The sequence below is a fragment of the Schistocerca americana genome, chromosome 2, assembly GCF_021461395.2.
Source record: "Schistocerca americana isolate TAMUIC-IGC-003095 chromosome 2, iqSchAmer2.1, whole genome shotgun sequence".
Taxonomy (NCBI): domain Eukaryota; kingdom Metazoa; phylum Arthropoda; class Insecta; order Orthoptera; family Acrididae; genus Schistocerca; species Schistocerca americana.
In genome coordinates, this window is record NC_060120.1 from 303,349,693 (window position 1) to 303,493,871 (window position 144,179).

General features: G+C 41.3%; 1 protein-coding gene across 1 annotated transcript; it reads left to right on the forward strand.

The window, feature by feature from the left end:
• Nucleotides 1-2,734: 2,734 nt before the first annotated feature.
• Nucleotides 2,735-118,805, forward strand: LOC124596552 (protein archease-like). Its single transcript, XM_047135736.1, has 4 exons — nucleotides 2,735-2,858; nucleotides 13,852-13,876; nucleotides 90,419-90,623; nucleotides 118,414-118,805. The coding sequence occupies exons 1-4, from the start codon at nucleotides 2,807-2,809 to the stop codon at nucleotides 118,591-118,593; spliced, it is 462 nt and encodes a 153-aa protein (XP_046991692.1). The 5' UTR covers nucleotides 2,735-2,806; the 3' UTR covers nucleotides 118,594-118,805.
• Nucleotides 118,806-144,179: the final 25,374 nt, after the last annotated feature.

Sequence of the window (144,179 nt, forward strand, 5' to 3'; positions counted from 1 at the left end):
GATATGTATGTTGGTTTACATTTAGAAGAATCACAGTTAACATCTTCTCCCTAATGTGCACATAAACCAAGTTGTTTAATGTCTTTGAAAGAAAGGCAGACAGACTGGTTAATCTCATATCATTGGCCTTGGTATTATCAGTTCTTCATGGCTTCCGAATGAAAGCAACCCTCTCTGTCCTCCAAGCATTGGGAGTGATTGCTGCTGCTGGTCTGACTCTACACAATCTACAAAGGAATCGAATTACATCCTCTCCTGGTGTTGTAGCACAGCTGGAAAGATACTTTCTGGGCCTGGTGACTGAGCAATTGAAATATCCTCACTACCCACTGGATTTTTTTAAAATCAGCACTATCTCTGGCAGATTCCCTGTTTTCCATTTGATTACCTGTAAACTGGTGTCTTCATTGACTCACTCCTGACCTGCGTTCTCTGTCAGCTTGCATTGAGGGAAGTGATGCTTGAGGAGCACATCCAGCATCTCATTCACTGTCCTTGTATACTCACCATCCTTCATCCATGAAGTACCTCTTGGATTAGTTGGTATTCTAGTGAGGATTTTATGAAGTCTAGTGTAAGTAGCTGTACCTTTCACATTTCCTCACAGAATACCCTCGAGAAAGATAACTTTGCTTGCTTAATCACAAGTTTGTATTTGAAAAGGGTGTCTCGATATTTTCACCATTGTTCTTTTTTTTTTTTTTTTTTTTTTTTTGCAAGGCTGAACAGTTTTCTTACCTGCTTCCTGCACTCTTCCAGATTGTTGTTCCACCAAGGACATTCCTGTTTGTGCACTTCTTGGTGATAGGACAGTCTTCTAAATGTGGGGTCGTAATGGCTGACTTCACTGCTTTGCCATCCCCCCCAGAATCTACTGGATTCCTTATCGAAGTTCTGACTCTAGGTAAGATTGAGTTTATGTCTTTCCTATAGGAATCCCAGTCTGTTTTCTCAGGGTTCCTATAGGTTATGGTCTACTTAACACCATTTTCAACCTCAAACTTAGAATATATGTTGTCACATAAGGGTTGCTCCTTCACCATACTGTGATCTGTTTACATAGTATTTTAATGAGGGTCAAGAGTAGTTTAAAACCTCTAAAGTCACAAATAAATTTCAGTTTCACCATAGTATTTACTCTCAGTGACTGAAGCAAGAAATTGTTATCATTGCAACGGGATAAAAAATATTGTAGGTGATGGCGGACGAAGCAATATTGTGTAAGTCGGGTTTCCAAAACCTGAATTTCTTACACATGCATCAGTCCACTGCTACACTTAAATGAAGATTAGTGTTACCACTCGCCAAACTTGTAAATGTTACTCACGTGTCTTTTGGGGTGATGACAAGTGAAATTATTTGTATGGGAATTGAGCAGATCTTAGCTTAAGTGCCTATAGTGGCGTTGACGAAGATAAAACGTACCCACAAATACTGGATATGGAAATCAGCATCTCATAAAAATCGTTTGGGATCTTCCAATACACTAGGGAGGGAGTTATCTCCCAAGGACTATGTTTCAATCAGAAGTCATTTTCAAATGAGTAAAATCAATTTTGAAATCTTTTTGAACCATATTTGTGGAACTGTACGACGAAATATCTGGCAACTGGAGTCCCTGCAATAGAAGTATTGCATTCCAAACAGCAGTATTTCTAAATTTTTATGTTATTAACAATACACTGAAGAATCATCGGAAAGTGAGGTTTTTGTCTCCACAGTTCAGCTTTGTTTTTGTTTATAGAGTTAGGCAAGGTTATGACAGATCCTAAGTGCTGTAATTATATGTTTGTTTTACTGGTACAGTAGTTAATTTTGTAACCAAAATTTGTGCTACTGTGCAGAACACTCATTACTCAAACATAACTCCAATTCGTACATTGTTATATTTAGGTAGGATCATAATGAAGGTCAAGATTAGTTTTAAATCTCTATAGCCATGAATAAGTTTCCATTACACTGTGTTATTTACACTCAATAACTAAAGCAAAAATTTATGATCATTATTTAAAAAAAACGCATTTACATTACTGGCTGTTCTGCAGTAATACGAACCTCAGCAAGTTCGCTCTTTCAGGTACAATACTTTTTATCAATTTCATCGCTTCAAACCATGGCATGTTACTTTATGACAGATTAGTAATAATAAGAAGTTGCTGAATATTAGAATGATATTTATATCACAGCACTGATGAACATTTTGCTACTTGAGAAAAGATTAATTTACATAGTTGTAGACTAAGCAGGTTATTTTGGCATGACGCTAGCTTTTACGTGCATAAACAAACGATTCTAGACCTGTGCTGTCGAACGAATCTGAGCAGAATGACAGCTGACCCATCCAGTAGTCGCTGCCGAAGCTCGTGGGCGATGCTGGGAGTAGCGCCATTATGCAAGAAAGTAGAGCACTTTTTAACTTACGTGTGAGTTGGCATGACTGTGTGCAAATTGAGTTTCTCCACATATACGTTGACTTACAGTACCTATCCAAAAGGAGGTGGAGGTATGCACTTTTAAGGAATTCATGCCGGTGGAAACCTGGCTTAAGAAAGTTAAAGCACCTTTCAGCTTTCGTAACGTGCACATGACAGTGTGCAAGCAGGCTGCTTCCACATGTTGCTCGTCTTACCCAACAGGTTGTGAAGTTAACGTGCGTGCAAGTAATACATGCCTATGGAAGCTAAGCTTTTCTATAAGAATGTGATTAGTATCTTTGCGTTGATAAAGTTAAATGTATCTATTATCTGTGTATTTTGAAGTGTCGCTGTCAATGTTGCATGGTTATATGTAACACAATACAAAGGCCATGGAGGAATTTACAGAGGAGGATTTAAAGCTGCCGCCTGTGAAATATGAATGTGAGTGAAGACCATTGTGTCCGAAAATGATCAGTCGTCAGTGGCTGGTGTGTAACAGCATTTCTATTTATACTGACAATGCAGGTGCAGTCTGGATTTGGCTGCATGTTAGTGTTTCAGTTTTGAAGTGTTACTAATAGGAGGTAAATATAAACATGTTATGACATGTTTTGCGCTGGGAAGAGAGTCACGCACAAGCATCTTTATCATACATCACAGATGTATTTGTATGTCGTCTGTGATGGCAGCCCTTGAAAATCGCCGTAGAGGCATGCCTTGATAGAAGAGGCACTTGCCTTCAGAATACGTGCCGTGTTGCGTGAGTACCAGATTGTTGTATTTGTATTGCAATTACTTATTTTATGTAATAAATTGCAGCCAAATATCCATATACAGTTACTTTGCTTAACATTTTACATTTACATTTTTACATATTCATATATCGATTTCGCTCTTTCACTGCACAGTTCTATGTGATATCGTTCACAGGCTTCGTTACACAGTTAACATACACATGTTGTGGTTGGGTTGTGATAAGTTTTGTTTTTGCAGATTAGATGATGAAAGCCGTGATTAGAAAGTGTAGTTTCGACATGTCGCTGTTCGAACTTTGGTGCTGTCCATGAGCGGTTCGTCATTGCTTCGGTGCCATATTTTTTCTCGTTTGCCCTCCTTGATATTCAGTTGCTTTCTGGAAGCCCTGGTGTGTGGCATAATATATCGAAGTATGATGTCTTCAATTAGGAACGTCTCACTCGGTAGCAGGTACACTAGTCTAGGTTTTGTTGTCTATGAGAGACCTAGTGCTCTTTTTAGATAAGTCGATTTTACCTTTTCTAGTGTTTCTAGATTTTTTTTCTGTCAGGTGGTCCCACATAACCTCCATCTCATAGGCCAGGATTGGCAAGATTTTTGTGTTGAATAATTTCATGGCTGTTTCTAGACTGAGTAGGCGGATGTTTTTGATGTCCTGTATTGCTATTATTGCTTGGGCTGCACGTTCTGTTGTATGTTTTGTGAAGCATTTGGCTGTTGGTTGCAATGTCACTCCTAGTTATTTAAAGTCTGATGAGATTTTTATTTTTTGTCCTCTGATGCTGATTTCCGCCTTCTTGGGTGTTTTGCCTCCTTTTTTGAAAATTACCATTTCTGTCTTTGTTATGTTTATCTGTAGTTTGTGTTCCCTGCACCATTTGTCTATTTTTTTCAATGATTCTCTGCAGCTTCTGTATATCTGTTGAACTTACGGCTATGTCGTCAGCGTATGCATACGCATGTACATATACATCGTCTTCACTTTCTCCAATTCGGAGTACTTCTTCAGTGGCAAGAATGTATAGCAAAGGGCTCATTGGGTCACCCTGTAAGACTCTGTTCGATTGCAGAACGGGGTTCGAAAAAGAGAGTTTGTCTGATATTGTGATTAAGTTGTATTCGAGGATTGACTTGATTATTCTTGCCCATACACTATCTTCTCCCATTGTGTTTTCCAGTTTTCGGTTATGAGATCTCTTTCCAGTAGGTCTAAGGCTTTGGTAAAGTCTATGAACAATGTGTAGAACATTTGTTTCTTTTGTAGCGCTTCGTCGATGTTGTTTAGAAGAAGCCTGACTGCCGTAAGTGTTGATCTTCCAGATCTGAAACCCATTTGTCGTTCTGGGAGATGACTGTCCGCAGAGGCTTGGATTTTTTGTGTAATTATCTTTGAAAACCTCTTGAATTGAGTTTTTTCTAGGGCTATGCCTCTGTACTTCTTTGGGTCCATTGGGTCTCCTCTACCTTTGTAGAGAACTTTTATTGTCGAGTGTCTCCGTTGTGTCGGAATTCTTCCAAGTTCCAGGCATTTGTTAAATAGTTTGGTCCACATGTGTTGGAGAGCCTCTTTTGCATCTTTTATATGTTCATTATGGGTCGACAGAAGCGTCCGATCCCACGCGTCGGCTTTGACCCGTGACGTAAGGGTGTTGTCGTGTGTAACGTCATGACGGCGCGGAGTTTGGTTTGAGTGTGGCTGTCTCCAGTTCTGTTATATCTTATTTTATTTACTTTTCTGATCTGTTCGTTCTATCTCGTGAGATTTTTTTTTAAAATTTAAAAACACTTATTACTTATTTTAATTATCTGTTTCCTCGAATTTCTGTTTTAGTTTATTATATTTATCTTTCTGATCTGTTCGTTCTATCCCGTGAGATTTTTTTTTAAAAAGACAAACACTAATCAGCTACTGAAGCATCTTTATCTTCTATGGGTTGCAGGGGTTACGACCCTGGGGAGGTGGGTGGGTATTCATGCATGGCTGTCTTCACTTACACGTTGTAGCTACGCAAGGCGTCTAAATTTGTTTATATTTATTTTGCCCCCCCACCCAAAACACCCCATTTCCCGCACTTGTCCCGTTAGTGTCATTAGGCTTCTTGTGGAAAGTGTGTGTGTTTGTTTTTGTTTCCGCCATATTTGTGACGTCATGGGTCAAAGCAGACGGGTGGGATCGGACGCTTCCGTATTTCCGTTCATTATATATATTTTTGGGTCCTGTTCCTTTCTTGTTCTTCAGTGCTTTTATTACTTCTTTCACATCTTCTTCATTTAGAGGTTCCCATATATTGTCTTTTTCTTTAGTTTGATGTTGTTTCTCTTTCTTTGGGGATGTTTTGATTCCTCGTTTGTTCGGTATCTTACTGAAGTGGTCTTCCCATTCCTTCATGTCTATATTTGGTGTATGAGCCATTTTTCTTGGACTTGCTGCTATGTATGGGTCTTTCTCTGCTTCATCCACTTCTCTTTTTGCCTCTCTTTCTATGTATTCTTTTTTCTTCTCTTCTATTAGTTTTTTGTAGATTCTCCTCTCTTCTGCGTACAGTTTGTATGTTTCCTTGTCGTGCTGGTTTCTTAATCTGTGGAGCGTTCCTAGAACAGTGTTCCTTTTGCTGTAGCATTCAGCATCAAACCATCTTTTTGCTGTCCTTGTTTTTGGGTTTGTTTGTATCACTGAATTTTTTAGGAGGTCTTCTATTTGGTCTGTTGCTTTTTCAAGGTCTCCTTCCTCTATTACAGTTTCTATATGTGTTAATTGTTCTTGCTGGTTTGTTAATTTTTCTATATCAATTTTTCTTTGTGTGATTTGGTGGGTCTTTCTTGCTGGTGGTAACGTGATGATATTTATTTTTATCTTCATTGGAATATGCTTTCGTATAGGAGTAATGGAGTCATGCCATTTGGTTGAATACTTCCTTCTATTTCTCCTCTTGTTAATACGATATCAATGGTGCTTTTCCCATTGTGGCATATGTATGTAAGTATCTGTCTATCGTTAAGTAGGGTGAAACCATCTTCTTCTAGGGTTTCAATGACTAGTTTTGTTTTATAGTTTTCTGAGTCTATTCTGCAGTTGAGATCGCCTGCAATAATGGTGGGTTTGCTGTCGCAATGTTTGGTGAGCGTGACTATTTCGTCAATTATTTATACAGCATTTGTGTGCAGTTTAAAATAGGCTGCAGTTATATTTATGTTTGCTGCTTCTACTAGCATACTATTTTCTTGTTTTATGATTTTTTTGGTGTTGGTCATCCAGGGTTTCAGTAGGTTAGATATTCCTCCCATGGGTTGTCCTCTTTCTCCCTTCTTTGCCATTAGGTGATGATTGTAGAAATCTGTATGTTGCCAGCTGTCTATCAGGAAGGTTTCTGTTAGAATTGCCAGATCTGAGTTTTGCAGAATGTCTGTTGGTGTTAGATTAAGAGCACTTTTTACTCCCTCTGTATTCCACAAGACTGCTTTTATTTCTTGCTCTTCTGGTTTTCTTCTTAGTTTAGTTGAGCTCTGCTCCCTCTTACATTGATCGTCTTGGGAAACGAAATCGACGTAATTTTATGTTTTCTGGCCAGAATTCTGGTTCTTGTGTGATTTGTAGCTTTTCAAACGGAATGCCTACTTTGAAAGCTTTTTTGTCGCCCAATGTGCGCAGTTCTTCACATTCTAGTCGTCCCATTTTATTCTTATTACTTATTTTATGTATCTTCATTATCCCCATATTATATGTACATATGATTCATACTGTGTACGTAGTTTGTCAAAAGAAATATTTTCATTCATGAAATACCCCCCCCCCCCCCCCCCCCCCCCCCCCCAAATGAACCATGGACCTTGCCGTTGGTGGGAAGGCTGTAGGTGCAACCACAATGGAGGGGTATCTGTTGAGAGGCCAGACAAACATGTGGTTCCTGAAGAGGGGCAGCAGCCTTTTCAGTAGACAGTCTGGATGGTTGACTGATGTGGCCTTGTAACACTAACCAAAACAGCCTTGCTGTGCTGGTACTGCAAACGGCTGAAAGCAAGGGGAAACTACAAGCCATAATTTTTCCCGGGGGCATGCAGCTTCACTGTATGGTTAAATGATAATGGCGTCCTCTTGGGTAAAATATTCCGGAGGTCAAATAGTCCCCCATTCGGATCTCCAGGCGGGGACTACGCAGGAGGACATTGTTATCAGGAGAAAGAAAAGTGGCATTCTACGGATCGGAGTGTGGAATGTCAGATCCCTTAATCGGGCAGGTAGGTTAGAAAATTTAAAAAGGGAAATGGATGATTATATGATAGCGGAACAAACACTGGTAGCAGTTACTTCTGTAAAATATCTGGGAGTAAGCGTGTGGAACGATTTGAAGTGGAATGATCATATAAAATTAATTGTTGGTAAGGCGGGTACCAGGTTGAGATTCATTGGGAGAGTCCTTAGAAAATGTAGTCCATCAACAAAGGAGGTGGCTTACAAAACACTCGTTCCACCTATACTTGAGTATTGCTCATCAGTGTGGGATCCGTACCAGATCGGGTTGACGGAGGAGATAGAGAAGATCCAAAGAAGAGCGGCGCGTTTCGTCATCTACATCTACATTGATACTCCGCAAGCCACCCAACGGTGTGTGGCGGAGGGCACTTTACGTGCCACTGTCATTACCTCCCTTTCCTGTTCCAGTCGCGTATGGTTCGCGGGTAGAACAACTGTCTGAAAGCCTCCATGCGCGCTCTAATCTCTCTAATTTTACATTCGTGATCTCCTCGGGAAGTATAAGTAGGGGGAAGCAATATATTCGATACCTCATCCAGAAACGCACCCTCTCGAAACCTGGCGAGCAAGCTACACCGCGATGCAGAGCGCCTCTCTTGCAGAGTCTGCCACTTGAGTTTATTAAACATCTCCGTAACGCTATCACGGTTACCAAATAACCCAGTGACGAAACGCGCCGCTCTTCTTTGGATCTTCTCTATCTCCTCCGTCAACCCGACCTGGTACGGATCCCACACTGATGAGCAATACTCAAGTATAGGTCGAACGAGTGTTTTGTAAGCCACCTCCTTTGTTGATGGACTACATTTTCTAAGCACTCTCCCAATGAATCTCAACCTGGTACCCGCCTTACCAACAATTAGTTTTATATGATCATTCCACTTCAAATCGTTCCGTACGCATACTCCCAGATATTTTACAGAAGTAAGAAGGGATCGGTTGGTGGGGCATGTTCTGAGCCATCAAGTGATCACCAATTGAGTATTGGAGGGCAGCATGGAGGGTAAAAATTGTAGAGGGAGACCAAGAGAGGAATACTTTAAACAGATTCAGAAGGCTGTAGTTTGCAGTAGGTACTGGGAGATGAAGAACCTTGCACAGGATAGAGTAGTATGGAGAGCTGCATCAAACCAGCCTCTGGACTGAAGACTACAACAACAACAACAATGAAATAACTTCGTGTACACAATCTGACCATAACCTACAGTAATCTTTTAACGTTATGACATGATTACAGAATCGGAGTAGCTTGAAGAGTTATAGCTATTACTGTGCGTAGGTCTTTACCACATCAGATGCATTTTGAAAAGAATATAACTTCATCCATTCACCATAAATCATTTTGTACCAGAGGAAGATTGGTGATTGTCGTTAACAAGTTTCGCAAGAGAGGAAATTTCCCATGCTCTTCTGAGCTGGATGATGCAAGTTACACCTGCAGAGATTCTACCCTATATGAGTGAGCTTGCTGTATGCTCTATGGCCAACCTTTCACCTTGTTTCCATTCAACTAATACAGCTAAGAAAGCCAACTTCGATTCTTTGCCATCTCTACAGCAAATCTTATGTGTAGGTGTAACGTTAATGTGGTCAATGAACTGCTGCAGCACACTATTGTCCTGCAGCCAAGTTAAAATGCATGTTCTTCATGATTGAAGATTCCTGGTAAATGGAGTGGAGCTGTGTTGAAATCCTCCATGAAAGAATTAGCAGCTGGTGACAACAGGAAAGATATTGGTGTTCTGTCAGTTATGAAATGATTGGCCAGTAAATCTTTCTTCTACTGGTTCTTTGATAAATAGGAAGGAAATCGTGAAGCTGACTCTGGCTTCACCCAGGCTGTTCTTAGCTGCTTTTAGGTTCTTGAAACATTTTAGAATTCTTGGCATTTTCACAGTGGCAAATTGTAAGTGTCAATAATTGACTTACGTGCAAGGTTGGTGGATGCATACTGACCTATATGTTTTTTGCAATGCTACAGTGAGAAAGTTAAATCTGGTCTTGAATGGGCGCCACATCAGCCCTGGCTTCCAGCCCCCAAGAAAAATTAAATGGAAATGTTGTAACCTGTAAAAGATCTCTGCCTGAGGGTCCTAGTGATTTCGCACATTGCAGCAGTTATGTTAAGCAGCTTATGTGGAGTATTGCTGAGCTGAAAAAGCATGTCAGAAACTGGAAAAAGTGTTAACACATTGGAGTTTTATAGTCATTGTTTTAAACTGCTGAGAATCTGTTTGAAATTAGATTGTGGGGAAACTGTAACAGAGACACAGGTCATACACTCAGCAGTTCACAGTAGCAGGTGTTTGTCAAAGGAAACTCACAGATGAACGATCCTGATCCTGAAGTTTACTGTCTGTTTTGAATGGCACTACAAGTCACACTAAGCAGCAAGTGCAAATGTAATCTGTGTGCACTGGGGGGGTTTGCATTTTGTGTGATGTCTTGACATTATAAGCCAAACAATATGGTGTGTTCCTTGAGCATAAAAGTGGAAGCCTTACTAGTGTTCAAAATGTCAGATATTGCCTTGGAGGTAGCTGAAGGTGGACGATATGGACTGTCGTCAAGAGCTTGCTATTTTATCTAAGGGCTCTGTCACAAGAGACTTCATAAATATCTCTACATCATATTCTTTAAGTAAAACAATGTGGGGTGGTACTTGTCTCAAGGCAAATATCTTCAGTGTCATTTCTGATACTTTATGACCTAATTATTCAAATTGTGTGTTTGTTGCAGTTTGTCACTTTTGCGTATCTGTGGCAGTATCTGGAAAACATGCCACAATAGTTTCCTAGAAGCCTTGGGAACTGAAGTTGTGCCCTCACTGCGAACGATTCATGTTGAACACCCGAGTGTCGAGGTGCAGAGTCTGCACGTTGACAAGAGAATGTGGTATAACATTATTAATAGTCATGCTTTTAATTGTGGAAGAAGGTAGGTGGATCAATGATTTTTAATTAAATTGTGGGACAAGATAAGTGGATCAATGTTTAATAAATATATCAAATATGTTACTCTATTTTTAATAAACATTGATCCACCTACCTTCCCTGTAATTTAACTAAAATCATTGATCCTTTTACTCAGTGTGCCTTGACAGTTTGGCATTCAGTATGTATCACCCGCAGTGAGGGTGCTACTTTGATACACAAGGCGTCTTGGAAATTACCCATGACACAATGAGTGTGGATGATTGGGGCATGTGCCAACATAAAATTCCTCTGATCAAGAATGAATATTTTTGGCAAAACTGTTAGGGCTCAAAGGTAATTGTACCAAATGCCTCTTAGAGATTCTAATACTTTGTACACAAGATGAATTTAGGAAGTATGATGCTGGAAAACCTTAAAATGATGTACATACCAACAAAATGTCTGTTGTATGTGGTATGCAATTTTCATAGCAACAGCTGAACTGTTATCAATTTTGACAATTCCCAGTGATATTTTGGACAGGAGAGGCATGGCAAAGTTGTTATACATTGTTTTGAATGACTTGTAGGAACGATAGACCTGCTGATTGTATACCATATTCCATTTCAAAGGTTGTGAAGTTTTCCTCACTTCCTCTGGTTTTAAACTGATTTCTGTAGTAAGTTTTTAAATTTGTTCGTAGTGATTTTTTTGAAAAAATGTATGTCACTCAAAAGTGCTCTTTATAGTCATGTTCTTCTGTACTAAAAACTGTAGCAGTAGTAGTAGGTGTACTTTATGGCACATTTCCACTTCTGTAAATATTCAGATAGCAAAGTGAAACAAAGAGAACAGGAAATAACAAGACGTAGTGAGATGTAAGTGTAACTTCACACATGTACATACTGTTGGTGGGTATATAAGTGAATGGGTTGCAATTCACTCTCCCAAGTAGAATGACCACTGGAGTATGTTTAGTGTTGTTCATATTTACATATTTAGTGGTGTTACCCGGCCTGTTAGGGTATATAAGGAGCATGAACAGCTTCACTTGTTGATTGATCAATGTGAAGGACATGGAGATGCTGCGTACTCGTGTGAGACCATGTTATCAGCACCTGGCAGTTTGAAAGGGGTCTCACTGTGGGTCTCCATTTTGCTGGCTGGTTGACTCGTGCGATATCGAGACTTTTGGAAGCATTCTGGTGTGACATTGGCCTGGTGTTGGACTGCGTGGGAACCTGAGGGCAGACATACTCATCAAGGTTCTGGTTAACCATGTCTGACTACCACAAGGGGGGATCATAGTATTGTGCACCAAGTGCCTTGTAACCCCTTCACATCTGCACTTACCATCTGAAACAAGTAATGAATTCTTTGCAACATTCTGTCATCCCACTCCATTAGTCAAAAACTAGCAGCAGCCAAAGTAGAGAATTACTGTCCCATGTGTAGGCTGCTATAAACACCACAGCACAAACAGCTGCGTTTTGTATGGTGCCATGACATGGAAGTGTGGTTTGATGAATGATATCATGTTGCGTTCAGTGATAAATTGTGGTTCTACACTATCACGGATGACCATAGTCAGTGACTATGGCAGTGACCTGGGGAGAGGCATAGCAGTGTTACGCCTGGTGTCATGGTATAGGGAGCCATCAGGTGTGATTTCTGGTCATGGATGGTAGTGGTTGAGGGATCTCTCGTGATAAATAACGATACATCATGGACATCCTGCATCTTCATGTCACTTGTTGTACAACAATATTGTGGGCCATTTTTCAACAGCACAGTGGTACAGTGATCTTCCACAAATGAGAGCGTGTCTATGAAATGAAATGTTTGCGTGGTGTTGAGGTATTCGCATGACTGGTGTGATCTCTGAAAGAATTACGGGTGGGACTAGATTGGATGTCAACTCAGTCCCAATGCCAGTATCTAGGATATCGAGGCCCAGTTACAACATTTAAAGGAGAGGATACAACAGGTTTCCCAGCCAAATCAGTTCATGCATACAGGTTGGAGGGACTACCAAATCATTGATAAGTGGGTCATACCTCTTCCGGATGCTTGACTTATTTTGTCAAGCAGTCTGTATTCACTGAGATGACAAAAATCAAGGCTTAATGATACGCACATATGCAGATAACAATAGTATCCCATACACAAGGTATAAAAAGAGCAGTGCATTGGTGGAGCTATCATTTGCACACAGGTGATTTATGTGACATGATTATGGACACACAGCAAGAATTAAGTCTTTGAACATGGAATGGTAATTGGTGCTAGACTCGCAGGACATTCCATTTTGGAAATATTAGGGAATTCAGTATTATGACCAAATTTCAAGCATTATCTCGTACCATAGACAACACAGTGGCAGACAGCCTCCATTTAACAATAGAGAGCAGCGGCATTTGCGTAGAGTTGTCCATGCTAACAGACAAGCAACACTGCATGAAATAGCTGCGGGAATCAATGTACAATGAATGTAACCATTAGGTCAGTGTGGCAAAATTGAGCATTAATGGTCTTTGGCAGCAGGCGACTGATGTGAGTGCTTTTGCAAACAGCATGATATCATATGCAGTGCCTCTTGTGGTCTCATGACTGTATCGGTTGGACACTAGATGACAAGGAAACCATGACCTGGTCACACGAGTCCCAATTTCAGTTGGTAGGAGCTAATGGTAGGGTCAGTGTATGACACAGACCCCATGAAGCCATAGACCCAAGTTGTCAACAAGGCATTGTGCATGCTTGTGGTGGCTTCTTAATCATGTGAGTTGTGGTTCACATGGTATGGACCAGATCCTCTGCTCCCACTGAACTGATCATTGACTGGAAATGGTTATGTTTGGTGATTGGGGACCATTTGTAGCCATTTACGTACTTCCTGTTGCTGAACAACAGTGGAATTTTTCTGGATGCCAATGCGTCATGTCACTGGGCCTCAGTTGTTCGCTATGGGTTTGAAGGACATTCTGGACAATTGAAGCAAAAGATTTGGCCACCCAGATCACTCAACGTGAATCCCATTGAACATTTATGGGATATAATCGAGAGGTCAGTTCATACAAAAAAATCTTGTGCCTGCAACACTTTTGCAAGTGTGGACAGCCACAGAGGCTCATGGGGTTTCCAATGACTTGTTGAGTCCATGCTACATTGGGTAGTAGCACTAAATCGGCCAAAAGGAAGTCCAAGCAATATTGGGAGGTATCCCATGATTTTTGTCACTTCAGTTTATGTGCCACCACACAGCACCTTGTGAGTGGTTCAAGACTTTAGTATTTTGCCTGCAATGTTAGCAACTCCATTGAAGTTTTCATTTTGAAGATAAAGAATTTATTTTCTTCTATTCACTGACTAAAACTGGTTGTTTGTTGTGCTGCTCTTTGCATATGCTGGAGTCCTGTTTTTACCAATATTTTTTATCCACCTGCTGGTAGATTTTTCAGGCATCTTGTTTTTTGATGCAGCACAAATAATATTTTTCTTTTTTTTTCAGATTTGGATCACACTGCAGATGTACAGTAAGTACATATTAATTATATGTAAAGTAATTCCATAAGCATGTAGCTAAAGTATAAGTTCCTCTGAAATGCTGAGTCATGGAATGCACCACATTAGGGAATGTCATGTGTTCTATTTGGAAAGGAAAAAAGAAAAAGAATCCTAGATAATGGACCAAAGATGTCATAAGCCCATTATTTTAAAAATGGCATAAACATTAATCAACAACATTGGAAGTATACTCTTCCTATCATAGACTGGAAATAATGGAGTTGTAGAATAAAGACCAGAAGATCTTGTGCAACTACGGTTTGAAGATATGTAATATAACTACGCAACATACGTGGCTGCAACACGATTGGTATTCACAGTAAACGTGAGATTCCAGTGCGATGGCTGTAATGACAGAAGCTGTATGGCAGCATCTGTGCACCTATCCAGTGACATTCCATTACTGTAACTGAATGCAAGCCCTTCCAGTGGCATGTCTGTAGTCACGCGACACCAGACAACAAAATGGCCACTTTGGTCACATGCAGCTTTAGTGTCATTCGACAGGCAATGGATACTGCTGTGTGGCTTGTCACTACAGCTATTGGATTGTAATTGCACCTTAAAGTTGATTGTCAAGATTGCTAGGAGGCTGGCCGGCCAGAGTGGTCGTGCGGTTCTAGGCACTACAGCCTGGAACCACGAGACCGCTGTGGTCGCAGGTTCGAATCCTGCCTCGGGCATGGATGTGTGTGATGTCCTTAGGTTTGTTAGGTTCAAGTAGTTCTGAGTTCTAGGGGACTGATGTCCTCAGAAATTGAATCCCATAGTGCTCAGAGCCATTTGAACCATTTTGATAGGAGGGTGGAATGAATTTTTCCTGCACAATATTTAAAATGTTGATAAACATACAAACATAATTGAAAGCGGAAATGCATTATATATTTTAACATCGAAAATACACCCCTACATGGTGGGTGAGAGAATCCTTGCCAGTGACTCCTGGGTAGCAAGAAAGGAACACAGTGAGAAGGGCAGCTGAGAAAGTGGTAGCAGGGGAGAAGATGAAATGGATGGAGGAGTGGACAAAAATGATGATGAGGGCAGTGAGGGTAGTAGGAAGGCTTGGTTAACAGTAAGAAGAGGTGCATGATGGAAAATGTCAGGATGATCACTAAAGAAGGAAAGTAAGTTAAGGTATTAGCTAAAAGTTCAAAGTCAGTATTATGTACTCACATTGTCTCTATACACACTCCTATCATTTTAATATTATTTGTCATATTGAAATTATTATTTGTAAGGTAACTGTAATGTAAAAAAAGTACTGTGTGTCAAGCATGGTCTGATGTAAGAGAGATCAGATCAGATTAAATAACTGAAATAAAAGCCAATGGAAATATGAAAGTGGACATGAGCAACCTGGGGATGTAAATCAACAGATATCAAAATGAGCCTAACATGGATAGAAGTAGAGGAGCTATAAAGTGTGTGAAAGCACGGTAGGCAGCTGGACTCAATAAAATACATGTGCAAATAGTGAGAGCAGCTGGCATTGTTGGATTGCAGTAGTTTTGTGAGGTCATGAGAACAGTACGGAAGGCAGTAACTGAAGAAAGAAAAAAAAAAGGAATCAAAGGTATTTGAGAAGATCTTGGAAAAAAGCATGTGGTAGGTAGTAGACTAACAGAGGAACATTTTGGATTTACACCAGGAAGGTTGACAGTGGATCTGAGTTTTAGTGTAAGCCAGCTACAAGAGACTATGGATGTGGTAAGTGTGGAAGAAAGCAGGCTCTTGGAAACCCATAAGAAAAAGGTGATTGGAAGGCTGATTATGATGAGAATAAAGGAAACATTTCAGAGAGGTGTGTGTTACTTAAAAATCTTAACTATAATCTACCCATAGGACCCTCTAACAAAACAAAGTGTGCTCAATAATTGGAAGAAGCACAGGTCGTAGCTGTCTACAAGGAGGCTAGCAGAAGTGATCCACAAAACTTCTGTCCAGTATACTTGACATCTATTTGTTGTAGAATCTTAGAACATATTCTGAACTCAAACATAGTAAGGTACTTCGAACAGAATGACATGCTCTATGCCAACTAGCATGAATTCGGAAAAATATTGATCATGTGAAACCCAACTGTTTTCTGACGTGACATGGATCAAGCGAGTCAGGTACATTTCTGACTTACAAAAAGCGATTGACAGTACCACACCTACACTTAAAGTGTGGTTGTATGGGGTTAAGTGAAATTTGTCACTGGATTGAAGACTTTTATGGTAGGGAAGACGGAGCATGTTATGTTGGATGGAGAGTGGTTGACAGAGGTAGAAGTAACCACGAATGTGCGCCAAGGAGGTGTGTTGAAATCCTTTCTGTTCATGTTATACACTGAAGTGCCAAAGAAACTGGTACAGGCATGGATATTCAAATACAGAGATATGTAAACAGACAGAATGCGATGCTGCTGTCAGCAGTATCTATGTTAGACAACAAGTGTCTGCTGCAGTTGTTAGATCGGTTACTGCTGCTGCAATGCCAGGTTATCAAGATTTAAGTTAGCTTGAGTGTTGGGACAGAGCATCTCTGAGGTAGTGATGAAGTGGGGATTTTCCAGTACGACCATTTCACGAGTATACGAATAGCAAGAATCTGGTAAAACATCAAATCTCAGACATCAATGCAGCCAGAAAAAGATCCTACAGGAACAGGACCAACGACGACTGAAGAGAATCATTCAGTGTGACAGAAGTGCAGCCCTTCCACATATTATTGCAGCTTTCAGTGCTGGACCGTCAACAAGTGTCAGTGTGCGAACCATTCAACGAAACATCATTGATATGGGCTTTCGGAGATGAAGGCCCACTCGTGTACCCTTGATGACTGCATGACAAAAGCCTTACACCTTGCCTGGGCCCAGCAACACCGACATTGCACTGTTGACGACTGGAAACGTGTTGCCTGGTCGGATAAGTCTCTTTTTCAAATTGTATTGAGTGGATGGAAGTGTATGGGTATGGAGACAACCTCATGAATCCATGGAACCTGCATGTCAGCAGGGGTCTGTTCAAGCTGGTAAAGGCTCTGTAATGGTGTGGGGTGTGTGCAGTTGGAGTGATATGGGACCCCTGATAAGTCCAGATACAACTTTGACACATGGCACATTGGACTTGGGCAATTCCAGCAGGAGAAAGCAACACTCCACATGTCCATTGTGCATTCTGGTGGACGTAGGCAATTCTGGCAGGAGAAAGCAGCACCCCACATGTCCAGAATTGCTACAGAATGGCCCCAGGAACACTCTTCTAAGTTTAAACACTTCCACTGGCCACCAAACTCCCAGGCATGAACATTATTAAGCATATCAGGATACCTTGCAACATGCTGTTCAGAAGAGATCTCCACCCTGTCATGCTCTTATGGATTAGTGGACAGCCCTACAGAATTCATGGTGACAGTTCCCTTCAGCACTAATTCAGACATTGAGTCAATGCCACATCGTGTTGCAGCACTTCTGCATACTTGGGGGGCCCTACACGATATTAGGCAAGTGTACCAGTTTCTTTGGCCCTTCAGTGTGTATTAATGACATTGCAGTCACTATTGATAGTGACTACAATTTGTTTAGGTGGTGCAGTTATATGTGAAGTACTGGCTGAAAAAAAATCTGCACAAGTATTCTGTTGGAGTTGAAAATTTTTAAGTGGTGTAAAGATTGGCAAATTGCTTTAAATGTTCAAAGAAATGAAGTTATGCAACTCACAAAATGAAAGGACATATCGTATGACTAAAAGACCAATGAGTCACAGGTGGAAATGGTCATTTCGTACAAATACCTGAGTGTAACTATTTGTGGGATATGAAATGGAACACTCACATAGGCTCAGTCATATGTAAAGCAAGTGGTAAGAGTCCAGTTTATTAGTAGAATAATAGGGCAGTGCTATCAATTTATATAGAAGGTTGCATAAAAATCACTCGAGCGGCCCATCCTAGAATATTGTTAGTGTGTGCAGGATCCATACCAAATACGACTAACAGGGGACATTGGAAATATACAGAGAAAGGCAACACGCATGGTCACAGGTTGTTTGACCTGTGAGTGTGTGTCACAAAGATGCTGAAGAAATTGAACTGGCAGACTGTTGAAGAGAGATGCAGACTGTCCCAAGAAAACTACTTACGAAGTTACAAGAACAGTCTTTAAATAGTAGTTGTAGGAATATAGTAACAACCCCTACATATTGCACTTGTCGGGATTTTGAGGACAAGATCAGATTAATCACACTGCACAGAGAGGCACTTGAGCAATCATTATTCCTGTGGATTTGAAAGAAGCCCTAATAACTGGTATAATGGGAAGTACCATGTGCAATTGAGTTCAGTGATTCACAGAATAGGGACATAGGTAGAGTAGTAACTTTCACTGTTTATTTCTTGAGAGACTGAAAACTACTCTTGACCTGAAATAAAATCTCATTCACACAACAGCATTCTTATTGGCACAGCTACAATTCGTTCTGCACAATGGTACAAAGTTTGGAGATGATAATGACGTATAGGAATAGTTATGTATACAAAATCGGTGACCCCTCACACTAAGAATAAAAACAAAACTGTTCTTAATTTCAGATATAACTTCAGAGTAATGCAAATAGCAGCCAGAAGTTCACAAAAACACTAAGAAAATGTGCTGTTAGGAGTGCAGCAAGTCCATGCAAATGTTATATCAAGCATATTACACTCAAATTACACATGCATTGGCAACATGGTTCATGAAGAAAAGGCAGGTGAGCAAGATTCAGGGTCACTGCAAGATAAAAGTTCAAAGAAACATGCTAGGAATAACAAAAATGGATATAGTAAGGAATGAGATGGTAAGAGAAATAGTGAATGAGATGCCATTGCAGGAGACCATAGAAAAGACAAGATGGTATGAATGTGTTAAAAGAATGGGAATTATTAGGGTATCAAGACAGGCTCATGAAATAACAGGACGCAGGAGACCTAGAGAAAGACAGGCAGGGGATTATGTAAGTCTGCAGTCTTTCATATTGGTTGTTATTGATAATAAAAACTTCTGAGTCAATAGAACAAGTCATATCCCACTTCAGACTTCTTCACAGCATGATAGTTAAACCCCTTTGCTGGGATCTTCTTCATGATTCCACCAGTGTCCCTCTACGATTGAACACTATTGAAAGACAGTGTTGCATTAACTTATAAAAGACTACTTTCCCGGGCTTTTTGAGAGAGGTGGTGGTGTTGGGTTAACATATTCCGGTTACTATTGGTGGACAGCCATTTATTGGGTAAATACTGAAAGCATATACTGACTTGTGGTATCCAAAATATTTTTTATTGTGCCACTGTGGTTGTTTCCTGGTAACAGTTTGTTTCTTGCTTGTTGTGACTTGATATTAACTTACTTGATAGCGGGTAGGCACAAAGAAGCCTGTAGCTGTCATCCGTGTTGAAACTGTACTCATTCATCATTAGTATTACTGCTTAATGGACTTTTATTCTATAAACATTAGTTCCTCTGGCAACAATGGTATGTTTTTAAAAATCCATAACCTGGTTATATTCTTCTTGTGCTCCATTTCTGCTGATTTTAGCTTTTGTCTAAAACATGAATGGACTTTGTGTTCTTTAATGTGTCCTTCCAGATCTACAGAAGACCTGACAATACTCTAGGGCACAGTATTTGCAGGAAACCTACTTACATACAGGTATTTAGATACCCCTTTGCATCACCAGCACCTAGTCCAGAAGTAAGCTGCTCTGAGCACTTGGTTTTTTGCAAGCATACCACATTAGTGACAGTAGGCAGTTGTGATCAAAGCTAAATTTTCTTAGAGAAGCATTAATGGCCAATTGCTATGATCTTTCCATAAATAGGGTCTTCAGATTACAACAACAACAACAACAACAACAACAACAACAACCTGCTGCACGTTCTGTAAGGTTACTGTTTGTGTCTAGAGTAACTGACAGCATAGGCAGATCCATACGGAAGAATGGTTGGAAGACTATGTTCTTCAGTCTACACTAGATGAGACTGTTATCTTGTGTCGACTGAAGAACATAGTCTTTCAACCATTCTTCCGAATACATCTGCCTATGCTGTCAGCATAGGCCTAGCCTACAGCAGATGTGCTTCATAGTCTCTACTCTTTGGGGTTATATGAAGTTATATGAAATGGTGTAAAGGTGTCATTGTTGTCTGGTGAACTCATACCAGTTCCCATTTCTCCAGTATTTTCTTGTAGTTCAGGTGTGGTGACGCTTTAGACAGCTTAGGAAACCAACCCTGGTTTGAAACATGCGGCCAGACACAGCCATGGCCTTCACCCTCTGTCTGCATTGAGGGTAGAGGGCATGGCTGGGTCTGGCACAGTTTGCACCTCTTGATATTTCCCATTTTCCAGTTTTTACATTCCTGCTCAAAATATAAAACAGGAGCTGAAGTAGTTGTGTGCCAGGGAGTACGATCCTCTGATACGGTGCACCAGTTACTCATGTCAGTGACTGCTCCTTCAGTTCTTATTGAACTGATCCTTCCAGCCCTTTAGATGAGTACCATGAGACCTTCTACTTGTGGTCGCTTCACTATAAAAAATTTGATGAGAAGGTATGCTATTCCTCATCTGACTAATCACATTGGCTTCTATACTGTAAATCTTTGCTTTCTCCAGAACAGTTGCGTGATATGAAATCATCCCATGTATCTCAGCTTCTGTTGGTTGAAGTGTTGTTTCTTAACATCACGGCGATGTAGCATTCAGGTTTCACAATGGTAGAGCAGGGTAAGGACAAAAAGTGCTTGATACACCGTTAATTTGGTGCATAGTATCATACACCATTCATTTTGTGCATAATATCGGAACTTTATTAAGGAACACCCTAATGTGTGAGACATCTAAAAGTAACATGAGCAGTACATTTTCTGTTCTCTGCATCCATTTCCAACAAGAAATTAGTTGGTAATCTAGTTACTAGATAAGGAAAGTGATCTATTTGTTCCAAAATGTGCTGCAAATACAGATACTGAAATCCAGAAAGGCTAGAGGTATAGAAATCCAGAAAGGCAGTTCCATTAGCAAGTACCTTCTTTTTTGAGGTTTTGATGATTAGGTGAAAACATTCATATTTGTGTGGCAAGAATATAGCACTGAAACCGGGACAGTAAAAGAATACATTGAAGAGCACAAACACCATACACATTGTAAAACAAAAAGGTAAAATTGGGAATTGCGGAACACCAAGGAGAATGTAACCAGGTTATTGACTTTTAAGAACAAGCACGTGCTTGCCAGAGGACATACTATTTGTAAAAGGAAAGTGAGTGAAGCAGTCAAAATAACAAATAACAAGTACAATTTCAATAGAGATGATGACTGCAGGCTTCAATCTTTGTGGTTACCATCTATCATAGAAGTAAACGCGGAGCTACAGTAACTGAGGAACATACGGAGACCAGGAAACAAGCAAGGCTGCACAACAATAACAATGTTTTGGGTTTCTCCTTCCCCTCCCCTTCTTCCCCATCAGTATCTGCTTTCAGTATGTATGTAATGGATGACATTTCATCAATAGCAGCCAGAAGACGTTTACTCGATAACTACACTTTGTAACTGAGCTGACATGCCTCTAACAGCTGCACCTCTGTTGCTGGGTGAAAAGTAATTGGTGAAAGTAGGCTATTTCAAATGATGATGCTCACACCAGGTTTACAGTTCAAAGCACTTTGATATTAAATAACCTCCTGTTTATGACCAGATTGAGACTCATTCACTGTAATTTAAGCACAGATAAAGGATAAGTCACATACTGCACTTGATTGATGTCCTATAATGATGATTTTTAGATGGCAGTAATTTAACATTGAAATGACAGAAAAGTTTTTGTGTGGAAAGTAAATCATTAACACATTCTCTAATTACTCCTTCAAGTATAACAGTCATATCAACACGAAAATCAGTGAACACAGTAAATAGCATTTAGAAATAACACAGTTCATGATCCAAAACTATCAGCAAAGTTAGCATTATTGAAGATTAACACAGTTCATGAAACTAATATTCCATAGCCAATCATTGTCAAACAGTCACTGTACAAACTCTTGGACATGGAATTTAGATAAAACCTGGCACATTCTTATGACTTGTGATTTGTGCTAACTCTTCTGTGTACATTGCGCAATAATTTTTGAGCACAGAACTTGCTCACATCATACCCTTCCAGAGACTGACGCAAATGGCTCCCAGCAGCCTTCCTTTTATAAGATGACATTGATTAAAAGTATATTTCTCTATTGCTTGCTGGAATTTTACAAGTTACAATTATACGTATGATTCTGAACAAATGAATGGTAAAGAGAGATTCTTCTAAATGTGAACTTTTAGGTACAACAATAATTGATTTTGTACTATGCTGTCTAGTTTGCCAAAATATAGGATTCTACTTCAGTAACAATGTTTTAGATAAAAATTCTATTTACTCTAAAACTAAAGGACTGCAAAAGTTGATAACATGTTTGCAGCATCATCTGTCTAGATACTTCAGTTATTTGTGTTTGCTTTTGAACTACTACTTCTGAAAGTTAGCAGTAGATATATGTTTACATAAGAACAGTGGTAATGAAGTTTTATAATACTGATATTTGTAATTAGCACAGTTTCTAGGTAAACTAATCACACCAATGGCCTATAATTAACCAAATGAATGTGATGGATAATAGTAAAGTTGGCTTAGCCCTGAGTTAATAATAAAGATTTTGGGTACCGTACAAATCATAAAAATAACACTATTAGAGATATTTGCAAAAAATAAAATAAATATAGTTTTGGGGGAAGAAAAATGTAGCATGGAAAGAATCCACCTGCTTTGTTATGCCTGTGAAACAGCACAGGTTTTTATAAGTGGATGTGAAACTCTTTCATCAGTATTCAGCCATCCAGGGACAGCAGGGGACTCCTGAAGAAGTCATAGCAGAGGGGTTGAACAGTCAAGCATTGAAACTTGAAGAGGAATAGGACATGGCCTGATGGCTCCGGTGATTTTATCATCAGAGACACATTGATTATTGGGCTGAAAGATTTTGTGAAGAAAAGAGGGCGAGACTGTGACAGGGTGTAGAGGGAAGCATGGTGAGATGACAGGAAAAGTTGGTGAGGTTTACATTCCGAACAGACCCAACCATGAGCTGAAAACTGTAAATGATTGTCAAGACACTGTTTAAGTTATAGCAAAGAAGGTGAAGTAGTTAAAAGCATTGGTTTGAATTCAGACCACTACCTATCACTAAGTTCAAGGTTAGATAAGTGTTTATAAATAAGAACTAATATCACCCAAAAAAGCTGGCCATATAGAAGTTTGTCTGGAGGAAATGATTTCAGTAAGCTTTTGGGAAAAAAACTACCTAAGTGTGGGGAACAACTTCAAATAGACAACATTCAGACTGCAGAAGAAACTATTCATTTTAAAAAGAAAATGGAAACATGGTCAGTGGAATGATAAGTGTTAAGAGTTAATTTTAAAGAGACAATGAGCTCAGAATCTGTGGAACACAAATAAAAATAAGAACAGGGAAAATTTTATAGAAACTGGGAAATTTGCCTAAAAAGGTCTCAAAAAGATCAGAGTACACCATATAAAAGATAAACTGTCAATTGAACCAGATTTTAAGCAGAACAACTCGAGGGACATTTATTTATAAAATATTAAAAATAGATTAAAGAAGTCCACACACAAAGCTTACAGTTTATAGATCCAAAAACACACAAGACTGCATATAACAAATATTTGGAACTGAAGAATGTTTGTGGATCACTTCAAAGAACTACACAACTATGATCCACCAAAAGAAGAATTTAATTTCTGTAACATAATCAAAATATGATCAGACCAAAGCCACCATCAATAAAGGAATTAGAGAAATTATGAAAAAACTTTAAAAACAGCATCAAGACTAAACATTATACTCGGAGGTGACAAGTCATGGGCTCATTCCTTGTAAACACAGCCCCCACCCTTATGGAGCCACCACCAGCTTTCACACTGCCTTGTTGACAACGTGGGTCTATGACTTCATGGGGTCTGTGCCACACACTAAACCTACCATCGGTTGTTACCAACTGAAATCTGGACTTGGGTGACTGGGCCATGGTTTTCCAATTGTCTAGGGTCAACCGATGTGGTCACTAGCCCATGAGAGCCGCTGCAGGCGGTGTTGTGGTGTAAGCAAAGGCACTCGCATCAGCCGTCTGCTTCCACAGCCCATTAATGCCACATTTTGCAGCACTGCCCTATCGGATATGTTCATTGTACATTGATTTCTGAAATGGAGGTCGTCGGATACTGTGTAGTCCATGGTGAGAGGTTATGCCTGAAATTTGGTATTCTGAGGACACTCTTGACATTGTGGACTTTAAAATATTGAAGTCCGTAATGATTTCCAAAATGGAACATCCCATGTGTCTAGTACCAACCACCATTCTGTATTCAGTCTCTTAATTCCCTTTGTGCTCCCATAATCACACCAGAAACCTTTTCACATGAATCACTCAAGTACAAATGGCAGCTCTGCCAATGCACTGCCCTTTTATACCTTGTGTACATGATACTACCACCACTTGTATTTGTGTGTTTCACTGTCCTAAGACTTTTGTCACCTCAGTGACATCTTAGCTCCAACAGAAACTTGGACAACAAATAGCTTACCATCAGAATGAACATTGACACTAATACATCCACAACATAAAAAAGGAAGAAGGCAGATCCTGACCATTATGATGTAAAAGATGTTCTCCATTGCACGTTTGAAGAGTGCTGAAGGAATACTCAACCCGAAACTAAGAGAATATTGAGCAGGATTTAGGAAGGTAAGGTTTTGTCCAGAGCAGATACTAAATCTAAAGAATATTATAGAAATTGAGGAGGTGAAGACAGTGAAATAAGTGATAACTATTGTTGATTTTAAAAAGATATGTGACTCAGTTGATAGAAATGCATTAATCATCATCATAAAGAAATTTGGACATGATAATCAGAGATCTTCAAAAACTTTTAAAAGTTGAAGGAGGAGTTCTAAGGAAACTATGGGAACCGAAAAGTAATAGTAATGCTGAATACAAATTAGGACCAGAGAGCTCTATTTGATAGTGGAAAAGCTGACATATGAGGAAAGGAAGACTATAGTTTTAGGAGCACAAACATTGAATGGAAAGCAAAAGATTGGCAAAGGATATGTCAACTTATTGAATAGCTGCAAAAACTACATAGCTTACTGATATTAACAAAGTTACGGAAAACACGAATTAGAATGGTCATAGTTGATAACAGGATACTTTTTAGAGAAGCAACACAAAAGGCAAGATTTCAGGAAAGAAAAAAAATAAGGAAGTGGACCCAGGAAGAAAAGGAACAACAGTCGTGAAGGATTAAGTAAGTCTGGGAGCAGTGAAAATTAAACACAAAGAAGCGAAACCAAAGTTGAATTTTTGTGCCCTCCAAAACGGTTAGTCGATTAACATAGTAACTAAATAAATAAATAAGTGAAGTAAGTTAAGGGATATTCAGAAAGTGCGTAACAAGGGAGTGTTCTGTTGCCACTTTTCATCCCTTCAAAGAATGAAGTTATGAAAGCAAAGAAATAAATAGTAGAGCACAATTGTGAGTCCAGTTTTATCACCTAATGAGGAAGTTATTGAAAATGAAAGTGCACTTATATGCAGTCAATTTACAGCGTTCTTTGTTGGGTTGTACGACTGCATTTTAAGTGTAAAATTTACTTTCGGTGTAGTTTCCTTTATATCGGGCCACTTTGCCAACTTTCTTTTCCAGTGACTGAATTCCACACCTGAAATGCAGAGTCTGATCATCAGCAAGCTACCCATCTGTGGTTACCATAACATCATCTTTAGACTCCAAACATTTTTGCAGCCACAGATTTCTTAATACATGGTTAACAAAGTGAGACAATTACATGTTTAGAGACAGCTTACATAGGGATAACCAATGGGACATTGAACTTGGACTACCTTTGTACACTGTTGTCATATCCTCTGGTGCACAAGGTGCTAGTTAAGTCAGTTGCTCATAAGTCAGAAGCAGCATGTGCCCAGCTGATGGATGCTGTCATCAGCACCTGACCAGTGTTGTTGCAGTGGTTGATCTCAGAGGTTGTGGTTGCCGAGATTGTTCCCCCACACATCTGCTGCTCTGCATAGCAGCAGTCAAACATCTCAACATAGGACAAGCTGTGGTGTGCCAGGTTACACTGTGGATTCTAAAACTGGAGAGATAACACAGAACCAGGCAGTTGAGAGTTTGCTACCCTTTCAGTAGTGGAAGAGAGGGTGATCATCTCCAGGCTGAAGCTACAGCCCAGCAGGAGGCCTGCTGGATGAAAGGCACTGAATTCACCACATTGGCCTTGGCACAAATTGCAGTGCTGCAGCTAGCAGCACTGAAGTCCCCATGGTGGAACTTGCAGTTCCATATAAATTTGTATTTGTTACACACGTAGGCAGCGTGCCGTCACAGGTTCCCCCTTGTAACTGGATGTCTGCTGAATGAATTCATCTGTGAATCAGGGGCTGATTTGGGACCATTGGCTGTTGATGACTTAATTTGTTGTGCTCTTCTTGTTTTCCAGAGCTGTAACACTGTCCAACTTCACCCTTAAGAAGTGCTAGCTAACTTATTTCCCTTTGTCAGATTCCAGAGTGAGCCTTGTAGCAGTGTAAGTCAGTCTTACTTCTTAGTGCAGGGTAACCACAATGATGGCAACTCTCTCCCAGTGACATGTTTTTCCATTGATGCCAGATGGTGCAGTGCCCCATAGTAGGGTGTTTCTCAGCACTCTTACCAGGCTTCTTGTGTTATCAGGAGAAGCATATTTTACCCAGCACAGCGTTTGAAGTGTAGCGACTGAAGCTCACAGTGAAAGCCCCATATAAGATAATGAGATTAAGATCCTGCAAAGCAAATCCAAAACTGCAGTCTGGCAGAGAACTGATCAGCTGTTGCTGCCACAGCCATGTTTCACATTTTGGTAAAGGGGAACAATCACCCCCTTCCATGCTCAACTGTCAGTGATTTTATTATAGTATTAGAAAGTTACTGTTTTACTATTTGAGAGGAATACGGTGAGAAGACTTACCTCTTGCTGTCCAAACACCACTTGCTGTAACCTTTGAGGCAGATTTTCACGCAGGACTATCTTCAGCCAACTGCTTTGACAATAGTTAAATTTCAAGCATGTTGTAGTGGACCGAGGCCTCATTAATAGTAACAAACCTGCACATAAAATCACTTTGATTCTTTCTAAGTTTCTATAACTTGGCCATTAGTGCTCGTTCTTTCCGCGCGCTATACGAGATTGGAATAATAGAGAATTGTGAAGGTGGTTCGATAAACCCTCTGCCAGGCACTTAAATGTGACTTGCAGAGTAGCCATGTAGTTGTAGACTGTTAACATTTATAAATGCAGTCCAGAGACCACTGCTAGTAACTATTCTATATTAGCCTGCTTAAACTATTTTATTTATGCAATGTGTTTGTTGCTTTGGAATGCCTTCTGTACACTTTGGCTTTGTTTTGCTGTTTCTAGACAAAAGTTTGCAGGATGTATACGACCCGGGACAACCAGGAGATCCGGGAAAAACCCGAAAATTTTTTCATCCGGGGGAAAACTGGGAAAACCCAGGAATATTTTAGAATTCTGGGGAATTTTTCATTGTTTTAGTTTTCAATTAAATTTTTGTATCTTTGAATAATAAGAACCGATAGTGTAACAAAGGATATTGCTTTATTTCTCTACTGCAGAATAATACTGTAGCAATAAAACATGAACGAGAGAAAAGAAAATGAAAATAAGGCTTAGGTTGCAAAGGAAATGCGCCCTGTACATCATCAAAACACAGTGCTCATACAAGCATCTGCCAACAGCAAAATGTGTCAAAGGCGTTAGGAAGACTGTGCAGTGCCTTATGAAAACAAATTGCCTCCAATGAGCGTGACGTCGCAACTGCTTACATTAGATTCGTTTGAGGAATTGCGCAGTAGAGTACCTTCTCCTGCTTCTGGCTGCAGAATGGGACAGTTAACTGTATAAGCAATAGCAGCAAGCAGCCAGATGCTACCCGGAAACATTTTGCTCACGCGCATAAGCTGGAAGATTAACGCAGGCCCAGATCTAGGGGACGGGTGGCAAACCGGGATATCTGCCCCGGGTGGTAATTCCGTGGGGGAGGGGGGGGGGGGGGGGGGGAGGGGGCAGATTAATCAGATTCATATTCTCGACGAAAAAGACTGTTTCCCAAAGCGCCTAGCATCCAGCGCACGTTGGTCTATCGATTGCTCATATGATTTTGAAACGGATCCCTGCAGGATTTTGAACATTTTTGAACAAATTCAAAGTTGATTTCTGAATGAATCATAAGTTGATTTTTGAATGCGTGCATAGTATATGGGATGTCTCTGCCAGGGGAATACCCGTCGCATCTGAATAAAGCCGAACTGGTGAATGCCAACCGCTGTTTATATGGTTGACTGGGAATGCGAATGATCCACGTTGTTAGGGTTACTAGCTAAATCCACAGGTTGAGACTACCAGAGTGGAAATAAACGAGTTGCAGGAATAAGAGGTAAGAAAGATTAGATATTATCTTCTCGGTGTATCCAAGAAAATGAAATTTTGACAGAAAAGTTTTAACCAGACCTTTACACTAGTAAGGGCCAGTTGTACAGTCCCCAGCTAGCAGCCGCTATTACACATTCAAATTTCTTTGTCCAATATCTTTGTCAAAGATATTTGATAGTGTAATAGGGACTTTGTCAAATGACGTCCAATATTTGATCAAAGAAATCGCTTGTCTTCTGTTCACTACAATGTGACGTGTTACCACATGGAGCGCTAGCATCGCTGCAGCGTTCTGTCGTCTGTAGTGTTTTTATAACCAGTACCGGTAAATACAATTGGTGTGTGCCGACAACTACAAAATTAATAGAGATGTCTGAAGCTGATGAGGCACTTTACAACGTGAGGCACCCTGAATACAAAAATAGATTAAGAAGATTGGAGACCTGACCTGACCTTACCTAACATAACATAACCCTCTCTTGTAGCAAGGAATCTGAGTGTTACAGTGAGCCTGTCTTCTGAAGACGTAGCAGTTCTTAAGTGAATATTGTGCTTTGTGATATGAGGATACACTTCACTGAGCACATACAGAGATGTATGCTCATCCATTCTTAAGTAATTGATGTACGACTTGACGTCTTCCACTGTAAGCTCACGTAACAAGTTTTGTTGAATGCTTTTATCGTGTCGTCGTAAAACCCATGGCTTCACCCAGATTAGATTAGTTTTTCGTTCCATAGATCCGTGCTGAGGAGATCCTCGTGGATGTGGAACATGTCGATTTTTTTTAAGCTGAAATAACAATACTAATAGTATGAATAAATACAGTACATCATTTGTTTCTATTAAAAATTTCGCCAATGAAGTAGGAGTTGGCCACTAGTAAGTCTTTCAGGCTCCTTTTAAACCGATCATTATTTCTAACTAAATTTTTTATGTTTGCTGGTAAATTATTTAAGATGAGTGTTCCTGAGTAGTGGACCCCTTTTTGAACTAAAGTAAGTGCTTTTAAATCCTTGTGCAGATCCTTTTTGTTCCTGGTATTGTATATATGAACTGAGTTGTTTGCTGGAAAAAGAGATATATTATTTAGGACAAATTTCATTAAGGAGTAAATATATTGAGAGGCAGTAGTTAGTATACCGTTCTTTGAAGAGATTTCTGCAGGACGTCCATGAATTTACTCCACAAATAATACGTATTACATGCTTTTGGACTCTGGAAACTTTTGTTTGACTTAAAGACTTACCCCAAAATATTATCCCATATGACATTATGGAATGAAAGTAGGCAAAGTATGCAAGCTTTTTCATTTTATGTTGCCTATGTCTGCTAACACTCGAATTGCAAATACAGATTTGTTAAGGCGTTTCTGCAGTTCTGTGGTGTGCTCCTCCCAACTGAATTCATTATCAAGTTGTAATCCCAGGAAATAAAGACTGTCAACCTCGTATGTATGGTTACTTTTTTCCCCCCACTTCTTTTCCGCATGTGCACACAATGCAATTGCGGTACGTGCAACTGCTGCGGTTAATAAGAAGTTGTTGTCAGCCATCTTGAACTTTGACGAAAAATTTGATGACAGTGTAATACCCCTTCTAGCGCTACGTCAAAGATCTTTGTCAAATATATTTGACGGAATATTTGATCACATCTTTGATCAAATCTTTGACAAAGAAATTTGATAGTGTAATACCGGCCTAAAGTTGTATTCTGGGAGTACGCGGAAAACGTTGTGTACAAACATGTAATAACGCCTAACCGGAGAACCAACGTGGGATAACTAAGCCGGGTTATTGTGGCAGGGTTAGTGAAGTTAACCGGAGAATAAGTTTTGACACTGGCAGGAATAGTTAAAGAATTAGTGATGACAAGGTTGTTTTGTTTGTTAGGATGAGGAAGGAGAAGAAACGGTGACATCACACAAATTATCGAAAAATATGACGATTGGAAATTTATATAAAAATTTCGTACTACTACTTTTCGATCTAATGCTTGAGAAGCTGGATTGTGTGAATGAAATGTGAAACTATTTCCTAACATAAAAATATTTGCCTCATAGGCATTTGATATCGGTACTTCGTGAATTATATTTTGTGGTGTTATAAAAATGCCAAAACAGTCTTGTCTATTTGGCGTGTATTACAATTGCTGCCATATGAGGCAGGCCTATTTCGTTTTATGTAGCAGACAGTAACAAATACACTTAATCAGATGGAGAAACCACACCAGTCTTGGTTACTACTTGTATTAACAGCTTTTACAGTGTTAGACAACGACATTTCGTTTTTTCAAGTAGTAAAATGTTTGACGAACTTTGATGAGGTAATAGATTCTTTACCAGAAAGGAAAGCACGCCATGTAAAGCTGTAGCAAGAGCAGAAAAAAAAGCTAGGTCTTAAGGTTTGTAGAAATGTGTACTCTCTTGCTTGTCTCTTGTTTTTACTGGTTTTATGTATCCTATATTTAATTTTATGTCACAAAACAGTAAGTTATTAGCTAACAAGCAATGAAAAGTGCAAATTTTCTGAAGAGTTATTGTTCTTCCGGTTACAAATAATCCCATCCAATATTAATTGCGAGTTTTTTTTTGAAGAGGGGCAGGATGTCAAACCAGCCGACTGGGAGCAGGAGAGGCACCACAGGACATTTTAATTTCCACTGTCTAGAATATTGTTTGATGGCATCCATTACAAAAATTATGTTTGAATTCCATAGAGCGAAATACAGTGACATGTGATAGAAAAATGCTGTGTGAAGAGACGTGGCACTGCACTTTGGCACACATACGACCAAATAAAATGTCTCCCATTTCCTCGAACATGTATGTTTCGTGTATCAGATTCTTCAGAAAGATGGGTACTACAGAATGAACATATTTTTTGTAAAGTCGATTTCTTTAAATTAATGGCGCCCTAACTCAAACGCTCAAGTGGGAAGGGAAAAGGGGGGGGGGGGGTCGCCACTATCTTGTATTGCCCCTGTTCGGAAATATTGTCGGTTCGGAAATGTCGTCGATCCCGGCTGATGCACAGAGCATACTGAGTTGTAGTGGGGAGGTGGGTAGTCTCCATGTGACCCGTGTTTACGTTTAGTGATTTTGCTGTTTCCTCTTTGTCTATTGCTGTCATGTCAAATGAAAACAAAACGGATTTCTGTGACTGGGAGCTATCAAGTGAATTAAAATATATTCACATAATTACGGATGGCTAAAATATGTTATTAGTTTGACTATTTTGTTTCCACCTTCTTGACAGTCAAGCATTAATGGCCTTGCAGAACAATGAAGTTATTGTTGTCGATTTGCTAAAGAAATTTGGCTTTTATTAATCTTTTCCGCTGAGGCACTCAATTCATTTGAAACGAAGTGTGTAATTCCACATTATTGGCTAGTTTTAACTATTCGCTGAATGTCAAGTGCACGTTTTCATGTTTAGCACGTTTGGCATTATGCCATAACAAAGAACCAAACATGAGATAGTACAGTACTGGTACTCCAAGATTATTTACATCTGAATCAGGACATGTGAATGTGCACTTTAAGCCGAATTATGCATTTTAGTATGGTCAAAATATCCACGGGTGTACTGCCGGTCTACAGTGTCCAACGGGCACAATATTTGGGCGATCATACACGTCGCCATCATCAGGTGAACTGACGGACTGAGCTCCTTCTGCTGTCCGCGCCACGGTCGCGCGGTGGAACAGATTGCGACGGCGTCTGAGATGACGGTGTGATGGCTCTGTCCGCCGTGGTCGTCACAACTATACGTTTGACAGAGCCATCACACCGACGCCATCTCAGACGCCGTCGCAATCTGTTCCACCGCGCGACCGTGGCGCGGGGCGCAGACGGCGGAAAGATCGCGCCGCGGGCGGGAGGATATTTAAATCGGCCGCCACCGCGACCGAACCTAGTTCCTTCTGAGCAGCCATAGCGTACGGATCTCCGTGCCGTCACGTTCACGGGAGCTCAGTCCGTCAGTTCACCTGATGATGCCGACATGTTGTTGTTGTGGTCTTCAGTCCTGAGACTGGTTTGATGCTGCCCTCCATGCTACTCTATCCTGTGCAAGCTTCTTCATCTCCCAGTACCTAATGCAACCTACATCCTTCTGAGTCTGCTTAGTGTATTCGTCTCTTGGTCTCCCTCTTCGATTTTTACCCTCCACGCTGCCCTCCAATACTAAATTGGTGATCCCTTGATGCCTCAGAACATGTCCTACCAACCGATTCCTTCTTCTAGTCAAGTTGTGCCACAAACTTCTCTCCTCCCCAATCCTATTAAACACTTCATTAGTTATGTGATCTACCCATCTAATCTTCAGCATTATTCTGTAACACCACATTTCGAAAGCTTCTATTCTCTTCTTGTCCAAAATATTTATCGTCCATGTTTCACTTCCATACATGGCTACACTCCATACAAATACTTTCAGAAACAACTTCCTGACACTTAAATCTATACTCGATGTTAACAAATTTCTCTTCTTCAGAAACGCTTTCCTTGCCATTGCCAGTCTACATTTTATATCCTCTCTACTTCGACCATCAATCAGTTATTTTGCTCCCCAAATAGCAAAACTCCTTTACTACTTTAAGCATCTCATTTCCTAATCTAATACCCTCAGCATCTTCCGACTTAATTAGACTACATTCCATTATCCTCATTTTGCTTTTGTTGATGTTCATCTTATATCTTCCTTTCAAGATGCTATCCATTCCATTCAACTGCTCTTCCAGGCGAAATGTATGATCGCCGAAATATTGTGCCCAGTGGACACTGTAGACCGGCAGTTTACCCGTGAATATTTTGACTATCAAATACCCCGGGAGAAACTCAAAAATCACATTTTAGTATGGTTCACGAAATTCTGATGCTCTTGGAGTATTCTCTAATGTCTTATTTCTTTTATGACATAATGTAAGTTCTTTTAATGTCTTACACATAGGAACTTTCGGGCTTCCTGCGGTGACGCCTGATATCATGCGCTCTCTATCATTCGATTTCACAAAAACTATTTGGCCCAAAATTTTGATTTTCACACCTCTTCTTGACTGATGCCTTCCCCCCATAAATGGTATAATTTTGTTTCGATGTCCAACACAGTTATTATGTAGCATTAAATGTAGTAAACCATTGCACGAAATTTTGAAGAGTTTGCAGAGGTAAAAGTCCATATCGTATACTTTCCGTATGGTCGATTTTAGTTGCCACAATGTTGAGAATGAAATGTGGACAAGATACCTAAATTTCATATAATTGTTGTTTTGACAAAAAATTTAGAACACAAAAAGTCGTCACTGGAAACATCTTAAATGAAAACACTTATTCCCAACCGGAACAAAGTGTGTGGATGATGTGACTTAGCAAACGAAAGCGTTGGTATGTTGATAGACACACAAATAAAACCACATACACACACAAAATTCAGGCTTTCGCAACCCACGGTTGCTTCATCAGGAAAGAGGGAAGGAGAGTGAAAGATGAAAGGATGTGGGTTTTAAGGGAGAGAGTAAGGAGTCATTCCAATCCCGGGAGCGGAAAGATTTACCTTAGACAGGTATACACTGGCGCGCGCGCGCACACACACACACACACACACACACACACACACACACACACACACACACAAGCAGACATTTGTAAAGGCAAAGAGTTTGGGCAGAGATATCAGTCTGGGGATGGGGATGTCAGTCTATACCAACGCTTTCGTTTGGTAAGTAACATCATCTTTGTATCACTTTTAACAGTCCTTTTCACAGAACACACTGCAACTGTGTCAACTGGCAAATTCGTCACAAAAACACAGAACTCACTGGATGGTCTTAGGTTTCTTAGAAGCCTCTTCAGTAAAGAATTTAGCACTGAACACCCACGTCAAAGAAACTGACAAGAAACTATAGCAGTGTAAGAAATAACTGCAACAAAGAAAGAGACTAGAAATAACTGCAACAAAGACAATATAAATAAACACTGTAACAACGAAATTAGTAAGAAATAACTTTAATAAGACATACATTACCCTTGAAAGTTGAAAAAGAATGATTTTTTAAAAATAAAAACTGTCCAGCTTAAAAGTGGAAGCTCTCCTTTACAAGAATATAGTACTATATGTTATTAATCAACAGAAAAGAAATGTAACTTTTCTGTATTGGCATTTTTGAAGAAAAATATTTTTCTGTCAATTATTAAAAAATTCAAAAGGTGACAGCAAAAGAACTTTGATAGATATGTCCAAATGGAGGATACCATTGTAATCATAAAGCAATTATCTTTCAAATAAAAGAATTCTTAACAAAACATCTAGAACTGATGGAGATACAGCATTTTTTAAAAAAAAAATCTGAAATTTGCATCTTCAAAATGGTGTTTGCAGTGTCGTCTTTGGAGGCCTGTATCTCGGGGCAGGAATTTTTTTGGGGAAAACAAATAAGTTTTTCTTGCTTACTCCTGAATTTTTACATATGCTAAATTCAATAACATCAGAGTCTATGGAGGTAACCTCCCTGCCTGAAGTTATACGGATTATGCGTTACAGTAGTGTCATATATGCTTGAGATCACACAAGTATGAGGGTGATGTAGAGTAGTTTGAAATATAGAAGTAAAAACTTAAACAGTGAAGATTGCTAATTATAATTTTATGATGAGACAATGGACACTCAAGGTAAGAAGTATCAGCAATGTAGGAAAAGAGCGATTTTGCGCACACGCACATGATTACCGACTCCAGCAGTTTGGGCCTGAGCTGCCGGGGTTTGTGGTCATGTGTGCGTGGGGTTGGTTTGCTTGCGTGTATGAATGGTGTGTGTTTCTCTTTTGCTGGTGAAGGCTGTGGCCGAAAGCATTGTGTGTCTTTTAATTGTGCCTGTCTGCGACTTAACATGTTTTCTTTATTGTAAGTAGCAGTCTGCTTTTCCTACATTGTTTGTTTATGATGAGTTTCGGCAAATACAAACTGCCATTTTGGGATTTGTAGAGCATATGACTTAAATACAAGCATAATGATGTCAGATTTTCAGTTGTCTTCATTGTAAGTGAAAATGAGCTTGTGCAGTTGGTGCAACATGAATCAAATTTTACATAAATCTTGTGTTATTGACGTGCTGGGGTATTACTTCCTTCATGTTCCTGGAATGACTTATTACAACTTGATATTATATATTACACATACGATGTAGATTTATTGATGTGTATTTGAATAAGGTACGCTGTTTACAGGATGTCCCAGAAATGTTGCGACAAACTCCTAGGGGAGGTGGGGCATATCATAAGGATTGAGAATTGCATAGCAGTCCATGGCTGCAAATGTTGTCACATGGTGCTCGATGGTGCTGTACATGAAAGTATTGGAGGGGAATGTGAAGATTTCCTTATTCGAATGCTAGCCAGCGTATGAGGAGCCTGGAATGGTATACGAATGGTGAGCTTGCAGGCATGACTTAACGTATGGAATAGCTGATTGCAATGGACAAGCCACTGCCTGCATTTATCAAGAATACTTCCCATACAGATGTCAACCACGTAAGTTTGTTTGCACATCTGTATCTTGCTCTGTGCGAGTACAGGTCATTAAGTGGAAGGGCCAGTCAGGGCAGGCCACTGTCAGCACATTCGGTTGTTAGGGAAGAAAGTGAGCTGGATGCCGTAGAGACCAATCAGAGCACCAGCATATGTGTCATTGTCTCGAAATTAAGAATGTCTCATAGCAGTGTCCAGCATATTTTGAACAGAGTCCTTTTATCTCCAAAGGATGCAGTTACTGCACCCTGATAACCATCCCACACATCTGCGTTTTTTACAGTTGGTTTCTGCTACAAAACCGGCAGAGATGTGCATTTCTCACCTTATGTGTTGTTCATTGATGAGGCCCCATTCACTAGTAATGTTGTATTCAGTCACCACAATGAGCATTTGTTAGCACCAGAAAATCCTCGATATGTGGCACCTCATGGCACAACATGACTGCTTAGTTGGACCATACCTTTTACAATTCCGCTTGACCGCTGCAAATTACCAGACGTTTCAGGTTCTTCCCAGTGTGCTTGAAGATGTTCTAGCAAATGTGAGCCGTAGCATGTGGTTCCAGCATGATGGGGTGGCTGCTCATTTTGGACTGAATGTTCGTAGACATTTGAACAAGTCATCCCGCATCAGTGGGTTGGGCATGGTTGACTGATTCCTGGCCCCCATGCTCAAAGGATTTTTCGAGCCTTGAATTTCTCTCTGTAGGGAGCCATGAAATCTCTCATGTATCATGATCCTGTGAAATGGATCTTCTTGCTAGAAATGTCTGTGCAGCTGCTACACGCAAAGAAACTTCTAGTGTGTTTGAGTGCGTCAAGATGTGCTTGGTGTCTGATGTTGCAAACTTTGAGCCTCTGTTGTACCGTTAGATTTGTATTCACATTGTACACCATGTGTACTCATTTCATCCAATCTCCCCTGCGGGTCCGGGGATTAGAATAGGCCCGAGGTATTCCTGCCTGTCGTAAGAGGCGACTAAAAGGAGTCCCACCCCCTCAAGGGGGTCGTTAGTGCCTGCGTCCGGAGACGGACGGTTCCACGACCTCTATTTGCGGTCATTTTGCTTTTTCCCTTCTCGTTTCTTCCTTCCTTTGGTTGGTTCCTTTCTTTGCCCTTTTCCACCTCACTGTCTTCCTTACTGTTTCCTTGTCTTCTTCTCCTTGCCTTCACATTGCCTTCTTCTCCTTGCCTTCTCATTACCTTCTTCTCCTTGCTTTCTCATTACCTTCTTCTCCTTGCCTTCTCATTACCTTCTTCTCCTTGCCTTCTCATTACCTTCTTCTCCTTGCCTTCTCATTACCTTCTTCTCCTTGCCTTCTCATTACCTTCTTCTCCTTGCCTTCTCTGGTCTCCGCCTCGGCGTTTGAGACAGTCTGTCCTCTCTCTCCTTTTCTTCCTTCCTCCCTGTGCGTGCCTGAAGGCCGACCCACGCGTTCGCACGCGTAGCCGGTGACGGGGTAACGCGTAATTCCCCGCCCTGGGTAGACATGTAAGGCACGCGCGTACCCCCTGGTAAAGGCCAGGCCCGGGGAGGGGTGATTGCCTGAGCTGATACCTTCTGACCATGCCGATTGGTCCCTCCGTCTGGTTCTCGGGAGGTGTGACCTGAGGTGTAAACATTCACCTAAGGCGGGAGTGCCCTCTGAGAGGGTCCCCACAAGGAAGGAGCGCGCCATCGGAGACGCTGGCAATCATGGGGGATTCCTCCGCAATGGATTTCACTCCATCTGTCTCGACTTCTGCCCAAAAACGGAAACGTGACCAGCCATCAGTGACAAAAGTACTACCGCCTGCCCCACAGTTCCTCGTCGCTTCTCGATCTGAGGACGGAAAGGATTTTTCCTCTGTCAACCCTTTCGTTATCCAGAAGGGTGTAGATGCCATAGCCGGATCTGTCAAATCTTGTACCAGGTTGCGTAACGGTACCTTATTACTAGAAACTGAGAGGGCCTTTCAGGCACAAAAACTGCTTCGGGCCACACTCCTGTACACGTTCCCTGTGCGGGTGGAGGCTCACCGAACTTTGAATTCGTCTCGTGGTGTGGTCTATACTAGCTCCCTCGACGGACTGACTGACGAGGAGATTCAATCTTTCCTCGCTGAGCAGGGCGTGACGGCTGTCCATAGGGTCATGAAAAAGGTCAACAATGACCTTGTACCGACCCGGACACTTTTCTTGACCTTCGATAGTGTTAAGCTGCCATCGCGCATCAAGGCGGGCTATGAGGTTATTTCTGTTCGCCCCTATGTCCCAACACCTACGCGCTGTTACCAGTGTCAGCATTTCAATCACACTCGACAGTCTTGTTCCAATGCGGCTAAATGTGTCACTTGCGGCAGGGATGCCCATGAGGGTGACTGTCCACCTCCGTCTCCTCGTTGTGTGAACTGCCAGGGTGACCATGCCGCATCCTCCCGCGACTGTCCTGTCTATAAGGAAGAACGCTGTATCCAAGAAATTCGGGTCAAAGAGAAAGTGTCCACCGCGGCTGCTCGCAAGCTATTTGCTAGTAGGAAGCCCACGCTGCTCCCAGCGGGGAAATACAGTACTGTCCTCGCCTCTCCTCGGACTACCAGGGAGGTGGCAACCCAGACATGCGATCTGACCTTCAGCACCACGGTCGTCCGTTCGGCCAGTGCTAAGATCGCTCGGTCGACGTCTCCTCTTCCTCCCGTCACCCCTCAGACACAAGCACCTTCATCAGCTTCTGCCAAGACGAAGACCCAGAAGTCAGATGCACGGGCCTTTAAGAAGGAACCGTCCCGTGCAGACTTCCTACGTACCTCGACCTCCCAGCCTTCGACCGGTACTTCCACCAAACGTACTTCCAAGAAGGCTCCTAGGAAGCACAGTTCTCCTTCTCCGCCACGGCGCATTTCTTCTCCTGCGCCACCCAGCGGTTGCCGCCCCAGGCCGTCATCCGTTTCGCCTGGCCGCACCGCTGGTAGCCGAACATCTGGCCGTTCACCGGCGGAGGAAGCTCCCCCTCCCGGCCATCTTCCCAAGATGGCCGATGAACCTATAGACCCAATGGACGAAGACTGTCCGCCTACTGATAGCGGCGGCAGTGCTCGCTCGAAGCCAGGCCCTCCGCGGCCTTCGAGGTGACCCCTTCTTTTATCTTCCTTTTCTTACGATGGCACTTATTCACTGGAATATTTGCAGCATTCGCTCCAATCGAGAGGACTTGAAGTTGCTGCTCCGCTTGCACCGTCCGCTCGTCGTAGTCCTCCAGGAAACGAAGCTACGCCCATGCGATCAAATTGCCTTGGCACACTACACCTCTGTGCGTTTTGACCTACCCCCTGTGGTAGGTATCCCGGCTCATGGAGGGGTTATGTTGCTGGTCCGGGATGATATTTACTATGATCCCATCACGTTGCACACCGACCTGCAGGCAGTTGCCATCCGCATTACTCTCCCCACTTTTACATTTTCCATTTGTACCGTTTACACTCCATCGTCATCTGCCGTTACCAGGGCAGACATGATGCAACTTATTTCTCAGCTACCTGCACCATTTTTGTTAACTGGAGACTTCAATGCCCACCATCCCCTTTGGGGCTCTCCAGCATCCTGCCCGAGGGGCTCCCTGTTAGCAGACCTTTTCAACCAGCTCAACCTTGTCTGCCTCAATACTGGCGCCCCTACTTTTCTTTCGGACACATCTCACACCTATTCCCATTTAGACCTCTCTATATGTACTCCCCAACTTGCACGCCGGTTTGAGTGGTATGCACTTTCTGATACATATTCGAGCGACCACTTCCCGTGTGTTATCCATCTCCTGCAGCATACCCCCTCTCCATGCTCCTCTAGTTGGACCATCTCCAAGGCAGACTGGGGGCTCTTCTCTTCCAGGGCGACCTTTCAGGATCAAACCTTCACCAGCTGCGATCGTCAGGTCGCACACCTCACGGAAGTCATTCTCGCTGCTGCTGAATATTCCATCCCTCACCCTACTTCTTCTCCACGTCGCGTACCGGTCCCCTGGTGGACTGCAGCATGTAGAGACGCTTTACGTGCTCGTCGACGTGCTTTACGCACCTTTAAACGCCACCCCACAGTGGCGAATTGTATCAATTATAAACGATTACGTGCTCAGTGTCGTCGTATTATTAAAGAAAGCAAGAAAGCCAGCTGGGCTGCTTTCACAAGCACCTTCAACAGTTTCACTCCTCCTTCTGTTGTCTGGGGTGGCCTGCGCCGGCTATCTGGCACTAAGGTCCACTCACCAGTTTCTGGCTTGACGGTCGCGAATGACGTCCTTGTGGCCCCTGAGGATGTCTCCAATGCCTTCGGCCGCTTTTTCGCCGAGGTTTCGAGCTCCGCTCATTACCTCCCTGCCTTCCTCCCCCGCAAACAGGCAGAGGAGGCTAGGCCACCTAACTTCCGCTCCTCGAATCGTGAAAGTTATAATGCCCCATTCACCATGCGGGAACTCGAAAACGCACTTGGCCGATCACGGTCCTCCGCTCCAGGGCCTGATTCTATTCATATTCAGATGCTGAAGAACCTTACTCCTGCGGGTAAAGGTTTTCTTCTTCGTACTTACAATCGCATCTGGATTGAGGGACATGTTCCCGCATGCTGGCGCGAGTCTATTGTTGTCCCGATTCCTAAGCCGGGGAAGGACAAGCACTTGCCTTCTAGTTATCGACCCATCTCGCTTACCAGCTGTGTCTGTAAAGTGATGGAGCGAATGGTTAACTCTCGATTGGTTTGGGTGCTCGAGTCTCGACGCCTACTTACCAATGTACAATTTGGATTTCGTAGGCGCCGCTCTGCTGTTGACCATCTGGTTACCTTGTCGACCTTCATTATGAATAACTTCTTGCGGAAGCGCCCGACCGCGGCTGTGTTCTTTGATTTGGAGAAGGCTTACGACACCTGTTGGAGGACGGGCATTCTCCGCACCATGCATACATGGGGCCTTCGCGGTCGCCTCCCTCTTTTTATTCGTTCTTTTTTAATGGATCGACGGTTCAGGGTACGTGTGGGTTCTGTCCTGTCAGACACCTTTCGCCAGGAGAATGGGGTGCCACAGGGCTCAGTTTTGAGCGTCGCTCTCTTCGCCATCGCGATCAATCCAATAATGGATTGCCTCCCAGCTGATGTATCAGGCTCCCTCTTCGTGGACGATTTTACCATCTATTGCAGCGCGCAGTGTACACGTGTCCTGGAGCGCTGTCTTCAGCGTTCTCTTGACCGTCTTTACTCCTGGAGTGTCGCCAATGGCTTCCATTTTTCTGCTGAGAAGACGGTCTGTATTAACTTCTGGCGCTACAAAGAGTTTCTCCCACCGTCCTTACGACTCGGTCCCGTTGCTCTCCCAATCGTGGAGACAACAAAATTTTTAGGTCTTACATTTGACAGGAAACTTAGCTGGTCTCCACATGTGTCATATTTGGCTGCCCGTTGTACCCGTTCTTTAAATGTCCTCCGTGTTCTCAGTGGTGTGTCGTGGGGAGCAGATCGAACCGTCCTGCTTCGTCTATATCGGTCGATCGTCCGCTCCAAGCTGGATTATGGGAGCTTCGTATACTCCTCTGCACGGCCATCCATCTTACGCCGCCTCAACTCCATACAACATCGGGGTTTACGACTTGCGATTGGAGCGTTTTATACTAGTCCCGTAGAGAGTCTTCATGCTGACGCTGGCGAATTGCCACTCACCTACCGGCGCGATATACTGCTTTATCGGTATGCCTGTCGGCTACTGTCAATGCCCGACCACCCGTCTTATCGCTCCTTTTTTGACGACTCTCTCGACCGTCAATACGGGTTGTATGTCTCTGCCCTGCTACCCCCTGGAGTTCGCTTTCGTCGCCTCCTTCAACACCTTAATTTTTCACTCCCTGCAACCTTTCGAGTGGGCGAGAGCCACACGCCACCTTGGCTCCAGGCTCAGGTCCGCGTTCACCTTGACCTCAGCTCGCTCCCGAAAGAGGTTACCCCCAGTTCAGTCTACCACTCCCGTTTTGTTGAACTTCGTTCACAGTTCATCAATATGACCTTCATTTATACAGATGGCTCAAAGACCAATGACGGGGTCGGGTGTTCCTTTATTGTCGGGGCACAAAGTTTCAAATACCGGCTCCATAGCCATTGTTTGGTCTTCACAGCTGAGCTCTTTGCCCTCTACCAGGCTGTTCTTTACATCTGCCGCCACCGACATTCTGCTTATGTCATCTGCTCAGATTCCCTGAGCGCCATCCAGAGCCTCAGTGATCCGTATCCGGTTCACCCTTTCGTGCACCGGATCCAACGCTCTCTTCAGCAACTGGTGGACGTCGGTTCTCCGGTTAGCTTTATGTGGGTCCCTGGCCATGTCGGTATCCCTGGGAACGAAGCTACAGATGCCGCGGCCAAGGCTGCGGTCCTCCAACCTCGGACAGCTTCTTGTTGTGTCCCTTCCTCAGACTGTAGCAGGGTCATTTGTCGGCGCATTTTATCGCTGTGGCATGCCGATTGGGCTGCACTTACAGACAACAAGCTTCGGGCCTTGAAACCTCTTCCCACGGCTTGGACGTCCTCCTCCCGCCCTTCTCGGCGGGAGGAGGTCGTTTTGGCCCGGTTACGCATCGGACACTGCCGGTTCAGCCATCGCCATCTGCTGACGGCTGCGCCGGCGCCGTTCTGCCCATGTGGGCAATTGCTGACGGTCCGCCACATTTTAATGTCCTGTACAGATTTCAACACACTGCGTCTCGATCTTAACCTGCCGTGTACTTTAGATGCTATTTTAGCCGATGACCCACGAGCAGCTGCTCGTGTCCTTCGTTTTATCAATTTGACACACCTCTCTAAGGACATTTGATTATGCTGTTTTTTAATCCTCTGCCTATCAGTCTGTCTTTTATCGTGTTTTCCCTTTTAGTTGTTGTTTTAAACTTGTGCCTCGCGGTGCATTCTTAACGTAGTAAGGGCGCTAATGACCATTGAAGTTGTGCGCCCTAAAACCACAAAAAAAAAAAAAAAATTCATCCAATAGTTCTTTCAAGTGAACAACTCTCTTGTTTAGTTTCTGATATTTGGCCCCTGCTATCACTTGCCCCTGACATTGTGGCCATGGGTTGCTATGCAATTCTAAATACTTACGTGCTCTACCTCACCTAAAGTTTTTCACAACATTTCTGGGACACCCTCTATATCCATGTTGTGTAAATATGTAGCCCATCTATTAGATTCGACCTGATTATGCTTGTATTTTTGAGCTATATGCTTCACAACCCCAATGACAGCAACGTAAATTTGCTGGAACCGCTCATCTTAAATAAAATTATAATTAGTGATCTGGCTGTTGCAGTCTTAACTTTGGTATTGAACAAACAATGTATTGTTAGTGTACTTCTTGATATTGCAGACTGTGGCTAACAGAATCCAGAGTACCACAGTGATGGGAGGAGGAGAATTTGCTAAACTAAGATTAAAAATTACTAGAGTTAAATCTGTGTTTGTAAGTTCAATGTCGCTTTGTATTGATGTTTGTCTGAAGGTGAAAATGTCATACATTGAAATACGGTGCAGGAATAAAGTGATGCAAGCAAGATAACAAAGAATTGTAACAGGTAGTAGGTCCCAATAAATGCTATTTCAGGGTGTATACATGGACAAGGGAAAAAAATTCCTGGATTTCCCAGTTAAAAACACTTTCTCCCCTGTGAGTTAAATCACAGTATACTTACCCTCGGAACTGTAAAACATGTCAATCCTTTGAATGGTTATGGTTTTATAACCAGCGTAGAATTTCCTGGCACTTTGGACAATGAAACTCAGGGGAAAAAGAAAACTTCTTTTTTTTTTTTTTTTTTTTTTTTTTTTTTTTTTTTTTTTTTTTTTTTGTGCAGCAACATGTATGCTGCATATTTTCATATTACGAAGTATAAATTCGAATTCCACCAAACACTGCATGTTACTTTCTGAAGTGTTGTAATTGAGATTGCAATGCACTTTTGTAACTCAGTCATAGCTCATGTCATGTGATCTCGCCAGCTGATGACAGCGGATATTCAGAGCATGGAACACATGATGTAGTCAGCCAATAGCAACATCACTGTTAAGTAGCGCGAAACACAAATAGGAAATGTTAATGGTTTAAATTAATATACATAGTGTTACTACAAGAAAAGAAAAGCTTTCACACATTAGTCTCGAAGACTAATAAACTGCAATAGAAGCTAAGCTTTCACATATAATGTTGATTTTTTTTTTTTTTTTTTTTTTTTTTTTTTTTTTTTTTTTTTTTTTTTTTTTTTTTTGCACGTGTTACACTATAAGATACATTGTACAAATGTGCCAGTAAAATTTTTAATGACAACATAAATGTCATGGCCTTTCTGAAAGAGTTGATTTTTAAATGAGAGCCAAATGCTCTGTGATTCAAGAAATTCATCGTTCATTTTCGCACATAGTTCATCTTGTGTCAAAGGAAACTAACTTTGAAAGCAACGCTTTTCAAACCACCATTCCAAATATTTTCCCGCAACATGTTAGCAATAGGTTCATTTCAGCAGTTACTAGACAGTGCCGGATAACAGGCATCACTGAGCTTGCGTAGCTACAATGACGTTAGGAAGCCCATTCGTACGTGTAAAACATTAAAAGATCTTACAGTATGTCATAAAAGAAACAAGACATCAGAGGATACTCCAAAGCATCAGAATTTCGTAAATCATTCTAAAATGCATACATTCGAATATCCAGATTCCCAATGAAGTAGGCATTGGCCTGATATTAAGCTTTTCAGTGTAGTTTTCGAGACCTAAATTCTCTTGGAGTACCAGTACTGTATTCTCATGTTTGGTTCTTTATGCTGCCATAATGCCATACGATGTTAAAGTGCGCTTGAAATGCAGTGGACAGTTGAAACAAGCTAATAGTGTGGGATTAAGTTCTTCGTTTCAAATAAACTGACTGCCTCAGTGGAAAAGATTAATAAAAGCCAAATTTCTTTAGCCAAATGACAAAAATAACTTCATTGTTGTGCAAGGACATTAATGCTTGACTATCAAAAAGGTGGAAATAAAATAGTCAAACTAATAACATATTTTAGCCTTCCGTAATTATGTGAATGTATTTTAATTCACTTGATAGCTCTCAGCCACAAAATTCAATTTTGTTTTCATTTGACGTGAGAGCAGTAAACGAAGAGGAAACACCAAAATCACTAATTGTAAACTACCCACCTTCCCACTACATCACAGACTGCTCTGCTCATCAGCCCTGGCTCTACAATATTTCTGAACCAGGGCAATACTGGATAGTGCCCCCTCCTCCCTCGAGCGTTTGAGATAGGACATAAAAAAAATTGACTTTTCAAATATACGTTCATTTTATAGTGCACATCTGTCTGAAGAGTCTGGTACATAGAACATATATGTTCGTGGAAATATAAGACATGTTATTTAGACTTAAGCATGCCAACGTGCAGTGCCACACCTCTTCACACAGCATTCTTGTACTGCACGTCACTGTATTTCCCTCTGTGGGACTCAAACATGTGTATTTTGTAACGGATGCAATCAAACTATATTCAGTACAGTGGAAATTAAAATGTCGTGTGGTGCTTCTCCTGCCCCCAGTTGGCCGGTTTGATTATTTGTCACCGGGAGAACAAGAACTCTTCAGAAAATTTGTACTCTTTATTGCATATTAGCTAATTACTCTCTGTTTAGTGTGACATAAAATTAAATATAGGATACGTAAAACCAGTAAAGACAAGAGACAAGCAAGACAGTACACATTTCTTCAATCCTTAGGTCCTAGCATCTTTTCTCTCTAATCTTGCTACAGCTTTACATTGTGTGCTTTATTTTCTGCGAAAGAATCTATTACCTCATCAGAGTTCATCAAATGTTTTGCTACATTAAAAACAGAAATGTCGTTGTCTAATACTGAAAAAGCTGTTAATACAAATAGTACCCAAGACTAGGAAACAGTTTCACATTTCATTCTTACGCTCCAGTTTCTCAAGCATGAGATCGAAAAGTAGTAGTACGAAATTTTTATATAAATTTGGAATTCTCAAATTCTTCCATAATTTGTGTGATTTCCCCATTTCTTCTCCTTCCTCCTTCTAACAAACAATCTGGTCATCACTTATTCTTGTAACTATTTCTGCCAGTGTCAAAACTTATTCTCCAGTTAACTTCACTAATCCTGCCACGATCAGCTGGTCTACTTATCCCATGTTTATTCTCCGGTTAGGCATTATTACATGTTCGTACAACACATGTTCCGTGCTACTCGCAGAATGGAACTTAAGCGGCTGCTAGCTGGGAACTGTACAACTGACCCTTACTAGTGTAGGGCTCTGGTCCAAGATTTTCTATCAAAATTTCTTTTCTTGGATACATCGAGACGATAATTCACATGCTTTCTTACCTGTTATTCCTGTGAGTCGTTTATTTCCACTCCGGTAGTCTGAACCTATGGATTCACTACTAACTATAACAACGCTGATCATTCGCAAACCCAGTCAACCACATAGACAAACGGCGATTGGCATTCATCCGTTTGGCTTTATTCCACTCAGCTCGTATAGCCCCATCCCCATTTGTATGCAGGAAAGTTTTTTTCTAGGGGCGATGAGTATTCCCCTGGCAGAGACATCAAGTACACTTTGCTCGCGTTCAAAAGTCAACTTAGATTCATTCAGATATCAATTTAGAACGTGTTCAAAAAGCTCAAAAGCCCAAAGGGATGCGTTTAAAATCACATGAATAACCAATAGACCAAGTGCGCTGAATGCTAGGTGCTTTGTGAAACAAGGTTTTTTTCCCTCAAAAATATGAATTTGGCACCCCCTCCCCACCCCCACTCTACCTGCCCCCTGAGATCCGGGCCCGCTGCACATGCATGAATCTGACAGCTTGGGCACACCAGTAAAATTTTTCCGGGTAACATGTGGCTGCTTGCTGCAGCTGCTTATACAGCCATTGGCCACATTTAGAATATCAGTTATTACCAGTCAGAGTTACAAAAATTTAACTGAAAACGAACAATGAAAAAATCCCGAGTTTTCCCAGTTTTCTCCCAGATGAAAAAATTCCCAGATCTCCCGCTTGTCCGGGGTCGTATACACCCTGTATTTATTAAAATTAAAAACATTACTGAGAAGTTTTTCACATTTGCTTTTGCCCAGCATTCAAAAACAGTTTTTCCATATTTACGTACTTGCTGATGTCCAGTACCACATTGTGCTTTACCTCAATGTATACATTCATGGTTACAATTTTGAGCCTTGTTTCATGTTTATCACCTTCAAGGAAACACTATTGATAATGGAGCAGGTGTCTTGTAGTCCTCCTCTGGGTTCAATATAATTTTTGTTTATGATAATCCATTTTAAGCAGGCAATTTTATAATTGCATGGTATTCCAGTTTAATGAAATGCAGCAGGGCTACTCCAAAAGCCATATAAAGGAAATCATATATCATATTGAGTGTGAGAAATTTCTGTGCAATATGTATCAGCGGAAAGGAAATAATTACTGATACCAGTACACTGCTGTTTTTCACTTCTGATGTGGTTCTCTCACTCAGCTGCCAAGCGTGTGCCATTTTGCAACTTCTTGGCAAATTAAAACTGTGTGCAGGAGAAAGACTGCAACCTGGTTAATGTCTTGGCTTGGTATACAGTTTTAATCTGCTAGGAAGTATCTTGACTTGTTTTACCACCTTTAGGAGCACTCCATGTAATTTCCACAAAATAAGCATTAAATGTATGCATATTAACTTGTGTAAAATATTAAGGTATGCGAAAATCCACAAAGGGAACAAAGCACGGGCAAACATTGTGAGTGATGAGTGGCACATAGGTGTACTTGTGATCAGAGATAGGGTGAGGATTGCCTGGGGATGTGATCTAGTTAAGGCTTAGGCCATGGGGATGCAAGAATGAGGACTGTAGGGACAGTTTCCATTGGTGTATGCTGTAAATGTTAACTCTCGAGAACTTCCACCTAGGTTACATGATCGTGTGTGTGTGTGTGTGTGTGTGTGTGTGTGTGCGTGTAGCATTTTTTCCCCTCTTACTCAGCAAGCAGTCTGCAGTGTACATAAGAGTAAACTCGTGAGTTTCTTGTTATTTTTGTAATAAGACTCATATTAAAATATTTATTTGCAATTCAGAGCAATCAGCATATCTATATTGTTGGTATTAATATTAGGATAATTAAAACTGCGTCTTCTAAGGCACATATAAAACAGAACTGAAAAAAAGTATTTCTTTTTATTTAACTTTTGTGACTTACTCTTTATCATGCATCTGAGCTTTGCGCTTCACATTATCACAGCATGTTCATTACACAAATATTTTTGACAATTAATACATGCCTTTTTTGTCTTCTAATTTTTGCATCGTGGATAGACTTGACATATACCACCGAGTTTTTCAATGTCAGAAACTTCAGTTTAATTGGTAACTTGTTGTAGAGGATCAGACAAATTTTCCATTGTACTCCTACACACAGTTTGTGGTCATGTTAGCACCAGGTATTGTCTCCCAGTAATAATTACATTTGTTTTTTCTTTATATATTACTTGGCTATTTGTGATAGTATTATTTAAAATTGAAGAAAAAAAGTCTCGTAGACCACCTACATGATACTCAAGCCATGGAATGTTGTTCTTTCAGATGCTCCATCACATTGACATTTCTTGTTGTCTGATTATAATACGTGACGATTTCGGGTTTTACATGTTCCCTTATTGTTGGATCAGTCTGATCAGTATCATAACTGCATGTCAGAGGAGACTTACCGTGTGTGTGTGTGTGTGTGTGTGTGTGTGTGTGTGTGTGTGTGTGTGTGTGTTTTCTGCCACCGCTTTATGAATAGATTTTTTTATCTATCCAATTAAATTAAACTATAGTTGTTGTTGGGTCATCAATTCATCAGCCAATGGAATTGAGGTGAGCTTTAATTATCACCTGTTATATTTCTACCTGTATATATTATATCTTGTGATAAACGTTTCATGACAGCAGGTGCAGCGTTATCAAATTTGGTGGACCATTTGGTTGCTAGCCCTAGTAAATATCTGCATTACTTTTTGTAAAAAGAATTTGGCTCATACAAAGCATATACCTTAATTGAACAATGTGAGTATTTGTATATGTAATTAGTCAGTGTTTCTTCAGTTACAAAGAGATGAAAACAGTCCACAATATCTTCGCCATCTTTTGTCCCAGCTTTTACCTCTTTCCTACCAATAACAGTAACTCCACTTCTTTTGCTTGTCCTTGTCTAAGTAAAATAACTGATCAAATGCTTAGATTTGATGGAAGAATCTCTGCTCCATCTTCTTCTGATGACCATTCTAACTTGGTACAATGGTCACTGTGTTAATTGCCGTGGTCAAATTTCAATACTATTAGCTCTGATAGATGCTACTTAATTATTTTCTAGGTTTTCTTCCTCTTCCAGATTTTTTTCTTCTTCTTCTTCTTCTTCTTCTTCCACTCGTGCCAAAATTCTTTCTTCTTGTCTAGCCATCAATAAAAATACAAAATAATGTTAGTTTACTTATTTCATATGTACTTAGCCATCATAAATAACCAAAAAACACATTAAACGAAGAGCAACACGCACAAAATGACATTTAAAAAAATATGAATTGCAAGATACACTTATGTCGATGCTCAGGCGATAAGCTAAATGCCACATGGCGATGACCGGCTCAACTAGCTGACCTGTGCAAGTGACACCCGCATGCTGACACGACGACAACAGTTTGTGCGGGTGGGGGGGATGTATAAAACCCAGCTACTGAGCAAATGAGAAACCTGGAGGCATTGTTGACAAAATGTCAGGTGTTTTCAAATTTCTGTGAGCAAAATGCTCATAGTGCGAGTGCTCATCGGTTAAAGCAGCTATGGTGTCATGAGTGTTGTGTAACGAATGTTATGCAATTGAGTGGTTAAGTTAGCCACAGTTAATCAGTTAATAGTATTTTACTGATCTCTCTCTCTCTCTCTCTCTCTCTCTCTCTCTCTCTCTCTCTCTCTCTCTGTCAAAATGTTCTTCAATCTCTGAGTTGTTGCAGCTCTGGAACACTTATTAACTTTCTACCTAGTGATAGTTAGATTACTCAGATTGCAAAGCTTTGTCAGAGTGGGCAGTCTTTTTTTCAGCTCACTCATCAGAGCTTTTTGGCTGGAGACATTGGTATTTTGCAGAGTGGCTGCCTCATCCTGTAAATTCCAGTGATCATTTCATTCTTTTTAGTTTATGTTAGAGATATGACAATCTGATTTTCGTGGTGTGTGCGTGTGTGCGCACGCGCAAACACGTGTGTGTGTAAGAGTAGTAAAGTTTCATAAAATGTGATCCACACTCTTACATAAAATTTTTAGTGTGAGTGCTAAAGACCTTGCTGTTGTACAACCACGCCACCCTGTCATCATTATAGACTCATCAGACTTTATTCAATGCAACAGATCTCACAACAACATTGCTTTACTAAGCAATGATGAGAAGAATTGGGAATGAATTGTGTTAACTTGGAGAACTTATCAGAAAATATTTTTTTATTGGTGTACAGCATATAAATAACTTTTAAGAGCTCACATTTTGCATTTAAAAATGCTTGAGGGCTTAAATAATAATTTAAAATACTTTAAAGTGGTTGCAGCATTGCAGTTTATGCTCAGTTCCAGCCATTTTAGTGTAGGAAAAGGGTATAGGGGCAGACAAACCAACACCAAGGAAAACACCCTGAAACATCATCAGAGGAGAAACGCTCAAACCATCTGATCAGCATACCTCAGACATGCATGTTTCCATGGGGGAACAAACGAGTCTCAATGATCCCAAATTTTATAACTCTGTGGTGGTGTGAAAATATAGTAATCACAATGTGCATTAGATCCACAACGAACTGTTTTTCTCATTACAAAACTACATAAAGCAACTTATCAAAAGAATAATCAGGTATGTCTCATTCATAACGGGTATCTTATTTTGTAATATCGTCTTCACCCTGGCCGTCCTGTAAAGGTATGACCAGCTGTGTGGGATGACGCAGTGTATGGCCATCTGGTGTGTGGAGGATTTTTGTTTTTATCTTCTCAGCTCTCCCAGGTAGTAGTCTGTCTTTATGCCCTTTCTCCACATGGGTCATGTATGCTTGTCTTTGTGTAGCAGAACGCTATCCCCAATGTGGAATATGACAAATCGTCCAAGTAGATCTCCAACTTCATGGAAGTTCCTCAGCTCCAACAGATATTCTTTTGCCCAGTGCTTCCAAAAGCTGTTGGAGAGTTGCTGTATCAGCAGGAATCCTTTTACTAGGTTGGTGTTTAACATAGACTGTGGTCCTATTGGAATTGTTAAAGGTACGTTTCCAAGGTGCGACAGTGACCTGCATCAGCGACAGGACCTATTCCACGCTTAGAGGGGCTGCCTGCTCGTGCATGCGCAGTTTGATTTTGGGCTGAGGCGTGTGGCTGGTGCAGCTGCCACCCACTGCACTGCTGCTTCAGTGACAATGAAAAAAATGGCTGACATCGAAATAAGTGTCCAAGGAATAGAAAAGCAACTGGAATCACTCAATAGAGGAAAGTCCACTGGACCTGACGGGATACCAATTCGATTCTACACAGAGTACCCGAAAGAACTTGCCCCCCTTCTAACAGCCGTGTACCGCAAGTCTCTAGAGGAACAGAGGGTTCCAAATGATTGGAAAAGAGCACAGATAGTCCCAGTCTTCAAGAAGGGTCGTCGAGCAGATGCGCAAAACTATAGACCTATATCTCTGACGTCGATCTGTTGTAGAATTTTGGAGCATGTTTTTTGCTCGAGTATCATGTCGTTTTTGGAAACCCAGACTCTACTATGTAGGAATCAACATGGATTCCGGAAACAGCGATCGTGTGAGACCCAACTCGCTTTATTTGTTCATGAGACCCAGAAAATATTCGATACAGGCTCCCAGGTAGATGCTATTTTTCTTGACTTCCGGAAGGCGTTCGATACAGTTCCGCACTGTCGCCTGATAAACAAAGTAAGAGCCTACGGAATATCAGACCAGCTGTGTGGCTGGATTGGAGAGTTTTTGGCAAACAGAACACAGCATGTTGTTATCAATGGACAGACGTTAAAGTAACCTCTGGAGTGCCACAGGGGAGTGTTATGGGACCATTGCTTTTCACAATATACACTCCTGGAAATTGAAATAAGAACACCGTGAATTCATTGTCCCAGGAAGGGGAAACTTTATTGACACATTCCTGGGGTCAGATACATCACATGATCACACTGACAGAACCACAGGCACATAGACACAGGCAACAGAGCATGCACAATGTCGGCACTAGTACAGTGTATATCCACCTTTCGCAGCAATGCAGGCTGCTATTCTCCCATGGAGACGATCGTAGAGATGCTGGATGTAGTCCTGTGGAACGGCTTGCCATGCCATTTCCACCTGGCGCCTCAGTTGGACCAGCGTTCGTGCTGGACGTGCAGACCGCGTGAGACGACGCTTCATCCAGTCCCAAACATGCTCAATGGGGGACAGATCCGGAGATCTTGCTGGCCAGGGTAGTTGACTTACACCTTCTAGAGCACGTTGGGTGGCACGGGATACATGCAGACGTGCATTGTCCTGTTGGAACAGCAGGTTCCCTTGCCGGTCTAGGAATGGTAGAACGATGGGTTCGATGACGGTTTGGAAGTACCGTGCACTATTCAGTGTCCCCTCGACGATCACCAGTGGTGTACGGCCAGTGTAGGAGATCGCTCCCCACACCATGATGCCGGGTGTTGGCCCTGTGTGCCTCGGCTGTATGCAGTCCTGATTGTTGCGCTCACCTGCACGGCGCCAAACACGCATACGACCATCATTGGCACCAAGGCAGAAGCGACTCTCATCGCTCAAGACGACACGTCTCCATTCGTCCCTCCATTCACGCCTGTCGCGACACCACTGGAGGCGGGCTGCATGATGTTGGGGCGTGAGCGGAAGACGGCCTAACGGTGTGCGGCACCGTAGCCCAGCTTCATGGAGACGGTTGCGAATGGTCCTCGCCGATACCTCAGGAGCAACAGTGTCCCTAATTTTCTGGGAATTGGCGGTGCGGTCCCCTACGGCACTGCGTAGGATCCTACGGTCTTGGCGTGCATCCGTGCGTCGCTGCGGTCCGGTCCCAGGTCGACGGGCACGTGCACCTTCCGCCGACAACATCGATGTACTGTGGAGACCTCACGCCCCACGTGTTGAGCAATTCGGCGGTACGTCCACCCGGCCTCCCGCATGCCCACTATACGCCCTCGCTCAAAGTCCGTCAACTGCACATACGGTTCACGTCCACGCTGTCGCGGCATGCTACCAGTGTTAAAGACTGCGATGGAGCTCCGTATGCCACGGCAAACTGGCTGACACTGACGGCGGCGGTGCACAAATGCTGCGCAGCTAGCGCCATTCGACGGCCAACACCGCGGTTCCTGGTGTGTCCGCTGTGCCGTGCGTGTGATCATTGCTTGTACAGCCCTCTCGCAGTGTCCCGAGCAAGTATGGTGGGTCTGACACACCGGTGTCAATGTGTTCTTTTTTCGATTTCCAGGAGTGTATATAAATGACCTAGTAGATAGTGTCGGAAGTTCCATGCGGCTTTTCACGGATGATGCTGTAGTATACAGAGAAGTTGCAGCATTAGAAAATTGTAGCGAAATGCGGGAAGATCTGCAGCGGATAGGCACTTGGTGCAGGGAGTGGCAACTGACCCTTAACATAGACAAATGTAATGTATTGCGAATACATAGAAAGAAGGATCCTTTATTGTATGATTATATGATAGCGGAAGAAACACTGGGAGCAGTTACTTCTGTAAAACATCTGGGAGTATGCGTGTGGAACGATTTGAAGTGGAATGATCATATAAAATTAATTGTTGGTAAGGCGGGTACCAGGTTGAGATTCATTGAGAGAGTGCTTAGAAAATGTAGTCCATCAACAAAGGAGGTGGCTTACAAAGCACTCGTTCGACCTATACTTGAGTATTGCTCATCAGTGTGGGATCCGTACCAGATCGGTTTGACGGAGGAGATAGAGAAGATCCAAAGAAGAGCAGCGCGTTTCATCACAGGGTTATTTGGTAACTGTGATAGCGTTACGGAGATGTTTAATAAACTCAAGTGGCAGACTCTGCAAGAGAGGCGCTCTGCATCGCGGTGTAGCTTGCTCGCCAGGTTTCGAGAGGGTGCGTTTCTGGATGAGGTATCGAATATATTGCTTCCCCCTACTTATACCTCCCGAGGAGATCACGAATGTAAAATTAGAGAGATTAGAGCGCGCACGGAGGCTTTCAGACAGTCATTCTTCCCGCGAACCATACGCGACTGGAACAGGAAAGGGAGGTAATGACAGTGGCACGTAAAGTGCCCTCCGCCACACGCCGTTGGGTGGATTGCGGAGTATAAATGTAGATGTAGATGTAGAAGTGTTGAGGCAGTAGCCCTGTGACTGACGCATTCCACAGTCTTGTCGCAAGATGTGTAGCTAAAGAATACTGCAGTGACACACTCACAGAAATACTCTGTTAGCCTCTCAAGGTCAGTGTTTCTATGATTTAAAGCATTGTGTGTACCAGGATGTTTCCTTCCAGCAGTGTCACAGTTAGAAAACTGCCATTTGGTTAAAAATTCCTTTGCTTGTTCTGAATGTTTCTCTGTTAAAGGAACTGGGAAATAAATAGGAGACCACATTTCTGTAACGTATTCCATAGAGATTCAGTAGAAAAATACTGTAGATGGTTAAGATTCTCCTGTTGGTAACAACATGAAAAAAAAATTTAATGAAGCTAGTATTATTTAATTTTTAATAAACCTGTATTTCATGGCATTTTAAACAATATTTTCAAGAAAATGTGTGGAAACATTAAGGACTCATGTCAGAGAAATAAAGAGAAAGCAAGCTTGGAACAGGATTTAATGTCTCATCAAACCCGAAGAAATGGATTCCATATGATCACTCGGTTTTCCTGGATATAGTTCATTTTAAGCATACTGCTGTCTTCTGCCAATAGTGTCTGCTTCTTTGCCTTTGGGACCAATAAATTTGGCCTATTATGGTGCTTGAAGAAAATTTAAGGACAGGTCTGTATCTTGTTGAATCTGCATGTATTCCTAAAGTAACAGGATTTTGGTCAATATTGTACATGACGTTATTAGTCATCTTCATTGTGGTTTTCGGTTAAAATTTCACTACTCTAACTTTAATACAGAGAGACCTTCAGAGGTGCTGTACACACCCGTACCCCTAATACCCAGTAGCACGTTATCTTGTGTTGATGCATGCTTGTGTTTGTCATGGTATACTATCCACAAGTTCATCAAGACTCTGTTGGTCCAGATTGTCCCACTCCTCAACGGCAATTCGGCGTAGATCCCTCAGAGTGGTTGGTGGGTCATGTGGTCCATAAACAGCCCTTTTCAATCTATTCCAGGCGTGTTCGATAGGGTTCATGTCTGGAGAACATGCTGGTCACTCTAGTCGAGCGATGTCATTATCCTGAAGGAAGTCATTCACAAGATGTGCGCGATGGGGGCACGAATTGTCATCCATGAAGACGAATGCCTCGCCAATATGCTGCCGACATGGTTGCACTATGGGCCGGAGGATGGCATTCACGTATTTTACAGCTGTTACAGCACCTTCCACGGCCACCAGCGGCTTACATCGGCCCCACGTAATGCCACCACAAAACAACAGGGAACCTCCGCCTTGCTGCGCTCACTGGACAGTGTGTCTAAGGGAGTTTGACCGGATTGCCTCCAAAATACGCCTCTGATGATTGTCTGGTAGAAGGCATATGTGACACTCATTGGTGAAGAAAATGTGATGCCAATCGTGAGTGGTCCATTCAGCATGTTGTGGGGCGCATCTGTACCATGCTGCATGGTTGCAAAGATGGACCTCACCATGGGCGTCAGGAGTGAAGTTGCGCATCATGCAGCCTATTGCGCACAATTTGAGTCGTAACACGACATCCTGTGGCTGCACGAAAATCATTATTCAACATGTTGGCATTGCTGTCAGGGTTCCTCCGAGCCATAATACGTAGGTAGTGGTCATACACTGCAGTATTAGCCCTTGGACGGCCTGAGTGAGGCATGTCGTAGACAGTTACTGTCTCTCTGTCTCACCTCCATATCGGAACAACACCGCTTTGGTTCGCTCGGAGATGCCTGGATATTTCCCTTGTTGAGAGCCCTTCCTGCCACAAGGTAACAATGCGGATGCGATTGAACCACAGTATTGACCATCTAGGCATGGTTGAACTACAGGCAATGTGAGTTGGTTACCTCCTCCCTGGTGAAATGACTGGAACTGATTGGCTGTTGGATCGTCTCCATCTAATAGGTGCTGCTCATGCTTGGTTATTTACATCTTCAGGCATGTTTAGTGACATCTCTGAACAGTCAAGGGGACTTTTTCTGTGATACAATATCCACAGTCAATGTCTATCTTCAGTTCTGGAAACCAGGGCGATGGAGAACTTTTTTTTGGTGTGTGTACTTTTGGAGATTGAATGTTTTCCATTATGCAAGAAAAACTAAAAATCCTGTTTTTTTTCTGAATAAAATGTTTGCTTCCTCAAAAATTGGTAGTCCTACAGCTGTGAAGTTGGGGAGTTTGATAGATGGCCGTATGAGTGGGTACTTTTTTTTCCAAGTTGTATTATTTTTGTCATTACTATGTTGTAATGAAGTGGCATTAAAATTTCATAGATATAGAACTAGCAGTTTTAGAGAAAGAAAACATGTTAGTCAGAGAAACGGGTTTCTTAGCTCTGTTTACAAAATGGAATCTCCAAAAGTATTAGAGCCAGAGCAGCAAAATTTTAACTACAAATCTGAGGTGCTTTGTTTCGTCATAGCACATATGAAAAGAGGAATATGTGACATGTGCATTTCTCTTTCCACATTGATGAATAATGGCTCACCAGGTTCTATCCCTGTTACAGCAAATGGTTTAGCAGACGTAACTTGTTCAGATTGTAGGGCTGCTTCAATTTGTTGCCCTTGTGGGTTCTTCAGGATTTTACATGCAAAGCAAGAGTGTAGCATTCCTTTTGCCAGTTGAGTTCTGAGGCTCCAAAGCTCAGTTTGGAGTTTGGACAGTACAGAATGAATGGCAAAGTGATGGATGTAGATGTACCTCTCTCTCAAATAACCAGTTGTATGGAATGATTGGAACCATCAAGGAGCACCAGATGGTTTTCTTCCCTATTGATGCTAGTGCTCCTCCTAGGCATATCTGTACATCTCCAATGAAAGGGTTGTGTCATTCAATATTTTTACTCTTGACAATGGTAAATTATTTTGAAGTGCATGTAGTTCTCTGGCAAAGGATTCTCTCTGTGCTACTCATATTCAGTATATTCAGGGAGCTGATAGTTAAATGGCTGCAAGCTCTCCCAAAGATTTTTCCTTCTGATGAATGTTGCTTAGAAAATGGAGAGTACATAATGTAGTCTGAAGAAGCCTCCAGCATGATCTGAATGTAGATAGGTTCATGAGGCTGGTCAGTGTAGGAGTAAACAGAACTTGGCTAGGGTTTTTCTTTGTTTTCTCCTCAGGAGGTAATCAATCCACAGTCAGAGTATCAATTGGTCAACACTCAGGAATGCAAGCTGAGGCAGTCCATGACACCAAATTTCCAGGTGATGTATTTGATCTCAGAGAAGTCCTTATGAGAGATCAGATGGGTTGTCTTGTCCTGAGCAGTCTTCATTGTGTGGGGGTCGTGTAAGTTTGTATCTCCATTACATGATTACAAATGGACATCTTCAATTTGTTTGAATTGCAGTGAATCCAACTTAATGTAACTGTAGCATCCATCCACTATATTGCATGAGTGACTTTAAATTCTGTTGCACAGCAAAAGTCACATAGTAGTTGGGTTCCTACTACTGAAGCGAAAATTGCCATAGCACATTATTCTCTAAAGCTGTATGAATGTACAGAGCTGTTCCGTATGCGTTTTCGGATGTCTCTCAGGATGCGTGTACCTGAGTGTATCTTGCACGAGTTGTGTCTGACCATTCTGGGGACACATACCTGTGACAACGATGGTAAGTAAGATACCCAAGCGCACCATTGTGCTCCTAGGTCCTAGGGCATGAGATCATCCCTGGCAATTCCCTGGTGTCGTGTGTCCAGGAGCAACAATTTTCCAACAAGAGAGGGGGGGGGGGTGGAGAAAAATTCAAGTTGATCATAGAACCTAGCTATACATCGCAAGAGCCATCATTTGGTGGCTGGCTCTTCTGATGACTTGCTGGGAATTACATTGGTATTGTTGGTATTGTTGTCTAAACCCAAAACTTGGGTGTGCGTGGGGTTCTTGCCCTTCAGCCTTCCAGATAGTTTAAAGTTGCCCTGAGATGCTGGCCCATTGGGTTTTTCAGTTTTACTAGGGTTAAAAGTTCACAGTACGAGGGTGATTCAAATGAAAACCTGAAAAATGCTATAACAATTTTTTAAATATAACAATGACCAAAACACTTCAAATTCATTTCTTGTTGTAGTCTCTCTGACATTCAGTGCATGTATTCCACTGCTAGATACCACAATGAAATAATTATTTTGGTTTTGTGTGTGTGTTCGGGGGAGGGGGGGAGGGGGGGGGGGCAATCGTACACCACAGTTTTCGTCACTTCTAAAATGCCTGCCTCCCATTGCTTCTGTGTATGAACCGAAAAATGAGTCACTAGGAAAAGGTCTGATGAATAAGGAGACTGTACCAGACATTCAAATTTAATTTCCTGAATAGTCTCAACTGTCTTGGGGGCTGTATGTGATTGGGTGTTGCCATGCTGTAACAATACTCCTGAAGTCGGAAGTCCTAGTTGTTTACTCCTGATTATAGGCCTAAGTTGATTTTTCAGTATGCCTGAGTAAGAAGTACTGGTTACCATCACTTCCCTATCCATGTAATACTTCAGAATTAATCAATTTACCCCAGAAGAGAATGAGCCTGACTTACCCAGCAGTCAGTTGAGTGTGGAATTTATTTGGTTTTAATGATGAGTTGCAGGGCCATTCCTTGCTTGACATTTCATTTCTGGTTGGTGATAGTGGACCCAAGTCTTGTCACCTTTAACACTTTATCCCAGAAGTGTATCACTTTCGAAGTGGAAACAATGCAAAAGTTCTTCATAGTAATCTATGCGATTGTCTTTCAGTTCAGCAGTCAAGTGACATGGCACTCATCTTGCAGATGCTTTATTGAAGGGCAGTGAATTGTGAACAATATTCTGGACTGAACCAACACTAATCTTCAAATTTAGGGCTGTTTTGTTCAAAGTTAGTGTATGCACTCCTTAACAAGCTCCTCCACTAACATAGTATTCTTGTCTGTCACTATACGGTGATCCTGTCCTTGTATTGGAGTATCCTCCACAGAAGTTAAACTGCTTTTAAACTTCCTACACCACTTGTGGTCATTCTTGCGATGAATTTCATTTGGTTGGCACCATTAATCCACAAAAAACGCATTACACATCCCTGCTCAATTGCGGTGTATGTTGATGGTGGGGTGGGCATTTTGTTGTAGATGATGTTGCCTTCTCCTGTGTTGTAGCATCACTCTGCCACCTGTCGGTCACTTTCTGATCTGCAAGGGACACTACTGCCACGTATAAACTCCATCACACAACTTTTTGAAATTTTATGGAGCTTTTAAGATTTTCATTTGAATCCTCATTTATTGTGATCACCAAATTATGACTTTCTGTGATTACAAAGTCTGTATTGCTGTTTATAAGATGTCCCATGGTGGGAAATCTCTTACAGTTGTTGGCGTGTTCTCTTAGAGTAATGGAGTATAAAAATGGGCTGTAGGTCAGGTTGAATGGGAGCCTAGTGAAGTGCGATATTGTATTACGTAGTTTGAAGGTCTCCCGTTTTACTCTGAACCAGAAGAATATGGTCAAGTCTTCGTCTTTTTCATTCAAGACCCGTTGAAGGGACTCCTGCATGATGTCCATGACAGTAACGGTGGTACGCAGTCTCAATCACAGTAAAATCTCTAGGATCTCGAGTAAGTAGATTCGTCCTGCCTTTAGTCTCTCATCCAGAGGAGAGGGTGCACAGCTTTCATGAGAGGACACATCTAAGACTATTGTCCACTTAGTCTTCCAATGTTTCTCTTGCCTCTCTACATGATGGGGAGAAAACAGTGCCATCCCTGAGAACTGGGCAGGAATAATCTCTATTTACCCCATCTTAATCTAGTCCAGGATTAAGTTATATTACATTTGCTTAAAGACTTCTGGACATTGAAATACTGTTCTCAGTTGGCAGAAGAGATTCTCTATTGAAGGTGAAGGAACACTCGTTGCTACAGCTTGTGCTGCGGGGATATCGGAAATATTTAAGCTTGCTGCAGATTTTGTGAGCTGTTCCTCTATTTTGTGCAACATTTGAGAAATAGCATGTTTCGCAACATCTATATAGCCTTCACATTTTTTGAATGTCGGCCTCATCTTTGTCATCATCTAATAGGTCTAGAATCCCTTCATCTAGTTCTCTGAGCTGGTCCAAAACATATTGTCACTTCTGCGACAAAGCATTTAATCTTTGCTCTGCCTCTCATGTATTTCTTCTTTAGGCCGTGTAATTGTGCTTCTGAATTATTGCCCGCCATGTCCAATCCACCACATTTCTTGGAAATGTATGAAAAGCGTCAACTCGCAATCAGCGGTTCCTGAATCTGTGTTATCTGAGGATCACTACTCTGAGTAGTACAAGGAACAACAGTCTAGTGGCAGCACTAGTTAGTAAACAGCTAGTGGCAGCACTAGTTAGTAAACAGCTAGTGGCAGCACTAGTTAGTAAACAGCTGTCAGGTGGCAGCAGTAGTCATATATGCATTTGCAGTAACATTTCTGAATAGTGCTTATTATCGTTACAAGTGAGACAACTGATTTAAACGGTGACGGAAGCACACATTCACAGGCAATATACAGCATCCCTCTTATGTCCTGAGCATCAAATTAACTCATTACTTGCATAGAGCCTGTAGGAGGTATTACACATTTTACCAATTTGCATTCTAGTAGAAATGTGTGCCTTTTCTTGTTGTCCATCTCGTCTTTGTAGTATTGTGTACTGCATCCACAACAAACTTTATTTCTCGTTGCAGAACTACATATATCAACAAGTTGGATACTTACCCAAAGAATAATCAGGTAGTCTCTCACTCATAAATTATCTCTTTCTGTGGCAAACCTTAGCACAGAGAGACAGCTGGAGAAGAATTTTATTTTTACAATACATTCTATAACTCAATAAAATATGGGCCTACAAAAAACAGCAAAAAGTCACTTTAAAAAAATACACATTCTGTTAATTTTTGCGAATTTTCATAATGTTATCATTATTTCATACTGGTTTTTCCGTTGTTTCATTCATTTTGTTAAATAGTTTTCAAACCTTTTAAGACACATTGCAGTAAGTTTATATCCGTAGTATGATGCTGGGTGCTGACTGTGACACGAAGATGGATAAAGACTTGAATTCTTCGGAAACAAGCAATGTAGCTCCTATGTTGCATGAATTGCATTCAAAAATGATGACCGTTGTCGGACCTAGAGTGGCTGCTTCTCAGTTTTGTGAATGTATTCCAACATATTCCTTAAGTTTGTCATCTGTGTAAAGATGCTCTATGATGTTTTTACTATCACAAAAAATATTTCTCTCTCCTATTGGTGGAAAAAACAATAGAGAAAACACTGTGTGCTACTTGCTTGGCTATGTTCACGTACCCCTCATTGCCATGTGTCGTGCTACACACAAAGCAAATGGCTTCGACTGTTATTGTTGCTTACTTTGTATTCATTTTCAAGGCAGCCTTACAATACAGTACTGAAAACTAGTAAAGGGCTAGCCAAAGATATAATTGCCCACAAACTGAAAAAAAATGAACTTCCATTTTGCAGATAAGACCAAGGAAGAAAGTAGAAATGTATTTATTTTGGCGATAAAACACTCAAGATTACGATTAATGTCAGAAGAAAATTCGGAATTATAGAGAAGATGTATTGTGGATTATAATAAATACAAGGCCGGTGGGGACCAAAGCTTATCAGCTAATGGGCTACTACCCTTTTGAGAGGAAGTGGATAAAGTGGTGGAAGAATGCTTTTTTCACATTTTTATGACAATGGTTGTAAATTTGTATATTTCATACAAGAAATTGAGGCATACTAGCAAACATTTTCTTGAATTTGTTGCTGGTTGGTAGTGGTTTTTATGAAGAAAGGCCTGGGTGAATTCAGCTTCCACTCAGAGTAGTTCACATGTAAACAGACTCAGTGAAAAACATTCTCCTAAATCGCTTCCAGCTACAGAAATGTGAGAGTGCTCTCAGAGGATATGAAAGATTTGTGCAGAATGGAGCAAGACAAAATCTGCCAATGTGGCAAGAAAAAATAACAGGTAGTGTTGTGAAGAATATGACATAGGACATTGTTCTCCAAAATCCTTCAAAATTTTTCATACTAAGGCAAATGCAACTAAGTAATTTTCAATGAGAAACTAAATTTTTAAACAATATTTAGTACCAACAGCATCTAATTCTATTTCCATTTAGGAAACAAGACAAAAAAATGTTGCTGCAAAAACAACATGTTCCAATGAAATAAACTGAAGTTCTGTGTGGTAAAATTCAGAAAAATCATGAGGCAGCACCTTCTCTGCCAGTTGAGGTACACCCTAGCTGCCAGATACTAAATTGTGAATATAATGCCCTGAGTAATGTTTATATGAGAAGTTGTGTAGAATTTTATCTTGACAATCAGTATATTTTTTTATGCATAGTAAAAAGTTAGTGATCAGTGCCAGTTACCTATCACAACGGAAGCTGGCAGGGGATACGAATTAAAATGCCACCCACTCTTGCAGGAAGTATCAGAATTATTTTTTCAATACAACTTGCCTTATAAACATTACTTATGGTCACATATTAGTCTTTTTATCTATCTTCTTGTTACATCATCTCACTATCGAAATAAACCTGTAACTTCCATGTGCATAACAGGAAGATCTGCCAGAAAAGTTGGAAAACTAGTTCACTCCCAGACGTGAATGTTTTATCCATTAACCTTCCGCATGTGTGGAAGATTGCTTCCTGGCAGAAAATGTTACTTTGTAGATACACAGTGTGATCAAAAGTATCCGGACACCCCCCAAAACATATGTTTTTCATATTAGGTGCATTGTGCTACCACCCACTGTCAGGTACTACATATCAGCACCTTCAGTAGTCTTTACACATTGGGGAGAGCAGAATGGGACACTCCGCAGAACTCACTGACTTCGAATGCGGTCAGGTGATAGGATGTCACTTGTCATACATTCTTACACGAGATTTGCACACTCCTACACATCCCTAGGTCCACTGTTTCCAATGTGATAGTGAAGTGGAAACGTGAAGGCACACGTACAGCACAAAAGCGTACAGGCCAACCTTGTCTGTTGACTGACAGAGACCATCGACAGTTGGAGAGGGTTGTAATGTGTAATAGGCAGACATATATCCAGATCATCAGACAAGAATTCCAAACTGCATCAGGATCCACTGCAAGAACTATGACAGTTAGACGGGAGGTGAGAAAACTTGGATTTCATGGTGGAGTGGCTGCTCATAAGCCACACATCATGCTGGTAAATGCCAAACGATGCCTTGCTTGGTGTAAGGAGTGTAAACATTGGACAATTGAACAGTGGAAAAACGTTGTGTGGAGTGACGAATCATGGTACACAATGTGGCAGTCCGATGGTAGGGTGTGGGTAAGGCAAATGCCCAGTGAACGTCATCTGTTAGCGTGTGTAATGCCAACAAACTTCGGAGGCGGTGGTATTATGGTGTGGTCGTGTTTTTCATGGAGAGGGCTTGCACCCCATGTTGCCTTGCGAGGCACTGTCACAGCACAGGCCTACATTCATGTTTTAAGCACCTTCTTGCTTCCTACTGTTGAAGAGCAATTCGGGGATGGCGATTGCATCTTTCAACATGATCGAGCACCTGTTCATAATGCACAGCTTATGGCGGAGTGGTTACACAACAACAACATCCCTGTAATGGAATGGCCTGCACAGGGTCCTGACCTGAATCCTGTAGAATGCCTTTGGTTTGTTTTGGAATGCTGACTTCGTGCCAGGCCCTCACCGACTGACTTCAGTACCTCTTGTCAGTGCAGCACTCGGTGAAGAATGGGCTGCCATTCCCCAAGAAACCTTCCAGCACCTGATTGAACAAATGCCTGTGAGAGTTTAAGCTGTCATCAAGGCTAAGAACGAGCCAACACCATATTGAATTACAGCATTACCGATGGAGGGACGCCACGATCTTGCGAGTAATTTTCAGCCAGGTGTCCGGTCCCCCTGTGGGTCTGGGGGTTAGAATAGGCCTGAGGTATTCCTGCCTTTTGTAAGATTACATGGTGCGTAGTATCCATCATGCGCTGAGACTTCTTGCATCCTTCGTTGACTTGTATCTGCACTTCTGCCCATTCTCCAGCTGTTGGTTGATGTCACCCTCCTGGGTGCATTTTCCTCCATCCTCTGTGCAGTATCGCTTTCTGCGCTGTCGATCACAAGACTTCTTAGTTTGTTTGCGCCTGATATCCAGCACGGTAGCCTGTCCATTGTTGTGGGGTTGCCTTGTAACCTGTTGGTTGTAGCCCCCTGACCACACAGGGATTGCTCTGCTGATGCCTGCACTGTTAACTCCCCACATATGCCAAGGAGTAGATACCTGTCACCCTGGGACATCGGGACTCCCGGCAATGGCCATCCTGCCAGGTGGCCTTTGCTGTGGGTGGGTGGCGCCTGTGGGGAGGACCTCTGGTCGGAGTGGGTGGCATCAGGGCAGATGACTCGCCATGAAGTGTAGTAAATCATCTCTTGCTGTTGGTCAAACACCAACAGTCTCTAAGCGGTCAAGACCTAACTTCAATGCTAAGAAATACAACCCCAAATCGTCATCTCTCCCCCCCCGCCCCCTCCCTGCCCCCCTGGCCATACCATGGGAGGAGCACTAGGCTAGGGATGGCAGCGAAGCTTATTCACCCCGGTACCTTGGATGTACGTGAGTTGATGGGGAATCTTTCTTGTCAGTGAAACCTCAGTGTTTTGTGGAGCATTTAGAGGACAAGTTTGGGGAGGTGGGGGGCTTGTCCAAAATGCAGTCAGGGTTGGTCTTGATCAAAACAGCATCCTCTGCCCAGTCATGAGTGCTACTTGCTTGTGACAAGCTGGGGGATGTTTCTGTTTCCATCACACCCCATAAGATCTTAAATATGGTCCAGGGTATCATATTTCACAGGGACAATGAGCTGCATGCCAATTTTGAGCGGCGAGGTGTACATTTTATCTGGCGCATCCACGGGGGTCCGAAGGATAATCAGGTTGCCACTGGTACCTTCATCTTGGCCTTCAAGGGTGACACATTACCCAAGAAGGTCAAGATGATGGTCTACCGTTGTGACCTAAAGCCATAAATCCCTCCCCCGATGCAGTGCTTTAAGTGCTGGAAGTTTGGCCATATGTCTTCCTGTTGTACTTCCAGATCACCTGTCGGGATTGTGGACGTCCTTCACATCTCAATAGCCCCTGTGCCCCGCCTTCCATCTGTGTCAACTGCAGAGGGCATCATTCACCATGCTCCCCAGACTGCAGGATTCTCGAGAAAGAAAGGAAAATAATGGAATACAAGACCCTGGACAGACTGGCCTAAACTGAGGTTAAGAGGAAATATGAGAGCCTACATCCTGTGCATATGACAACAACCTACACTGCCGCTGTGACAACAGTGCTACCATCTTCCGTTTCGTCATGTAAAGTTGGCTTTCAGAGCTGTCGGACTCCACCTGCCCCCTTGATGGTGGGGACACTCCCCTACCTGTTGCTCCTGCACAACCTACTTCAGGAGCAACACCCCCCCCCCCCCCCCCCCCCCCCCCCCGTTTCCCCCATCTGGACATCAGTCCCCACTTCTCAGCCGGAGAAGCGTAAGTCTGTTCAGCTCCTCTTGCCAAGAAGGGATCCCTTGCGTCACTCCCTTCCCAGGTTCCTACCAGTGGCAAAGCTGACACATGCCAGTGGCTTAAGCAACCACAGGTATCTGGTCGTAAGGCTTCACGGTCCTCCTCAGTCCCTGAGACTAAAGTAGTGAAGTCCTCCCATCCGGGCAAACCTAAGTAGTAGTGAGAGAAACCTAAAAATAAACAGACTCTCAAGAACTAAGGCACTGAGGTGGCACTCTCACCACCACTACCTACAGACTCTGTGTCTGAGGATGAGGTGGAGATTCTGGCATCCGCTGAGGTTCTAGATCTTGCTGGGCCCTCAGATACAATGGATGTCAATTGCACAGGCAGCAGGTGACCCTGAGGCGTAAACTGCCTCATTGAATGTTCCATGCCTTCCCAGTCTCACGATGATGTCATCCTCCAGTGGAAATGCGGCAGTTTTTTCCACTGTCTGGCTGAGCTATGGCAACTGTTAAGCTTTACGCCTGCTTTCTGCATTGCCTCCAGGGAACCTGGTTCTTGGCAATGCGGACCACTGTCCTCCACGGCTATAAGGGATACTTAGGAACCGTAGCGACTATGATAGTGTGTCAGGTGGAGTTTGTGTCAATGTCCTGAACTCAGTATGTAGTGGACCTGTGCCCCTTCAAATGCCTCTTGAAGCTGTGGCTGTCAGGATAAGGACGACACAGGAAATAACTGTCTGCAATGTATATCTTCCTCCAGATGGTGCAGAACCCCTCAACGTATTGGCTGCACTGATTGATCTCAACTCCCTAAACCTTTCCTACTTTTGGGAGATTTTAACGCTCATAACACCTTGTGGGGTGGTGCCGTGCTAACTGGCCGAGGTTGGTACATCGAAAATTTACTGTCGCAATTCGACCTCGACCTCTGCCTCTTAAATACAACTGCCCCCACGCATTTCAGTGTGGCACATGGCACATATTCGGCCATTGATCTCTTGGTTTGCAGTCCTTGTCTTCTCCCATCTATCCACTGGAAAGCACATGACGACCTGTATGGTAGTGACTGCTTCTCCATCTTCCTGTAACTCCCCCAGCGTCATGCCCACAGATGCCTAACCAGATGGGCTTTAAACAAGGCAGACAGGGCAGCCTTCACCTCTGCTGTCACCATTGAATCTCCCCCACATGGTGCCATCGATGTTGTCATTGAGCAGGTCACAACAACAATCGTTTCTGTGGTAGAAAATACATTATCTCGTTCTTTAGGGTGCCCCCGGCGAAAGACAGTCCTTTGGTAGTCACCGGAAGTCGCTGAGGCAGTTAAAGGGCATTGGTGAACTCTACAGTGACGTAAGCAGTGCCCTTCTCTAGAGCACCTAATAGCCTTTAAGTGGCTCCGTGCCCACGTTCACCAGCTTATAAAATGATGGAAACAGGAGTGTAGGGAGGGGTATGTGTCGACCATTGGGTGCCATATGTCACCTTCCCAAGACTGGATGAAGATCAGATGTCTTTTTGGGTACCAGGCCCCAACAGGTGTCCCTGCCATTAACATCAATGGCATGTTATCTACTGACGTAAACGTGATTGCCAAGCACTTTGCTGAGCACTATGCTCGAGCCTCTGCATCGGAGAACTATTCCCCAGCCTTTCGCACTCTCATACGGCGGATGGAAAGGAATGTCCTCTCGTTCACTACACGCCACAGTGAACCCTATAACACCCCATTTACAGAGTGGGAGCTCCTCAGTGCCGTTGCACATTGCCCAGACACAGCTCTTGGGCCTGATCAGATCCACAGTCAGATGATTAAACATCTCTCGTGTGACTACAAGCGACATCTCCTGGTCATCTTCAACCGGATCTGGTGCGATGGTGTCTTTCCATCGCAATGGCGGGAGAGCACAATCATTCCAGTGCTCAAACCCGGTCAAAACTTGCTGGATGTGGATAGCTATCAGCCCATTAGCCTCACCAACATTCTTTGTAAGCTGCTGGAATGTATGGTGTGTCGGTGGTTGGGTTGGGTCATGGAGTCACGTGGCCTACTGGCTCCATGTCAGGGCGGCTTCCGCCAGGTTCGCTGTACCACTGATAATCTTGTGTCCCTCGAGTCTGCCATCCAAACAGTCTTTGCCAGAGGCCAACATGCTGCCTTTTTTTGACTTGTGTAAAGCATATGACACGACCTGGCGACATCATATTCTTGCTACATTGTATGAGTGGGCTCTCCGGGGCCTGCTCCCAATTTTTATCCAAAACTTCCTGTCGCCCTGTATTTTCCATGTCCAGGTTGGTGCCTTCCATAGTCTCCCCCCCCCCCCCCCCCCCCCCCCACCCACATATTCAGGAGCATGCTGTTCCGCAGGGCTCTGTATTGAGTGTATCCCTATTTTTAGTTGCCATTAACGGTCTAGCAGCAGCTGTAGGGCCGTCGATCTCACCTTCTCTGTATGCAGATGACTTCTGCTTTTCTTATTGCTTCTCCAGTACTGGTGTTGGTGAGCAGTGCTTACAGGGAGCCATTCACAAGGCTTCCAGTTTTCAGCTGTGAAGTCATGTGTCGCATCATTCATCCAGAACCAGGAATTTACCTTAATGATGATCTGCTCACAGTATTGGAGACATATCGATTCTTAGGACTGGTTTTCAACACCCGATTAAATTGGTTACCTCACCTTTGTCTGCTTAAGTGGAAGTGCTGGCAACATCTCAATGCCCTCCTCTGCCTGAGCAACACCAACTGAGATGCACATCACTATACGCTGCTGCAGCTCTACAGAGCCCTTGTTCAATCCCGCCTTGACAATGGGAGTCTGGTTTTTGGTTCAGCAGCGCCATCAGAGTTATGTTTACCCGACGCAGTGCACTACTGTGGCGTTCGCCTAGTGATGGGAGCTTTTAGAATGAGTCGGGTGACCTGTCCTGGTGGAGGCCGGAGTTCCACCATTGAAGGTTAGTCGTGCACAACTGCTAACCAGTTATGTTGCACACTTTCATAGTTCTTCTGCGCATCTGAGCTACCGTCTCCTTTTCCCGACCATGATGGTTCATCTCCCATATCGGCGGCCCAGGTTAGCGCTTATGATTGCAGTTCACGTCCAGTCCGTTCTATTTGGACTGGAGTCTTTCCCATTACCACCTCCCCTTGAGGTCCATTCACGTACACCTCCATGGTGTACACCTAAGCTGCAGATTCATCTTGACCTTTCGCATGGCCCTAAGGACTCCGTTAACCCTGTGGCTCTCCGCTATCACTTCCTCTCAATTCTTACATGTACTGGGGCCATGAAGTGGTTTACACCAACAGCTCGATGGCTGATGGTCATGTAGGCTTTGTGTATTTTCATGGAGGACATACTGAACAGCGCTCCTTGCCAGATGGCTACAGTGTTTTCAATGCAGAGCTGGTGGCCATATCTCGTGCTCCTGAGCATGTCCGCTCATGCCCTGGCGAGTCATTTCTCCTGTGTACTGACTCCTTGATCAGCCTACAAGCTATCGACCAGTGCTACCCTCGCCATCCTTTGGTAGCGTCCATTCAGGAGTCCATCTATGCCTGGAATGGTCCCGTCATTCAGTGGTGTTTGTGTGGACTCCAGGACACGTCGGAATCCCAGGCAACGAACTTGCCGACGGGATGGCCAAACAGGGTACACGGAAACCGCTTCTGGAGATAGGCATCTCCAAAACTGACCTGCATTCTGTCTTATGCCGCAGGGTTTTTCGGCTTTGGAAGATGGAATGGCGTAACAGTATGCACAACAAACTGCGTGTCATTAAGGGAACTACGAATCTTTGGAAGTCTTCCATGTGATCCTCTCGGAGGGAATCAGTTGTTTTCTGCCAGCTCCGCATTGGCCATATGTGGGTAACCCATGGTTATCTCTTCCGTCGCGAGTACCCACCTTGGTATCAGTGTGTCTCAAAAATGATGGTCGTCCACCTCTTGCTGGTCTGCCCACTTTTAGCTGCTCTCCAGTGGACTTTTAACTTTCCCAGCACCCTACCTTTGGTGTTGGGCGACAATGCCTCAACAGCAGCTTTAGTTTTACGTTTTATTCGTGCGAGTGGGTTTTATCATTTGATCTAAGTTTTAGCACATGTCCTTTGTCCCTCTGTATCTTCCACCCTAGTGCTTGTAGGGTGGAAGTTTTAATGTTTTGCAAAGTGGCTGGCTTCTCTTTTTTATTCTCATGGTCAGCCTGCCATGGTAATCTGCTCTTTTGTTTTGATCTTGTTTACATGTTTCTTGCGTCTTTCTGTGGTTTTCTTGTCCGATTTTGACCATTTTAGTGTTTGTTGCCCTTCTTTAATTCTTATGGTTTTCTCCTTTCTTCCAGCTGTGTTTTGTATGTCTCGATTATTTTACTCCCACCCTTGTGGAATCATTTTAATCGGAACGAGGGACCAATTACCTAGCAGTTTGATGTCTGGATACTTTTGACCACATAGTGTAGTTAGGTATTTCCTCAGACTTTGTCCAACATCTCAGTAGCATATTCGCGGTGAAGCTGCAAGTCATTTCGCTTCAATCCTCACACAATTTGAAGTTAGTTAGCACCCAAGTCAAGTCATTTATTCAAAATCTTGTGAACTGTTGAGTGAGGTATGTGTGTCTCTCTTGTGATGCTTGGCAAATGTACTTTAATGGCTATCTTTGGATGGTCTCTCTGATTCCCTCTACCATTTCATGAGACGTGTGTTTTCTGCCATAACGTGATTGTCTGTTTACATACCTAGTTATTAGGAACTTGACCTACAAAGCCTTAATTACCTTAATATCTGGCAGCTCTCTTTGAAATTCACATTGGAAAGTTCGTTGGATTGCTAGAGGTAATTTCATTTCCACTTACCACACTACACATTGGGCTGTCTTGAAGTTCAGTCATTTCTGGTAATTATTTAGCACCTGACTGAAAATGAAAGGAATTGGTTGGAAATTTTTTTTTACACGAAACTGTGTTGCTGTACACAGTGGTACAAGCTGTAAGTATTTGTGTTTGTATTTTTAATTTTTTTTATTTAATTTTTATACAAATTGCATTTGGAAATAAAAGTTTTATGTGGGCATCTGTTGAATTGACAGCTGATGTGTAAACTGTGCCTTTCCAATGGAAATAAATCAGTAGAAAGATAAGAATATTCTTGGAAATCTTTCCTCTTTCTGGAAATGAATATGAGTTAGAAGAGGTGTTGAGGAGACAACAGATGAGCCTTTAGGCTCGAAAGTGTCATAGACTCCACAGAGGCCGAAGATTCCCTGCAAAACGTAGGAGTATTCCTGACAAAAAACTGATGGGTAGGTCTAACCTCAATGGCATGAGAGGCCAGGAGGCACTGTGCATTCTGAATGTTCCAACTATTTAGAGGTGCAACTGTCCTATCATAAAAAATTACTTTGTTCAGTTTGGGGATGAAAATAGAATTACCCTTGAGTCTACAGTGTTGTTTCTCCCACAGAAGATGAGCTTACACATTGCTAATGGCAGTTGAATAGAAATTAATCTTTCTAGAAAAATGAGTTACTTTTAATTTTTATGACTTTCATTAACTTCTCTGTATCATGTTTCTATTGTGTGTAAGTAAAGTGGGAATTTGTATGAGACTGAGCATGATGATATTTGTGAAATAAAGCAATGGAAATGCCAGGTTGGAATATCAACAGTATAAGGAAAATTCAGCAGACAGGAGAATTTGGTTGAATTGTCAGGAAGTTATATTTCTTTGAGAAGGCCCATTATTTTCATATTTGATATGTTTGCAATACAGTGTAAGAATTCAGATTGAAACTCCTAGTGCAAATATTGCGCAAACACTCTCATCACCAATTTTCTATTACTGCACTCTCTCTCTGCATACTAAAGTGACCATCATAAGGCGTAAGTGAAAGTGGAACATAGTGTGTCTGGTTCTTGGCTTAAATATCCAGATAATGAGGCTGTTCAAAACACATGACAAACATTTGCAAGTTGCTGATATGGTGGATCATGGTTGGGGCCCAAACAATTGGTAGCAGATAACCTCCAAGTCACCGATCACCCCTAGTTGTTTGAAGCTTATGAAGTAGCAAGCAGAGCTGTGTCTGGGTGTGTGACGTTCACCTGATTTATTTCTTCGTTGATAGATCTCAGTGTCAATGTACTGCATTGTTATACTAGTTGAAAATGGGCTGGGGGGGGGAGAGTTCAGCACTTGACTATTGTAAATGATGTAGCCGACTATTGCGTGTGACAGTTCTTTACTTTCACTGTTCACAGCCCCCCAATATTACACAGTTATATGGTCAGTTCACTATTGGTAAATGTTGATAAGCTTCGTTTATAGGTTGCAGGCAACATCAGCATACTGCTACAATAGTTGGCTGTTGAACATCTATGAGCAGTGAAAATCTAACCACACAGCTCAATTTTTGTAGAATAATATGGTACGTGTGACACTATTTTTCAAATAAATTTAATAGACATTGTCATTAACTGTTCTAACACATGACCTATTTGTGTTACACTAATTCCACTCTTAAGTTGATGCATTGTTGTTGGTCTAAAACCAATACATGTTGAAACTTCCTGGCAGATTAAAACTGTGTGCCGGACCGAGACTTGAACTCAGGACCTTTGCCTTTCGCGGGCAAGTGCTTTACCGACTGAGCTACCCAAGCACGACTCGCGCCCCGTCCTCACAGCTTTAATTCCGCCAGTACCTCATCTCCTACCTTCCAAACTTCACAGAAGCTCTCCTGCGGCCTTGCAGAACTAGCACTCCGGGAAGAAAGGATATCGTGGAGACATGGCTTAGCCACAGCCTTGGGGTTGTTTCTGGAATGAAATTTTCACTCTACAGCGGAGTGTGCGCTGATATGAAACTTCCTGGCAGATTAAAACTGTGTGCCGGACCGAGACTCGAACTCGGGACCTTTGCCTTTCGCGGGCAAGTGTTCTACCAACTGAGCTACCCCAGCACGACTCACGCCCCGTCCTCACAGCTTTAATTATGCCAGTACGTCGTCTCCTACCTTCCAAACTTCACAGAAGTTCTCTTGCGAACCTTGCAGAACTAGCACTCGCAGAAGAGCTTCTGTGAAGTTTGGAAGGTAGGAGACGAGGTACTGGCGGAATTAAAGCTGTGAGGACGGGACGTGAGTCGTGCTTGGGTAGCTCAGTTGGTAGAGCACTTGCCCGCGAAAGGCAAAGGTCCCGAGTTCGAGTCTCGGTCCGGCACAAAGTTTTAATCTGCCAGGAAGTTTCATATCAGCGCACACTCTGCTGTAGAGTGAAAATTTCATCCCAATACATGTTTCACGTCTGAAAATCAGCCGTGGGCTGACTGTCTCGGGACTAAAAATCTATCCTTTATATATTCTCACAGTTATAGGCACTGAAACTATACATTGTTCGATGTTTTAACTTACAGAAATTACAATTAAAATGTAACTCTTTCAATTAACTGGATACATCTAAAAATTCATTCTTTTTAACAGTTCCTTTAACCACAAAAGTTAGGCTGAATTATTTCTTTAAATAATGAAATTAACAGATATAGTTATACAAACAATACTTTTGACAAACCTGGTAATTATTTTGGAATTAATTAAGGGCTGGCTTTGCTAATATGCTTTCGAATAGAGCTAAATAAATAATTTAAGAATCCTAGTAGTTCTTCTTCCAAATGTTTATAATTAATACAGAATTTATATTTGTTTATAAGTCAACAATAGAATCTGTCACAAAACAATTACTGATTTCACCCTATAACAAAAGTATTAACTAGTAATGGTAAAAATGAATTAGTAAATCAATTAATACACAAAACTAAGCACAAAATTAGACCTGGTGCTATATTCCTTAAGACTGAGGGCCAACCTTTCTCTTTTATGGAAATACAGATTATACTCATGCATGTTAATAATAATTAGGCAAAAATGAAAATAAAATGAATTTAAGGAGGCAGATGGCGAAACGAGAGGAAGTAGAGAGATCCCAGCAGGTGTACAATTATTTCCTGAGCCCCTTGTTTAACAAAATGAGTGTTACTGCTATGCCTGGGTGGATGATTTTCGCCAGTGGCTCATGTTCGCAAGATGATCCATTTTTTGAACTCTATTTCCAAATGAAGGATGTAAACTATCAACGAGTGCTAATTCTACCAACAGATAGATTTTGTGTGAAAAGCACCTAAGAAAAAAAAAATCATAAGAAAATTATAACGTGGCACATATTTGCAAAAAGTTATTTATAGTATCTCTTTACATTCACAAATGCTTGGTCCCACTTGAACCATCTTTGAAATTAATCATAAGGCTTTACAATAACACTCTACTGACTGAGATAGTTAATCTCAAGTGTATAAGCTTTCAAAAAGAGAATTTCATTAGTAATTGAAATACATAGCACTCTTATTGTCAGCAAGGAGATAGCTAAGTCCTGTGATATAATGAATATTAATGACAAAAGAATTGCAGGAAGCAAGAGCAAATGTGGGCATCACAGGTGAAAAGCAATTTGAAAAAATTCATCACTAGAAACAAATGCAATGTTTATTTTAATATTTCACTCTCCCATATACCTGTGTATATCACAGGTGGGTTTATCTGCCTCAGAATTAGACCCTAGGTACTGAACCCTGTGAGGGGTTTTAAATCTACAAATTTCAACATGCAACTCTTGGTTCTAATGACAAATTAATGTGTGGTTGATGGTGAAAAGGAAGCATTTCAATTGCAAAAAGACCAAAATATATACATGGTTAAATTGTAACCCCATGTGGAGCAGTGATTAGTGTTTGTGCTGTGAAGAGAGAAATAAGAGACTTCAGACAACTAGTAGAATGCCACATGTGAGGCTAAGAGCTCCTCTAAGACACTGCACCCTCCAGAGTTCACCACATGTAACCCAAATGTTAGTCGAGCACAAGTACCTGTATCTGTAACTGCAACTTACCTGCAAAGGAAAATGTTTTCTGAACCCTCAAGTTTTTCAAAACCAAATGGCCCCTTGTCCACACAAATACCAGAATCTCCAGTTTATTAAGAAAAGAAGTTCAACAAAGAAAACTGGACTAAAATTAGTGAACCAGTGAGAACTGTCACTATTTAACAAGCAAAGGTAATATTATGGACCTCAGTCTCCAAGGAGGAACCAAAAGCCCATTTAGAGTCACGTAGGTAAAGTGGCACATTTCATCTCAACTGAAGGAATGTCCTCAGCTGTTGACTTTTCCGTCTGTTTATCTGCCCCCACGAATCTCCACTCGAGCAACTATGCCCCAATGTAGATATAACTTGCAGACCAGAGAGACCCCAACAGGGATCTACTGAAATCGATGTTGACTAAAAGAAATTGGCTGGTGCGTAGCTAGATTTGAACATACAGTGTCCAGGACAGGGTGGTGTATATTATAAGTGTGATCCATGATGCCACCCATTCATACCAGAGATCACCGAACACCCAAAGAGTTAGGCTGCTCAATGGTAGAATGATGAATGTTGCTTTGCAGTCAAAGATAGGCAGGCTGCACTGCAAAAATAAAGATTAGACCATCAGGAGAGGACCTAACAATACACCATGGTAAGAATTTGTGAATTACGTTTTTCAATCCAGCTCCAAGGATATGGGAGTTGATCAGAAGGACTGCTGGTGTAGGTTGGTTTACATCTAAAGGTTGTTTGTTTTAACTTGAGAGAACTAAATATCTCAGAGGACACATCATACGAAAAAAGTTCTAGGTGAAAAATTAATGTTAATGAAGGGGACATCTGTCTGTTACAACTGGACACCTCCTAACCACTCCTCCTACAGGGGCAGGGCCAGCTGTGTATTTTCAAATGAGCAAACCCCACCCAGAACCAATTTTTATTGCATATTTGGATACTAGGCCAAAAAATATGTATGGTTTACTCAAACCATTGTTTTATTGTATTCTTTTCATGGCACTGTAATTGACAAATATCAGGTGTGCATGTTTTTCCTATTAAGAACTGATGGATTTGATTCCATATTTCCTTTATGTTGTAAATGTAAACCTTCATGCTCTAATGGTTGATATTTATGTTTGAAATTTACTTTAGTGCTGCAAGTTTGATTGTACAGTACAGTCTGGTTAGATGATGATGATGATGATGATGATTTTATGGTGGAGGGCACTAAACAGCTGGGTCATCTGGCTAGAAACCATGTTTAGTGTGATCTAAGAATGATGATGTGGATGTAATAGTTTTCTGTTCACGTGGAAATGCCTGATATCAGTGAGTCCCCTTGCCTCTCACCATTGGGGTGCTTGATTTCTGAGAGTATCCATAGCAGGTGCACCTCTCACTATCACTTCATGGACATTTTACCTTGTTACAATGGTTGTGGTTTGTTTTCTGCCAGCAGCCCCATGGCACCCAATGAGAATCACTGCAGTTGGATGGAAACACATACTGAAATCAGTCACCCTGATGGCGGGGTTTGAGAGTGGCCTCCAAATAAAGCATTCTCGTGGTTCGGGATCACACCACAATGAACTCTGGCAGAGGCCAATGTGTAGCCATATTATTTGTACTGTACAGTCTCATTTGCAACCCTCAGGTAATGTTTGAACATGAACTGTTAAATGTAGCACCAGATGTGTCAGTTCTTAATTTCAGGAACAGGCACACTTGATATTTGTCATATACAGCGCCATTTACCACAAACAGGAAACAATGGTTTGAGTAAACTGTGTGTATTTTTTGGCCTAAAATCCAAATATGCAATAAAAAAGTGGGGGTTCCCATTTGAAAATACAAAGTTGAGCCCCCACCCCCCCTCCCCCGCCTTTGCAGTAACGGTGATCAGGAGGTGGTCAGCTGTAGCACAGACAAATGTCTCCTTTAATAATATCAACTTTTGACCTAGAACATTTTTAATTTTTGGGATATTTGTCTCAAGTTAAAACAAACACCATGTGGATTTCACATGTAATTATTTTTTTGTTTAACTTGTCATAGTACAGACAGTGGTTAATATAACATCTGATAGCAACAAATGTGCACATTCTTAGGTCATATAGTAAATGCAGATAAAGGTGCATTTGGAGCAGACAACCAAGAAGAATATAGCTGCTTATCTCTGTGAGAGAAAACACTTAGCCTGGTGCTAAGGGTACAGCCTCCAAGAACCAGATGCTGTCGAGTATGGTATGAGGTTAAAACAAAGGAAAGATAGTGCCCATAAGTAGTTACAGCAGTTGCCTAGAAAAGAACTTTGAATGAATAGTGAACAGAAACCAAATGAGTGTAGTCGTAGAAGCAACTCTTCCAGTGTGGATTCAGGAAGTATCATTCGATCCTAGATAAAATGACGCTACTCGAAGTCTCTATACAAGAAGGTTTCCTACCTAGATGTAGATAGCAGAACATTTTATGGACATTCTTAGACTTTGAACAATTGTATGGCAATGAAGAGAAGATAAAATTTCCAGTTTCACAACTGGGGTTTTCATAGGTTACCAGTTTCATTGGAATCCCACTTTACAGAGGGGTAACACTATTAACATACAGGGGACCTGCTATTCGGCAATTTCCAATAAGAGAATCGTGTCTCATTTTGATTGCCTCGGTCTTTGTTATTGCCTTAGACAGCATAACAAGCACCATGAAGAGTTAAATGTAGACAGTTTTATACTTTATTGCTCCGTCTTTAGCCTTACATACACAACCTGTCAGTTATCCTTACGTACACAACTTGGCAATTATAGTTGATGCTTAAGAGGCATACAATAGACAGCTCTGTAACTTTTCAGCTGATGACAGTGTGTGTTCATTTTAACAATAGTCTTACAATTTTAATGAACCAGAACTGCATTTTAATGGTGTCAGTCTCCATTTTAGTCAGTTAGTTAGGTCCCTGTGTCTCATATTTTTTATCTATGGCTAACAAAGCTGTAGACTCTTAAAGAAATAATACTTGAGAAGCTTAAAAATTTTAAGTCTTTTGGTATAAAGGTGAGGGACACAGAGAGGTCCTGCCTACAGTATTTTTATAAGACATTTATCTGGTCCCATCTAAACCAAGGGTGTAAGATTTGTGGTTCAGCCTAAGCTTTGTATCCAATAATGTTAGACACAGTGTACAATGTGGGCATTAGACAGCCTTTGTGCCAAAGCTATTGGGAAACCAATTAATATTTGATGAGAGCTCATGACAAGATAACATTCCATCATTCCATAAAAAAATAAATTGGTTAAAGTGTCTTCAGCATCCACAATCATTGCTCATTCTCCACTGTAGTCACTATTCCGGAACTGCTCATAAGCTGCAGTGACATTAGGAAACAGCAGAGAACAACATATTCAGGTATCAGTGTTCTCCCAGAGTGTTGGAGTAAGCAGCCTACTTGACTGAGCAGCACAAGTTTTAAATGACTTGTGTTCAACAAGTTGAATGCGGCTGATTTTATGTATCGGCTGTTGTTCCTTTGTATTTTAAATGAGTCCTGTAATGATGTACCAATTTGTACAGATGACTTCAAGCAGCGGGACTTCGCTGACTGTTCAATTGTTTTCCCAGACAGCATATTAAGGATTTGCCTAACATCAGTTTTCACTGTCTTTGATGCTTTGGACCAGAAGAGCTTGTTCAGAACAGCTACAGTACCCTGTTTTCTCTACCTAATTGCAATTTTATTTATGTAGTTTACAAGTACACATAGTAAACTGATACCAGCTGAAAGAGATTGAGGTAACAATTTTCCATCACAGTTTGATATCCAAAGACTTCAGCCAGTTATTGCTGCAAGTTGGTATGCAAAGCCTATCCAGGCACCCATGAATTTTCTTTACAGAAACAGGATTGAAAGGTATCATTCTATCTGGTTGAAGTTGTGGTACCAATATTACAGATGTAACAGCCTTAAGGGCATGTGATGAAAATCCAGCACACCAGTGCATGAGGGAAAGAACATGGCTGGAAAAGAGAAAAAGCACACTTTAGGTAATTAAACTGAGCACCAGATTTTGCGTACTTCCACCCAGTCATTCAGACAAAGATATTTTAGCTTGTTTCTGTATAGGGCACTGCCCTTTAACCCATAGCATCCTCCTGCCTCATGGAGATCCTGCGGAGTGCAAAACATGTGACATCAAAATGACTGTTAACCCTAATTTTACTGGATGTTAATAGCATGCTAACAAGAGGACATTAAATGGTTTGACTGAAGACATGCCCTCTATCTTAAGCAGTGACAAGTAAAGTTTATTGCAGGTTTCAAAATTTTGTTAGGAATTGTGTGTTCTCAATAAGTTGTTAGGGAGCACATTTTACCTGTTCAGTGGCTGTAGTTTTGTTATACTAGTTGTCAACAGGCCACAGCTATTTGGCAAAACACTTTAGTACTTTTATTAGGCTTATCCTATTTACCCGCCAGGTTAGCCGAGTGCGCTAATACACTGCTTCCTGGACTCCAGTAGGTGCACCAACCAAGAATCAAACCCACCCTGCAGATTAATGATGAGGGCCAGTGTGCCGGGCAGCCTGGATGTAGTTTTTAAGCAGTTTTCCACATCCCACTAGGTGCATACTGGGCTGGTCCCCATGTTCCGCCTCAGTTACATGACTCGCAGACATTTGCCGCACATTCGCACTATTTCTTGATTTACACTAGACGCAGACAGTGGGGTACACTAATTCCATCTGGGGGGGGGGGGGTGGTATGGGGTGGTGGCAGAAAGGGCATCCGGCCACCCCTTTAAATTAACCATGTCAAATCCGTACTTTACCCTGCCGACCCTGCGCATGATGCAGTAGCAAAAGAAGAAGAAGGAGATTAAGTTTATCCTATTTGTTGAAGCAGCATATCATCTGAAGACTGCTGCATGTGCCGCTGCCCCCCCCCCCCCCCCCTATTTTACACACACACACACACACACACACACACACACACACACACACACACACAGAGTATTTTGTCATTCCACATTAGTGTGAGCTTTGCCTGTTAGTAAATAATACAGGTAATTAAGTTGAAGAACCTTAGAAAGTCAGTAATTTCCTCAGTCTACTCTGCAAAACATACTTTGTGGCACCACATTGCACTTGTGGAAATCCGCTGCATGTGTCTATTGTTCACTGTCCATGAAGTGAAGTGCTTAGGTTCTCCTGCAAAAGTGTGTTAGCAGATATAAAGTGCCCATTGTATACCAGTCGGCTGTCTTTGAGTTAGTGCTACTGTCTGAATAGACTAAAATTCATTTAATTTGTGTTATCAAAGGACTGGATCTGGGGCTGAGCTGTTTGTCAGCATTCTAAGAAAATTTGAAAATATAGATTGATGCAGATCATATTTTCTTTAGTTTTGACTTTGTTTTTCTTAGTTTTTGATTTTATTATTGTGGCTGCTTTGGGTCACTTGGTATGATAAGGGGAGGGGGGGGGGGGGGGGGGGGAGCGGAGGTAAGGTAAGGTAAGGTAAAGTAAAGTAAGGTAGGACGACATCTCCACTGCTTCCCAAGCCTAGTTACATCCCTGTTGTGTAGGAAAATGTGAATCTCTTAGCAAGAATCCTTAACCTAAATAATTGTTCCATATTGAATACCACAGTATGTAATTTAGCCTAATATCTGGTGGGCTGATATCAGTTTACATATGTAGACTCAGATTTACAATACATTGCCTGCTACCAGCCATTTGATAACGGATGAATGCTGTAGTATTAATTTCAGATATGCCCATTTTTGTATGAATTACATATCAGTATTGTAGTTCACTCCTAAACACTTAAGACTAGTGAAAACTCCCTTAAATATTATTGCAGTACAATGTCAGTTTCTCCACACAGCTATATCAGACATTTTGTTTTGATGGTAAATTAATGTACAATAGAATTCAAGGCTATATATTCCATGATAATATTTCAGATGTCCCACAAAAATTTAGCTCCACAAGTATGACAAGCAGTCATTGGATTTCCTGCTTTGTGGGTAGATGATGTGCGGAATGCTAAGTTTCACCCTTTGATTAATTTCTCTATGGTGTTGACCTGTTCTGGAGCAACTCTCTTGGTATTTTAGTCACTCAGCTCTTGAGGCATGTTTGCTAACTAGTGAGACTACATAATCTAGAAATTGATTGCACTTTGAAACTTCCTGGTAGAAAAGAGGTGTGTTGAACTAGGACTCTAACCTGTATGTTCCCGGGTAATGTCTTATCAATTGAGTTATCTAGGCATGTTTCACAATCCACCCTTACAGCTTTAGTCCTGGTCTGGCACGGAGTTGTAATGTCTTGAGCTTGAACACAGCTCATAAAGTAAGTTACATAATTCAAAATTACCTATTTCTATTTCATATATTTTACGTTTATGAAAATATTGTTCTCACTAAATAGAACAGAATTGTCCCAGATTATGCTAAGCCTTAATAAGGAACAAATGGTACCTGGTTGAAGAAGAGCATGGCATACAGCTGTCAGCATTTTAGTATTATAACCGGTTTGTTATCAGCAATCTTCACAGTATAAAAAAATCAAATATTACTGTTACATCAATCATAGACATGGCAAGGTTATTATTACAGATTTGTATCTCACCACAACTTAAAAAAGAGGAATATCCAACAGACAATACATAATCAAGATGAAGTACTATGACTTCACATCTTGAACGCTGCCATTGTACTTTCTCTTGATTAATAAACGTGATTATTAAGTGTCAACATGACACATAACAATGATTTTTATGCTGTGAAGATAGTTCACAGATTGGTTTTAACCTTCTATATTACGAAACAATACCATTGTGATTTTTATTTGTGTGTTTGGGGTAATCTCATGAACTACTGTAGGGATTTTGATATGTTTTCACTGGCAGATTGATCAACGAGGAAGATTTATATATACAAAATTTATTACTACTAAGTAATGAGTGTGGAATGTGTGTTTCTATCTGCTCTATATATAATTGGCATTTGGAGAGTCGTCTTGTGGTAGTGATGAGAGCTGAAAGCTGGTCAGCATGAGAGGAGGCAGTATTCGGCAGGAAAAGTGCCGCAAAGTAACAGCCGCCGCAAGTCCAGATAGTAGTGAAGCTAACCAGGATCTAGACATACTATAAGTGTAAGTTCTCACTGCGTCCCCCTCCCCCCCTCCAGTATGCTCAGGAACTACAGAAAGAATTTTGATTGAATTTCAATAGACAGACTGAGTCACGAGGAAGGCTCGTGTAAATCATTCACATTAAAAACAATACGTCCAGTTGTAGATACGTAGTGCCATCTGTGTGAAGCCAGGGTGAGTTATTAGTAATAAAAAATAAAACAAAGACTGCTGGATATCATACAATTCCTAAAATATATATAAAAGCTGTTGCCAGTTTGCAACAAAGATGTTTCAATTCTGCCCTAGCCAGACACCTGTACACTCCAATATGACTGTCAAAAAGGTGGTATTCTAAAGAGTGCTCTTGGATACTACTTTCTGCATAACCAATATTTTGCGTTAACTTTAAACAAAAAGTACAATGAGTGACAATATTATTAGTCCTTTGATTTCCATTTTGTGTATCTCTTTAAATCTACAGCTGTAGTCTGTCTTATTACTGTAGTCTGTCTGATTAAATTCAGACTTCTGGCATCACAAAAGATTGAATAGTTCTTTGAATTGCTCCAAGAACATGTCGTCATTGGCTTTGCTTATTTCCTCGGGATATATTGTATGAAAATGAACACAAAATACAATTGCATTAATATTTCATTTATTTGTCACTCCTCCATTTAGAGTCCTTACATTTACTGCAAAAAATAATTCTGTGATTACAAATTTTTGAATATTAATAGTTACTCAATCTAACAAGCTTCTTCCTTTTTTTCTTTTTTTTAAAGGCTGATAAAAATGTGTTTGAAATCTTCCTAAAAGAGTCTCCATTCCTTCGAAACTAACAATACAACCATAGAGCAGATTCAGCTTAAATTCACAGTAAGTAGTATTGATAGCAGTTGATCACTGCCAGGGCAAACACCAGTCACCGGGAGTCAGAGTATGCAGGACTGAGGACTCATTCCCGGACTAGGAGGATGTAACACCAAGATGCTGTTCTCTTAAGGAGGGAGCAATGTCGCAGAAGAAGCTGAGTAGCACAGTCACTGTGGTGTAATGGTTATGATACTAGACTGTTGCATGGAGGGTCGTGAGTTCAAAACTCATCTGAACTGTAAAACTTTAATTTCTATATTCGGTTCGGTACATTCTAGAAGTATCCACAAATGTCAAGAATCATTATACTGGAATGTTCTATATGTGCTCTCTCATCATACAGACCAAGTACAGGATCAGTCGTCAGAGCTTTACGCAGTACATGGAAAGAATCTTGTTGAGCTCCATCCCAGATAAATTTAGCATTGGCTTTTAACAACTCTTGGAGTGGCCCGGCTTTGACACAAAAGTTTTTGATAAAACGACAGTAATAAGAACATAATCCGAGGAAGCTTCTCACATCTCTAATACTTTTAGGAATAGGAAATTCTGTTACAGATCTCACCTTTTCTGGGTCTGGCCGCACACCTTCGTTTGACACAAGGTGTCCACGTATTTTGATTTATTTTGCTCCAAAGATACTTTCTTAGATTAAGTCTCAGTCTGTCTTGTTGGAGACACTTAAGTATAGCCCTCAGTCTTTTTACATGTTTATCAAATGTCTCTGAGAAAACTATAATGTCATCTAAATAACAGACACATCATCCACTTTAGGTGACTTAGAAGATTATCCATCATCCGTTCAAAAGTTGCTGGTGCATTACACAAACTAAACGGCATTACCTTAAACTCATACAGGCCCTCAGAGGTGATGAATGTAGTTTTCTCACGATCAGCCTCATCTACTTCGATTTGCCAGTGACCCTAGTACATGTCCATGGTTGAGAAAAACTTAGCCCCCTTCAGACAATCTAGTGTATCGTCAATTCATGGAAGGGGGTAAACGTCCTTTTTAGTTATCTTATTAAGCTTCCTGTAATCAACACAAAAGTGCCAACTGCCATCGTTCTTCCTGACGAGAACCACTGGTGACAACCATGGGCTCTGCGAAGGCTGAAGTATCTCATCTCGTCTAGCATAATCTTCGAGAGACCACAATCTATAACTGCCTGAGGAGCTTTCAAAAAGTCCCATCCAAGAATGACGTCATGACTACACTCTTGTAAGATGATGAATTCTAAGGGCTGCGTATGGCCACTTATACCCACACGAATGACCCATCTTCCTGTAGGTTTTACAGATTTCCCACTAGCCACCTTCAGCAGAGATGTATTGTTGTCTACGAATACGGTTTTCTGCAACTTATGACGGTACTTCTCTGAAATGACTGAATATGATGATCCAAAGTCCACAAGAGCTTGGGCTGGTCAGCCATCCATAAGGATATCGACGTAGTTTCCTATCATTTTTGTAGTGATCAACGGAGGATTTTCATCTTCGGCGGCCTCACCTCCAAGAAAGGTCACACCCTTTAGTTTTCCAAGATGCGGTGACAAGGCAATCGGCTGGAGCTTCTAAATGGTGATGGAGACCCACGTCGTCCTGCACACATCTTGTTGTTCATCTTCGTCGTCCAGGAGTTGGCGTCGGCTAAGATCGGTCTGCTGTCTTCTGGTGCGGGCGTCATCAAATATCTGCTGTCTTTCTCGACAATAGCGTATCACAGTGTCGGAGTGGAAACATACTGGTTGGTTATCCTGGGTCCTCCAGACATCAGTCTTCCTTGGTGCCCAAACAGTTCCCTCATGCGGTATTGTGGGAGTGCAACTTCGCCTTGGTCTCGACTTTTTCACCATTTTAAAGGGAAATGAAAGACAAGAGATTGGGTTCAATGTCTGTTCCACTTCCTCCCTTATGACCTCTTGAAGTGTCTCAGTTTTTTGCTCACTGTGCAATCCAAGTGCCTTCTGAGCTTCCTCTCTCACTATCTGACGAAGAACACTTGTGAAATCAGTTGCTTCCTCCATCACAGACATTGATATGATGTTTGGAAGCCGTTCAAATTTCTTGCTTGTAGTTCTTTTTTGGTGCATTGTCTCGATATACTGGCATCATTTTATGAAGTCGTCTGCTGTCAAAACCTCCTTCAAGTGTAGGGCTTGATCCATGTCCTCAGCAACACACTTCATGAGATGAGATGTGCTTATCTTCCTCCTTCATTCTAGGATCCACTATTTTACACAGCTCCAAGACGTCATGAATTTAGGATGCTGTAGTTTCCCCTGGACACTGTGCCCTGCACTTTAATTTATCTGCAGCCTTGCACTTCTGTCATTGTGTGTCGATGAAATACTTGCGCAGTTCTGCCTGGAATACTTCCCAGCTTGTGAACTTCTCCCTGTTGTTCTCATACCATTGCTTGGCAGTGCCCTCCAAGTAAAAAAATATGTTAGCTAGACACATGGTGTCATCCCATTTGTTAAATTTGACTATACGCTCATATACCTTCAGCCTCTTGTTTGGATCTTCGTCACGTCACCAGAGAACCCGGAAGGATATCTCGTGTGGTGGCACACAGTTGGTGCCATTGTAACGTCCTCTTCTTCCTCTGTCTCCAATAGATTGCGATCTATTGAATATGGCTTGAACTCTGGTTTCTCGCCACATAAATGGCGGCTCTGTCATGGCCTGATGGGAGCCCCTGTGTCGTCGATAATGTGCGCTGTCACAAGTTCCAATATCCAGTGCCTCCACCAGAATAATGTCACCTAGAAGAAGGTGTAATTAGATGAATGATGAACTCTAACTTCACTTAACGAAGGTTTATTCAGCACTTGCCCATACAAGAGCGAGGAGTGAACTGCCTCTGGCCAGAACACATACGGTATATATACAGTTACAGAACATTCCAATAACTATAATTCTTGACATTTGTGGATACTTCTAGAATGTACTAAAACCGAATATAGAAATTAAAATTTTACAGTTCAGGTGAGTTTTGAACTTGCAACCCTCCATGCAAGTCTAGTATCATAACCACTACACCATGCTGACTATGCTACTCAGCTTCTTCTGCGACAATATGATCTCAGTTGTGCAACTGGATTCACAGTTTCCTATCGGAGAGGTGACTGTTTGTAATAGTTGATGGCAAGTCATGAAGTAAAGCAGAAGTGTTATAGGCCCTCTGCTATTCCTGATCTATACGAATGATGCAGGAGATAATATCAGCAGTCCTCTTAGATTGTTTGTAAATGAGTGTGTTTATTTACCATCTAGTAAAGTCATCAGAAGATCAAAAGCAATTGCAAAATGATTTGGGTAATATATCTGTAACAGTGTGAAAAGTGGCAGTTTTCTTTGAATAATGAAAAGCATGAAGTCGTCCAACTTTTGGTGCCGTGATAAAATTACACAAATCTAAAGGCTGTCAATTAGGGATTACAATCACAAACAACTTAAATTGGAACTATCACATAGATAATGTTGTGGGGAAGATGAAACAAGGACTGTGTTTTATTGGCAGAACACTTAGAGAACACAACAGATCTGAAGTGAAACTTAAAATTTTCCTAGCAAACTAAATGTTTGAAGAGCTTTTGGAATTACAACTGTTCATTGTAAACTTCCCTCCATGATATTTCAACTGAACACCTGCCAGTCCTATTCAGGTGAGCCATCAAAGACTGATGAAAGCGTTCTCCCCTCTGTCCTATACGGTTCGCTGAGAGTATTGTGCATGCGTCAGAGACACGGTGACAGATGAACCACACTGCCCAGCGGCAGTCCTCGCTGATGGAACTGCAAAAATCAGGTGTCTTCAGTGTTGCCACTCGCAGCAGCCTTTGGAGTATTCTGGCGTCTTCATCTGCAGCAAATCTCAGAGATGAGGGAGTCCATCCATTACCCAGCTGGTAGCTGCTGTCATGGTTCATTAGATTTTCCGGGATGCGTATTTCAATGGATTCTTTTATAATGGAGTCTCAAAAAGATGTTGCTGTGGCTAAAATTAATGTTTTTGTCATATTTCATTGAATGCTCGTTGGCGATACAATATTTAGCAATTGCAGACTTGCTGGGTTGCAAAAGGCGAGTGCAACATTTATATTCTGTGCCGTGTTCTTCCACGGTGCGTGTTGTTTGTCCTATATAGGCCGTACCACACTGGTCAGGTATTCTGTAAATTCCCACCTTCTGCAATAACAAATTATCCTCCACGGATCCCAGCAGCTCCAAAATCTTAGGTAGTGAGCAGAAAATTACTTTCACTTGAAAATTACTAACGATTCCTGCTATTTTGTCAGAAATATTTCCCAGGAAGGGAAGAAAAGCTAGGGACTTTGCCGATGCATTCTCCTCTTTATCCATTCACCGGTTCTTGGTTTTAGCTGAGAATGCCCTGTTAATTTGCCAGGTAGAGTATCAATTGTCTCTGAATGCTGTCTTTAAATGTGCAAGCTCTTTAGGCAAACTACCTGCATACGATGCTGTATGGGCTCTGTGTACAGTGGTTTTAAGAAAAACTCATGGTTTGGGATGGTGATGGCAACATGAAGAGTGTAAGGACAAATCGGTATGAGTGGGCTTACAACAAACAGAATGTCCCAGAGAGCCATTACTTCTCTATCTTACCAAAACATCCAGGAATGAGAGACAACCATCTTTCTCTAATTCCATTGTAAATCGAATGTTATCATGAATGGAGTTAAGATGATGTAAAAACTTCATTAACTTATCTTCTCTGTGGTGCCGCACTATGAAAGTATCGTCCACATACATCCCCCCACAAAAAAAGAAATTGTTGGTTTACGAACCACTGATTCAAGTGCTCTTTCCCCAAAATCTTCCATAAAAAAGTTAACCACAAAGGGGGACAAGGGGCTGCCCATGGTGACACCATCAGTCTGTTCAAAATATTCTTTGTTGAACATAAAATAGGTTGAGCAAAGAACTTGCCGAAACAAAGCAGTGATGCCCACCTGAAATTGTTTACCAATCAGTGCCAAGGAATCGGCAAGAAGTACCTTTGTAAAAAGAGATACTACATCAAAAATCACTAAAAGATCTGAACTACTTAGGTGTAGGGCCTGTTGATAAAATTTGCTGAGTTCTGTATATGATGTGGACATTTGCCAACCAATCGACTCAGCAACAAAGCAAGATATTTTGCAAAATCATATCTGGGGCCATCAATATTACTCACTATGGGTCGTAACGGAAGACCATACAGTCTTGGTGGTAATGCTGCCATGTTGTCTTATCCACTTGATGGTCTCTGGAGGTAATGAGGAATAATTCAAGAGTGTACATGTCTTTCACTGCACGTTGTCTTCCATGCAGTGGCAGTCTTAATAAAATGTCATGCTGGTAAATTTTAGTGTTATGCCACGGTTGTGACATCTCGTTAACTTTTTCATTTAGGATTTTGAGGAAAGAGCACGTGAATTAGTGTTTCTTAAACCAAGTGTTTTTTGGAGGTACTTGGGTGATACTTTCACAGTGTGTCACCACGGAGAAGATAAATTAATAGAGTTTTTACATCATTTCAACTCCATTCATAAGAACATTTGATTTACAATGGAATTGGAGAAGGATGGTTGTCTCCCATTCCTGGATGTTTCAGTTCGACAGAAGAGTGATGGCTTTCTGGGAATTCTGTTGATTTTAAACCCACTCTCACCGATTTTAACTTACTCTTAAAGTTGCCATGACCCATTCCAGAACATGAATGTGCTTAAAACCTAAGTACACAGAGCCCATACGGAGTCGTACGCAGAGTTTGCCTAAAGAGCTTGCACATTTAAAGAAAGCATTCAGAGACAGTGGATACTCTGCCTGTCAAATTAACGGGGCATTTTCAGCTGAAACCAAGAACTGGGAAATAGATAAATAGGAGAATGCCTCAGCAAAGTCCCTAGCTTTTCTTCCCTTCCCTGGAAATATTTTTGATAAAATAGCAAGAATCCTTAGTGATTTTCTACTAAGATTTTGGGCCTGCTGAGACCAATGAATGATAATTTGTTATTACAGAAGGTAGGAATTTACAAAATACCTGGCCAGTGTGGTAAAGTTTATATAAGGCAAACAGCATGCACAGCGGAAGAACACTGCACAGAACATAAATGTTGCACTCGCCTTTTGCAACCCAGCACGTCTAACAGCAGAACATTTAATCTCCAATGGACATTCAATGGGGTAAGACAATACATTAATTTTGGCCACAGCAACATCTTTTTGAGACTCCATTATAAAAGAATAAGTTGAAATATATGTCGTGGAAAATCTAATGAACAGTGACAATAGCTACCACCTGAATAATGCGTGGAATCTCGTCATCTCAGAGACTTGCTCCAGATGAAGATGCGAGAATACTCTGGTGGCTTCAGCGAGCAGCAACGCCAAAGGCAGTTGATCTTCACATTTCCACCAGTGAGGGCACTGCCACCGGGCAGTGTAGTCAATCTGTCACCGTGACTCTGATGCATGCATGCATGCATGCCAATACTCTCAGTGCTCTATATAGGGTGGAGCAGAGAATGTCTGCCTCAGTCTTAAATGGCTCACCTGAATATGACTGGCAGGTGTCCAGTTGAAATATCGTGGAGTGAAGTTTATGGTGACTGGCCGCAATTCCGAAATTTCTTCAAACATGCAACAGGTCTGCTAAAGACTGCCTACACTACGTTTGTCCCTCCTCTTCTGGAGTACTGCTTCATGGTAGGAGACCCGTACCATGTAGTATTGACAGAGGACATTCAAAAATTTCAAAGAAGGGTAGCTCCTTTTCTTTTTTATCATCACAAAATGGAGAGAGAATGTCACAGATATGATCTGCGAGTTGGGTGATTAAAACAAAGGTATTTTTCATTGTGGCAGGATCTTTTCACAAAATTTCAGTCACCGCATTTCTTGTCCAGATACACAATTTTTTTCTTTTTTTATGCCACCCTTCATATCTAATAAAATCAGATAAATCAGAACTTACATGGAGAGATTTAAGCATTTGTTTTTCCCATGTGCTGCTAGAGATTGGAACGGTAGGTAAATAGTTTGCAGGTGGTTCGATTAACACTCTGCCACACACTTAAGTGTGAATTTGAGTAGTCATATTGATGTATTTTGGAGCCAGAACAAAATAACACACACAGTAAAAAGATTTGTAAAGACTTATAACATTCTCCACAGTGAAATATAACATTGCAACGTGCAGTGTTAGGTTTAAGGGGTGCAATTAATTAAATTAAAATTTTATGCATTTCCATTGACAGCCAGCTGTCTCTTGACTGCTTTCTCACAAATGGATTTTTCGCAGTTGTTGCAGTGGGATAAGACGTGAAAATTACATAAAAACATGTTTCTTCTGTTTCACAGTGATTCAAATTAACATTTCTCCTTTACTTGTGCATTTAAAGTATGCTATATGTGTGTGATTTCTTTTTTGTTATAGATTGCATGCCTGGGGGGACAACTTGGAAGAAGCATTTGAACAGTGTGCAATGGCGATGTTTGCTTACATGACAGAAATTGAATATGTGGAAATGAAGGAAGCACAAGAAATTGAAGCAACTGGTCATGATATGCTGTCTCTGCTGTTCCACTTTTTGGATGAATTTCTTTTTCTATTTTGTGCTGAACCATTCTTTATTGCAAGGGTAAGTGCATTTACATACCTGAGTCTATTTTAGTCCATTGCACTTAGAGGTGGCATTTGGATATGAAAATCACACTTTGGAAGCTCCTGCCCTTTTATTTGTATCACTTTGGTCCTTGTCCTGACTTGCAGGCTGCATAGGGAACAAGCTCACAAACTTCTTTCTTAGTATCCTTTATTGCTGGGTTCAGGAAAGGTCTGTGACAGTTGCAGGTTAACATAAAAGTTGACTAATGTGGAACAAAGACCACCCACATTCACACAACAGTATATAATTCAAAAAACGTGTGTGTACATGGGGCATGCGCGCACACATTCAATAAACTGATACAGAATTGAAACACTTAATGTACATACATACCTCATATGTGGTATTTTGGACAGGACCTTTCACTTGTATGTGGAAATCTGAAGAATTTGAAACAATTGCAGATTTTTTTTTTTTTTCAGTTACTGAAGGATATACCAATATTTTGTAACAAAGGAACCAATCTATGTCAATATCTACACTGAATGTTCGGTAGTGGTTTTTGCCACTTGCTCCAACATCTTTGCATTTGATTTTAATTAACTATATTGTGAGATATGAGAATAAGACTTTAAAGTGGAACAGGAGAAATGAAATTTTATGTTTTAGTTTACAAACAAGGTAATAAACTTCAGTATACCTCTGAGAGAATAAATGTATAAGATAGAAAGGGGAACAGTAAATGAAGTTTAGGATATAGTTTTGTCCATAAGTACTCTAACATAGCTGCTCCAGTTGCACATTGATTTATTACAATGACCAATTAGTGGCTAGTCATTCTCAATTAGTATGAAAAACTGTACATCTAATGAGTGTCTGCTGAGTTAATGTCCTCTTAAAATAGTTTATTTCTGAGGAATATACAAGTAGATAACATTCAGTGTGGAGCAGACACTTAAGTTGTTATAGATTCATCATCCAGTGGCGTGTTCATGTGTCATTAAATACCTCAAAAACCACTATTCTAGATGGACACCAATGCTGCAGACAGTCATTAAGAGTACAACTTTTCATACAATCCAGTCATTAGTAACTAGTCAAAACCAGTCAAAGCAATAAATCAGTGTACCACTGGAGCTGCTTTATAGTCCTTAAAAGGAGAAAATTGAGAAATTTTATACTGGAAGCTGTAAGATATTGTTTGATCAAATACTAGTTGGTATGACTGCATATTGAATAATGGTATTAGATACTACTTGTTTCGTTCCGAATATTCTTCTTCCTTTATTGTAAGTGACATTCATTCACAGTTATGTTTGTAACATGCAGGAATAGTGAGTTGTTCTTGCAGTATTAAAACCAGAATTAACAGGAAGAGTGAATGATTGGTTTCATCAGGCCGGGCCTGTTTGGAACATAAGCCTCGCCATCTAATTCTGTTTTCCCACCATATTTCTGTGTTCAATCTGGTCAAGCCTGAGGTTACTTTTTAAACACACACCTCCACACTTTCAACCAGGTAGTCCTTGGTCTTTCTCTTGGTCATTTCCTTCACACCCCCATTTCATGTATCTTCTTGGGAATCCTCTTTTTTTCCAGTCTCTTTAAGGGCTCATACCATGTTAACCTTGATGTTTCTACCATGCTGTGCAAGGGGTTCCTCTTTCACTATTTCCCTTACCCTTCAATTTCTCATCCTCTCTCCCCTTGTTAATCCTGTTTTCTTTTGAGGAACTTCATTTCACATACATGCAATCTGCTTGCAACTCTTTCCTTTGTTTGAGATGCATGGATCAGTATTGGGATGTAGTAACTTCTATATGTTACTTCTTTGCATTTTTGTGGGATATCTTCAGTGCTTCTGCCTGTCTGCCACATTTACTGACATCTTTCTCATTTCTTCCATTTTCCACCGTCGCACTTCCCAAGTACTTGACGCTTTCCACCTTCTTCAATTATTCACCATCAATCCTTCTTTTGCTAGTTGGTCCATCTTACTTTCTAGATGCAACCAAGGTCTCAAATTTGTTTACATTAAACTAGATTCCATGCTGTTTCACAGTTTCTTCCCAAGCATCCAGCTGTTTCCGAATCTCCTCCTCGCTGTTTCTCCGGATCGTCAAGTCATCCATGGACAGCACAGCTTTCATCTTCTCCAGTTTTTCCTGCCACCTTAGTTGCTATTTCATACAAGACTACAGTGAAGGGGAGATGTGACAATGCACTGCCCTATTTCACACAAATTTGTCCTTTCATTTCCCACTTTCACCCAACTCAAGACTTCCACAGTACATCTCCTCCACTCTTCTTCTTGCCTCTTTCCACTTCCTTCTTTTCTAGTGCTTTGCAGACCTTTCTTTGACAGATACCATTTCTGTATCGAGAATGGCAATTACTGGTCATACCCAAATTCATAGTGGTGCTCCTGGATCACTGCAGATATGAGGTCAGCAGTTGACCTCCCAGGTCTGAAGCCATGTGGCTTCTCTCTCAATTTATTTTTGACCCTTGTTTAGATTCTGCTCTCCAGGATCTTTTTGTATACCTCAGCACAGTGTGGTATCAGTGGACTGACTGGTTTGATGTTTCTAAAGTGATCTCACCACAAAACAGGTTGTTAAATTTTCTCACCCTTAAACATAAAATGCCATATTGTTATATTTATTACATGTGTTGTTGGAAAGATACTGTACTGTTAAGCAGTTTTAACTTACTGTTCAGAAGAAGTGAGAACAAGTTTTATGACAAAAGTAAAAGCCACAGGATTCTATAAATCCTGCCACAAAAGGAATGGATAGTGCAAAGGATTTGTGAACATGAGTACAGGGTACCAATTATGTTCTTTTAGTCTATTAAGATATAAAAGTTAAACATAACTTTAGATATCAACAGTTGATTCTAGATGTTATCATTCTAATTGAACATTCCTTCCACTACTTCAGTACAAATCATTACAGCTGTAAGAGAGCCCAAACATTAGTCTGGGACTCAAAGAAATGCTGCCAGTAGATCAGACTTAAAATCTTAGTGATCTGCTGCTGCAGGATTTGCAACCAAGTCCCAAAATTTGAAGCAGTGGAACTACGTACACAAAACTACTAACACCTGAAATTGACAGCAGTGAGATATTCGGGATAATCCTAGTGTGTGTAAAAGGAGAGGTCAGTGGGAAATGGAGGTGGTGTATTTGTAGGCAAGAAATTTGTATCCAGTGAAGTAGCAATTGAAGCTGCATTAGAGTGTTTTGGCAAGATTCAGTATCAGTGGTGGACATACAACCCTCTACCAACCATGAAACTAAAAACTTCGGAGAAAACCTCAGTTTGCTTGTATGTACAGTTTCCCAACAATACACCCATAATTGGAGGAGGTGTTAATCATCCAAAAATCAACTGGGAAATGACAATTTAGTTGGGGAGTGTGACAGGACATTCTGAAAAACAATACTTAATGCTTTCTCTGAAAATTGCTTAGAACAGGTACGTTGAAAGCCCACTCACAATGGAAATACATTACATCCCATTGGCAAGAACCACTTTGAGAGTGTCCACATACAAACTGGTACCAGTCACCATGAAGTAGTTTTACCCATATTATCCTAGTACAAAGAGAAACTAAAACAAGGAGAAAAAGTACACTAAGTAAACTGGATGAGAGATATTAGTTTCATCTCTCAAGACTTCACACATTCATCTGTAGGCAGGTTCATACAGCAAACATGCTTAGCGGCCAAAAGGGCAATGTGTGAAGCCTTCAGTGACTGCCATAGTGGAATCATATTAAAATACCTCTCACAAAACTCAAATAATTTCTGGTTCAGTTAAGGCTGTTAGTGGTTCCAAAGTTAATGTTTGAACACTGATGGATGAAACAGGAACCAAAATTTAGGATAATGAAGCAACTGTAGAAATGCTTGTTAAAAATGTTCTTTTAAAGAGAAAGATTTAGCAGTACTGCCATTAAACAGAGACAGTACTACTAGATCTTTCTTACCTCTGCCAAGATGAGTGGTAGAGATATTGTCTGATTTTGTATAGGATTTGCACCTGTGTTAGTCCTTCTCTTATTCACCCCCCCCCCCCCCCCCTCTCCTCCCTCCGTAGGTTGAAGGAAAGAATAGGTCACTGTCTGTGAAGTGAGTAACAGAAGTGATTCACCAAACTTCCATCCAATATGTTTTACGCCCATTTGTTTAGAGAATCTTAGTAGATAATTCAGGCTAAAACTTAATGAGGTATCTTGAACAGATGGAGTGCCTCCACGCTAACAAGTGTTGATTCCAGAAATGTGGGTGACGCAAAAACCAATCTGTGAATGGCATTCTGAAAGTCAGCAATCAAGGTAATAAGGTAGATGCACTATTTTTTTTTTATCCCATTAAGCACTTGGCTCAATACAGTACCAACATTCATTGACACACAAGGGTGTATAAAGTGATAATTGTTGAACTGGTGATTTACTGGATGGGGAGTAATCAGCAGGTGCAGAGGTAACTTCAGATGTGCCACAAGGAAGTCTGCTAGGAAACTTTCTGTTCATACTGCATATTAATGACCTTGCAGTCAATATTAATAGTATCCTCAGACATTTTGCATACAAAACAGTTATAATGTAGTACTTTCTGGGGGAAAAGCTGCACAAATATTCAGTCAGATGTTAGTGAGATTTCAAAGTGCTGCAGAGATTGACAACTTGCTTGAAAAAAAAAAAAAAAAAAAAAAAAACCACTTCCATATCAATACAAACTTATATGAATCCTTGGGAGTAACAATCACATTGCACTCACAGATAAAGCATGACAGCTCTTTGTTGACAGCATACTGGGAAAATGTAGTTACGGTTCTGGATCTACAAAGGAGATTGCTTACAAAACTCTTGAGCGACGCATACTAAGATATTGCTCGAGTGTGTTAGACCTGTATCAAATAGAGCTGAAGGATTACACAGAGGTGATGAAAGTTATGGGATAGTGATATGTACATATGCAGATGGGGTAGTATTGCATACACAGCGTATAAAAGGGCAGTGCATTGGCAAGAGTTGACATTTGTACTCAGGTGATTCACATGAAAATGTTGCCGACATGATTACAGCTGCACGATGGGAATTAAGACTTTGTATCTGGAGTGGAAGTTGGAGCTAGACGCATGGGACATCCCATTTCAGAAATCGTTAGAGAATTCCATATTTAGAGATCCATAGTATCAGGAGTGTGTCAAGAATACCAAATTTCAGGCATTGGCTCACACAACACTTCGGCTGAGAGCAGCGGCTTTTGCGTAGTGTTGTCACAGCATTTGCATAGAGTTGTCACTGCTAACAGACAAACACTGCTGCTGAAGTAACTTCAGAAATCAATGTGGGATGTAAGATGAACATATGCGTTATGACAGTGCTGTGAAATTTGGTGTTAATGGTCTATGGTGGCAGACAACTGACCCAAGTGTCTTTGCTAATATTTCCTGCAACACCTCTCCTGGGCTCGTGATCATATCAGTTGGATCCTGGACTGTGGGCTGGTCATACGAGTCCTGATTTCAGTTGGTAATGGCTGATAGTAGGGTTAGTGTGTGGCGCAGACCCCACAAAGCTGTGGACCCAAGTTGACAACAAGGCACTGTGCAAACTTGTGATGGCTGCACAATGGTGTGCACTGTGTTTACATGGAATGAACAAACCTCAGGTCCAAGTGGATCTATCATTGACTGGAATTGGTTATGTATGGCTACTTGGAGACCATTTGCAACCGTTCATTAACTTCAGATACCCAAAAAATGATGGCATTTTTATGGAGGACAATGCAGCATGTCTCCGGGCCAAAATTGTTCGCAATTGGTTTGAATAACATTTTGGACAGTTTAAGCAAATGATTTGACCACCCAGATTACCCAACAGGAACCCCATTGAACATTTATGGCACATAATTGAGAGGTCAGTTCATGGTCATAATCCTGCACCTGCAATCCTTTCACAATTACAGACCGCTATGGAGGCAGCATGGGTCAGTATTTCTGCAGGGGACTTCATGCGACTTGTTGAGTCCATGCCACATCGAGTTGCTGTGCAATGCCAGGCAAAAGGAGATCTGAAACGATATTGGGAGGTATCCCACGATTTTTGTCACCTCAGTGTATACTGAATATCTATTAAAAAGGGGGGACAGCCCAGTTTATCTCAAAGGAGAGCACCATGGAAATACAATTAAAGGTTTCACAATTGCATTTCATGGCCACTGGCGAATCTCCCATGCTGTACAGTTATTTCCTCATACATTTCATCCAGAGCTGCTGTGCTTGACATCTTCAGAGGTGCTCCTTGTTCTGCTGAGTCTTGTTAATTGAGGGGTCAGATGTTGGAGAGGGCATAAATACTGTGGATGAGGGTTGTAGTCGAAGTTTGCATGTGATTGTCAGAGATAATCCTTGTTAGAAATAAAACTTAGTTATAGACTGTCATCTGTCACAGATAAAACACATATATTGATTCTGTAGAGCAGTTCTGCCAGTATCACTAAGTTTCGTTGCTTCTTCTTCTCTGATAAATTTATTCTCATGTTTGTATATTTTGATGGTTCTCCTCTGTATTGATATTTAGCTATTGAGAATAAGTCTTCACTGTAGAAAAAATTTTGATTTTGGAAAACTCCACTTCATGATTTCCAGACTGAAGAGCACACTCTGATACAGCTTTTGACTCTAATGTTTACAGAGCAGTGGAGAGCAGTTTAAACAAGACTGGTTCACCGTATTTGACACTTATTTAAATAAGAAATGTTTGTTTTATTCATCATTACTTACATAGGCTGATAATGTATTCAATTTGTGAATTACTACGAACTTTAGCTGAGCACAGTGTGGAGTCATCCATATCAAACATTTGTTGGTCATTGTTTCATGAAATATAAATGATGAGTACTTGGCAGTATTACTGTGGCAACTAGATGTGGCAGAAGGAATGTTGCAGTGTTGTAGTACAGTAATCTTACATATGAAGTCCCCTTTACACCGAAGTGATCACAAACCAATAGAGTGAATGTTCATTTGTGTGTACAGTATGCAAGGATTTGCCAGTGTGTACCATCCATACTTGTACTTGCGAATAGGCATTTACACTGGAGTGAACAGAAGAGAATATGAGGTAACCAAGTAGACATGCTATATTGAGTGGTTTTTGTATTTATACATGTATATTCCAAAAGTCCAAAGAATGTCATTTTTAGTATGGTTTGTTCTGTTAACGTGTCGGGAAATGTATGTAAGTGTGAAATGCGAAGAGGTAGTGCACTTGACACTGACTTGCAGTTCCAGCTTTCCTTAGAAGTATTCCAGAACATTCCACACATGCAGGCTGATGCTTTCACTGGTTTAGCGGCACCACTGTTTAAGATAGGAAAGTTAGATTCGGTGCAATATTTCTGAGCACACAAGTTAGAGTATGGCGCGGGCCTGTTGGCAATAAGTTACACTGACCAGCGGTTACGAAGTAGAATTGAGGCCACAGGGCCATCGAACCGCTGAAAAGAGTAAACGCAGCACTTTGCATGGTGCAAGTTACAGACAGAAGGGGCCCACTTGCCCGACCTAGGTGTTAAGAGTACATGACTTGGAGCGGCGTGTTAGCAAAACAGAGGCGTACAGCCGCGTATAAATAGGTGCTGATTTTCCAACGGGGGATTCAAGTGTGATAGCTCTCCTGGACAGCAGGGCCATGTCACACCACCAGCTACATGCAGCAGCAGCTGGGGTACCAGCATTCCACTCCAAGGTGGGTCGCTGGTTCGACCCTCTGAGGCCAACGTGGGTTCTGCAGCCAGCCAGTGGTGGACCACGCCATGGCTCACACTGTGGGCAGTCTTGTTGGCTCCCAACACATGCTGGATGCATGCTGAGGCGAGGGCCACAGATTTGGCTCTCGGATCGTAGGTGCTTGTTGCTGCGATCCTAACCATGTCTGAAGAAACACGCAGCAGCCCGCCCTGCGAGTGGTGTTGAGGCAACAGGGACGCAGATCGCAGAGTCGACTGCCGCCGCAGCCTGACGTCGTCACAAGTCTGCGGCTGTAAAAGGCCAACACACCACAGGACGTTGCACGGGTAGCTGAGGCAGCCATTCTACACAAATCCGTTTCGCAGACAGCAAAGTGGTGTCCTCAGCATTGCGGGACCCGGTGACAGACCGAGAGGAATGGGGGCACTGTAGCTGGAAATAATAAATCACTTGGGAAACGTGGATGAGTTTTAATATGGCGCATCCTGACAGTTTCCGTCCACGCCCAACATTCCTCTACATTTGGTGTCAGAATAGCGGGCATCCGTCTGTACAATATGACGTTTGAGCTCACTGCATGCATTACAGTCACAAAAGAAGGTGAGTATTGGACGTTTTCTTTGTTTGTGTTGTCAGAGTAAGTGTTAGTGTGTTTGGGGCAGTAAGATGCTGTTTTTCATGGCATTTGATTACTTTTGTATTGGTGTATGATGATACGGAGCTGCAGGAAGTCAGGTTATTCTCGTACTTAAATGCTTCGTTTCAGGACTAACTGGAAACTAAAGCAACACAATGGTAAACTAAAGCAACACAATGGTAGAGTCAGGGACGTGAAGTGTGTCGGAACCAGAAGCGGTACAGATATTGTTGGAAAAGTAGCACAATCGACAGCGGACAGTACGGAGTTGAGAAGTGAATTAGCATCTAGGAGTGCACGGGAAACCGCATCAGATCAGTCGTTTTTGCCTAGGGCGCCGCAGCAGGAGATTGATCTACCTGCCACGAGTTTGATTATTCCATTTTCTGGCAAGGCATATGAGGATGTGTGTTCATTTGTGGAGGACTTGGAAACTTAAGCTGTGATGAATGGTTGGTCTGATGTACAGTTCTACATCTACATCCATACTCCACAAGCCACCTGACGGTGTTGCTACACGTAGCCAAGATTAGATTATCGGGTGAAGCAAAAACATATGCAAGGTGTTCTCAGGCCTTAAGGAAGGCAGGACAGTTTAAGCAGTTGAAGGAGGGGCTTTTACAGAGGTGCAAGAAACAGTATAGCGCTCGGTACTTCAGGGAGAGGTTGAGTACAATGACGAAGAGGCAGGGGGAGATGGTAGAGAAATTTGCGGACAGGATAAGAGAAATTAACAAGTATACTTAAAGAGTTGGGTCAGAGTGATGAAGTGAATGGTTTTCTGTTGCAGGAGGCCGAGCAAAGGGCTTTTGATGTATTTTTAAGGTAGTTACTGGCGCATATGTTGCAGAAAGTGCGTGAAGGGACTCCGAAAGATTTGTATTAGGCCATTCATCTGGCAATCCAATGTGAGGAAATAGATGTGGCAATGGGGGTATGTGATAGACAAACAGTGTTCACAACGGGTATAAAATGTTATAAGTGTGGTCGTACGGGACATATGCAGTGGCAGTGTACCCAGTCACCAAGGAATAGAGGAAGGGGTGGAAATCAGCAGCATGGATGATGGAGAAGTGGAGTTAATAGAGGTGGACAATCGTTAAACGGCAGAGGGGGCCCAAGACCCACCTAAGGGGGCTCCTGTTTAATTTCAATGGTACAAATACGTAGACAGAAGTGGGATGTTCAGTGGTAGGATCCATAGGAATTAAAATGTTCAAGATTTTGTTGGACAAAGGGGTGCAAGTCTCAGGGGCTACTAGGAATATAATGGGACGAAGGAAGTTAAATCCACCATGTTATAGATTGCGTGGGGTGGGGAATAAGGAGGTCACGCCTTTGGAGTCGGTGACAGTTGACTTTCGTATAGAGAAAGTCCGATTTGATGCATGCATGGAGGTAGTACCATGGGTAAGCAAGGGCTACAACACGATCCTAGGAGTAGATTTGTTGCATCAAAATCATAGCAAAATTGACCTTGGACATCAAACTGTGGAATGTTATTTCCACGGGAAACTGTTGTGAATGCAGAGCTGTCGTGAGGGGCGTTCTATGTAATGAATAAACCAATTGAACCGTGTACATTAGCATTAAGGCTTAATTCACATGAGTATATGTCCGGTGGCACGGGGAAGTCACTTTGGGTACGGTATGTGTTATTGAACCATTTGAAGATAATGAATTTTTGGATCCATGAGGTTGTTTTGTGAAATGTAGTAATGTACGCATACAAGAGGGAAATGACGGGTGAGCAGTCCTGTGAACGTGGGTAATTTTAGCGGCGTAGATGCGGATTTGAGAAAAGGGAGTTCTAGTTTTAGTAGCGAATTTGGATATACCAGATGACGAAGACTGCTGTTCGATAGGTAGGCGTAGCGATCAACCCCTAACTGCTAATAGAACTGCATTGTGTAACAAAGTTAAGCATTTGAAAGGAGGAGAGAAAAAGACCATATAGTAGAATTGTGGGAATTTAAGGATTTGTTTTTTCCACAAGAGCCGTTACCAGCAACTCCATTAGTTCAACATAGGAAATGTTAGGTTAGGATATAGTCTGATAAATTTACACATCCTAACAAGGGTGTTAGGTGAATGTGTGTGTTGTAAAATATGTGGGGGGCCAGTTAGTTTGCATGAAGACAGTGAGGTATCAAATGGAACCAGGAAAGTTATCATGACTTGTGCCAGTTGTAAATATCCTCATTCATTTTGGAATTCTGGTAAGTGTGAAGATAATTATTTTGAAGTAAATGTTAGGTGGTTTTATGGATTGAGATCTATTGGCAAAGGACACAGTGCAGCAGAAGCAATGTGTGCTGTGGTGAATATGCATGACCATGTTGTAAAATGGACAAGTATGCAGGATTTATTGGAGCTGCTATGGCATCTGTTGAATGTGAGTCAATGAAGGGTGCTGGAAACGAAGCCGTTGAAGTAAAAGATAGTATGACTGACATACCAGCAGCTTTTGATGGCACATGGCAGAAGCGTGGCTACAGTTCTAAGAATTCTGTTGCTACAGTGACCAGTGTGGAGTGGGCTGCAAAGACGGGTTTTCGGTTTTCTGCTGATAAGTGTGTTTGTGTTCATTTTAATCGTTCTCGTCGTCATTTTACTTTGCCTGCCTTGCATATGGGGGATACTGTCCCACATTTTAGAGAGACACTCCAGTTTGACATGGCTGCCACACCTACGTGACTTGAAAGCCAGAACCCTGAAGGCACTGAACATCCTCAAGTGCCTCAGCCACAGGTCTTGGGGAGCGGACAGGGCGCGTCTCCTTCAGTTTTATTGAGCTTTTGTGCGTTCACGGCTGGACTATGGGTGCACAGTATATGGGTCAGCAAGGCCGTCTTATTTGCAGATGCTTGACGCTGTTCACAGTGCTGGGATTCGACTGGCCACGGGTGCTTATTGGACCAGTCCCATACCCAGCCTCTGTGCTGAGGCTGGCGAACCGCCACTTACCATCCGGCAGCAGCTCCTGCTGGTGCGCCCGGCTTGTCACTTTCTTGCAGCTCCCAGCACGCCTGCTCACCATCTTGTTGCCCATCCACCTCTGGACCGCCTTTTTTCCCGCCGCCCCCAGGCTACGTTGCCGTTTGGGATCCGTTTGCAACGTGTGCTAGAGTCGCTTGGTGTGAAGTCTGTACAACCCCAAATCCAGGATTTTAACCACCTGCCACCCTGGTTACTGAAGAGGCCCGGAGTGATTTTAGATTTATTGCAGTACAAGAGAGATTGCACTCCTGCCACCGTTTTTAATGCAGCATTTTCTGCCATTTTATCTGAGCACCACGACTATGTAGCTGTTTTTACGGATGGGTCGAAACAAGGGGATTCCGTTGGTTGCTCAGTTGTTTTTCCTGATCGTGTCCTCAAGGTCCGACTGCCTCAGACTTTTACTGTCTTTGATGCAGAATTGTCTGCGATCTTGCGGGCACTGGAGCAGATGAGACATTCTTTCTCTCCTAAATTTCTTGTCTGTTCCGATTCACTCAGTGCCCTTCACTCATTGCACCATTTGTATCCGGCAGATAAAATAGTCCAGACCATCCAGGATGCCCTCCTCCGACTACAGCGACTGGGGAAGGTTGTAGCTTTCTGCTGGGTTCTGTGGTATGTCGGCATTGCTGGGAATGAAAGGGCAGATCTCGCAGCCAAGGAGGCGTGTCTCGCCCCACAAGTCTCTCAGTGTGCTATCCCCCTGCACGCACTCACCTCGCTGTTGAGCTCCCGAGTCATGCGTTGGTGGGAGGATGAGTGGCTGGAAGTGACTGACAATACGCTCTGTATAGTCAAGCCCACAACGCGTGTGTGGTGTACTTCCTTTCAGCCCCATCGACGGGACGAGATTCTCCTCACTCGGCTTCGAATAGGCCACAGCCCTATGACGCATGGCTTCCTGTTCCGGCGGGAGGACCCTCCAATTTGTGGTGCTTGTGGCGTTCAGGTCACTGTGCGCCATGTTTTATTGGATTGTGTTTTATTTTCTGACCAGTGGGTCGCAGCTGACTTGCCAGCGGACCTGCCATCTCTTTTAGGCAACACTTGGACGAATGTGGTTAAAGTTTTAAAGTTCTGTGCCATGTCAAATGTTTTTACAAAGATTTTAGGGAGAGGATTTTAATTTGCTCACTGTGTGACAAGCTCGCCCATATTTTATGTGAGTGGCCAGCCAATGACGATTTCCTGTGGCATTCTTGTTGCTATGTTTTGCCTTTCCTTAGGTTTTACTTTCTTATGTAGCGTTATCCTTCTTTTCCTGCTTTCTTTGAGTGTGTGCTTCAGTTTTATTAGGTCTGCCCACATTCGTTCCTTTTAATGTGTGTCAGGGCGCTGATGACCTCGATGTTGAGCGTCCATAAGCCCCAACACACACACACACACACACACACACACACACACACACCAGTGTGGATACTGGAAGGGTAATAATTTCCAGATTTTAACCAAACATTGTTATAAGTGTAAATCATTGAATAAAGGGAGGGCATATCTGTGACAGAAATAATGAAGGAACAAGTGGTGGTATGGAGGCCTCTGCAGCTGTTGAATTTTTTAGTCGATCTGTGAACAAAGGGGGTGTGTGTGTTACACTAAGTTCTTAGGTAATGGAGACTCAACTAACATTGTAGTAGCCACTCAGCCTTATGGTGAGAAGATTATCACAAAACTGGATTGTGTTGGTCATGTCCAGAAAAGGATGGGCACCAGGTTGAGGAAGTTGAAACAAAGTTTGAGAGACAAGAAACTTCCTGATGGTAAAACCATAAGAGGCAGGCTGACAGACAAAATGATTGATCAAGTACAGCAGTATTATGGAATGGACATTAGAAATACTACTGAGGATTTATTGAAAATGAAGTAGACAGTATGGGCTACCTTCTTCCACAGACTGTCAACTGATGAAAATCCAGTACACCACCTTTGCACTCCTGGACCTGATTCATGGTGCAATTACCGCTATGTCCAGTACTTACAGTTCATACAGCCATAAACATTCCATCCCAGCAGTTATAGATATTATAAAACCTATTTACAGAGACTTGGCAAATCCTGAAGTACTGAAGAAGTGTCTGCATGGTCAGACTAAAAATCCCAATGAGTCGTTCAATAATTGTATATGGATTTGCTTACCAAAAAATGTTTTTGTTGGAATGAAGACATTAAAGGGGGACATTGGTAGGGTGAAAGTGCTGCAGCATATGGGAATTAATCCTGGAGCAAACTGCATCAGAGAACTTGAACAGATGGTCAGGGTTTGCATTGATAAAGCAGGGCATGCAGCACAGTTGTCCAAAAAGAAGAAAAAACATGGAAAAAGATCAAGAGGTTGATATGCAGTATGGTGCAGGGAGCTTCTGAGTGACTAAAAATTAAAACAAAATAGGCATATATTAAGAGAGTTAAAGTCTTTTGAAACTTTAGAAGTCGTTCTTGAAAATTTACGTTTTCTGTTGCATTTTCCCCTAAATCTCAGAAACCACTTCGTGTATTCAAATTTTTAGGGAGTAATAACGTACATATCCTGAGAGAACATAATGTTATGTATAATTAAAATTGTGTGTACTTTTTTGTATGTTATCCTAAATAATTTTAACTATTTAATTAAAAAGTTGTATTTCTGAAGTAGTGTCTGAAATGCAATTATTGTACTCCAGTAGACTCAGAACACACAGTTTAATGTCATGTGAAAGTTTCATGTCAATGGGTAAAATGGTTCCTGAAATACAGGGAAGCCAAGTCGTTAAATTTCACATAACCGGGATAGGGCGGTCCATCTCCCCTTAAGAGAAACTTAACAAGGGGGTGTTGCAAAAGAATGTATTAATTTTTTTTATTTTGCCTCAAGGTAAGTATTTTTAGTTGATATTACATATTGTAGACATCAAAGTAAATGATAATGTTAGAAAGCAGTTACATTTACATTTTAACTTGGGCAAATCCTGACATGTTGATTTTGGACTTCTCAAAGGAAAAAGCCATGCTACTTACACACTTCCCAAACTTGTTTAATAAGATTTCCTTTTGGTCACAATTTTTTTCTCCATCAGACTATTCATATTCATGTAATAATGTCACAGAAGTGATTCCTGGCATGAAGAGGCCCTGTTAAGTTTCATTTCCATATTTCAGCAGCTCTAAAGTTATGTATTTTGAGAGTTGTGTTAATTTCACGTATTGATGAAATTGATGATGAGCATTTTTAAATACACAAACTTTTATTTACAAGTAATGCTATACCACAGTTTCACAAAAAACATAATGGCACTTTATAAGGCAGTGTTCTTAACTCTAGACAGTGTCAGGGAGCCTCCACACAGTTGTTGCTTCACTGAAACATTCATTTGACAATGACAGTGGAAGAAAGTAAGTGTGTGAAGGCATAGGAAGCAATGCTAAATAATAGAAAGTGCAGCTTGAGTTATATCATTGTTTGCCTGCAGAAGAGGAGTGTAGGGTTTTTAAAAAGTCATTATTTGAAACCAAGAGGTGCATGTGGCCACATTTTATCCTTTCTCCTTTGTCGTTCAGCTGATCTTCGGAACTCATGGATAATCTCAATATTGAATGTATGTTAAAAAACAGCGTACAAAAAAGGAAATGTAACAACAAATCCAAAATTTCAAAACATGGTTTTTAATCTTTTTGTGCTGCCAAATTGTCATTAATTTTCCATTCAGTTAACTTTATACTGATTGTTTTGTTGCTCTGTTTATAAGCAGACCCTAAAATTGAGTTTGAAGAAAAAGTATCCTTGCTGTACCAAGTAACAGATGGAACCATCAAGAAACAATTTCAAACAATACCATCAGCCCTTTATCTCATCCTTCATATCAACTACTTTTCAGTATTGACAGTTTCTGTGACCATTCATGCTGCCCTTCTTTGTATATGTTCAATATCTCCTGTTGGACCTATTTGGTATGGATCTGACACACTTGAGCATTATTTTAGGCAGGGATGAACAAGTGATTTGTAAGCAATCTCTCTTATGGATCGACAGAATTTTCACATTATCGTCATTGAACTGAAGTTTTAGCACCTGCCTGACCAACAACCATACCTTTCTGGTCATTCCACTTTATATCTGTACAAATCTGTTACTCACGTATCTATAAGAGTTGACTGATTCCAATTTGCTGTTGTAGTTGTAGGGTACCAAGTTTTTTTCATTCAGTGAAGTGCAGAATTTTAAATTTCTGAACACTGAAAGCCAGTTGCCAGTCTTTGCACTACTTAGAAATGCCTGCAAGATGTATGTAAATGTACGTGCTGCTTGTATCACCCAGTATTTCATTATAGATAATGTGACCATATTTTCTGAAGCAGAAAACAAACACTTCTCAACTGATCTTATTTTAAAATTAGTGTTAACCTTAAGTAATGAAATTAATGCAATTAGAAAAAATATAACCTTATTAATGTATTTATCATTAATAAACAAAATGATTATTAGAGTGAGTACTTAACATATTCATTAGGACAAAGGCAACATTATTACAGTATACGAAATAATATTGTGTATTACATTACTATAAATATAATATGACAATTGTTATGGCATTTATATCACTTATAAAAAAATGTTCTTTATTGGACATACTTTTCTGAAGAATAAATTTTCTTCGGAAGTTTCTCATTCTGCCCAGAGTTATTGAAAAATTCAAGGCAACTGTATTTAAAATTGGTTGTGGTAAGTGACAATGCTTTCTATTGAATTTTTTTATGTTCATATTTTGCTCATGCTTGCAAAAACACACACACTAGGGGTGCATTAGTAAGCTGGCAGTGATAATCCAAATTCTACTACCTTAGAAAAGCTGCTGAATAACTTTTGAGAAGAGAGATACTGAAACATTCCCTCATTATTCCACTGACCAACCTTGTATGCAGTAGCAATTTGCTTAACACAAACAACTTCGCTGAAAATGGTACTATCATTGATATTTGTTGATTCAGCAGATGCATTTCTAATCCTTGGCATACATATTTCAACGTAAGCTCATTTTAGAACATTGTTACGCAAGATCAATAAAAATGTGAGATAAAATTGTTCTCCTTTTTCTCTGTTCAGCTTGGAAAGAGCCATAGCTACTTCTACATTTCTTTTATGCTCACCTTCTACCTGGAGAACTGGCTGGTGAGAAGTTGTGGCTTGGTTATGGAAAAAAAAAATGGGTTTTCAAAAAAGGATACCTGTATTATCATTACTGTACATTTTTCTCTAAGAAAATAGGACTTCAGTCCTTCTAAAAGTGCAAGAACTCTTCAGTCATCTATTGTTCGCATCATGTAAGAAGGCGGTCCAATTTTCAGCCATTCTGCGCATCCCCGTCCACTAGCCACTGGCGGCCAATGATATTCATTCTCTTTCCAAGCGGCTCGCAGATAGTTACAGCTAGAGAGCAAGAATGTCACTCCTACATGCTGCACTGTTGCCGCACTTCGCGACAGTTTAATGATTCAGTCAACTACTAATATTTTTGTTTCAATTTTTTTTCTTGCAGCAGTATAGCTGTGTGAATGTGTATCTTGTAAATGTTTAAGTACGATGAAAAACAAAAAAAATGACAGGTGATGGTGAAGTGCTTCACAAGTAAGCAAAGTGGATTATTTACTGCCATCATAACTTTTTCAAATGTGAATTTAAAAGCAGGTCTACTACTGTTGACATTGAAAAAACACAAGGACAGACTCCAGAACCATGCAAGAGAACTTTAGAGTGAAGTCAGAGCTGTAGGAACTGTAGAAAGAGTTGGTTTCATGTCACCTGCTAAGCATCGAAATCGCAAGGAACCTGTAACACAAAGTGCTTCATGTGATTGATGAATGCCCAACATAACAAAAATGTGTTACAGTTGTGCAGGCCTCAATGTTGACCGCTTGGTCGAGGTAAAGGGTTTTAAAGACATTGGTTCCAGATATGTTGAGAAGAGGGTTTTTAGTTCAAAGAAGTGACCTAGGTACAGCATGAACAATATCCCATATAAAGATCCATGATACAAGAGGAGGAGATAGGTCAACAGTGTATTACCTTGATGAAACATGGGTCAATTAGAATCCGTCCAAGATAATCTGCTGGAAAATGAGTGATGGTACTGGCAGTTTTAAAGGGATAGGTTCTCAGATAATTATTCTGCATGCTGACTCTTCATCTAGTTTTATTTCTGAGAGTAAACTTGTATTTAAGTGCAAGAAAAACAGCAGTGATTACCGTTCGGCAATGAATGCTGTCAGTTTCGTGACGTGATTTTCACAATTCTTGCCATATCTTGCTTCTGAGTCTGTCAATGCCAGTTATAATTTACTTGTTATAGAGAAACCATCAATTACAAACACCAGAAAAGCAGATATTTTTCCCCAGCTTAAAAAAAAAAAAAAAAAATTGAGCACCCTATGAACCAGACTTGTGCCAATCTCCTGCAGCTCGTTAATTTATACTGTACAAGTCAGATGACAGAATGTACAAACTTGACTTCCTTGTATGTGAACGGGATCACACAGTTTTGCATTTACCCACATGTCACTGTCATTGTAGCCCCATGGAATTAATTTGGGCTAAGGGTTTTAAGTCTACGTGGGAAGAAAAAAAAAAAAAAAACAAAAAAAAACCACAACATTAAAGATAACATACAGTGAATCGCTTGTGCGTGAGGCAATAGACAGTGACGCAACAGACAAAGTCCCACCTGTAGCATGGGCACTGTGTGTGGCAAGCTGAGAAGCTTCAGAAAGAATACTTTGACAGGGAAGTGATGATGGGTATAAGCCTTGAACCTCTGTCATCATAAATTTAAAATCAGATTTTTCGGAAACAGACTCAAATAGAAGTGACGATGGTATTATGATGTAGACTTTGGAACAAAGTAATAATATTTCTTAATTTTAAAGACTCGCGGTTTAAAAAAATGTTTGTCAGCATATCAGTTCCATACATAATAATGAGAACTTCCTAACCATTTTGATTATGACTTTGTATCCTTTTAATTATGCAGACTATAATGTTAAACACATTGTCCAGGGAGTAGTTGAGCTTCTGCCACCATGTTGCAAACCTCTGTCATTTTCAAGGCACAAACTGGATAAGGCCCTAAAATGACAGTAACTGTTACTTGTCGCAATAATGTTTGTTTATGATGTTATCAATCAGATTCCCTGGAGTTATTTGCAGATGATGGTTGTTCGCTTGTTCAATGGATTATATTGCGGTCTCTCACTGTAATATTGAACGTGTTAGTTTACACTAGTAACGCCCGTTAACAGCAAAAAATATGACAATTTACTGACCATTTTTACGGTAGTCTTTCCTACCAGTAATTCTTTTTTTACACGCAGTGATTACGCTTAACTATCGTCAAACACATACACATGCATGCACACACCTTACACATTTTTAAAAATTCTATTGAGCAGAAGTAGTTGTTAAGCAGATATGATTTTGGTTTGTGCTTGAAGTTCATTTTGTTGTGTATTAAATGTTTACTTATAGTGCAGTTCAAATTGCAATAAATGGTAATTATTGCAAGCATTTTCAATGTCGCTTTCAGAAGAATTGTACTTCACATCTTCACAAAGCATGTCAGCTGTTCCCACCTCCAGACATCACACAGAGTAAATCTGTGGAGCTGTGGCCGTGAATTAACATTTCTCTCATGACGATTGATCAAAATTGGCTTTAATATGTATTATTTCCCTCATAGATTTGAACATATAAAACAATGTGCCGTAGGCAAATTAGCCTGACTGTTATCTACAAAAATGTTGTTCGGCAATGTGGACTAAGTTTGCCCGCACTCTGCTGCCGCGCATGCGCAGTTCTCATCATCCCCCCCCCCCCCTATCCACTTCCTTTTCGCTCCGACTATGTGCGGAAGTGCTGCCGTCCTAGGTGACGTGGGCTTTAGTGTTACTGTAACCTAATAACTTTCTGTATTCAGTCTCAGCAAATCTGCAGAACTCCTTCAGTGATTCTGTACGAGGGGTGGTCAGGATTTAAGCCCGGGCCTGAGTGCCAAAGCACTCAGTTTCACTTTACATTTCCCTCACCACCAAGCCGCGCTGTCTGAGCGCAAGGGGGGGGGGGGGGGGCGAACAATGTAGATCACAAACAAAACAAGTTTTCAATATTAATTAATTATTTTTTTGCATGCTGAAGATGTATAATTTTTATCTGGTACAGGCGCAGACACTTTCAGAGGTTTGCACTCAAGTTGCCATCTAATGATGACTTATTTAGCTCCATAATCAAAAAATGGCCTTTAACACAAATGTTGATTGAAATATTGTAGCAGTTTTGCAACCTCATTATGGTGACTTGTAAAATGTAGACGTCCAGGATAGTTACATCTGCACATGCAAAGGGTACTTTCAATTGAAACAGCAAATGGTCTTGAAAACAGATGTAAGATTGTCATTGTCACCAAACCCTTTATAAAACTGTTGTAATTCTTTCAAAGCCACAATGAATTCATCAAACCTTGCACTTTCTTTAATGCCAGTGAGCTTAGGAAACTGGATTGCCTTTGCTTGTACAAAGCGATTTTCTTTTTAAATGCATCCCCATCAAATCAGGAGGAAGTTACCGTGCAGTGTCTTAGTGTGGGCAAGTCTACTTAAAATATGAAGACTGCTATCCACTACAGATGTTCTAATTTTTGTTCTTGCACTCTGATCTCCCGATTGTTGTATTTATGAAGAAAAACAAAGTTAAAAAATCGTTCCAGGTGTGCCTCCTTGACTCAATAAAACGGTCCTTTGGAAAGTAATACCCCACTTTTTTTCTCAGAACATATTTATTGTTAAGAGTCAGAATTTGGTGACAATATACATCAACATCTCTTGTCCATGTACTATTTTTCTACAGAGTCTTCATCACGTTGTATGGCTATACACCAATGCTGTGGAAGAGCACATATTCCCTGCTGGTATAAGCTCTTGTCCTGTAGGCGTAGCCATGTTTTCATTGCATGACTGACACTCTTTGTCATCTTCAAAGTGTGTTCCTCATAGATAATCTTTAAGTGGCCCAAAGAGATGGAAGACCGAGGGTGCCAGGTCTGGAATGTGGGGTGGATGAGGCAGTGATGTCCAACCCAATTTGGCGATGTGTTCCCAGGTTCTCAGAATTGTGTGTGGGCATGCATTATCTTGTTGGAGCAAGATTTCCTGCTGGATTCTTGTTCAGTTGAACACGGCGGAAACGGTTCGTGAGAGTCTTCATGTAGGCCTCGGAATTGATGGTTGACCCTTTTGACATAACAGCCATGAGAATGATGCAATCACAATCCCAGAAGACTGTCACCATGACTTTTCTGGCAGCGGGGAGGTTGTCTTGAATTTCTTCTTTTGTGGTGAATGAGGATGATGCCACTCCATGGACTGCCTTTTTGTTTCCGGCGCAAAGCGGTGTACCAACTTCGGTACCCCGTAACGATCCGTGACAGAAAGGCCCCTCCATCTGTCTCAAAACACTCAAACAATTCAGATGAAATGGCCTTTCTTTGAATCTTACGGTCCGCTGTGAGCATCACTTTGAAAATCCAAGAGTCTCAATCATTGCAGATGCACTTCCAATGCTGACCGAAAATTGTAGACTCAATTGTGGAGTTATGATGTGCCAGTTGGCATCGGCGCAATTCAGTATGTCTGGAGCAGTGGTTGTGCCAGGACGTCTCGAGCGTGGCTGATCACGGACCTCTATTTCTGCATATCCTGAGGTTGTAACTTTCTTTATCCATTGCCCAATTGTAGTCCTATCAATTGCAGCATTGCCACACACTGCACACAAAAATTCAATAACAGCACACTGCTTGTAATGCGAGTCTTATGTACACACTTCATTTCCATTGAAAACTGTTGCAAATGAAAGTAGAATAATGGGAGTGGCTTCAGAAATGTTTAATATTCATACCACCAGTTTCTTGAAGTGCTCCATGCCTGCAAATTTAGCACAAAGTGCTTCTATAATTTCTTTCTTTTTAATTGTCATTGAAAGGTTTAAATTCCTTACCCATGGTACTATCTCACTTCATAGCAAATAAGCAGTACCCGTTCAATTCTCATCCTTCTCTTCTGTTACTCGCATTTATTTTGAAGGATTGTGATTGATTGCTAGACTGCATTTTTGTGCAAACAGCCACTAGACCTGTGAACGTCATTCATACTATGAACAAATAGCAAAGTGTAAACAGTGCTGACACCACGATTCTGCCAAAGTCTGAGAGTTGTGCCGACTGCAAAATGCTGCACCGCAATACTAAACGAAATGTCATGCTGTTCTGGGTATTTCCTATTAAAGCCAAGTTGCAGGCTCGACCTTGGCCTTCACATGGTACACAACGTGGCCAGCCCTGTTCTATGGGGTGTTTGTGTGAAAATGGCGGTAAATTTTGTCAATAACCATTTGTACATCAATAGGTATACAATCTGCAGCAGTCTTCATTGTGTTGTGCGCTATATCTGCTGCGCATTAAACCCCAAACATTTTACAAATTGTATACCGTTTTAAGTTTGTGAAAAATATTTCTTGTTCTGTTACGTGCTGCTCCAACGAAGAACTATTGGTATTATTACCACAGAGCATGATTAGTTTGCTATTTAGGTGGTGTTTTTTTTTTTTTTTAGGCGCATCAGTCAGGTAGTTGGTAACAGTATCTGCTGTTTCGCCGGAACGTCCATCAGGATCAAAAATTCTGTCGTGGACACCATGTAGTGATAAAAAGTACCTAATCATAACAGGAAAAAAAATCTCTCTCCCCATGATTGGAAGCATTTAACACTATCAGATAACTGACTTCTTGTCACTCTTTTTGTAACATTTCACAAGGAGGGTAGATATGTTCTAAACAATGGCTTCAGTCTTTGTGTGACTCAGAGAATTTCTGTTCAAAGCAGTGTCATTTGAGCAAAAACTATCATTTTCTTTAGCCATATGGTGAGCACAGGCTCCTTCAATCTCATCCAACTGCAATTCAGTCTGTTGCTGAATTTGGCTAGAAAAATGAAATTATGCTTTTGGATGACGCAACAGCAATTTCTGGTTTTTTTTTTTATGTTTACTTGAATTTGGATGTTGCTCCATGACGTGTGCATAACTTAGTGTTACAAATGGTGCAATGAGCATCAGAATCTGACTGCATTATAAATTATAAGTAAAAAAGGTGTATTTGTTGATTTTTTTTTATGCATAATTATTGCAAGTTAATTCAAAGGTCTCTTATGAATTGCAAGTCCTATATCACATGCTAAGAAATTTACTTTTCTTGCAATGCAGCAGTGAGCATATACTGCCATTTTGTCATCTTTAATCTGTCATGGAACTGCTGAAACAATGCACATCACACTCCAACTGTTACTGAGAGATCAGAATTGAATTGCCAAAGTGAAGCACAGGAAACAAAACGTTGTCAGCATTGTGGTCATTTATATTTGTTTTTCATAACTAATTTTGTCCATCGACACAACTTTCATTCTTAGTAATTATGGACATAAAGGTTCAAATATGACGCGTGACAAAGTAATGAGACGCGCGTGTGTGTGTGTGTGTGTGTGTGTGTGTGTGTGTGTGTGTGGGGGGGGGGGGGGGGGGGGGGGGGAATTGTTGCTTACCGTTTTAGTCAAGTTTAGTGTTGTCTCCTTCAAAGTAGCTCCCTTCTGATTGCACACACTTTTTTCAGCACTTCTGACATTGATGGTAACATTTCTGGAACTCATCTTCTGTGATATCATCCAACACCCTTGTCACAGGTTTTTGGAAATCTTGGGTTGTTTGAAAATGGTGTCCCTTGACTGCTGTTTTGACTCTTGGAAATAGAAAAAAGTTGCATGGAGCGATATCTGGTGAATGAGGTGGCTGTGGTAATACTGAAATTTGTTTTGAGGTTAAAAATTGTTTCACTGACAGAGCAGTATGGGATGGTGCATTATCGTGATGCAGAATGCAATAATCAGCAATGTTGACATGGACATGAACTCTTTTACGAAGTCTTTCTAAAATCTCTTTGTAGTAATATTGCTTAACTGTTTGTCCAGGAAGCACTCACTCTTTATGAACAATTCTGTTGGAATCGAAGAAGCACATAAGTATGCATTTCACTTTTGACTTTGACATGCGAGTTTTTTTGGTTGGGTGATCCCTTTGACCTCATGACAAAGCCCTCTGAAGCTTACTGTAAGTAGTCGCATTTTCACCCAATTTAACGCAAAAAGAAATGGCATACCATTGCACAATATTATGTGGTTCCATTTCCGTGACAAGGCACACAAACACGTTACCTTATTAACAGCACAACTCACGACTGAGCAGTTGCATCGATGTGCCGCTTGGACTAGCAGCAGCTTATAGACCAAGGTCAAAGATATTATGCCTAGGCAAGCCTGCAGGGTTGCCACATCCTGCAAAGAAAATAAGTCTCATTGCTTTATTGTCGCACCTCGTATTATGTAGTATAACAAAGAGAATAAAAAATAAATGCCATTTTTTAACAAAATGGGACAAAGTGGCATACTGGCAAAATCTTTCAGGACACCAGGAATGAATGTTGAAAAACAGTACTGGCCTTTCCAAAAAAGGGCATCTGGTCATTTTATCATAGGTGATTGCATCTTATGAGATTACATTAATGTTGTCTGCAACATCATTAATACATGAGAGGCTGCTGAAAAGTAATGCCTATGAATTATGTGATAACCATTAAAGCTTTCTAAATAAAACAAACAATAATAACATTCTACACCAACAGTGTAAGAGAAGACAGATTACTACCTACTGTTAAGAAGACACGTCAAGTTACACACACACACACACACACACACACACACACACACACACACACACAAGCATACCTCATGCACACACCACTGCCAACTCCAACATCTCGGGCCAGAATGAAACATCTCATGGGATGCAAGCAGCAATCTGGAGGGGGGTGGGGAAGGGGAAGGGATAGTAGTGTACAGGTGGGGAGAGAAACAAACCCTGTCTTGTCGAGTGTGCAGGGACTAGACTGCCAACAGGCACAGTGTCAGAATTTTGTTTGGCAGGAAGGTGGAGAAAAAAGGAGCAAAGAAGGAGACGAGTGGGGAAAGATGAGCAGATGATTTGGCAGAGAGCGGGTGGGACACGAGAATGGGGAGGAAATGATAGGACAGAGGGGATGCAGGGTGTGGGGACAGTATGTTACCACAGGTTGAGGCTAGGATAATTACGGGAGCAGAGAATGTGTAGTAAGGATAACTCCTATGCACGTGTGTGTGTGTGTGTGTGTGTGTGTGTGTGTGTGTGTACTTCCTTCCAACTATTTGACACAGTTTCTTGTTGGAGGGATGTTTGTTATGTATTTATTAAAATGGAAGCTAGCTGAACCACAAATTCCATACAGGACGCGACAGAGACCCATAGGTCACTGGAGCCAAGTTTAATTTTAGCTGTTTCTCAACGCCACTGGCAATTAATGTCCATTTCACCCATGTTTGCTGTGGTGTGAACTGTGAATTAGGGCATTACTTCTCCATTTTCCTTAGTAAAGAAATTGGCAGTAAGATTTGGATACAGTAGTCATTCAAGGCTTCGCACGTTACTCTCTTAACAGCTAAATTTGTTTTATTCAGCATATATCTAGTTATAGCCCTATCCTGTATTTTACACCTACTGTGCAGAAGTCACTATTTCTCTAGAACTTTCTTCATGGTGACTATACCATGGGTAATTCCTTTCACGATAATTGTGTTCTATATACGTAGCTATTCATGCATCATCCTTTAAAATTGAGTCAGAGTTCTACTACAATCTCCTGTCTAGAGGTAAATGTTGGTAAAATTGTTCTTGGCTATATGACATGACTGTTTCCTGATCGAATTTATGATATATGTAATTCATCCCACTTGATTTAGCTGCTTTTTGTACTGTAGTTGTCACTGTTGACAACTACCTCACAGTCACTATAATCCTTCAGTATGGATATCCTGGAAGAGGGCAGTCCTACTTGTTGCCATTATGTCTAATATATTTCCAACATGAGTGGGTTTCTGAACTAAATGTTGTTAGTTTTCAGAGAAGGCATTTAGTTACTTATTGCAGGATATCGTGTCATGTCCACCACATTAATACTCTTTAATTTCCCATACCAATTACTGGGCAGATTGTTGACAGTTTAACTCATAACAACAAACTGCAGTTTTGTCTGAAGTTTTTGGTTATGTCTGTTTTGTTAAAGATCCAATCAAGTTTACGCTCACCTTTGATATTGGCTCTTGTTTGCAGCTTCAATTTCTATCTTGTTTGACGTAAGTTTCGTGTCTGCTGCACCACCTACATTTCCCATTAGCCTGTCCATTCTATATGAATTTAGATTTACCCCAAAATTCTTACTACAGTCAATTTTATACTTTAGCCAGCTTCTGTAACTATTATCATATGAGCTCCACAGCTTAAAAGGCTGCTTTAAATCCAGGTACTTGACTGTGAAAATGTAATCTTTCACTGGAATCTTGATATATTTGAACTGATAATAGTTAAGAGAGCCCTACCCTTATGTGCTTTCTTCCTCAGGACAGCAGGTTTCTCAACAAATTAAGTGCTTTCTGCAGAGACAGCAGTATCCATTGTAGAGGACAAGACTTGAGAGGTGCCTTTTGTATCTCCACTGCATTCCTCTCAGCAACTCATCCAACACGCACATTCACAAAAATTTCCAATTGCTGGAGAGCAGTCAGAGCAATTTCCAGCTGCTTTTGAACAGCATCCACAGTGAGGCTGCATTATTGCTGCTGCAATGTGCATCAGAACACTAAACAATCAACTTTAAATCACACTCAGTAGTATTTGTTTAAGTTTTGGATTTGTTTTGCTACAAGTATTGCATGTTTCTTGTAAAATTTGAAGCTTCATCACCCAAGAAATTGGTTGGGTGAAATAATGAATGAAAAACCTGGATAAAATTTACACGTATCTTTCTCAAACTTTTTTTCCTTCTTCAAGGCAATGCTCACTCACAAACTCGTATAACAATGCTGAGAAAAGTGTAAATGTACAATAAATACTGATAAAAATTACTACTATAGAACGGTATATGGTAAGACTGTTATAATGTGCACAAAACAAAATATGGCAACACAGAGGTTGAATTTGTAATTGTGATCATAATACCTCAAACGCTGACTCAAAGAATTGGGTCAGTGAGGTGAAAAAGTGGGAATATTATTTCAACAGAAGGTCAAATTTACTATGGAATGCATTATGCACAACACTCATTAACATCTGAAAAATTTCAAAAGTACAACTTCTTCATATAAATAGACAGTGTAATTTGGGGACGACTGGTTATGAGTGAGGATACTATTGTTCCTACAAAACACACATTAAGTTGACAAGTAGTAGAAATTTGAATGTGATCTGGCACACATGGTCACACAGGAAGTAAACTTATATATGTAAATAAATGTCTGAAATGCATGGATGGTTTATTATTATTATTTTAACTCTGCTTATGTTGTGAAATCTATGGTAACCCTTCCACAAGAACTCTTTAAACTTAGAGGACTCTGAATTGCAGCATGTAACTATGGCAGTGCATGAGAAACAATGTGCTGTAATCAAGTTCGATTTTAAGAGTTTGTGCCACACATGGAGTACCCTCTCCTTCAGAATGACAATGCCAGACAGCACCCAAGTACTGCAGTAATCAGACATCTTGAGTTCACTTTAATGGATCATCCTCTTTAAAGTCCCAATTTGGCCCCCATCCGATTTTCATCTCTTTCAAAACAGAAAGAACACCTTCAGTTGTGGCTCTGTCAAAAAAAGGTCAAACATTCTACAGTGACAGTTGAACAAGCCGGTCTCTTATTGGGAGAAATTGTGTTCGACGTCAGGGTGACTATTGTTGAAAATTAAATATGTAGACATGAATATATATGTAGAATGTTAATGAAGTTTGTTTTGTTTAAAAAGCCGCAAGTTTTTTCAAATAAAAAATTCAGAGGCTTCACTTTTCAGCACACCCTTGTACACTAACTTGTTGAAGATGAACACTGCATCAGTTTATAAAGTGAAAATAATCTTTGAGCACCAACAAAGCCGACCTTTCTCTCGGGGTGGCTGACTGTGTTAATTCTTTTCCTAGAGTTGGTACTTTAACCACAATTGCAGTTCATATTTTTATTATTTGCCCTGTACTTTTGAGCTTGTTTCTAATATATTTCTTAATGTCATTCTATATTTTGTCTTTAGTGTATTTTTAATACATTTGCTGTTTTTAAGTAAATAAAATGCTTTTCCTCTGAGATCACATTTGTTAGAGAGGCTATAACTAAAATGTAGTTCTCATATGTTGTTTAAGAACTGTTGTATAGATCACCTTTTATTGAAGTTTCTCAGTTTTAGACATTTATTCTTGACTTTCTTTTGTTGTTTTAGAAAGTAAAAATCCTTGAATTTGATCGAGCAAATTTTCACATTAAAGCTCGAGGATATGGTGAAGAATTCCAACTAGGGAAGCATCCACAGGGCACAGAAGTGAAAGCAATAACCTATTCAAACATGCAGGTTCATGATAATGAAGGACAGCATGAAGTGTTTGTAATTATTGATATTTAAAAAAAAATTGCATCAAAGTGTACAAAACTTAGACTTAAGCACATAGCTCATTTTATGAGCCATTCTTATGTACAGAATAGTGATGTTACAGTGGTTTGTGTCACCTGCTCTTGTTTTGTACCACATACTATTTCAATATTATCGTTTCTTCATACATGTGTCAGTTACACTTGCTTGTAGACATGCCCTGTGAATAAAAGCCTTTATGTAAATATGTGCCACATTCCACATGATCCTGACAGTCTGGAAAGCTGTTAACAATTCTTTAAATTTCACATTGTGAACGTGTGAAAACAAGGTAATATTTGCCATGGTGACAATCATTTGTCAGATTCCTATCATCACACACTTTTTTCCAGCATAATTAAATGACCTAACAAGTCTTTTATTCCTACTTTAGAAATTTTCTGTATTATCTATTTTTATATTGTCATGCAAAGACATGGAGTTGTCACACAGTTATCCATGTATACATTTTTAATGTCCTCTGTTTCAAAGCTGAACAAAACATCAACCATGATTTCAGAGCTATGGATGATTCTTTAAGAGTCAAAAGGTGCTGAATGGAAATTTAGTTTATTGAAAGCCAATATATAACAAGATACAATAAAATTTCCTCTTGGCCTAAGAAAGGCCATTTTCATTTCAGCACAAATGACTTATCTGTTGTCACAAATCTGGGTAGGGGATACCAGGAGAAAAATCAGCTTTCAAGGATTAAATACTCAGATGCAGTAGGAGAATATGATTGGCTAACAAACACTAAGGTAAGAAAGGGGATCAGAAAATACGGGTACATCTGAGAGTAATTAACCATAATAACTGGACAACCAAATACCATGAGAAAATGCAGGTAAAAAGAAGCCACAAACTCTGTTAACATGTAGAATGTTAAGAGGAAATAATTACAACTAAAAATTGTACATTCCAGGAAAGTAAGAAAACTTTAGGACTTCAGAGGATCATCATTCATTTGAAAATATACGAAAATACAAAATTGCAAATTTAGGTGGGCAGGGGCATTGCACTGAAAAATTAATATCTAATGATAATTAAATACTGTAACTGCATCACATAAAACAATTTCAATTCCCTATGAGTTGCAGAAGAAATATTACATGATTGTGGGGAAGTTTAAACTGTTAGTGTCAAAGAGAGAGTGTCCAGGGTTGACGACATGTTAAGAAAACGGACTAGGATATGTATTACATACGGTGGCAAAAGAAGCTAATTCCATTCGTGTGATGTGACACATAAGAACTTGTGGAGTACCCACTGTTTGTCAGAACAGATGTAGTTTGTTGGATTGAAAGAGGGGGAAAGGGACCAAACAATGAGGTCATCAGTCCCTTTTTCCGAATAAAATAATGCCACAAGAGTGAGAATAAAATAAACGAGACTGACAACTCAAAACAGAATGAAAGGAAAAAAAAATCACAAGAATGATGAAGGACAACAAACATGTAAATGGACGAAAGGGGATAAGAAAACCACAGAAACGTGATGAAGAGATTAAAAAAACAAAGCAGATTACCCTGGCTGGCTGACCATGAGAATAAAAAAAGAAGCCAGCCACTCTGCAACACATTAAAACCTCCACCCTAGATGCACTAGGGTGGAGGACACAGGACATGTACTAAAACTTAGATCAAATAATAAAACCCACACTCACAAATAAAACGTAGAACTAAATCAGCTGATGAGGCATTGTCAGATAAAATTAGCGGCAACGAGTACAACAGCCCAAGATTTTGTCGCTGGGCAGTCAAAGTGGGACAATGCACCAGAATGTGGCCCACTGTCAACCAGGTGCCGCATTGACACTGATTCCCTGCAAGAGGCCCACATGGAAGACTTCCACACATTCGTAGTCTCCTTAATGACATGCAGTTTGTTGTGTATACTGCTATGCCATTCCGTCTCCCAAAGCCGAAAAACACTACGGCATAAGTCAGAACACAGGTCAAGTTCAAAGATGCCCATCTCCAGAAACAGTTTCCGCGTGGCCTCTTTGGCCAGCCTGTCAGCAAGTTCATGCCTGGGACGTCCTGGGGTCAACACAAACACCACTGAATGACGGGACTGGTCCAGGGCATAGATGGACTCCCGGATGGACGCTACCGAAGGATGGCGAGGGTGGTACTGGTCAATAGCTTGTAGACCGCTGAACGAGTCAGTACACAGAAGAAACGATTCCCCAGGACATGAAAGGATATACTGCAGTGCATGAGAGATGGCTATCAGCTCTGCAGTGAATACACTGCAGCCATCGGGCAAGGAATGCTGTTCAAAAATGGCCTCTGTGGACATAGCCGAAGCCAACATGACCATGAGCCATCAAGCTGTCGATGTAAACCACTTCAGAGCCGCAGAACACGTCAAGAATCGAGAGGAAGGCACAGCGAGCGGCAGGAGTAACTGAGTCCTTAGGGTCATGCAAAAGTTCCAGACAAATCTGCGGCCTAGGTGTACACCATGGAGGTGTATGTGGATGAACCTGGATGGGAGGTGGTAAAGGGAAGGACTCCAGTTCAGACAGAAGGGATCGCACGCGAACCGCAATTGTTAGCCCTGATCTGGGCTGCCGATGTGGGAGATGAACTACCGCAGGTGGAAAAAGGAGACGGTAATTCAGATGATCAGGAGAACTACGAATGTGTGCAAATTAACTGGTGAGTAGTTGTGCAATGGCCTCCACCAGGACACTGGTGACAGGATTCATTCTAAAAGCTCTCGTCGCCAGGTGAATGCCACAGTGGTGCACTGGGTCGGGTACACACAATGCTGAGGGTGCCACTGAACCATAAACCAGACCCCCATAGTCAAGGCGGGATTAAACTAGGGCTTTGTACAGCTGCAGCTGAGCAGAGCAATCTGCACCCCAGTTGGTGTTGCTTAGGCAGCGGAGGACATTGAGGTGCTGCCAGCACTTCCGCTTAAGCAGACAAGGGTGAGATAGCCAAGTCAATCAGGTGTTGAAAACCAGTCCTAAGAACCGATAAGTCTCCACTACAGTGAGTGGATCGTCATGATAAATCGTACAACACCGACAGAAGTGCATGATACACAACTTAGCAGCCGAAAACTGGAAGCTGTGGGCTAGAGCCCATGATTGCACCTTGTGGATGGCTCCCTGTAGTTGCCGCTCAGCAACACCAGTACTGGTGGAGCAGTATGAAATGCAGAAGTCGTCACCAACTTGGACACTGACAGTGCGGAGTAACAGGAAATTCTGGATAAAAATCAGGAGCAGGCCTGTGAGATCCCACCTGTATGTGGCAGGGATATGGTGTCACAGATGGTGACATACGCTTTTTGTACATTAAAAAAAGACGGCAACAAGGTGTTGGGGTCTGGAAAAGGCTGTTCAGATAGCAGACTCAAGGGACCCAGTGGTAGAGCGACCTAGGCAGCAGCGGCCCCAACATGGAGCCAGCAGGCCATGTCTCCAGGACCCAACCCAACCACACCATATGTTTCAGCAACTTACAACCAATGTTGGTGAGGCCAATGGGCCAATAGCTATCCACATCAAAGAAAGGTTTTTATTGTGTTTGAGCACTGAAACGATGGTGCTCTCCTGCCATTGCGATGGAAAGACGCAATCACACCAGATCCAGTTGAAGATGATGATGAGATGGCGCTTGTAGTCAGACGAAGGATGTTTTATCATCTGACTATGTATCCAATCCGGCCCAGGAGCTGTGTTGGCTCAATGTCCAAGTGCGCTGAGGAGCTCCCACTCTGTAAATGGGGCGTTATAGGGTTCACTGTGGTGTGTAGTGAATGAGAGGACTTTCCTTTCCTTCCGCCGTTTGAGGGTGCAAAAGGCTGGGGGGTAGTTCTCCGATGCAGAGGCTCGAGCATAGTGCTCAGCAAAGTTCTCGCCAATTGTGTTGGCGTCGGTACATAGCACGCCATTTATGTTAACACCGGGAACACCTGTTGGGGTCTGGTACCCAAAAGCACATTTGATCTTTGTACAGACTAGGAAAGGTGGTGTATGGCACCCAATGATCGAGACTTATCTCTCCCAACACTCCTGTTTCTGTCTTTTAATAAGCTAGTGAACACAGGAATGGAGCCATTTAAAGGCTATGATGTGCTCCAGGGAAGGGTGTCGCTGTAGAGGTTGCCGGCGCTCTTTAATTGCGACTTCCAGCGACCACTAAGGGACTGTCTTTTGCCAGAAAAGGGGGGGGGGGGGCACTCCACAGTGCGAGGGATCACGTTTTCTGCCACAGAAAAGATTGTGGTAGTCACCTGCTCAACTATCACATCGATGTTACCATGTGGAGGAGAGTCAACGGTGACATCACAGGTGAAAGTTTCCCAGTCCGCCTTGTTTAAAGCCTATCTGGGCAGGTGTCTATGGCAGTGACAGGAAGATGGGGAAGTGGTCACTATCACACAGGTCATCATGTGCTCTCCAGTGGATTGATAGGAGAAGTCCTGGGCTGCAAATTGATAAATCAGTGGCCGAGTAACTACCTCAAGCCACACTGAAATGTGTGGTGACCCCAGAATTTAAGAGGCAGAGGTCGAACTGAGACAGTAAAGTTTCGACATCTCTGCCTCAGCCAGTAAGCAGTGTCACCCCAAAAGGGGTTATGGGCATTAAAATCTCCCAAAAGTAGAAAAGGTTTAGGGAGTTGATCAATCAGTGCAGCTCATGCATTCAGGGGTACTGCACACCATCTGGCAGAAGATATACATTGCAGACAGTTATTTTCTGCAGTTATTTTCTGCATTGTCCATATTCTGACAGCCACAGCTTCAAGAGGGTTTGAAGGGGCACAGTGGCACTACAGATGAGTTTAGGACATAAACACAAACACACTATTATATTTTCTACGGTTCCTGTAATATCCCTTATAGCTGCAGAGGGCAATGCAAAAAGGTGTAAAGCTTAACAGTTGCCACAGCTCAGCCAGGCGGTGGAAAAAACCGCTGCAATTCCACTGGAGGATGATATCATGAGACTGGGAAGGCATGGAACACTCAATGAGGCAGTTTGCGCCTCAGAGTCACCTGCTGCCACTGACTTATTGCCTGAGGAGCCTGTATTCATTGTGTGAGGGTCCGGCGAGATCTAGGTGTTCAGCAGATGCCAGAATTTCCACTCCATACTCAGACACAGAGCTTGTAGGTAGCCATGGTGTGGGTGCCACCGCAAGTTCCTTGTTCTTATGCGTCTTATTTTTTGATTTCTCGTGCTGTTCCTTGGCTGGGATGGCTTCACTGATTCAGTCTCAGGGACTGAGGAGGACTGTAAAGCCCTACGACCAGCTGCTTTTGGGCTCTTCAGCCATGGCAGGTGTCATCTTTCCCACTACGCAGAAACCTGGGAAGGGAGTGACCCAAGGGACGCCTTCCTAGTGAGAGGAGCCGAAAAAACCTTACACTTCTCTGACTCAGAAGTGGGGGCTGTTGGTCCCGAAGTAGGCGGTGCGGGAGCAACAGGGAGGGAAGTGCCCCTCCACAATCAAGGGGGCAGATGTAGTCTCCCAGTTCTGAGAGGCGACAAGAATTCGAGGAACTGATGGGGCGACAACTGTTCTCGTAGTGGCGGCTATGAAGAGGTCCCACAGGATGTAGGTGCTTAAATTTCCTCTTAGCCTCAGTGTAGGTCAGTCGGTCCAGGGTCTTATATTCCACGATTTTCCTCTCCTTCTGTGAAATCCTGCAATCTGGCGAGTAAGGAGAATGATGCTCTCCACAGTTGACACAGATGGGAGGCGGGGCACACGGATGCGATGGACATCCACTATCTCGACAGGTGGGGCTGGAAGTACAGCGGGAAGACGTATGGCCGAACTTCCAGCACTTAAAGCACCGCATCGGAGGGGGGGGGAATATGGTTTGATGTCACAGTAGTAGACCATCACCTTGACCTTCTCGGGCAATGTGTCACCCTCAAAGGCCAAGATGAAGGCACTGGTGGCAACCTGGTTATCCCTCGGACCTCGATGGGCACACCGGACGAAATGAACACCTCGCCACTGCGTGCAGCTTGTCATCAGACTGCAAAAGAAGGTCCCTGTGGAATATAATACCCTGGACCATATTTAAGCTCTTATGAGGCTGTTACAGAAACATCCCGAAACTTGCCACATGAATGCTTAGGAAGGGCACTGAGACACTCACCACACTGTTGTGTTAATAACATACACAATTATTGAAATGAAGTTGTGTGTGTGAGAAATGCTCATAGCAAGCTTTCTCACAGGTTAAGCGGGATGGGAAGGATTTTGTGTAAGGTGTCCCTGATTTAAGGGCATAATGATAGATAATCAAAGCCCTGACGAAAGATGTGGTTCAGTTGTTCCAGTCTGTGATGGTACTGTTTTGTAATTGGTTCTTGGAGGTTGTGGGAAGTTTGGTGTGTGTATATGTGGTGGTGTGTATATATATAAGGGGTGGCCTCCCAACACTGTGCCTGGAAGCCGTGTCCTCCCACATGGACTGCACGCTCCACCAGACAGTGCTGACTCCTCCCTACACACCTGTACCTGCTATCCCTTCCCATTCCCCACCCCTCCTTGATGCAATACTGTTGCATTCTTGCTGAGCAAATGGAGATAGCGGTCACCAGAATGCGAGGTGTGCATGCTTTTGTAAATGTGTGTTTTTCTTTTCCTTTCTGAAGAAGGCTTTGGCCGAAAGCTCAGTGTGTAACATTATTTTTGTTATGCCTGTCTGCAATTCAATGTGTCACCATTATGGTGGGTAGCACCATATCATTTCCATAACACTGTAAAAATAAATTGATTAACATGACATATCAACACAGCACATGAAACCATATTCTGAATAGCTCTCCTCTGGAGTTTGGCGCTCTTAACGAGAGCTTCAGCTCTGTAGACAAATAACGGCATCTGCGGCATTGAAATATTGATATCTTTTGCAAATGAATAGTGACTCCCACACACAATAACAGTATACGACTCTTGACCATACTATGGTTTTAGTGTGAGTGATGCAGGTAATGTAAAGTATGGGAAAGTTAGTAGTTGAATACAGTTGTAGTAGTTGTTGTTGTCTTCAGTCCAGAGACTGGTTTGATGCAGCTCTCCATGCTCCTCTATCCTGTGCAAGCTTCTTCATCTCCCAGTACCTACTGCAACCTACATCCTTCTGCATCTGTTTAGTGTATTCATCTCTTTGTCTCCCTCTGCGATTTTTACCCTCCACGCTGCCCTCCAATACTAAATTGGTAATCCCTTGATGCCTCAGAATATGCCCTACCAACCGATCCCTCTTCTAGTCAAGTTGTGCCACAAACTCCTCTTCTCCCAGTTCTATTCAATACCTCATTAGTTACATGATCTACCCATCTAATCTTCAGCATTCTTCTGTAGGCACCACATTTCGAAAGTTTCTATTCCCTTTTTGTCTAAACTATTAATTGTCCACGTTTCACTTCCATACATGGCTACACTCCATACAAATACTTTCAGAAATGACTTCCTGACACTTAAATCTATACTCGATGTTAACAAATTTCTCTTCATCAGAAACATTTTCCTTGCCATTGCTAGTCTACGTTTTATATCCTCTTTACTTCGACCATCATCAGTTATTTTGTTCCCCAAATAGCAATACTCATTTACTACTTTAGGCGTCTCATTTCCTAATCTAATTCCCACAGCATCACCAGATTTAATTCGACTACATTCCATTATTCTCGTTTTGCTTTTGTTGATGTTCATCTTATATCCTCCTTTCAAGACACGGTCCATTCTGTTCAGCTGCTCTTCCAGGTCCTTTGCTGTCTCTGACAGAATTACAATATCATCGGCGAACATCAAAGTTTTTATTTCTTCTCCGTGGATTTTAATTCCTACTCCGAATTTTTCTTTTGTTTCCTTTACTGCTTGCTCAATATACAGATTGAATAACATCGGGGAGAGGCTACAACCCTGTCTCACCCCCTTCCCAACCACTGCTTCCCTTTCATGCCCCTTAACTCTTATAACTGACATATTGTTTCTGTACAAATTGTAAATAGCCTTTCGCTCCCTATATTTTATCCCTGCCACCTTCAGAATTTGAAAGAGAGTATTCCAGTCAACATTGTCAAAAGCTTTCTCTAAGTCTACGAATGCTAGAAACGTAGGTTTTCCTTTCCTTAATCTGTTTTCTAAGATAAGTCATAGAGTCAGTATTGCCTCACGTGTTCCAACATTTCTACGGAATCCAAACTGATCTTCCCCGAGGTCGGCTTCTACCAGTTTTTCCATTCGCCTGTAAAGAATGTGTGTTAGTTATTTTGCAGCTGTGATTTATTACACTGATAGTTCAGTAATTTTCACATCTGTCAACACCTGCTTTCTTTGGGATTGGAATTATTATATCCTTCTTGAAGTCTGAGTGTATTTTGCCTGTCTCATACATCTTGCTCACCAGATGGTAGAGTTTTGTCAGGACTGGCTCTCCCAAGGCTGTCAGTAGTTCTAATGGAATGTTGTCTACTGTTTCACTTAGGTCTTTCAGTACTCTGTCAAACTCTTCACACAGTATCATATCTCCCATTTCAACTTCATCTACATTCTCTTCCATTTCTATAATATTGCCCTCAAGAACATCGCCCTTGTATAGACATTCTATATACTCCTTCCACCTTTCTGCTTTCCCTTCTTTGCTTAGAACTGGGTTTCCATCTGAGCTCTTGATATTCATGCAAGTGGCTCTCTTTTCTCCAAAGGTCTCTTTAATTTTCCTGTAGGCAGTGGCTATCTGACCCCTAGTGAGATAAGCCTCTACATCCTTACATTTGTCCTCTAGCCATCCCTGCTTAAGCCATTTTGCACTTCCTGTCGATCTCATTTTTGAGACGTTTGTATTCCTTTTTGCCTGCTTAATTTACAGCATTTTAATATTTTCTCCTTTCATCAATTAAATTCAATATCTCTCCTGTTACCCAAGGATTTCTATTAGCCCTTGTCTTTTTACCTACTTGATCCTCTGCTACCTTCACTATTTCGTCTCTCAAAGCTACCCATTCTTCTTCTACTGTATTTCTTCCCCCCATTCTTGTCAATTGTTCCCTATGCTCTCCCTGAAGCTCTGTACAACCTCTGGTTCTTTCAGTTTATCCAGGTCCCATCTCCTCAAATTCCCACATTTTTGCAGTTTCTTCAGTTTTAATCTACAGTTCATAACCAATAGATCGTGTCAGAGTCCACATCTGCCCCTGGAAAAGTCTTACAATTTAAAACTTGGTTCCTGAATCTCTGTCTTACCATTATATGATCTATCTGAAACTTGTCAGTATCTCCAGGCTTCTTCCATGTATATAACCTTTTTTCATGATTCTTGAACGAAGTGTTAGCTATGATTAAGTTATGCTCTGTGCAAAATTCTACCAGGCGGCTTCCTCTTTCATTTCTTCCCCCCCACTCCATATTTACCTACTATGTTTCCTTCTCTCCCTTTTCCTACTATCGAATTCCAGTCACCCATGACTATTAAATTTTCGTCTCCCTTCACTACCTGAATAATTTCTTTTATCTCATCATACATTTCATCAATCTCTTTGTTATCTGCGGAGCTAGTTGGCATATAAACTTGTAGTACTGTGGTAGGCGTGGGCTTCGTATCTATCTTGGACACAATAATGCGTTCACTATGCTGTTTGTAGTAGCTTACCCGCATTCCTATTTTCCTATTCATTGTTACAGCTACTCCTGCATTACCTCTATTTGATTTTGTATTTATAACCCTATATTCACCTGACCGCAAGTCTTGTTCCTCCTGCCACCGAACTTCACTAATTCCCAATATATCTAACTTTAACCTATCCATTTCCCTTTTTAAATTTTCTAACCTACCTGCCCGATTAAGGGATCTGACATTCCACGCTCTGATTCGTAGAACGCCAGTTTTCTTTCACCTTATAACAACATCCTCCTGAGTAGTCCTTGCCCGGAGATCCAAATGGGGGACTATTTTATCTCCGGAGTATTTTACCCAAGAGGATGCCATTATCATTTAACCATACAGTGAAGCTGCATGCCCCCGGGAAAAATTACGGCTGTAATTTCCCCTTGCTTTCAGCCGTTCACAGTACCAGCACAGCAAGGCCGTTTTGGTTAGTGTTACAAGGCCAGATCAGTCAATCATCCAGACTGTTGCCCCTGCAACTACTGAAAAGGCTGCTGCCCCTCTTCAGGAACCACATGTTTGTCTGGCCTCCCAATAGATACCCCTCCCTTGTGGTTGCACCTACGGTACGGCTATTTGTATCGCTGAGGCACGCAAGCCTACCCACCAATGGCAAGGTCCATGGTTCATGGGGGTGGCTGAATACAGTATTATGCACAAAAAGAAGCAGGTGGAAGGTACTGGAAATAGTTTGTCTGAACAAGCAGTGAAGGAGACGAAGGAGAAATTTGGGACAGGAATTGAAATCCAGGAAGAAAAAATACAAGCTTCGAGGTTTGCTGATGGCATTGTAATTCTGTCAAAGTTGGCAGAAGAACTAGACGATCTGTTGAATGTAATTGATAGTGTCTTGTAAAGAGTTGGTAAGATGAACTTTGAGAAAACAAGTGTAATGGAATGTAGTCTAATCAGGTAATACCAATTGTATTAAAGTAGGAAATGAGACACTGAAAGTAGTTGATTCTAATGGTATTTGGGCAGAAAAATAAGTGATTATGGTAAAAGTAGGGGGGACATTAAATGCTGACTTGCAACTGCAAGAAGAGGTTTGGTGAATGTGAGATGTGGTAACATACAAATTTAAGTATTGGGAAATATCTTCTGGAAGTGGTGTAGATTTGAATGAAAATGAATGAGAGATATGAACAGTATCGACAACAAATAAACAGCTTTTAAAATGACTATAACACACTTTTGCTGTCATGACCTAATAGGATCGATACAGCAATTGCCTATGGTGCCATCGTGAAGTGCTCACATCAATGCGATATCTCAGGGGATTTTCCAATAACTTGGCTCAAGGGATGATGTGGAAATTAGTCGTCTACTGGAATGTAATGTATAGTGTGCAGCACACTGTCAATGAAATTGAAACTGTACATATGTCCATCACACCTAATTTGGCCCTTTTGGCCCTTACCAAGCAAGTTGATGTATTAAGGCCCTGTGTTCATATTTGGTGTAAGTGGTTCAATTTACAATTTCTTAAATCAAATATGGTGAGGTGATCCCTTAAAAAGGAAGATTTTCCTTCTCTATTTTTTCATATTCTGAGCTTGTGTTCTGTCTTAAATGGCCTTGCCCTCAATAGGGTGCTAACCCCCTAATCCCCAGCTTGTCCCCAGTGTTTAAAATTTTCTATTATAAGACAAAATAAATAAGTACATACTTAACTTGAAAAGCAAGTTTTCAATTACAATTCATATTGTTAGAAACCTTTGCGAACATCTCCTTTCAGAAGTAATGTAGGTGTTTGACTGAACTCCACAGGGTTGCGTGTGACAAATTCAGTGCAGTTTTCAGCTAATGTAACTGTACCCACCACTGGAATCTTGCTTTGCAATTGACTCTAGGCGTAACAAATTCAGTCCGTACACTGGACAAGCCGTAAAGTAAACCAACGAAAAATTTGAACAAATTGAAGCTCAGAGAGTAGAAATAAACACTTTGAGGTTTTGGTGATTACATACTTCTGTCAGAGACAGCAAAAGTCTTGGAAGGGCTGTTGAAAAGAATGGACATTGTCTTGAGAAGAGGATATAAGATGAACATCAATAAAATAAACACAACTGCAATGGGAATGTAGTTGAATTAAATTAAGCAACACTGAGGGAGTTACATTACGAAATGAAACTCATATAATACTTTGAGTTTTGCTATGGGCCAGTAAAATAACTGATGATGGTCGAAGTAGAGAGGATGTAAAACACAAGCTGGCTATACCAGTGAAAACATTTCTAAAAAGAGGACTTTGTTAAGTTTGTTAGGAAGTCTCTTCTGAAGGTATTTGTCTGGAATGCATCCTTGTACGTAAGTGAAATGTGGATGATAGGCAATTCAGACAAGGGCATTGAAGCCTTTGAAATGGGGTGCTACAGAAGAATGCTGAAGATGAGGTGGGAAGATCGCTAACTGATGAGGAAGTACTGTATAGAATTGTGAAGAAAAGAAATTTGTGACACACCTTGATACGACAAATTAAGACATTGTGTGTCGCGGGGGGGTGGGGGTGGGGGGTGCAATTGTAGGAGGAGCCCAAGAGATGAATAAAGGTGGAGGTTTAGGCTCAAATGGATGTAGGTTGCAGTAATTAGAGATGGGGAGGCTTGCACAGGATTAATAGAGTAGTGCAAACAGCTACACCAAAGACGACATGCCATCCATGTTTTAATGAAATGCAAGATCTCTTTTGCTACTATTGTACTGTTAATCCTTTGGAGAAGGGTTTTTAAATGCACCGAACCCAAATTTGTTTCTGTTCTTCCAAGGTGGGATTAGCAGTTATCGCAGGTTCTTAGGGGAGTTTATCTGGCATACAAGCAGCTTTGGGATTGACTGAAGTGTTGCCCAGTGTTCTTTAGCTGAAGGGAATTAAGAAGCCAGTCCAGTAGACTTCAAACAGTTATCACATTGTGAACATGTTGTGTAAAATGCATGCCATTTTGTCATTTAACAAGTCTAATGATTGAGCACACAAAAATACCTCCAGAACATCATCACCATGCACAGAATAATTCCATTGCAAAATACTCCGTGAAACCTTCCATTACTCCCCTAATCTCGCAAAGTCATTCAGTTTCATAAGAACAGAAACAAGAGGACCATCATATCTTGATTGGTGGTTCTGTTAGCAGCCTATGTAACTATGCTGCAAAGGAAATCTCCAGTTGTAGCTGGTTAAGGCCCTCTGATAACTAGTTTATAAAGCAAGCTCTCAAATTTATTGACCAGTCTGTTAATTTTGTTGGTTTGCCAAAGCACTGTTTGGCTTTCCCTTTCACAGTATTTTCCAGTTAACAATATCACCATTAACAAAGAACCTGGAGACATATAATACCTGTAAAATATAATGAAATGGATTCATACAATATTACCCTATACACACTCATCTAGTCCTCTCCTGCCAGAAAAAAATGTCTATGCAGTTGCTGCATTGACTATTATATGTACTGAATATGTCAACATCACATTTACTACCAGAAAAAAAGGGGAATGGCAGGTACCATCAGAAAACTTTCCAGCAATCTCAACTGAATGACAGTTGCATATTGTCATCTTGGATTCATTTACTGTACAACTTCTTAATAAATCTATATTTGCAACTATCTACAACACATCAGAAACAGACATTCACTACCACCACAATGTAAGTAAAACTCTTAAAAATGACATAGTTCACTGACAAGAAGTGATAATAAATACATCTTAGTTACAACCAATTTGTCTTAAGACATTTGAAGTAGTTCATAGAGGCATCCACACACAATGTTAGAACAAGACAGTATCTTTAAAGTGGTGTCTGTGTGGTAGGTAGTTTCCTGTTTCAAAGCAGCTCTGTTCAGATATGAAACTTCCTGGCAGATTAAAACTATGTGCCCGACCGAGACTCGAACTCGGGACCTTTGCCTTTCGCGGGCAAGTGCTCTACCATCAGAGCTACCCAAGCACAACTCATGCCCGGTCCTCACAGCTTTACTTCTGCCAGTATCTCGTCTCCTACCTTCCAAACTTTACAGAAGCTCTTCTGCGAACCCTGCAGAACTAGCACTCCTGAAAGAAAGGATACCACATGGCTTAGCCACAGCCTGGGGGATGTTTCCAGAATGATATTTTCACTCTGCAGCGGAGTGTGTGCTGATATGAAACTTCCTGGCAGATTAAAACTGTGTGCCGGACCGAGACTCGAACTCGGGACCTTTGCCTTTCGCGGGCAAGTGCTCTACCATCAGGTCCCGAGTTCAAGTCTTGGTCAGGCACACAGTTTTAATCTGCCAGCAAGTTTCATACCAGCGCACACTCCGCTGCAGAGTGAAAATCTCATTCCATCTCTGTTCAGTTTACATCATGCCACTGAGGATGTTAGAACACAGCATGTATGTAAACAGTTATTTTGAGAAGAGTGGAACATTGGAAATTGTGGTTCAGCAGGTAGTACAGCACAGATTTACTATACATATTTTGACAAGTAACATCATCCACACTAATTATTGACTGAAAAGGTAATAAAAGAAAAGAAGTACCCTCATCCACAATGAACTATTGGTACAGAAAATGCCACACAGTATAAAGAAAAAGAAATGTGATCTTTTTGATGACTAATTGATTAAAATTCATCTAGATGACTGTAATACCAAACATGTTAGTACTGACAAGCTGACTGTGCCTACTCACCGTCATTCATTTCCTTGAAATTTAAGGTATGTGCAGGGATTGGTTAGAAATGAAAGTGACAGAATTGGGAAATTCAGGTGACATTTAGAGAAAACAGGATTTTGGAGCAGGTCAGGAAAGATGAGCCATTTATGTTAACTAGTCTCCAGGTAGTGCTTGGTGCAGTGGAAGAAATTTAAAATTGGAATCCAAGGGTAGTGGGATTGAATCCCCATGTGGAAAGTTTTTATTTCACTTACACTGCAAATAAACAAAAATAATGCTCAATATATTGTATTTACTTTTATTTTCACAAGAGGCATGAAAAGAAAGGGCAAAGGAAAATTTAGGACTGAAATACATTTCCAACAAAGGATTGTACTTACGGCATTCACAAGGTCCTGCAGATAACTTTCCAGGAAGTAACTGTAATTAAAGTGTACATGGCATCTTATTCCATTAGTTTTATTCTGTACTTGACTAGCTCTCTAAAGCTGCGCATGAACAGTAGGTTTCCAACGCAAGTAAAATCGGCCCATTGACTGTTGGGGACAATGTTAGCACTTGTGAATCATCACCTGTAAAATAAATACTTGTGTACACCCTTACAATCCCTTCCTGGAAATTTGTTTACAATCCCAAATTTTCCTTTGCCTTTCCTTTTTGGCCCTTTTATGAAATAAATGCAATATATTGGGTGTTATTTTGGTTTCTTTGCAGCGTAAGTGATGTAGAAATTGAAAATACGAAAAAGTTTCCAAACAGGTACTCGACTATGACCCCTGCTGTGCGAAGTGCTGCCTGGACAGCTGGCTAACATAAATGACTCATGCCTAGCTCAACCCATGCCAAAAACACTATTTTTTCTAAACATTTGGCCATCTAGAGCTCACTGTTCTGTCACTTTCATTTCTAGCCAAACCCTGCATGTACCATAAATTGTAACAAAATTGGCGATGACCTCACGTGTTGTCCCCATTTAAGTTAAATTCAACAAGGGGCTCTCGTAGTTTATTTCCCAATGGAGCTATTTCAAAATTTGGAAACATATGTCGCTCTCCCCTCATTTATTGTGTCTATGTACAGTTTTTTCCATGGGGGTACTAAAAATTTTGCTCTATTTGAACTTTAGGCACCCTGAATGCCATAAATGTGTGGAAGTGTGTCAGTGCATACCACAGCATACACTTTTGTATTACATAAAAAATTAGCAATTTAGTCTTATTAATGTGTCTTGCTCAATAAAAAAAGTGTTACTTTTCAAAATACTCTCTATGAGCACTTACAAAATTTTCCATCCTTTGAAACAACTTTGAAAATGTCTATCCACACATCTTTAGGGACGAAATTACAATGAAATTCAGACCATTAGCTGCTTACAGGCATTGATAAATGTCAATGGGGACAGTTGAAAATGTGTGCCCTGACCGGGACTGGAACCCGGGATCTCCTGCTTACATGGCAGACACACTATCCGACTGAGCCACCGACGGCACAGTGGATAGTGTGACTGCAGGGACTTATCTCTGGCACGCTCCCCATTGAGACCCACACTTCCAGCTTACTGTCCACACACTACATTTGTAGTGCCCCTGCCCACCACACTCATTCCTCGCAGCTGTCAATCTACTGATTCCTGTAAGAGTTTTGGCAATGTGAGTGCATCCACACTCAAGAAGATCATTGGCTCAGAAGCCTTGTCTATATGAAGATGGTATCTGTTCTTTCGGACATGTCCTGGTCGGGGCACGTATTTTCAACTGTCCTCGTTGATATTTATCAACGCCTGTAAGCAGCTATTGGTCAGAATTTCATTGTAATTTCATTCTTCAAGAGCTGCAAGATCACCAATGGTATCTGTTTTTTTCGGATATGCCCGAAAGAACAGATACCATCTTCATATACATCTTTAGGGAGGTCACTTGAAAGCAATGTTCCATGCTACAATAGCCTCTTCATCAGATGAAAAATGTTGCCCATATATTTTCTCCATCATTGTTGGAAACAGGAACCAGTCACATGGACCTAATACAGTGAACAGGTTGGGTGCAGTAACACTTGCATGTTTTCCTTCTCCAAGAAGTCCACTATTAAGACTGCCGAGGGTGTGTGCTGAGGCATTGGCTTGATGCAGAAGGTGCCCAATCTTCAACTTTGGGTGCTGTGACCTCCATGTGGCGATGACTTTTGACAAACATTGTCACGTACCACTCAGTATTGGCTGTACAATGTGTGTCCAAGGTCGCTGAGGTGAGATGACCCAGCCTGGTGAAGAAAGTGGTCACCATCTTCCTTCCAGAGCTCTTACATCTCCGAAATTTTGTGGGTGGTTCGTCACCTGGGACAGCACCACATTGAAGACTGCCTCTTCATTTCAGAATTATAATGGCGGCACATATTATGAGTGTCTTTAGACTGCTGCTTCTCGAATTTTTCAAGCATAAAAAGACAAAAATCCATTCTTTGTGTTTTTCAGGCTTCTGTCAGTGAATGTGGCACCCAACAGGAACATCTCTTAGGCATATATTATTGCGCTGCAGGTGCAAAATTGCAGCTGCAGCTTATCCAATATTTAGGGTCCCTTCAATGTTTTCTTGGGTCACTGTCAATGCTGTGCAACTGGGACAAGCTTTATCTTTAAGAGACTTCCATCCCTCAAAAATTCATGTAACCAATTTCCAACAGTGGCCCTAGGAGGAGAAAACTCAACAAAAACATGCACCAGAGAATAGCAGCATTTTTCTGCACCTAACTTCCTTTGGCAGTCATATATCATTGCATGACAGATCCCTCTCCCTCTTGCACTGTGTCTGACTTAGCACTGCCTATGTCTTCAATCACCGTTCACAGCATTGTTTGAAATGCTGCTAAAAACTTCCGGCACAGCTGTCACGTTACATTCCTAAATCTTTTGAATACGAACACAATGAACATTGATATGCTGTAATCACTTTGTCAGGCAGAATTAATTAAGAGATATTTGCAGATTACAAAATGAGGCAGGTAGACAGGTCACCTGAACGATATCCAGAATGAGTAAATGTATTGATGCAATTTTTGCTACAGTATAGTGCCTTATGTATTGAAGTGATTTCTAACATTCATAATAGTGGCATCACGAACCCCTGTCCCATCAGGAGAAAAGGTCCCATACACATCTGCCATTCTTTACCAAATGTAAGCAAACTCTTAACTCTGGTATAGTTTGTGTGATTGAAATCCATATGGCTGTGCTTTGCCTCGGTAATGTGATGAGACAATTTGCTCGTGAAGCTAGTTACATTTCACAGTGTCTACAACAGTTGAAAACAATGATATGGTTTTCCTTCATGGTAAATGATAGCAAAGTGTCAGCACACGCGCGCATGCTGCCCCCCCCCCCCCCCCCACACACACACACTTACTTGGGGTGGGGTGCGTAAAAAAAACCAACAACCAACAACCAACAAGGAAACACTGACTGAAGACACGAAATGCCAAATTACATGGGCCTGTACTGTGATATGTCCAAATCAAAGTCAATGTGCAGTACTGTGTAGAATCGTTTTATAGTGTATATCAAAATAATAATAATAATAATAATAATAATAATACAAACCATAGCCGAGTTGTGTGTATGCTTATATATGTTCCAGTAAGGCAGACATTTGTGGGGCCTCTTCTCCTGATGGACCACCCTGTAACTGCACAATTTTACATTAAAAATGAGACTGCCATTACAAATTTCATTTTTGTCAACAAATGTGGAATGAAAAACAGAAACATGAAATTATCTTTACACATAAAAATGGTAATAGTGTAACTCATGTAATGAAAACTCTGCAGTTACTAAAATAGATACCAACTCAAAAGTTAGTACTCACAATAAAACAGTTAAGACAACACTATGCGTACAATACAGCATTTAATGGCATTTGCAGATGATGGCAAATACTACCTGAACAAAATGTTGAGTTCTACTGAGAGATGACTCTGGACTTAAGGGTCAAAGTAAGTAGAAAGAAACCCTGATATTCATGAAGACTTCTTACACAATAGCTCATCACCTTAGTCTCTTAGTCGCACATGGGACAAATGAGAACATCGAGAAGCATGACATTCACAATCATCTGATTAAAAGAGCATTACAATATATATTTTTCTTTCCTTTTTATCTCTGCTAAGTTTAATTTCTGTTTCCAGTAGAAGCATTACTACAGCCACAGATCAAAGCTAGCTACATTAATTGGCTCTATCCTTGTGTACATAACCGTAACAGTGTAACTGAAAAGAAGAAGAAGAAGAAGATCTGGGTTGGAGGGAATAAACGAAATAATGGAATAGTTAATGGAGAGAATGGCTTTCTTAGAATGATCTTCCAAAGCATTCTTGCAATCATACTTTGATTTTTACACTACACATAAACATTTTCCACAGAAAGGTTACATATAGGGCTCACTACAACAACAAACACTTGTTGATTCTACAAGCCTTTTAGCCTTTCTCCCTCAAATGGTGATATTATAGTAGATATTGTTTAACAGGTAAACAACATATCAATAATGGGATTGGAGTCACATAAGCTGATTAGTTTGAAACAATTGCTGTAAATGGTAGGATATCCAAGATCAAAGCAAAGCAAGATTGCTTTTCTTATATATATATAAAAAAAAAAAAAAAAAATCACAGCTGAACTCAAGGAGAAAATAACCCACAAAAACAAAAGTACTATTCCTTATTTGCCCAAAATCTCTTTGAAGTAAAATATGAGCATTAGCTGCTACATCACAAGTATGACTTCAAACCACACCTGAAACATACATTACAAAAGACCCTTCCCACAACAGCCATACACAAACTCTTCATAAATGTGTTGCATGACCAAGATAAGGTTCTCAATAATAGTGAATGACTAAATTAGCAGTATGCAATGACAACAATCAACAATTCTGCTGTGGAAAACAGAGTAGGCCTACCTTCAACAATAGAAAATCCAAGATGGAATGTAACAATGTTGAAAAGGATAATTGCTACTCACCATATATTGGAGATGCTGAGTTGCAGATATGCACAACAAAAAGACTGTCAGAAAATGAGCTTTTGGCCAACAAAGCCTTCATGGGCGATAGAACACACACGCATGCACCCGTGCACACGTCCAAGCAGCGTGCGCTCTTGATTTGTGTTTTCTATCCCCCCCCCCCAATGAACCATGGACCTTGCCGTTGGTGGGGAGGCTTGCGTGCCTCAGCGATACAGATGGCCGTACCGTAGGTGCAACCACAACGGAGGGGTAGTATCTGTTGAGAGGTCAGACAAACATGTGGTTCCTGAAGAGGGGCAGCAGCCTTTTCAGTAGTTGCAGGGGCAACGGTCTGGACGATTGACTGATCTGGCCTTGTAACATTAACCAAAATGGCCTTGCTGTGCTGGTACTGCGAACGGCTGAAAGCAAGGGGAAACTACAGCCGTAATTTTTCCCGAGGACATGCAGCTTTACTGTATGATTAAATGATGATGGCGTCCTCTCGGGTAAAATATTCCGGAGGTAAAATAGTCCCCCATTCGGATCTCCGGGCGGGGACTACTCAAGAGGACGTCGTTATCAGGAGAAAGAAAACTGGCGTTCTACGGATCGGAGCGTGGAATGTCAGATCCCTTAATCGGGCAGGTAGGTTAGAGAATTTAAAAAGGGAAGTGGATAGGTTAAAGTTAGACATAGTGGGAATTAGTGAAGTTCGGTGGCAGGAGGAACAAGACTTTTGGTCAGGTGATTACAGGGTTATAAATACAAAATCAAATAGAGGTAATGCAGGGGTAGGTTTAATAATGAATAAAAAATAGGAGTGCGGGTTAGCTACTACAAACAGCATAGTGAACGCATTATTGTGGCCAAGATAGACACAAAGCCCGTACCTACTACAGTACTACAAGTTTATATGCCAACTAGCTCTGCAGATGATGAGGCAATTGATGAAATGTACGACGAGATAAAAGAAATTATTCAGGTAGTGAAGGGAGACGAAAATTTAATAGTCATGGGTGACTGGAATTCGTCAGTAGGAAAAGGGAGAGAAGGAAACATAGTAGGTGAATATGGATTGGGGGGAAGAAATGAAAGAGGAAACCACCTTGTAGAATTTTGCACAGAGCATAACTTAATCATAGCTAACACTTAGTTCAAGAATCATAAAAGAAGGTTGTATACCTGGAAGAATCTTGGAGGTACTAAAAGGTATCAGATAGATTATATAATGGTAAGACAGAGATTTAGGAACCAGGTTTTAAATTTTAAGACATTTCCAGGGGCAGATGTGGATTCTGACCACAATCTATTGGTTATGAACTGTAGATTAAAACTGAAAAAACTGAAAAAAGGTGGGAATTTAATGAGATGGGACCTGGATAAACTGAAAGAACCAGAGGTTGTACAGAGTTTCAGGGAGAGCATAAGGGAACAATTGACAGGAATGGGGGAAAGAAATACAGTAGAAGAAGAATGGGTAGCTCTGAGGGATGAAGTAGTGAAGGCAGCAGAGGATCAAGTAGGTAAAAAGACGAGGGCTAATAGAAATCCTTGGGTAACAGAAGAAATACTGAATTTAATTGATGAAAGGAGAAAATATAAAAATGCAGTGAATGAAGCAGGCAAAAAGGAATACAAACGTCTCAAAAATGAGATCGACAGGTCGTGCAAAATGGCTAAGCAGGGATGGCTAGAGGACAAATGTAAGGATGTAGAGGCTTGTCTCACTAGGGGTAAGATAGATACTGCCTACAGGAAAATTAAAGAGACCTTTGGAGAGAAGAGAACCACTTGTATGAATATCAAGAGCTCAGATGGCAACCCAGTTCTAAGCAAAGAAGGGAAGGCAGAAAGGTGGAAGGAGTATATAGAGGGTTTATACAAGGGCGATGTACTTGAGGACAATATTATGGAAATGGAAGAGGATGTAGATGAAGATGAAATGGGAGATATAATACTGTGTGAAGAGTTTGACAGAGTACTGAAAGACCTGAGTCGAAACAAGGCCCCGGGAGTAGACAACATTCCATTAGAACTACTGGTGGCCTTGGGAGAGCCAGTCATGACAAAACTCTACCATCTGGTGAGCAAGATGTATGAGACAGGCGAAATACCCTCAGACTTCAAGAAGAATATAGTAATTCCAATCCCAAAGAAAGCAGGTGTTGACAGATGTGAAAATTACCGAACTATCAGTATAATAAGTCACAGCTGCAAAATACTAACGCGAATTCTTTACAGACGAATGGAAAAACTGGTAGAAGCGGACCTCGGGGAAGATCAGTTTGGATTTCGTAGAAATGTTGGAACACGTGAGGCAATACTAACCTTACGACTTATCTTAGAAGAAAGATTAAGAAAAGGCAAACCTACGTTTCTAGCATTTGTAGACTTAGAGAAAGCTTTTGACAATGTTGACCGGAATACTCTCTTTCAAATTCTGAAGGTGGCAGGGGTAAAATACAGGGAGCAAAAGGCTATTTACAATTTGTACAGAAACCAGATGGCAGTTATAAGAGTCGAGGGGCTTGAAAGGGAAGCAGTGGTTGGGAAAGGAGTGAGACAGGGTTGCAGCCTCTTCCCTATGTTATTCAATCTGTATATTGAGCAAGCAGTAAAGGAAACAAAAGAAAATTTCGGAGTAGGTATTAAAATTCATGGAGAAGAAAAACTTTGAGGTTCGCCGACGACATTGTAATTCTGTCAGAGACAGCAAAGGACTTGGAAGAACAGTTGAACGGAATGGACAGTGTCTTGAAAGGAGGATATAAGATGAACATCAACAAAAGCAAAACGAGAATTATAGAATGTAGTCAAATTAAATCGGGTGATGCTGAAGGAAGTAGATTAGCAAATGAGACACTTAAAGTAGTAAAGGAGTTTTGCTATTTAGGGAGTAAAATAACTGATGATGGTCGAAGTAGAGAGGATATGAAATGTAGACTGGCAATGGCAAGGAAATCGTTTCTGAAGAAGAGAAATTTGTTAACATCGAGTATAGATTTAAGTGTCAGGAAGTCATTTCTGAAAGTATTTGTATGGAGTGTAGCCATGTATGGAAGTGAAACATGGACGATAACTAGTCTGGACATGAAGAGAATAGAAGCTTTCGAAATGTGGTGCTACAGAAGATTGCTGAAGATAAGGTGGGTAGATCACGTAACTAATGAGGAGGTATTGAATAGGATTGGGGAGAAGAGAAGTTTGTGGCACAACTTAACTAGAAGAAGGGATCAGTTGGTAGGACATGTTTTGAGGCACCAAGGGATCACCAATTTAGTATTGGAGGGCAGCGTGGAGGGTAAAAATCGTAGAGGGAGACCAAGAGATGAATACACTAAGCAGATTCAGAAGGATGTAGGTTGCAGTAGGTACTGGGAGATGAAGAAGCTTGCACAGGATAGAGTAGCATGGAGAGCTGCATCAAACCAGTTTCAGGACTGAAGACCACAGCAACAGCATCTCCAAATAAGGCCTTGTTAGCCAAAAGCTCATTTTCTGACAGTCTTGTTATTGAGCCTAACTGCTACTAAGCATCTCTACTATATGGTGAGTGGCAACCACCTTTTTCAATATTGTTACAGCAGTACTGTCGCCACACATGTAATCTGAAACCACGTTTAATTTGAATCACACTCTCAAAACTAGTGCTGCTTCTTTTTGGCACTGGCCCTCCTACTGTACTGGGCTAACGGCCAGCTACTTTGTCTTAATTTATATTAATGCTTTTTTATTTCACTCAAGTTTTCTTTCATCACTTTAATTCTATTTTAACTCGCTTATTTGACCTTCGATTAACAGTATTCTGGAATGTATCTCTATTATAAGTCCACTGCCATTTCACTCACTGTCTCTACCTCATACTCTGGCCATCCTGATTTAGGTTTTCCGTGATTTCCCTAAATCGCTTCAGGCAAATGCCGGGATGGTTCCTTTGAAAGGGCACGGCCAATTTCCTTCCCCATCCTTCCCTCACCCGAGCTTGCGCTCCGTCTCTAATGACCTCGTTGTCGACGGGACGTTAAACACTAATCTCCTCCTCCTCTACCTCATACCTCTTCCGATTTCCAGCTCCTGTGCACCCTTTCTCTTATTCTCTATCTTCCCTCTTCTGTTGATAAATTATTATTTCAAGAATATGATTTTTTTATTCGTTGATGCAGTACGAACTGCACTGGATACACTAAAGTCTTCCAAGATGACCAACAGACCTGTTAAACACAGATTTTGATTATGCTTGGGTATGTGGCAGAGGGACCTCTCCTGGGTGCCTGGCTAGCCACCCTTTCATGCGACTGCCCCCAGTTTCCGAGACGAGCGATGTTCAAATGTTATGCTTATCTCCTATACCGTCACATAAGCAATATTTCGGCAAAGCGAGCATAGCACAATGGCTACAGTCCATGGCTACCATTATGGGTATAAATCATGATCCTGAAATATTTTTTTCTTTGGTTTTTATCCTGTCAAGGAAATATTTCATAAAAGTACATTCTTTAATTCTGCACCAATTTAGCTCACCTGATTGCATAAGAATCATAAAATATGCAGGGGTCACCTCAAAGTTGATGGAAGACAGAATAATCTTTTAGAATTGAATCAAAATATTTATTTTCCAATATTGCTTCTGAAATATCTGTTTGCTTGCAAGGCAGTAGCTTTCATTAAATGTGTATTGCATTCTACAAATTTGTGTTTCAGTTCCTTCTATGGTAGATACCATTGAGAATTCTGTTTTAGCCCAGCAAGCGATAGTGAGTAAGGTGAATATGTAATCTGTTCTGTAACAAATGGAATATGCATTTGAAGAAAGTTTCTTCTAACGCTCGATACATCAATGAAACTACTATAGAGAAAATTTTGATCGACATATACTAATTTAATGATATTCTGTACAATGACATTGTACAAAAGAATAAATAAATACATGGGCATGATTTGAACCCGCACTATGCTCTCTCGGATGAAATGTGCCAACCACTACAAGTGTAAGCTGAATGGTCACAATTTCAATACTGATTTTCTCCGAACCAGGGGCTGTTGCAGGAAGAGCTGCTGGTACTCGGGACAGGTCCTTCCTCATCAAACATGTCTAATGGTCCCATTGCTTAGACTCTTGGGGAAAAACTGGTGGTAAATTGCTTTGCCTGATCTGTGTACATTTTACACACCAGCTTAATTCTTTGTTTTCTACACAACATATTATCCTCACAACACACTTCCATAAAACAAACATTTTTTACATCTATGACGATTATGATGCCATAACAACATTAGTAAATGAAACTAGGAAAAGTAAGTCAACTTTTGACATTTTCATCTCCAAAATCTGACACTCATATCATGTGAAGCTATACATCTCAGATTTTTAAGAACTGTAGTGCAATTTTTCAGCTCAAGTTATCGATATAAATACCCAAAAAATTTAAAATACCGTTTCATCTATTGATTTAACCTCCTACACTATTTCTAATGTTGTGGTCAGGCCATGTGCAGCAGTGAATTTGCATGCACTGGGTTTTATCAAAATTCCATGACAGTCCAGCAGCACAAAGCCAATTATTAATTTTCAAGGATGTATATTATTTACAGTTTCATATCTTCATTACAGTACTTGCATCATCAATGTAGTGGTGTATTTCTCCTTCTTGGATATACGGACTGAAAAATAACCGTTTCGTAAAGAGAAACTTCTTAAATCCACAGCGAGACTGACTAAATTTAATCTTAAGACATGTTATAGTTCTTGCATAACTTTTTTCCCCAATACCTTCAAGGAGGAGGTAAGTAGCAAGATTGGTCAGTAATTATCTTGAATATTGTTTTGGCACTAATAATGTTTCAGAATGGATATCATATGCAACATCATTATCATATGATGATGTTGCATATGCGAAGAACAGGTTTCTTAGTAGTTTACATGAGACACTGTCAACTCTGTAAGAGTTTTTGGTAATGAGGAAATTAATCATACACATAATTTCTTTGGCAGAGCATAGAGTAACTTTAATTTGCCAGAATGTCTGAGACATTACTTTTGGCATATATCCTATTACTTTAGCTCTTCAACAGTTCATGCCAATGTTCTGATCTATTTCAAGGAAGAGATCATTAATCATATTGGTTACGTGACTGATGTCATTTATAATTTGTTATTAAAGAAAACAGCCAAAGTCCTCGCATTTCTTAACTGATTTCTCAGTTTCTATTATAACTGTTGGTCATATACGCTTAATTTTACCATCTGAATGACTGATTTCAGACA

What these genes read in the sequence shown, in the direction of transcription:
- LOC124596552 (XM_047135736.1), top strand. Translation starts at nt 2,807, where the DNA reads ATGGAGGAATTTACAGAGGAGGATTTAAAGCTGCCGCCTGTGAAATAT. An exon ending in GATCACACTGCAGATGTACA is followed by an intron (nt 13,877 to 90,418) that starts GTAAGTACATAT and finishes TTTTTGTTATAG; the next exon opens with ATTGCATGCCTGGGGGGACA. An exon ending in AACCATTCTTTATTGCAAGG is followed by an intron (nt 90,624 to 118,413) that starts GTAAGTGCATTT and finishes TTGTTGTTTTAG; the next exon opens with AAAGTAAAAATCCTTGAATT.